Raw genomic sequence first — 138,774 nt, 5'->3', positions numbered from 1 at the left:
CGGGCACATCTCCTTACTCCTCAAATAGGTCCCGATGGAGTTAAAGGTTCGGTCTCTTCGTGTGGCCGAGCAGCCTGGGCATGAGGAGGAGCGTTACGCACAAGCCATGGCTCAGGAGTTGGAAGATTTGGAGCAATCTAGACTCGATGCCTATAACCTGATGCAGGCGCAAAAGCAAATCACGGCGAGGGCTTACAACAAAAGGGTTAAGCAAAAGGCTTTCGCCGAAGGCAACCTAGTATGGCGAGCCGTACTTCCTGTTGGGACAAAGGACCCTCGGTTCGGCAAATTTTCGCCCAACTGGGAAGGACCGTTCATCATCGAACGAATTCTTGGCCGAGGTGCATTTCAGTTAAAAGATAGAGATGGGGAACGGCACAACTTGCCGATCAACGGCCAATATTTGAAGAAATATATCCCGTCATTATGGGAGACGACCGCGGAAAGGTTGTGAGATTTGCAAATGACAAAGTGGAGTATACAATGTAACCAAGACAAATTAAAAGAAATCATACTTCATTTTATTCATTTAGGATGAAAAGGGAGGGGCGTTTACAAGAAGACGGCCAGGTCCTGGCCGAGTACAAACACACATAAGAAAAATCACACCCTAAATCTACGCGCTTCGGCTCCTCGGTCCTTTTGCAAGATAATCAGACGCTTCCCCCCGAGGCAGGACCTTCGCCACCTATGTCGTCATCATCCACGGCCAGCCTACACCCAGGGCCTCACTCCAGGCCGTGGAAAGCGCATGGGCCGTCACTCCGGACACGGATGGCCACTGCCATTCTAACCGTGGTAAGCAGTCCCCATTCCTGCAGTGGCAGCGGCCGTCGTTCAGACCGTGATAGCGGCCATCACTCCGGACACGGTAAGCGGTCGTCATTCCGGTTATGGTAGAAACCATCACTTCAGCCTTGGTGAAGGCCGTCGCTCCGGCCATGGGTGTGACCTGAGTATTCAGCCGCACAAATTCGGCCACGTCGAGGTCATCATCCCAGATCTTCTCGCCCTCATCAAACTGCCAAGTCATCTGGACCAGGCCAAATTGCCAAGTCATACGACTCAGCAGGTTTGGCTCCCTGGTTTTGAGGAAGCTGCAATAAGGATCATTAGGACAGTTGGTAATAAGGGAGGGCGAAGCCCAGGCCGAAGCCCAGGAGTCAAAAAAGGGTTCCAGAGCGATTGAAGCAAGAAGGAGACTCGCTGGATAATAATTGTAAGTTTGGGGAACGAGGTTGAAGAAACTGGGGAAGGACAGTATGAACCTTCGAAGAAAAATGAACTCAGAAAGCCTGGGAGTGTGAAGGAAAATGCGAAGGAGTTTGGGTTTTATACTGGCACTGGAGTTCAAAATGGAGGTTTGGTCTCGAAAGATGAAACGGCCTGACAGCGCACTCAGAGCACGCGAAGTTATGACAGTGACCGTCGTTTCATTTGACGAGGCGACGCGACGCCCTGGGCAATGATGGCCTGCGCGACGTGATTGAGGCATTAAATGCGCGGAATGCGCCGACTGGCCTGCGCATTTAATGCCCCAGTTGTCAATCACTTCAGAAAGGAATGCAAAGGGTCCATCCCTTGGAATCCATTCGGCCCCTACCCATGCCGAGGCCGAAGAATCCAGGGATGTGGGGGCAATGTTTGTGCCTGATAAATCACGGCTATGAGCTGGCCGAAGGAGCCCTTTCTCTCGGCCCTGGCACTTGTTCGCAGAGGCTGAAACGCAGCGTTTCCCCAGGGCGTTTCGCCTTCCTTAAAAATAAAAGAAGAAATACCAAGGCATAATCATCTCGGCCTTAAACGTAGGCCGAGGCCGAGGCCGAACAAAATTGCGGCCAAGGCATTAAAGGCAAATCATCACGTGACAGCAGGGTCCCAGGCTTCATTTAATGAAGTAGTGCCTGTTTAATGCAGCGAACCCATTGGCCACAAAGTAGCATTTAATGCATGAGGAAAGGTGGGAAGTGACTGAAGTCAGGATTTGGTAATGAAGATCAGAGTGATTAGACGTGGACATTCTCACAAGAATTCTGACAGCTTGAGATGTTGGTTCACCAGCTATCCAGGCCATAAATGCGTCTCCACGGCTAGAGGTTCAAAACCCACGATCAAGAGCGGCGGCCGAGATTCACCGGGATTTCTGGAGTCTCACCACCATACTTCACGATCCCAAATGTCGATTGGACTGCCCACTTGCGCTAATCAGACTCCACTATGCGTAAATTCAGCCTCGATTACTCATCCAGGGACTCTTCCTATAAATACAAGACTCGAGCTACATTCAAAGGGTTCAACACCAAAACAAGCCTCCCACGGAGCAACTTATTTTTTCCTGTAATGCACTTTCAATATCTTTACTTGCATTCCTAAGAGTAGTGTTAGATTGTAAGCAGAATCCATTCATCAATATATCATACGACCCTTGATTTTCAAGGCGCCGGAGCACCATCCTTGTTGTTCGTTCACTCACCCCATATATCACACGACCGTCGCTCCCTGAGCAGCGCGCCGGAGCACAGCCCAAAATCCACCACCAACACCATCACTCGACGGCCTTGTAGTTCAGGCCGTGAACCTAACAGCCGAGACCAGTTCCTCTCTCGGCTACAATCGTTTGACTAGGAAGACAGATCAAACAGGCGCACCATTCATCCATCCAACACTCATCGAAACATCAACGCACGGTAAACCGTGCTGGCACGCCCGCGCACAACCGCACCGCACCCAAAAGCAGGAAACCCCGTGTTAACGCACATCCCCTCGGCCCGGAACTCCAGGCCGTGAGATTTGCGCGGCAGACATACCCAAAATGAACGGCCAATGAGAACGAGACACGTGGAGGAAATTGAGCCTGGTCAGGGACGCCCTCGGCACCCTACCTACCGATCGCTCCATTAGGGCAACCCACTCTTCTGGGACACGTGGCATGCTCCCAGGCGACGTCCACAGTCCCACATCGAAATTATTAACAAAGTGCACACCTCCCAAGGCCTATAAAAGAGGCCAACTACCCCAAAACAGAGGTAATCAGAACTTACGGCATACAAGCCTATTGCTCTGTCAGTTGAACTTTCTAATCCCGAACTTACTTAAGCATCGGAGAGCCTTCGGCCAGTACCACACCGGTGCCTTGGGTCTTACCGAGCGTTTGCTCATATTGCAGATCACGCTCCTACCGAGGCATTGAGAATACCAAAGGTATAAAATTACTAAGTTGACCCTCTAAGTCAGAGAACCACTTTTTGGCGTCAACAAGTTTAAAAGTCTGGAAGTATTCAATTGTGACTTTTAAATAGTCTTTAAAAGTTTAGTTGTATTCAATTGGGAGTTTTAAAGAGTATTTAAAAGTTTTGAGTATCCAAAATGTTAATGACTTTTAAAAACTTTGTTAAATAAATGACTTTTCAATACTTTTAAAGCTAATTCTTAATACCAAAAGTCTTGATAATTTACACAAGACTTTATATTGTATTGGGAAGCTGAGAAGATAGAAACAAAACCTCTCCTAAACCCTAGCAGCATGCAGACATCTGTTTTCTTCAAAGAGCTCTACTTTGGTTTCCCATCTTGTCATCTTCCTCCAGGTTAGTCGTTACTTTTTACTTTCCCTCTGTTAATGAATATTTTTTCTAGGCTTATTTACTGTAGCGCCCCCTGAAACTTCGGTCAAATCTCACTTTACCCCCCAAAGTTAAAATGGCCCATTTAACCCCCTTGACCGTGATTTCGTGTTCCACTTTACCCCTGCCGTTATCTCCATTAATAACTCTGTCAATTTTGATGACGTGGCAGGGCTATTTTAGTCTTTTTTACAACAAGTGATGACGTGTCATGTGAATGACCCACTTTTTTGTTTAAATTGAATTAAATAAATAATAAAATAATGTAATTATTTGTTTAATTAAAATGTATATATATAATAGAAAAATTAATTAATAAAAATCTTTTTTCACTATGCTTTAATTCGAGAGGTCGTCTACTCCAAAAACTCCTATTTTCCTTGCTGTTCGTGAGTGGCATGGAGCTGTGGCTTTAAAACCAAAGTTGAAAGTGCAAGTTATGTTAACTTGGATTCCTCCCGAAACTGGTCAATACAAACTAAATATAGATGGAACTAGAAAAATAGCCTCTGGGTCTATTGGGGTTGGTGGCTTGATCCGAGACTGTACTGGAGACTGGATCAGAGGATTTGCAGTTAATCTTGGAGAAGGACAGATCTTGGATGCTGAGATCTGGGCTTTGTACTTTGGCTTAAAGCTTGCTGCAGATGCTATTGCAAATTGGAGTTATAACTTAGCGCTAGGAAAATATCCTTCTTGATGATATCCTTGGGATCGCTACACCCCGCATGATACCTGCTGCTGCTTTGTTTGTTTTGTTTGGGGTTTTCCCCCCTTTCTCACCGAAAAAATAATAATAATTAAATTAAATTAAATAAATAAAATTTTGCCCAGATCCAACTCTTGGGCAGCTTGCAGATCTCGCATTGTTCCACATGAACTCCAATCGCTTCTGCGGGACTGTGCCTCACAAGTTCAAGCTGCTCTTTGAGCTCGATATCAGCAACAATCGGTTTGCTGGGAAGTTTCCTCGGGTTGTTCTTCAGCTGCCAAAGCTGAAATTTTTGGATCTGAGGTTCAATGAGTTCGAAGGGACTGTGCCCAAGGAGCTGTTCGACAAGGACTTGGACGCCATTTTCATCAACCACAACAGGTTCAGGTTCGATCTGCCGGATAACTTCGGGAACTCGCCGGTCTCCGTCATCGTCCTCGCCAACAACAAGTTCCACAGCTGCGTTCCGTGGAGCCTGGGCAACATTTCGAACCTCAACGAGATCATTCTGATGAACAATTGGTTCAAGTCCTACTTGCCGGAGGAGATTGGGATGCTCAAGAACTTGACGGTGTTCGATGTGAGCTTCAACCAGTTCTTGGATTCTCTTTGGGGAGAATTAGATCTGGGTAGGATGTTTTTTTTTAAAAAAAAAATTATAAATTAATTATATATTTAAATTATAAAAATTTAAATTTAATTTAATTTTTAAAGCATAGAAAAGAAAGATTTTTATTTATTATTATTTTTTTGATAAACTTATTTATTAATTTTTCCATTATATTGTTATTTATTATTTAATTCAATTTAAACAAAAAAGTGGGCCATTCACATGACATATCATCACTTGTGATAAAAAGACTAAAATAGCCTTGCTACGTCATCAAAACTAACAGAGTTTTTAGTGGAGATAACGGCAGGGGGTAAAGTGGAACACGAAATCACGGTCAAGGGGGTTAAGTGGGCCATTTTAACTTTGGGGGTAAAGTGAGATTTGACCGAAGTTTCAGGGGGTGCTACAGTAAATAAGCCTTTTTTCTATTCCTTCCCTCTGTTAGTCGCATCCATATGCTTATATGTTTGTATACAATATATTATATTATTATTTTTCGCCCACCACCTCAGGTTTTTCTTTTCACTATTATAGTATTATTTTTCCTCATAAACCTACATTTCGAAATCATCGATTTTCATGCACAATTTTAAAAACTTTCAGATAGAACTACAAAATCAAAGTACAGAATGGTTTGATGAAGCAGAAGCTGAGAATAAAGTTCATTTTTTTCAAGCCAATAAACATGTTTTTGGCCAAAAGGAGTCGTCTTTGTTCAAAAATCTCAAATCTGTATATTCAGACAAAAAGAACTCAAGGAAACAGAGAAAACCACCATTTGATGGAAGAAAGTAGTTCTAAAACGAAGGATTTTGAGTTTCCAAGGCCAAAACCACACATTGGTATTGCAAAGTGAAAAGAAAAACTTGAGGTGGTGAAGGCTATATATGTTAAACCCATTAATTTATTATTTAGGTATTGTTTCTTTACCCATAATTCGTTAGGTAGATAATTTTTTCATATAATATTCTCAATTTGATCACGTATTGGGCTAGGAGAATTGGTGGAATATAGACTCTTGTAATCTGACCATTTTTATTGATTTGTGAGTGTTTATGAAATATTATTGATGATGAGTACTATTTATTTCTTTTGATAAGAATATGTTACTTATCTATGTGATCAGATTTGATAAATAAAAATTTAAAAGGTGCATTATTGGATGCATTTTACCAATACGCTATTATGAAAATATACACAATTAATAAGGATTTGTACGTGTGATATAGTAATTATCAATGGAAGAATCACAACGGGGAAATGACAAAGGAAAGAGCAAATTTAATGGGGGTTATAAATTGTGGACGTTGGAAGAGAGCAATGAGTTGCTACAACTCATGGTTGATGCCGCCAATCGTGGATGGCGCGATAGTAATGGAATTCTAAGCAAGCAAACAGTTGAGAAAAAGATTCTTCCTGCTCTTAATGCAAAACTTGGATGTGAAAGGAATCATTCACAATACTTAAGCCAATTGAAATGGTTTAAGCAACGAGATAATATTTTTTCTGAGTTTATGCGTCATAGCTCTGGGTTCGGGTGGGATCCAATCACAAAGAAGTTCATCGCTAGTGATGAAGTGTGGAAAGATTATATTAAGGTGAGCTTCTATTTTCGAAAATATATTATATGATAATTTATTATTTTGTATGTGTATGCATTAATTGTATGTATTTTTGTTTCCCTTTGTTAGTCCCACCCGGCCCATGTCAACTTTCAGACAGACACTTTTGCTGACTATGAACTTTTGAGGATTGCAATTGGGAATGGAACTGCCATTGGGAGAAACTCAATTGCATTGGGAGATGATACGGATGCAAGAACATTAGGAGTGGAAGAAAGTAGACGTGTGGGGATAGATGACTTGAGTTATGATTGTGATAATCATGCATTCATACCAAATGAAGTTGAAGCTGCAACATTCCAAGATCTATCACCCACTCAAGGCACAAATGTGGAGCTTCCCTTGGAAAGCAATGGTCAGAAAAAAAGAAATAGAACTGAGTATGAGGGGAACACTAGCTCTTTTGAGACCAACACTCGAGCTGATGTTCTAGAAAGAGTTTCTCTTAGCATTGATGCAATTGCCACAAATTTTCGGGGAATCCATAGCCTTATGGAAAAAAGGGAAAAGAGAGTGGTTACTGGGATGCTATCGTGGAAATCCCAAACTTAGATAGTCAAGTTCGTTACAAGGTTGTTGAGTTGCTTAATACTAAAGCAAAAAAAGATATGTTCTGGAAAATGTCACCTCAGGATCGCAAAGATTGGATAATGTATGAGGTTATGTGGGAGACGATAGACTTTGGTTTGGAACTTGGTTATTTATTTATTTTGGAGTATGCTTAAGCACGACTTATCTGAATTTTTGGAGTTTGTTTATGGCTTTATTTGTGGAATTTGGTCAAATTTTCTATTGAGAACATATTTAAAGTTTTAAAGTTTGTTTCATATGCATCAAATATGATATCTCTGAGCTGTTGGAACATATTTAAAGAAATGTTGTGTCTCATGCAATTTCAAGTGCATTCTTTACTAAACAGAGGCAACCACATTATATATTATACAATGTAATTGCTTCCAATTTATTTTAGGTGGTTCACATATGATGTCTCAATCAAACATGCATGGAGATACTAGAGCAGAGGAAGAGGAAATGGAGGGAGAAGAAATGAACGAGGAAGAAATGGACGAAGAAGTTTACGAAACCATCAAGCATTTGCTAATGGCAATGGAAGCAGTGGTCCAAGTGCTACATGAGCTTATAGTTATTATGCGTAGTGAGTATATTGAGCGTCCATTAATCCAACGGCCAATTACTACAAGTGGGTATGATTATATACATAAAATATTACATGAAGATCCTGAAGAATTTCGAAAAGTCTATAGAATGTATCCAGATGTGTTTCGGAAATTATGCACTATAATCAGAGACAAAACACTCCTACAAGATACAAGATTTATTTGTGTTGAAGAAATGCTTGCTACATTTTTACTCACTGTAGGTCAAAATTCTCGATATTGTCTTACTCGAAAAACATTTGATCGATCACATTTTGCTACTAGCAAAAACTTCAACAAAGTCTTGAAGGCATTGAACACACTAGCACCAGAGATGTTGGCTAAACCTCGATCTGCAGTGCCAGTTAAGATAAGAGAAAGTACACGATTTTACCCCTACTTTAAGGTGATGAAATTTATTGTTATAAGTATTATTGTTATTATTCCAACAAAGACTATGTTTTACTTATAGTTTCTTATTAATTCATTTCAGGATTGCATTGGAGCTATTGATGGTACACATATTCCAACCATGGTGAAGGGACGTGATGTAAGCAGCTATCGTAATCGTCATGGAAAGATATCACAAAATGTATTAGCAGCATGTAACTTTGATTTGGAGTTCATATATGTGCTCAGTGGATGGGAAGGTTCAGCTCATGATTCAAAAGTGTTAAATGATGCTTTATCAAGGAGGAATGGACTCAAGGTACCACAAGATACACTCTTATCTCTTCGTTTTATTATTATCATTCATTATATCACGCTTTGCATACAAACTTATTATATATTTTATGATTAGGTAAATATTTTTTAGTGGATTGTGGATTTCCAAATCGACGTCAATTTTTAGCTCCATTTCGAGGTGTACGTTATCATCCCCAAGATTTTGCTAGTCAAGGTCGTGACCCTGAAAACGTAACTAAGTTGTTCAATCTTCGCCATGCTTCCTTGAGGAATGTAATTGAGAGGATATTTGGGATATTTAAATCAAGATTCACAATTTTCAAGTCAGCACCTCCATTCCCATATAGGACTCAAGCAGAGCTTGTGTTAGCTTGTGCAGGACTACATAATTTTCTTCGAAGGGAATGTCGTTCTGATGAATTTCCTATTGAACCAGAGAACGAGTCTTCATCATCTTCACCATTACCAGGGAATGAAGGAGATAATGTGGAACAAGTCTTTGAAACTCAAGAACAACAACGAGAGAATGCTAATGAATGGAGAGTTGGTATAGCTTCTGACATGTGGAGAAATGTCATGCAAGATAATAACGCAACTCAACGATAATGAGCATTGGAATTTCTAAAGGAATTTTTATTATGGTTTATTCAACGTCATTGAAATGAATGGAACCTTTGTCATTTTTATCATTTTCTAATGTTAAGGACAACTATTCTTTGCTTTTACGTAATTGTATGCTGACTAGTTAATTCAACATAGATAAATGCTATTCGTAAAATAAATATAAAAATAAGTATTTAAAAGTCTATAAAACTCTATACAAAAGTATATGAAAGTTTGTCACTTTACTTTATAAAGTATGTAAAAGTCATTAAGAATCTGTCAACTCTAGAAAAGTCACTCACTTAAAAAAAGTCTTTAAAAGTTAGAATTGGCTACACCCCCCCCCCCCCCCCCCCTCCCCTTAAATCACATTATTGCAAGTGAGATTTTACAATTTTAGTTCAACTTCATACAATAAAATTGCTTTGATCCTAACCATTGCAGATAGTCTTATGTCAATGTAATTCAAAGCAGTTTGTGTATGGTTTTTCCTCTGCTTTGGGCTTCTAGATCATGTAACCAAACACACAAAGCGCAATTTTTTTGGAGGACAAGTGTTAATTCGAATGGTATTTAGCACTTTTAATTTTGTTTTATTTTATTAAAAAGTAAAAAAAAAAATTGGTAGTGGAAAAAAATGAAATTAGACTTTGATAAGCTTTGGTGCGAATTTGGGGTAGTATGAACATGAATCCATGACGGTCTCTGTACCCCCCGGTCCCCTACCTAAAATGTTGACATGCATACTTCCACTAAAATATATATAGTTTTTTTTTTTGTCAAACCAATAACATCAATTTAACACTGTTTAGTTCTAAGGAAAGTAAGAAACAACTAAGCAATTTAAAAAAGGACATTGCTTGGCTCTTGATACATCAGACTACGTGGTCACTTTACAAAAAGACACCTGTTTGTTTGTTTTGTTTTTATTTTTTTTGCTTTTTGTTTCTTTCAACTCTCTAACCCAAGAGTCCATGACTGGTTTTAGCTTAACTCAAGCCTCCTCAACAGCAAACTCCAACTACTTTAAACTCCCAGATCCTTGCTTATAATAAACTTATGTTGATAAATAAATAAAAGGTATTTAATTTGTTATATAATTTTCTCATTTCCTTGCAAGCTATCTGGTTTTCATATTTTTTTGCTAAAGTAAATTGGTTGTATAGGTTGTATCCAACCTGTTCCAAGAAAATAAATAAATAAATAAATAATCTTTTCATTAAGCCATTTTGTTGTCATCCATTAAGCAACAATAGCAAATATACAACTTTTATCCTTCAAGTGAATGATGTTGCACAATCAAAAAACAAAATGTGCAATCCCTATTAACCCATGTGCTGCACAAAATGTACAAGTATAATATCCTTTGATATGTTGCACAACCCAACAAAAAACTTGTGCAATCTTCATCTGTTAAATATTTCATAGCTGCACTACCCAAAAAATATCCAACAAAAAGATCTTGCTCAACTTCCCAATTCTTGGTCTTCTGAAAAAGCATCAATATGTACTTGTTCCTACAAAGTATCCAAGCTTCAAGTTAATAAGGTAAATTTAGCAAAGAAATAGTAACATCATGAATATACCTACATGAAGTAGTTGGGTGAAAGAAATTTTGTCTTGCCAACTTGTCATCATATTAGAGCTTTCCTCTGTTGAAAATGGCATGTAGGTTCCATTTTCCATACAAGGTTCCTATTAGAGGCATAAAGAAAAATTGAAGTTTAAATAAATTATTTATATGCAAACTGAAATTGATAAGGTAATTTCCTTGAAATGCTTGAACCTCATGTCCAACAATATGTTGCACTTGTGAACCTCCACTTGCGAAATCAATTTCCTACAAACAGGTTTTTGACAATAAAATACAAACAGGTTTTTGACAATAAAAAAACAAAAAATTTCATAAGTGGTCTATTAATCCTAAGCATATGCTTCATTGGTGTTCTAATCAAAGCATGATTATGGGTTCCTTTAAACGATGTAACCTTAAAACTCCCATTTTTTTGAAGTAAGCAAGTCATATGTGCTTCACAACCCACCCTTGAAATTGGTTGAGAATAAGATACTTTTTCACGCCGTTTGACCTTCTTTTGAACAACAATAAGTTACCCGTGTCACAATACCCAATTTGTTCTTCCTCCAATGTTGTTTTCTCACACTAAAACCTCTTTCACCACCATACTGTACATAAAACTTATATGCACTCTCATGACAACTAAACTCTCTACTAAGCAAATCATCTTCAATTTTCTCTTGATTGTTCTTATTCAATTCATCTAGATCATTAGTAGGTGAAAAATGAGTAAATGGATTAGATTTGTCCTCACCTTGCAAATCAACGTTGACATCACTGGATAACATATTGCTTAGTCTTGGAAACTCTTGAATCTCCATCCACCTACAATATTGCCACTACCAATTAGAACCACTAGATCATATTTAGAAGTTAAAATCATTTAAGAAAATAGAAACCACAAAAACAAAACAAAAAAAAGATCACAACTTGGTTTAGACATTTCTTCAAACAGGTTGGCTGCAACTTATAACCATTTATTTCACCCAAATTAAAGGCCTGGTTAGCTTACAAGGAGAAAAGAGAATATTATATTACAAATCAAATAGATGTTTTTATATATTTATCAACATAAGTTCATTACAAGTATACTACTTTGATAAACCATATAAACATAAGAAACCCACTCATCGGAAGTAGTCTGAAAACTAAAATTCCAAAATTAAGAAAGGGAAACAATGTTGTTGTACTAACCATTCCTAAACCCTAAATCAAACAGTGAGAGAAGTTCGCCTGAAATTTACGTTGTCGATGATCGGAGATTTACATGGTCGATGGTTTGAGGTTTACGTCGCTGGAGCTCTCTCTGAGAGAAGAGCGTGACCTGAGTTAAAAGGGCTTGGCTTAGAAGAGTTGAAAAGAGTTGCAAAAAAATAATTTATAAAAAAAAAAAAAACCAGGTGTCTTTTTATAAAGAGGCCACATCGCATGTGGAGGAGGAAAGGCTCCTGACGTATCAGGAGCCAAGCAATGTCCTTTAAAAAAAACACATAAGCCGAGGTTCCCAGCCACCCACCTCGCCATCAGCAAAGTCTCCGTCCTCTCCTTGCGGCCATTGAAGCCTCCCTCATATCCAGATCGATGCCCTTGGTTTTGATTCCACTTGATTTATGCAGCATACTTGATAACCAAAAATAAAAAAAGAACCTATTCCTTTGGTTTTGCAGACTTGATTATCCACAAAAAAAAAAAAAAAGGATATGCAGACTTGATTATCCAGATTATGATGATTCAATTTGATTTTCTCAAACTCCTTTGAGTTGTGCAGGCTATGAGAATGTGAAGATGAAATTGTCCCATATTAGAAAACTAAACAAACCTTAAAAAGACAGATAAGAAGTTGGGCTACTCCCCCCAATTGCCAGTTAGTTTTAGGATGGAATTTCAACTTCCTTCATGATATCAGAGCAGATTTTCCCACTTGTGAATCTCCTATCTCACTCCTTCCCATACCTATGATCTCCCTCATCTCTGACCCATTTGTCTCCAAGCTCCCCCATCTATTACATCTCTCTCAAGTTCTCCTCTTCCCCTTTTCCTATGATTAACTTTCTCTACTTTTTTCTCTTCACCCTCACCTTAAATTTCCCTAAATTATGCCCAAATGTGAAAAACCCATATATGCACTTCCACTCTCCTCTTTCTCCCCCACCCATAAATGTTGTTCTTCAACCTACACTTCTCACCTCTACATCCCTTGCACTTTCTTTGTTATGGTGTCCTCCATAGATTCCCTTCGGCTGTGTCCCGACCAGAGATCTCAACCACCAGCCACTGCTCCTCGGCTTCATGGATGAGAATGCTTCAAAAGTGCTCTTTGCACGTGCTTCTAGGATTATGGTAGTGCTTTTTGCGTGGGTGGTTCGTCCACCACCATTCTCCGTTCCAAGCAGTGGTCTGTCTGGTTACTGGTTACCCATCTCTAGCAGTTGTGGATCTGCAACGGTGGCCCGACAAGTGGGAAGTGGCGATTGTAGCTTCTCAGATTTAGGGTTCTTCCTTTATGTTTGTATTGGGCTGCATGTTTGTTTTAGGGTTTTTCCTTTATATAGCTTCTATTTTTTCTTTATGTTGGGCTAAGGCCTTGTACCTATTAGTGTTGGGCTAGTTTTTATTTTTGCATTTTCTGACTGTATAATCCCTTTCATTTTAATAGAATGAATTGATTATTAAAAAAAAAACCCCTCAACAAATGCGGATAAAGTCTAAATCTAGAATATTTTACCCAATACTTTTACGAAATCCGTCAAATTCCCAACCACACACCCATCAGCTATAATAATAACCAAAGTTTTCCAATTTTCTTCTGAAACAAACAAAAACAAACCAAATCAATCCAGAAAGAGCGACTAACCCCTACAAATTCCAGCCCAAGCCACTGCCATGGCCCTTGCAATTCAAAGCAGCCCAAAGCAGTTTTTGTTTGGTTTTTCCTCTGCTTCGGCCTTCTAGATCATGTAACCAAAACAAACATAGCCCAACTTTTTTAGAGGACACGTGTTAATTCGAATGGTACTTACCACTTTTAATTTTATTTTATAAAAAAAGTAAAAAAGAAAAGTGCTAATTGAGCTTTCTTTTGGATGAAAACTGAAATTAGATTTTTTTACTTATTTATATTTTTTATAAGCGATATTAGAAGAAGGGGAATCAAACCTAAGATCTAGGATACATAATAAATGCCCTTAATCACTTGAGTTACAAGCCCCTTTAAAATAACTAGGCTTATTATCACAAAACGTCCCTGACGTTTGCGAAATTATCACATTGCATCCTTAAAGTTTTTTTGTATCACTCGTGGTCCCTAACGTTAATATATGTGATCTTAAATAGTCCCTCCGTCAAAAAAACTGTTAAATTCAGGGATATAATCGTCAAATCAATCCAAAATTATATTTAAAAAAATATTTTTTATTTCCTTTCCTTCTCTCTTTCTTTTATTCTTCTTCTTTCTCTCCGCCTGTTCTTTTCTTCTCTTATTCTCTCTCTGTTTCTCTTTTTTTCTTCTTTTTCTCCTTTTCTCTCTTTCCTCCTCTTTTCTTCTTCTTTTCCTTCGCATGGCTGTTTCTTTTTCTTCCTCTTTCCTTCTTTGCTCCTCGTTTCTTCTTCTGTCCAAAAGCAACCAGATTCATCCTCTTAGAACAATGCGTTGATTCGTAGAGAATTTGACAGTGAGACTACTCTCCCTTGAGATGAGTTGGATTCCTATGTTTTTAGCACAAGCTCTGTTCTTGTTGAAATTTTATAAACAGGCATCATGGGAGAGAGCCTCCACTTTTCCAAAAGCCGCTTCGAAACTGAAAAGCAACCCAAAAATCCCTGCTTCTGCTTCTCGTTGAAAACAGTAGTGGACCCAATTTCCAGCACCACTAGTCAAAACTGAAATCCGATTGAGTTGCATGCAGCTTCAAACTCCTGTGATCGGATTCAGATGAGTGAGTTGGTAGTTGGTAGTTTCTATGGTAAGTTGACAGCAAACAAACCCAGCAGCCCAGCTTCACTTCATCAAACCCAGCATTCCTTCTAAGAGGATGAATCTGGTTGCTTTTGGAGAGAAGAAGAAATGAGGAACAAAGAAGGAAAGAGGAAGAAAAAGAAATAGCATGCGAAGGAAAAGAAGAAGAAAAGAGGAGGAAAGAGAGAAAATGAGAAAAAGAAGAAAAAAAGAGAAACAGAGAGAGAATAAGAGAAGAAAAGAACAGGCGGAGAGAAAGAAGAAGAAGAAAAGAAAGAGAGAAGGAAAGGAAATAAAAAAAAAAAATTAATATAATTTTGGATTGATTTGATGATTATATCCCTGGATTTAACAGTTTTTTTGACGGAGGGACTATTTAAGATCACATATATTAACGTTAGGGACCACGAGTGATACAAAAAAACTTTAAGGATGCAATGTGATAATTTCGCAAACGTCAGGGACGTTTTGTGATAATAAGCCAAATAACTAAAATCAGACTTGATAAGCTTTGGTGCGAATTTGGGTAGTATATGACAAACGTGCACCGTGTTTGGTTTGAGGCCACCGTTTCAACTTATTTTTGTTATAACTTATATATTGATCACTCTTAGCTCCTCCAGAAAATATTCACCATTATTATTGAATATTTGATAATATGCACATTTTTAAAGAAAATAAGGACGTCATGATCATGTCATGTGTTGTAGGAAAATGAGGTACTCCCTGTTTTGATTCAAACACATGTCACTAGGGGTGGTCATTTGAACTGGCGAATCAAGTCGAATCGAGTTGAAAACAAATTGAAAACAAATCGTGTTGACTAAAAAAGACAACCTATGCTCAAAAACCAAACTGGACCTCTTTGGATTGATTTCCATCTTGATTCTTGTCTTGAAAAAACTAGTCTAAATCGAACTTCTTTATACCCAAATGTCTTAGTTTCAATTTATACCCAACTTCTTTTCCTTTTTGGTGAACCATAACCATTATTGTTGCGCTTCATTTTTCTCTCTTTTTCACCTTTTTTTTTTCATTTATATTCCTCTTTATATGTTTTATCTCTTCTCTACCTCTTTATCTCATTTTTTATCTCTTCCACCTCTTTCTCTCTTCTTCCTATTTCTCTTTTTATTACCTCTTCATATTGTCATCTTTCCAACCTGGAAATCAACCAAACCAAACTACAACCGCATAGGTTTGGTTCTTCTAGACATTTTCTATGAAAACCAAACATAATTGGATCGTGTGTAAGTTTTAGTTTCGGTTCCAATTTGAGGGAAAACCCAGATCGGACCGGAGCGGAACGTGCCCACCACTACATGTCACCACCACACCAACACAAACTCATAATTTGCTTAACTAACAAACAACGTGGACCTTAAGACAAGGATTCCAGTATGTAGGGCAAATACCATTTCACCTCCTCCTCTTCTCCACTTACCTAATCTTTTGTCACGTTTATTAGTGTTGTGCGTGATGAAAATAGATTTCACAAGTTAGCCAAATATAAAAGAGATTTTCTATTTAAACCTCGCACTTCTCTTTGTTCACCCTAATACTTAAATCATTAAGCAGTAAGTTTTATTATTGTGTAAAAAGACAAAAAAGGTCATCCAACTTAATAATTAATCTTAGTACATCTATACACACACCCCACTACTCTTCATATCAAGTTTTAGAAAAATAAAAACTCCTTTATATCCTATTGCCAGATAACTCTTCTCTTTTAAAGACATAGAAAATTGATGAGCCTACCTCTTTAAATATGCGTGGGAGTTGATGGAAAGGCTTGTTGATTATCAACTCAACAATACCCAAGTGTTGGAATTCCAATTACAGTTCTTGGAGAGAGGTAAAGTTGTTCTCTTTCTCTAGAAAGTATTAAATTTCGGGTTTCAGGTTCTATTTGTTTGTGTTTTTTTTGCTAGAAACAAAGAAAATTGTGGGGTTTAAATAGAAAATCTTTTTATTTCTTATTTTTTCAGTTTGGGGTGTATTTAAGGGTAGTTTGGGAAGATAGTGGGATTTTCTTAGAAATTGTGAAAATTTAAATTAAAAGATGGGGTGAACTAAGAGAAGTGTGGGGTTTAAATGGAAAATGTCAATCACCAAAGGCAAATATGCAATTCATAAATCTAAAGAACATAAGGATTTATACTGGTTCGACCCGTGTTTAGTCTACATCTAGTTTGAAGACACTAAGGAAATTCCACTAGTACCAAAAGAGATTAACACTTCTCACCTAACCTAGGAATTACATAATTTAATCCTCACATCCAAATCCCAAATCCACCCAAGAAACTCACAGGCTTATTACACAAAACAACCAAGAACAAATCTTTGCTCACAAAGGGAAAGAACACATTAAGAGCTTACATCCATGTACAAATGGATTGGCATACTTGGATTATTAATTGATAATTTCACGTGCATGCCGCATGTATATACTCATTTTTTCTAGTTCCAAGTAGAAGCAGTTCCTGAATTTATTGTCGACCAAAAAAACAAAAAAAAAGTAGAAGCAGTTCTGAATTGAGTTTCCTTGGTTTAGCGCACGCACTCGTATGCATGCAGACCGACTGGAGTCATCATTTTGTCAATATTCAAATTCAAACAAGGATCTGATGCAGCCCGAAGCAGACAAAGTTCGTCTGTATATATATATATATATATATACACGTCATCTGTGAGAGAGAGAGAGAGAGAGAGAGAGAGAGAGAGAGAGAGAGAGAGAGAGGTGATGACTCATGCATGCAAGTTGTTTTCTTAACCAAAGGTTTAAGGATATATATGGAATTGATTTTCCAAACGAAATTAGATACACTATGATAAGTAAACCAATTATTGACACTATATGATAATAGGGGGTTAGCTATATGATGAGCACATAAACTATCACATTTATTATCCCTAAATATATTTGTTAGTAATTGATTTTCTTACAATTTTAGTTAATTAGGTTTGTTTTTCACTTTTGCACTTGCTTACATACCCATTACATAATTGATGATGATTTCATTATTTTATCTTAAGGTTGATGAATTATCAAAGAGAGACTTGGTGGCATTAAACAATTTATAGTTGGGAATGACCAAATGAATGATGAAGATTAGTGCCACACCAAGGCATAAAAGAAAGGAAAAGAAGCAATGGATGGAGCAACCAAGAAGAAAAGAATTGAAAAGAATGCATGAAGTGCCACACCCATGCCAAAAGAAGAAACAATGAAGAGATGGGTTACGGTTGTGCATTGAAGAAGATGAAGAATTTGGAGAATGGAGTCATCAACACTATGGAATAAGTAATGGAAGCAAATTGGCAATTGGTTTGATGGCAAGTGGAATACATATTAAATTCATGAATGGAGGGATTTAATGAATTTAGAATTGCTCACATTTTCCTATAAATAGGAGAAGCTATGGCATTGTAAAAACACACCAAGCTCCACAACTCTTGAGCTTTCTCTCCTTCCTCCATATCTTTCTAAGTTTTAATTTCTGTTTTTAGTTTTATTTTATTATGGGGAACTAACTCCCTAACTAAGGCTAGGGAAAAAGCTTTTAATATAAGTGTGTAATTTTTATTAGTTTGATCCAAACTTAAGCTTTAATGTGAATTTGTAGTTTTTGTTCAAATGGAATTTGTAGTTTTCTTTTTAATTAATTGATGAATGTTTGATAATCTATTTCATGGGTTCAATCATGTTTTTCCCATTGTGTAGTAAAAACTTTCATGCTTTTAAAAGAGAAGAGAATTACTAAAGATTAATAGAATTTTGATGAAGATTATTTTTTGATAGTTTGTTGCCAATGGTACAAGTTATGCTTAGAATACTTCTAAAGGAAATTAAAAAGGGCTTTAATTATTTTGAACAACTACAAAGGAAAATATTTTGTGGATCAAATTATTAAGAGTTGCATGCTTATGTTAAAAGTGGAAACCCAATGCCTTAGTGTTTTAATCAATTAAATTTTCTCTAAATCAAATCTTGCATAAATCAAACTCTCAATCACACTTGTTCTTTTTCATCTCTGTTATTTTCTTTACACTGCTCTCTGTGGATACGACACTCGGACTTCCGAGCTACACTGCTATACGACACCTCCCTTGGGTTTTGCGAAGTGGTGAGAACACTATACCCCCTATTATCAATAGAGTTTCTGAAAATTAAAGCTTTTTTGCCTGTCTTTTTTGGGTAAATTCCATCAACGTTGGAAAGTAAAACTTATCTCTTACAGCAGTAGGGGGTTAGCTATACCCAGAAACTTGCAAAACACCAGCTTATATAAGGAAGATGGAGAAGATCTCACAACACAAATTTCATTAGAGAAGATCAATTGATAAAGCGCTAGCTCTCCAAAATGCCTTTCATCACCCCACTACTCATATGCCTTCCATTTCTTATCCTCCTGCTTCTTCTTTCGCTCAAAAAATATAAGCAACAACATCAAAGGCACGTTCCGCCGGGCCCTCCCAAGCTTCCCTTCATAGGCAACTTGCACCAACTTGGCTCCTCCACTCACCAATCTCTCTGGCAACTCTCCAAAACGTACGGCCCGGTCATGCTCCTCCATCTCGGCCGCGTACCAACTCTGATAATCTCATCAGCTGAGGCAGCCAAAGAGGCCTTAAAAACCAATGACCTCCTCTGTTGCACCAGACCCACCACTGCCGGCTCCCGCAGGCTCACATACAACTATCTAGATGTGGCGTTTGCGCCTTATGGCGAGTACTGGAGAGAGATTAGAAAAATATGCGTGCTTGAGCTCTTAAGCGTGAAGAGGGTCCAGTCGTATTGGTCTGTCAGGGAAGAAGAGGTGGCCGAATTGGTCAATTCACTCTCTTCTTCCTCAGGTGCTACAGTTGATCTCACTGAGAAACTGTTTGTTCTCACTGCCAGTATAATTTTCAGAATTGCGTTTGGGACAAGTTTTCGAGGAAGCAAGTTTGAGCATGGTACAAATATTCCTGAGTTGATTCATGACATTCAGACCATGCTTGGAGGCTTGTCCGGAGCCGACTACTTTCCGTCTTTTATCGGGTGGATTATGGACAGGGTTTCCGGTGTGCATAAAGAGTTTGATAGGATTTGGAATGAGTTGGATGGTTTTTTCCAGCAGGTGATTGATGATCATCTCAGGGCCGGAAGGGCAGTATTGGAGAAAGATCATGAAGACATAGTTGATGTGCTGCTTAAGATAGCGAGGGAGCAAACTGGGTTATTTGGAGCTGCTCAACTTGGTCATAATAACATCAAGGCAGTCCTCATGGTAAGCGCTAACTTTTGGCCTCATGTGTGGCGAAATTTCAACCTGGACAATTTTAAATAGAAAATTAGTTCCTTGAATATTTTACTTACTTTTTTTTTTGTGTGGTTTTGATGGAATATTTAACTTATACTTTGATACTTTGTGAATCAGAATTTATTTTTAGGTGGAATAGATACCAGTGCAACTACAATGACGTGGGCGATGGCAGAGCTAGCTAGGAAACCCAAACTGATGAAGAAAGCCCAGGAAGAAGTTAGAAGATGCATTGGAAACAAAGGAAAAATCAGCGAAGGAGATACAGATGAGCTTCAATACCTCAAGATGATAATCAAAGAGACCCTCAGATTGCATCCCCCAGCTCCATTGATTCTGCCAAGAGAAGCCATGTCCCATTTTAAAATCCAAGGTTATGATGTTGACCCCAAGACGCTGGTATTTGTCAATGACTGGGCAATTGCACGAGACCCCGAGTCTTGGAAGGACCCAGAAGAATTCATCCCAGAAAGGTTTGATGGCAGCTCTATTGATTATAAGGGGCAGCATTTCGAGTTTTTGCCATTTGGAGCTGGTCGAAGAGTTTGTCCTGGGATGTACATGGGAACAACAACAATAGCGTTTGGACTTGCACATCTTCTCTACTGGTTTGATTGGAAGTTGCCTAATGGAATGAAGGAGGAAGATATCGACATGGAAGAAACTGGTGGCCTTTCCCTCACAATCGCTAAGAAAACTGCTCTCCACCTTGTCCCCGTGAAGTTTTCTCGGGAAACATATATAAGCTAGAGGAGCTTCTCTTCTACATATGGCTTAGGATTTGGGAAGTTCTGCATGCTCTGCTAGTTATGATTTATATAAAATAAACTTTAAATATGGCTGTGCTTATGTAAACTGGAACTTCACTTGAATGTATAATATATACATTTTTTAAGACTTGTTCATCCAAACAAATCAAAAGCCAATCTCCAACTCAGAGTAATTTCCCTTTCCATACGATCTTTTATCGAGCCTTGGTGTATAACCGTAAATTAACAGGAATATGAAATAATAAAAGAAAAGCGTTCGACTAAAGAATTTGGATTAGAAACTACATCAGAGTGAGAAAAAAAATTAGAGAAACATCACCCTGAAGAAGCATGTATGCTAAGGATTCACTTACGTTGTAAGTCGCTATGCAAAAACAATCAAACAATCAATTACATTCTCTCTAAAAATAAGGGGGAACTGAAGAGTAGTAGTGTTAGAAGATTATGCGATTTTTCCTTTTTTACTGTTAATTTTGAAAGATCACAATAAAATACACAAAATAAGAAGTATAAAGAAGGGGGGAAAACATGTTAATCAAAGAAGAGGTTCAGAGAGCTCCATTTCATTTGAACTACTCTCTTGTTGTGTATCAGACCGACTGACCCCCACAAAGTCCAGCCCAAGCCACTGCCATGGCCAGCATACATATCTAGGTCCACTCAGGCCCCTCCTTGAGTCTTCCCGGCTTTCAAATTCTTCTAGCTGACGGGTAAGCTCCTCTACTCTATCCCGGAGCCTGGATGCCCTCAAGTCTGCCAATGTCAATGACTTCTCAGCAGCATCTCTGGCTGCCATGGCAGCATCAGCTGTCTCTTCTTTGAACTTGAGTTTCTTCTCTGATTCCACAATCGCCTGCTTTGCCTCCTCAAGTTCCTGCTTAAGCGCCGACAACTGCAGGTTCCAACCATAGTCACTACTAATTAATACTTGGGAACATGCTAATTGAAGAATGAAGATGGACTATGTCATATAAAACGAACTTTTTTCCTTCACAATCAGACCGCAGCTTCCATGACCAAATAATATTCACAAACACTGTACTTGGTATATATTTGAACCTACAACTCAGCCAAATCCCACCACAGTCCTCAACTCCCCAAAACAGACCTCAGAGCTAATCGATCTGCTTTATAAAATTATATGGACTAGTAACAATGTCCTAAGTTAAATCAACCCAGCCCCTAGATATACTGGTCTTTCTTCCACTGAGATATATATCATTTGAAAGCAAATATCAGAGTAAACAAATCAATAAAATTATATCAGGACAAGTTTTTAAGCATACCTGTGCCACAAATTCTTGTTCTACACCTGTGCCTGCAGCAGCTTCTTGCTCGGCTGCTGCTTTCCATCTTGCAATTTCTTCTTCAGCAGCAGCAATGTCCATCATCAGCCCTTCAACCTACACACAAATTGGCTTTACATTACTCCACAAATTGGTTGGTGAGCAGAATTTGCTACAAAGTCCTTGCTCACATATGCTATAGATCATTTCATATCAGACAACAATGAAGCACATAAGGCAAACCAAAATCAATGACTGAACAGTCAATAGAACACAAATAACATACACTTTCATTCGCTACTCTCTCTTTTTCTTCAAGTTCCTCAATTCTACGCATTCTATGGTCGAGCTCCTTAGCTTGAGCCTCAACATGCTGTTTGAGTAAACTCAACTCTGCCCTTAATACGGTAAACAGCAAATGTAACATAACAATACCATGTCAGGACAAAGTTAACAGCATAAAAGCATATCTAGTTTGCTAGTATAAATGAAACTTCAAGTTATGGCACATCAGAATTTATTTGAAATCTACTCATTTTGGGCACAACAAAGTACCTTAATTCCTCCACAGAATGCTGCAGGTCAATGATCTCAAGCTGAGATGCCTTAACAATGTTCTCCAAAGAACCAGCCTAAATATGACACATTAATACATCAACAATGACAAAATAGGGTTTGAAAACATATCAAATTCAAAATAACACTCAAACAGACTAATAGTAACGGTTACTTACTAACGCATATATTTCATCCTCCTCTGTCTCAAGCGTATCCACTTTCCCATCCCCAACATGCTTACTAAACTTGAAATCTATCCCGGCCTCCCTTAAACCATTTTCTGCAACTTGAAACAATTCACTCGTTTTAGAAGATGGACTTGATGTGATCCTCTTTGACAATGCGCTCCTAAGTAATGATCCAATTTGTTCTTTCTCTTTAACTAACTGATTCACTGTTTCATCCAAACTCTTAATTTCTCGGTTCTTTTCCTCAGTCAAATCCCTTGTCTTTTCAATAACAATCCTGGTCAACTCATAAATGGATTCCATCCCAGCCAAAGTTGCACGTATGTTCTCCTCCATGTCCGTTTCTTGAGGGAGAAACAGGGACTCTGAAAACTCCGACTGATCCAAATTATTGGCATCAACGATTCTCATAACATGATATAGCCGGTCATGAATTTTCGAAACCAAATCCAACTGATCAAAGAGTAAAGGCCTCTGTGCTTCCATTTTCGAGTCTAAATTCGTCAACTTATCATCATACTCTCCAACTAACTGCTTCAACTCTGAAACCTCACTCTCAGCCTTACTCAACTTCTCCTCCATCTCCTGTTCAATCTCCGACACTTTGCCATTCTTTTCTGCCATACTCTTCTCTAACTTCTCAACAATGGAGGTCTTTTTCGCGACCTCTTCTCTCAAACCACCAATCGTGGCCTCCAGCTGAGAAATCTCAATGGCAATCTCGTAATTTCTCTGATCCATCTGCTCCCTCGTTTCGTTTCTAGACTTGGCCGTGGAATCAATCTGTCTAACAAGCTCTTCCACAATCTCATTCGTTCGCTTGATAACTCCATAAGCAACCGCAGGCAATCCTGTCGTGTATTTCTGCGACCTTGGCAACCCCCCCACCCCAAAATTCTTAAAATTACTAACCTTCCCCGATATCTTATCGATTCCAGACATGAGCATATGAGTCGAATTCCCAATATCTGACCTCAAACCGTCCCTCTCCTTCACCACCTCGTCCAATTGCTTCACAATCTCATCCCTCTGCTGCAAAGCCTCGTCCTTTGCTCTATTCGACTCGGCCAATTCCGCCGAGACCTTCTCGTTGGTTTTAGAAGCTTCCTCCTTTTCACGCAACGCCTCATCTCTCTGCCTCCCCCACTCGTCGCGCTTCTTTATGGCCTCGTGCGCCAGAGCCTTCAATCGATTGAACTGAATTTGCAGGTCCGATTTCGAATTCTCCACCGCCTCTCGAGCTTGTCGCTCGCGATCTAGCTCGGCGACGAGCTCTCGGAATCGCTCCGCGGAGATTTCGTCTGGCGATGGAGTCTTAATCGCGACCGGCACTGAATCGTCACCCTCCACGTCACTAAGCACCGCATCGTTGTCTTCGTCGCCAGCACTTGCCATTTGGTACTTTCCAATTTTCCAAACTTTTGCTATCGCCGGTTGTACAAGCAAAGTCTCATTCCGATTTCCACCAAGTTGAGCGTAATTTACAAATATAAAATTCGAAAATCCTAGGGATTTCGAATTGGAATCCGAATAGGTAATGGAATTAACAAATTTATGCAATTGATGAGTTGGGAATTTTGGCGGTAAACAAGAAAGTGGAAGTTATTGTTACTTCGAAGAGCGGGATTGAGAAAAGTGATTCGTACCTGTAAACAAGATGAAGAAGAAGAAGGAGGAGGAGGAGAAGACAGACCCAGCGACGGTGCGTAGCAGAGACGACAACGATCACTACCAACCAGTCTCCCTCTGTTTTTTCCTTTAAAGTTTGTTTTTTTTATTTTTTATTTTTATGTTAATTAATCCGGGAGCTAATATAATTACGGCCGTAGCCAATCACGCGTACGTGGCGATTGCTACATGAAAGTTATTTCCCATCCTAATTCTAATGTTGTTTGGTCCGCCGCTGGCGTATGTGCAACCGTGGTTGTGATGCTGCCACGTAAGCGGTCGGCATGATCAATCTAGTGTATGATTGGCGGTAGGTCTAGCATAAGCTGTGTGAGTGAGTTAGAGAGGGGGGAAGCTTCTTCAGTATTTCAATGTTCGTGGACTCGAAACATCACAGATCAGGAAGAATAAGACCGATCATTGAGTGGGGCCTACCTCCTGGGCCGGCCTTGAGTAAGTGGACTTGAAAAAAATGGGCCTAAAATCAAAATTAAATGTAAAATGGGCCTCACACCAAAAGGCCAGTAGAGTTGAGCCCATATGTATTTTTTCCCTGCATAGTTGTGTGGTTTTTTTTGAGAAATCTGTCAATTTCTATTCGAAAATCTTTGTGCGGAGAAAAACTTTCCTACCCCGGTTTTAGTGTTCCTCATTCTTATCTCACCCATTATGTCACTTATCAAACAAGGACAGAAATAGAGCAAAAAGTTTGCGGCTCAAATAGGTAAGAGCATCTATCATTGCATCTGAGCTTTTTAATTTGATTTCCCCTTCCCTGCTCAAGTAGGTAAGGAGTAACGAAAAGGAAATAGATAAGTGTTTCCACCAAGTTAGATCATAAGTCACAACCTCGTATTCCCCCAAGTTACCATTAAACTTTATTTATTAATTATTTTAGAAGTTGGACCTCACGCCTCTACAATTTTGGACCCATACCAATTTGACTGTTTCCAAACCCCTTGAGTCGTTCAAAGAATAATTTGCGTTTTCCCACAGAATTTACACATAATTTTCAAATTACATATGAAAAATTATTGTAAACCCGATGTCGACACTATGATATTATGCTGCGCCGCGCGTTGACCACACAAAACGTGAAACCCACTGTGTCCCAGAATAACGCAAAAAACTCAAGAAAAACGAAAAAAAACAAAATAATATAAAAAATTTAAATAAAAAAACTACTCAGCAGCAAGGTGTTTATTATTTCCCAATTCTCAGAATCCATCCTACTTGTTGAGCTTTCCAATCAAGCACATTCTGATTCATTTTTCACAACTATTCATAAGGTTGGATAATTCATCATCCAGCTATTAATTACTTGAAAATGACGATAACGACCTTTCAATCCTGTTCACACTCTCCCCAAATATAAAAGTTATCAGCTTATAATTAATTGTTGTGGATTATGATAACATGGATATAATAATCATTATGGATAATGGATTCTTATTTTAATACACAGGTTTCATATATTCTTTTTTCTAGGATATTTCCTATTAAGAGGCACGATAGTATACTAAACTCGCATACACTACACAGATGCTATAACTCGAATCCAGGACTTTTTCTAGGGGGAGTAATTGCCCCAAAGTTCCAAACCACTACATTAGTGGGTCATTTTCTCCATGTTTCATATTAAAAACAGAAAACAAAAGAAGAGTTGTTGACTGAACATACCTGGTTTCCTTGGAGGCCAGGTTACGTAGATATATAGTTTTCACAAATCACCAAATCTTTTTTTTTTTATGAGACACGTATTTATTCCTTGTTGAATAAGTGTTGGGCCCTGATATTATTTCTAGTATTTATCTATCAGAAGTCAGAACCTGGTTTTCATATTTTTCTTCCAGGACTTGCCTTGGAGTTTCTTGATGTGATTGCTGCAGCTAACTTGATTGTGAGTTTTGGTGGAAAAATTAAATAGTAAAATTTATATGTATTTTTTTAATGGTTTCAATGGTCGGCGTTTGTTTGAATCAGTCCCATTTGGCAGCCTAATTCTAATGTTCTTGGTCTTCATAATGATTATTCTCCATATGGGATTTTCTTGCTCAATTCTCGTCCTTCCAGATTCATTTTTAATTTCCTATATATACACATATATATATTACAGAGTTTTTTATGCATAACCCAAGTTTTAGTTTTCAAAGAAACAGAAACAAAAGAAACAAAAGAAACAAAGAGAAAGACAGCAGCTTCACGTACATATTATATTGTTGGTAATTTTTGAACGGCCTCGTTGTACTAAACATGGACAGCTTTTAGTTTTTTTTGCAGTATTCATGTGAGGGAGGGCCTTCAAGGTGTTTAATAATTTCATTTGCAGGTTGACATTTGAACTGCCTTGCTGGTTGCCTTGTTCTGTTTTCTTTAGCTTTGGAGGCAGAACCTAAAAAGAAGAACATATAGACTTTGCTGCATTATTCACAAGGGTTTTTGTAGATTCTGCTTCTGATGGGAGGCAAAAGCTCGAAAGATTCAAGCCCGAGGCCGTTTTCGCTTAGTGGATCAACTGCTTCTTCTTCTTCTTCTTCATGGGATCAGTATGGGTATCCACAGCCATCACGCCCTCCACAAAACCCCTACTGTACCCCTCAGCATCACTATGCACCTTCACCATCTTTTAACCGTGTGTCTCAGACAGTTACAGTGCCCAACCCACGAAGGAGGTTGGATAGAAAATACTCAAAGATAGCTGATAATTACCGTTCCTTGGATGAGGTAAGAACTTTACAATCTTCAGACCAAAAAAAAAAAGAACTTTACAATCTTGAAAGATGATAAAAAAAATTCTCCAGCATATTAATATCTAGCTTTGGCATGACAAAGTTGACACATACCAAGTTTTTTTTATCCTTATAATTATTGGGTTGATTTTTAAACTGAGGAGATGCCTATCGCTGGCTTTATCACTATTTCTGGGTTTTCTGATTTTTTTTTATATATGACTAATCACATCCAATCCATGCCATGAAAGTTGTATTTTGCTCAAGTTCAAGTCCTTACTTCTCCTGTCTCTGTTCTAGAAATTCAGCTTTTGATGAACATGGCTTTGATTGACCACAGGTTACTTCTGCTCTTGCACAAGCTGGCCTTGAGTCTTCTAATTTGATTGTTGGTATTGATTTCACGAAAAGCAATGAGTGGACAGGTTAGTCTCATCTTGATGCTAAAAAGTTCTTTGGTCAAAGAGCATCATCATTTGAAGGGCAATGCAATATGCTTAAGCTTTGTTTCCTGCTTAACAGGTTCGAGGTCATTTAACCGGAAAAGCTTGCATCACATTGGAAATGTTCAAAACCCCTATGAACAAGCAATATCAATTATTGGGAAAACATTATCTGTTTTCGATGAAGATAATCTAATTCCGTGCTTTGGGTTTGGAGATGGTAATTGAACGCAAAGCATTGTCTCCTCTCCTGCGTTATTTCTAGTGGAACCATACTATTTGGACCATGTGAATTATTTAAATTTCTTGTATATTCTTGCAGCATCAACACATGATCAAGATGTCTTTAGCTTCTATCAGGACGAACAATACTGTAACGGATTTGAGGAAGTATTGGCACGATATCGAGAAATTGTTCCCCATCTTCGACTTGCAGGTGCTGCAGCTAGCCTCTAGTCATTACACTAGGCTTTGGCCAAAATATGGTTGATCTGTACTTTTGTTCATTATTCTCTTTTGTTTCCTTGTCGCAGGGCCTACATCTTTTGCACCGATTATTGAGATGGCCATGACTATTGTTGAGCAAAGCGGAGGCCAGTACCATGTTTTGCTGATCATTGCTGATGGCCAGGTAATTTGATTTTAACCTACTTTTTAAAAATGAACTGCATTTTTCTATCATGAGGTGGTCTCATGCTTCCTATCTGCCTCACAAAACATTGCCATCGTCTTAGGTGACAAGAAGTATTGACACAAAACATGGTCAGCTCAGCTCACAAGAACAAAAGACAATCGATGCAATTGTAAAAGCAAGGTAAACTTTTCTAGAAACATGTCCTTTTATACGCTCGGGGAAAATCTTTCATAACTTGGTTTTTGGTTTCTGATCCATACTTTCATAATTCATATACCTTACCTTTTTATTTGCAGTGAGTACCCCTTGTCTATAATCCTAGTGGGGATTGGAGATGGCCCTTGGGACATGATGAGGGAATTCGACGATAACATCCCTGCTCGAGCATTCGATAATTTTCAGGTGATCAGCAATGTTTTGGTGTCAATTAGTTCTCGAAAAGATTGCTGGCTTGCTATGTTCATGGTTTTTACATGTGCTTAATTCTGAAGGACTGGTTTTCCTTATGCAGTTTGTGAATTTTACGGAAATCATGTCAAAGAAGGTGGATCTATCCAGAAAGCAGAAAGAATTTGCTCTTTCAGCCTTGATGGAAATACCTTCTCAATATAAAGCAACTCTAGAGCTTGGCATATTGGGGTAAAAATTCAAGCTTAAACTGTAAATCTTTGCCAAATTGATGTATCAAACCTTTAGTAACATGAAAATCCATTGCCTTGAATAAGCAGAACACGCAATGGAAATTATCCAAACAGGGTTCCCCTTCCCCCACCCCATTATGCTTCAGTATCTTCAGGCAGCAGCAACACAAAACTTTACAGCAATTCAAACAGTTTTCAGCAGAGGACAGCTCCTTATGCTGGATATGATAATGCAGGAGCCAGCACACCTTCTTATACAGGATATGATAGTCAGGTATTCAAACAAGTTTCCCATAAAGCCAGGTTTAATCTTGTTAATTTTCTCTCAGATTTGCAATTTATTTACTCTTTTTTTCGTACAGGTTTGCCCCATTTGTCTTACGAATCCGAAAGACATGGCCTTCGGTTGTGGGCATCAGGTAGACCAATTTCTCTAAGAATGCAAGCTTTTCATAACCTTGAGTTACAAGTAAACTGTTACGTTGATAATGTTGATTTTGCTTCTCTAATTGGCCCTCCTCTTTGTGTGGCAGACTTGTTGTGACTGTGGAGAATACCTTGAATTGTGCCCCATTTGCCGGAGTTCGATCCAAACTAGAATAAGACTTTACTAGCTAGAGTCAGGTTTGATGCACATCTTTGAGATTTGTTACCGCTCTCAGAGAAAGCTGGAGCAAATGCTCATGTTTGATGATGTACTAGGGGCACAAAGAAAGGTAAGCCATCAAAGAGCTTTGTTATCATTTTGTCGTATAATTTCATCATCAGAAAACAAAATGCATTCAGATGAGGTTTGCTGAAAACTGGAAACTTATGGGATTTGCAGGAGCAGATTGTCTTGGTTGATGTGATTCTTGGCCCATGGCAAGATGGGATTGGTGGCTAGGAGGACCTGTTAGGGTTCAAATTAGAAGCTGGTTTTCATGCTTGGCCTTGTTTATAAGGACAATTCAGGTTTAGATTAAGTTTCATGGTCAAAGTTGGCACTGGTTGGAGACACAATTCAGGGTCATCATCCTTACTTTTGTTTCCTCTGATGGATTGGTTTCGTCTTTCTACTATCATATTCTGAAAACAGATTAGAACTTGGCAAGAAAAAAAAACAGCGAGTACGTAATTTTGAGATACGAAAAAGAATGTGTTAGAATATTTTTTTATTTTTTTATTTCTTGAAACCTTTCTCTCTGCTTCTCTCTCTGCTTCTCTCTCTGCCAGTCTCGAACCCGAGACCTGATGGGTTTCACTTGTAGCTTAAATCCAACAGGCTACTGGAGACCCGTAGAATGCGTGTTTGATACTAGATGCTCGAAACTTCAATTTTAGCAATCATAAAAAAGGAGATAAATAAGTCAGCAGAGAATCAATATGAAGCCTCCAAATACTAAATCCCCCATGGGGAAGCCTGTTCAAATTATGACAATAACTTGGTTTTACTTCCTAAAAAATTCACGTTTCTGTTGTGAAAATTGGCTCGCATAAAGGATACAAGCCTCGGAGACAGAACAGGAAGCGACCGGTCGCCCGTTTCAAGCGACCGCTCGCAAGAGACTCTGCCTAAAAGCAACTGGTCGCTACCGGTCGTTTTTTAGGCAGATTCAAAGTCTGGAGTGAAAAACTTTTGGCAACCGGTCGCCCATTACGTGCTGTTTCGGATTTTCTCGAGTTATCAACTCTATTTTCAAGGGCTATCGCCTCCCACCTACTTGCAAGGACCCTAGGGGTCACTTATGAGTCAGATGAAGTTTGGCAATCAGTTGGGAGGATTGAGGGAGCATTGAGGTACATTGGTTGACTTGTTTCAAGGTGTAGCCACCCTATGGTTCTATATAGGAGTTTCAAGGTGTAGCCACCCTATGGTTCTATATAGGATGGCTGGACATGCAGCCATCAATACATAGCTTGTGGCTGGCCTAACCTGTGGTCCATGTCAAGTATTCAAGGGCAGAACATGGGAGACAAAGCAAGGGTCTCCTCTCAAGTCTAGAGGCTTATGTATTAAAGGAAAGAGGGAGCAAGTCTGCATAAGAGTAAGAGAGAGTTGGAAGAGAAGTAGCTGGAAACTAGTGAGTCAAGTAGAAGAGAGAATTCTCAAGTGTATCAAGGTGTGAGCAAGGGTGTGAGAGAAACAGATTGTGAGGGTTGTGTTCTAAGGGGGTTTCTGTGTAAACCAAAGTTGTAACCTATCTGCATTAGTGAAATTTCTCAAGGGAATCACCAAAGAGGATGTAGGCAAATTGCTGAACCTCTATAAACACTTGTGTCATTTGTGCTTGATTTATTTTGTGTGTGTGTGTGTGTAAAATTCATCCATCATTGAGTCTTGTCCAAAGTCCATCAACAACAAGGTCTAAAGGGGAGCGAGTTGGTTCTAATTCACAACAGTTTCCTTGTACACTTTTCATAACTACCAAGAGTACAATATGTCTTGACGGCTTACAACATGACTGATTGGCAAAACTTTCTTCAACACATTCTCCAGGAATCACACAAGACCAGAAGACCTATAAATACACAATTAGTAGTAATCTGATTCAGGCACATAAACATCTGACAGCAAAGAGCCCTCCAGGCTCCTTCCCTCAGGCTCACAAAGAAATTTGTTGTCCTTTAAGTAGGCGTCGATTTCTGCAATGACTGGGTTCAGATTTGAATCGCCTCGTTCTCTTAGTGCATTCAGGAAGTTGTCTGAAATGATGTTCAGCATCTTCCTGAATTGAGATTTGTACTTTTTGAAGAGAGAGTACCCTGCCATCTGTTAAAACATTGAACACTTAGGTTGAAAGGGTTTTCCTATTTCTTTTCTACAAACAATATTAACTTCCATAACAACTTACGTGTAGAAATGCGTTAAGTGCAACAGCAGTATATCTGTTGGCAGGAAGAGCATTTAAAAACCTTGCAAGCCATGCCCAACCTTCTTTCAGGCCATGCGCATTTTGGAACCCATAAATTTCTGTCTGCTAAAACATTCTTAGTTAGAAGATATGCAAAGCCTGTGATCTTAGTAAGCATAGCTTAAGATGCCAAGGAAACATTGCAAACTTCAAGCATTAAGTTCATAGAGTCAAACCTGAACCAGTGCCCCATATAGTTTCATATATGACTCTAATCGTGCCAAATAATTGTCAACACTCTCAATCTTTCCTTCATCTTCTTGGAATCCAATAGCTTTATAGTATGCCTCTTTTGATTCAAATGCTGACTGCAGTGAAAAATCATAACTCATAAAAAACAGCAGTAGAAATAACAAGAGATGCACTTCCAGCAAAATAAATTCCACCTAGAATATTAGAAAAATTGTCAAAGGTCCAAAAGGAACAGTTCATAAAAATTAAATTTGCAATTTCATGGTCCCCAACGTTTGTGAACTCCAGCATCCCATGGCCCCTACTTTCATACTCAGAACTCGTCTCAATTGCAGATTAGCAATGAATGCACTTGTAAATTGTGGATCCAAGGATTGAATGCCAGTTCAGCATACCTACTCCTTATTGTGCGACTATGGAATAAAAGTAGGTTTTTATATATAAATAATTCCCTGACTAAGATCTAAAATTATACCTGAATCTTCTAAAATGATTGAACACTTCCGAACCTCCTCTTAATGCTTGCTAACAAAGAAAGAGTGATTTCCCAGATAAATTTTAATGGATTATATACAAAATTCATAGAATTTAAAGAAAAGAGAACTTTTCTACACACCCAGTTATTCATGAACCAAGTTGGGTAAGGATCAATAGAGATGCAATCTTATTCTAAATGGTTTTTTAATCAATCACGTGGGGTCAGGATAAATAGAGATGGAAGCTTATTCTAAATGTTTTATTGGAGACAAGATTCTCCCCCCCCCCGGTGGGACCCCCATTTCCTCCTTCAGAAAAGGAAAAACGAAAAGACAAGTGAGTTAGGTTTGAATCACCTGTGAGTAGTGCTTTGGAACTGTATAGATGCAAGCTCTGTGTAACTCAGCAAGAACAAGATCCATTGCAGTTGGAACCTGATTCACATACACAAAAATGTGGCATGGATCAATGATTTCTAAATTCTTTTAGCTTAATACAAATCTAACTGGCGTTCACAGCTCACAATAGAAACTTCAACATTAGCTTGATGGAGAGCCATGTTATAACACTTATATTGATCATTAAGATCTATTAAGACTACTTGAAAAGCCTTCCATGGACAGAACCTGAGTTAAGGTCAACCATATGGAATCAATGTCCCATGCCAACTTGATAGACATATGCAGCTACATTCAAGGATAGTCCCCTGGATGGTGTCCCATCCAACCTGACTGGTCAGGCCAGCAGGATTTTCAGACTAATGAATCAACTGAGAGTATTAAGCAACCCAACCGTGAAGAGTTGCTTCTTTTATAATGTAAAATTGGTTAATATCATTATAGGAATACTATTTCAATGATAGAGATGTCAATTAAATACATACACGAATGCGCATACACATGCACACACATGAAAAGAAATTAGTCTCTTTCCTTAACCTGCCCTCTCATCATGATGTACCTTTGAAGTAACAAGAACAATGACATGGCCACATGCAAAAGCAGCATTACGCGGGGTTTTACAATTGGAGACAACCTGTAATATCCAAATAAGCAACCGATGAGCATAAACATTAGTACCTGTCCTGTAGGAGGGAGTAGAATGTTAGAGAAGAATAATAGCTGCAGTCAACATGTAATGACCAGGAATAAAAATTTTGGTGAATGACAAAGCTTCTCAAGATTGGCTCCACCTGGTCTCCAAGAAATACTTTAGACAAAGAAAAACTGAATCCTGCCATCAGATGGCCATACATAACTGGGGGCTTACATGGTTTTCTAGTGGTAAGTGACAATTGTTCATACTTATTTTTAGCATTTATATTGTTTGCATATGTAACAAAATGAAGAATTCTCAAATTCTAGATAGTAAACTCTAGCTTTCGTCTACTGAATTCAAACAATTAAAATTACCTTCTTTGCAAATGCTGCAACACTGATAGATTGAGGGCAGCGAGCATCATTAAAGATATTGACTAGTTCACCTGCTTTTTGTCTGAAAAGAGGTACACCTTAGAATGTAAATTTTCTCCTTGCATTATGCTTAAGAACTTCAACTATAAACAACTAAATAACCTCGATATATAACATGGCTCAGTTTTATGACCACTGTAAAGTTTTTTTTTAAGAGAAAAAGGAAAGGTAACTGGGAAAGATATGATAGTGCATGAACTAAATGAAAATATGGTACTGGATAGGACATATGGAAGACTATGGTTTAGTAGCCGATCCCACATAGTTTGGACAGGCTTTGTTGTTAATATTGGAGAAAAGAGAAAAGAAAGCATACAACAATGAGGGAAGGCGTGGGCTGTTAGCCCACATACATCTCAACTTGTAGCAAACTTCATGCTTGACCAGATTTTAGGGTGCTTTATGGAGAAAACTCATAAGGCATTATTCATGTTCCCAGTCCTCTACCAGCAAAAGTAGCTACCTCATGTGCATCAATGTTCAATACAGTACCACAGAAAAAAATAGAAGACAAAACAAATTTCAACAAACCACATTATATAATTGAAGGGGGATCCACCTGACCTGACACTGTCTTTTGTTCCTGTAATTTGCTGAACCAACTTAGAAATTTGCCTCTCATACTTCCTGAAATCCTAACAAAAAGAAAAGACATGGCATGACAAACTAAAATAAAGGAAGAGAAAAAACATGTTAAAAAGTAGATTAGAATAACATGACTTATCCAAACATTGCATAAACAGGATGCAATACAATCACAATGACAAGAAAAGATCATGATAATAATCATCAGTAATAATAAGAAATAATATACAGTAATAATATCAACAAGCAAACGATACATTACCGAACAAAGGACAGAATCAATGGAAACATGCATTCTAATATTGAGTTCCAGAATTAGAAATTCAAACAACATAGATATTAAATTAATCAATTCTAATAGACATCAGGAAGTTGTAGACAAATAGAAAAAAACAGAAGCATTGTTTCACAAAACCAATAGAATAAAGCCTTCAAGGCTTAATTTTAAGGTGCCAGCAGACCTCTTTGGAGCGTAATCTCAGTGCCTGGTTTTCATCATCAAACTGTTTAAGCTTTTGTAGTCTCCCCTGCTCTAGATTCAGAGCACTTTCTGCAGCCTTCAGTATCTTACCTGCCATTAAATAGCCCAGTTCATGTATCAGATGGTGGGAAACTTCTGGAAAGAAACAACTGAAAAGGCCATGAAAAAAAATAGGTGCAAGAAAGTTCCTTGATTTCGCATTTATAGGAGAAATACCTGCCGCTGGTGGTTTTCCGCTGGATTGAGCATTCAAAGCATTTATCTGAGGTCTGTAAGTTCCTTCTTGTGCCGATCCAGAAACAGCCCTCCTTGAGGCTTCAGAAGCTTCCCTTTCTGCAGCTTCTTTAGCTGCTCTTCTCTGAGCTTCCAAAGCAGCTCTTTTTGCATCCTCTGCTCTTTTTGCTTCCTCGGCTCTTTTTGCCTGCATACAGAAAATTCTTTCTTTTAATTAACTCAGTGAAAATCTACCTAAAAGTTCCAGCATATGCACTACAGTTACTTTCTTCTTTTCTTTTCTTTTAAAAAAAAAAATTTATATTGGCCAGAGCTATCAAGGTCACCATAGAAACGATGTCTGGGAAGTGGGAACCAGTTATGGGGTATCAAAGACAGGATACATGCCTAAAGAGGAATTCAGCATGAATTCAAGGAAAGAAAAAAATTTGCATCGCAAATGAGTAGAATTAGTTAACCAAGATTGATTGAGATAGCATAGGTTAGTGGTCGAGCATGTAAGACAAATGCAATGAAAAGCATATACAATGAGCAGGTTGGGGTGGAACCCTGGTTTTACCCAAAGTTCACTGGAACTGCTTTTACTTCAAATGCAATTTTAAAACAAAAGAAACCTTTCTGATGCATCAACAAAGAATATCTAAAGCAGTAACACAATGAGGCCATTGCATGCACACCATATCTAGAAACTAACCAATAAAACAGTAATGATATTAAAAGGCCAAACAAAAAGACCTCAGCTTCTGCTTTAGCTCGTTCTTGTCGAAGTTTTTCTTCTTGCAGAGCTTTTTCCTTTCTTTTAGCATCTTCATAAGCATCAATTCTTATTTTTCTTTCTTCTATTTGAGATCTGACTTCAAGGTCTCGCTGGACAGCAGTCAAGTGATTATTAAGTGCTTCTGCTCTGCAGGAAATTTAATAATTGTAATTATCAATTACATAAACTGGTAAAAAAAGATGAACGGAGATATTACTGAAACCAAGAAAGAATAAATGAAAGTTGAATTAAGCATTCAGATTTTAAGTTCTCCTTCATACAAAATTTTATATTATGTCCCATAAAAAAAGTTTCCAAACAAAACTGATCACAAGTAAAGTTATATTCTGGCCAATGGCCAAAAGAAAAAAATAGCAATTTTAGTAACAATATATAGATAGAAATTTAAAAGACGCTCCCACAGGATTGCAGAACATAACAGAATCAGAAAGCTTAAAGAGTGATATTAAGACTTGATTATTATTGTTGCCGGGAAAAAAAAAAATCAGAATAGATAGTCAATGAACAGAACTTTTCGGAGTAGGATCTTTCAAATAAAAGGTACCGTAAGAAATGAAACATTCGATCTTACATATTGCGTTGATATTGAGTATCAAGTTTTCTTTCCATTTCACATCTTTCTTCTCTATATCTCTCAACTCGAAAGATTGCAGAAATAGACTTTTGACTTTCAGTCTTCAGATCTGTCTCTAATGCTGATATTTGGTTCCTGATTTCTTCCTGTTAATCAAGCCAGTTAAAAATTTCAATACACCAAGGATGGAAGATCACACACACACACACACACACACACACACACACACACACACACACACACACACACACACAGACAACAACATTCACACATAATAAAGCATGAGCTTCTCTACTACCTCTAATAACTGAACTCACACACACACAGAGACAACAACATTCACACATAATAAAGCATGAGCTTCTCTACTACCTCTAATAACTGAACTAAACTTCATCTCTATGTTAAAACCTAAACAGAAATTGTACCTAAAATATCTCTAATGTAAAATCAACAATTTATCTCCTTGCATAAGTAGTAACCAAAACAAGGGTTTAGGGTGTAGGGTTTAGGGACTAAACTTCATCTCTATGTTAAAACCTAAACAGAAATTGTACCTAAAATATCTCTGACGTAAAATCAACAATTTATCTCCTTGCATAAGTAGTAACCAAAACAAGTTTTGGGCAAGGATAAGTAGGGGTTACCATCAGAAATGAGGGGTATCTGTTTCAATAGCACAAAGAACGAGGGAATGTGTCACACTAAAAATCCACATACCTAAATCTACTGTGTAGAAATAATTCTCAGAAACTAGAATAAATTTTTTTTTATAGAAAAAAGTGAAACAACACACCAAGACGTCACCAAATCCATAGCTACACACCTTCACTCTGAACTGATGTTCACGGGATAGCTCGAACAAACTACTTTCCCCTGATTCACCCTTCTCCATCAGGCAGGGTTGGGCTTCAAGAGACGAGTCATCACCAGAGTCATCACTGTCACTAAAAGAGAGAAATGAAACCATATATCATATTGTTAAATATGGATGAAAAAAAAAATTACTATAACATTGAGGCAAAAACTTCAATAAATAGCCAGAAAGACAAGGAAAAAAAACATGATATCTTCAATGGTTTATGTCATACTGAGCTTATATGATCCAGTACGCATTTAGACAAGAGAATAAAGGAAGATGACAAAATAAGGGTAGATGTCAAAAAAGGCTTTTGTATGAAGAAACAAAAGTGGGAAATTTAATTGCATACCTGAGATAAAGATCATCAAAATTAAACCGTTTAGCTGCCACAGAACTTTGATCATGAGCCTCCTCATCTTCACTGTCAATGTTGTCCATCTCATCTTCGAAGACACGCATAACAAATGGGCTAGCAGAAGTCCTCCCATTGCTCTTTGAATCGGATATATCTCTAACCAAAGTTGCAAATGGTAAAGCACACAAAAGGAAATAATACTGTTATTCATTCTTGGAGGGAAAATCACAAACACACAAATGCATACATACCGTGGTCTTTCTTTAGTAAAAGGCACTGAAACCTTAGAAGAGCTGTTGATCTTTCTTTCCAATTCATCTATCTCCGATAGCAGAGCTTCGAAGCTCCAATCAGGCTCAGGGTCAAGTGCAATTCCATCAACTTTTTGGGGACAACGAAGCTCCAACTTAAAAGCTCCCCTAAATCCCCACAAACAATCGCGATTAAATTGCAACATAAAAATCCAAAGATTAAAATAATTCGTAGAGAATAAACTATGTCACGTTATGAACAAATCTTACATTGCCTAATGCTCCGACGATGAGCTCCAAGTATAACAAGCACTGGGTTATAAAACCCTAATCGGCGCCAAATGTGGAAACTAGCCGAATCTTGACTTTGAACTGTGAGAATACAAAATTAACCTGAAGAGTACTTTGAATTGAACCAGCGATCGTAAATGGCTAGTCTTGAGATTGAGAGCGGATGCGGCTAGAACCCGCGAACTATTTTTTCGAATTTGAGGTTGCAGAAACTCAGTTCGCGCGTTCGCATTTGTCTTCGACACTCTAAAATAACAACTCTCACACAGTGGCGTTGAGTTTAGGACCGTTGGAGAAAGAAGCCAAGTTTTCTAGGGTCCTCTCCTCTCTCTCCTCTGCGGTGAACATACGCGACATAAACAGATATTGACCCCTGAACTTTTGCAAAAATATCAATGTCCTCCATTTAGAGTTTTACTTTTGCAATGATCCCCTTACACGGTGGACCTAAAACTGGGCCCTTGGTGATATTCATAAGCCTGATCCGTACGATATTTTATGGGCTTCATTGGGCCTCATCCCTTACACTGTACTATATTCACTCAACAATTTGATGTGTGCACCCAACATCAATTTTTTTTATTATACTCAATAAAATATGGACACTACTTCGCTCCTTCCTTGCAGGGACGGATCCAGGAATTTTCCCTCAGGGGGTCAACGTCTAAAACGTTAAAAAATTCTATACAAAATATACCCATAAATTTTTTTATCATTAAGAAATCCTTTATTCAAACTAACAGTAACTAACCAAAATTAAACCTCCTTGGCAAAAAATAAAATAAAAAAACCTCAATAACTAATCAAGAAAAACATAAATATTCATCCCATAACAATAAAACGATAAATTATCATTCATATATAATTCATTGAGAAAACAACATTACAAAACAAATATTAAATCAAGTAACTTTCCCAGATGAGTCTTTCACATGTGGGTTCTATGGGGTGGGCAAAAATACTTACTGGTTCTCAATATGGTTCAGAAACTCTAAAAGCAGAACAGTTGTTTGGATGGCTAACAGAGACAAACCTGTCAATAGCCTTGGCTCCAGAGTTTCGCTTCGAAAAGATGGCTCGTTGGTCTTGACCGATGTGGTTGGCGCAACTCTCTGGCAGACCAGCACCAACTCCAGTAGCCTTGATGTTGAGAGAGCAGAGCTTTTGAATTCTGGCAACCTTGTTCTGAAAGATGCACATGGTAAAATTCGATGGCAAAGCTTTGATTTTCCCACTGATACTGTTCTCCCAAACCAACCCTTTACAAAGAGCAAGAAGCTGATATCCACTTTAGGAAGAGGGACTTTTGGACAAAAAAAAGGAAGCGCTCTGCGTGCAATGCTCCTTGCTGCCCTGAAGTTGAAGTTGCTGCAACCCTTTGAGGCATTTCCTCGAACAGATGGCGGGCATGAATTGCCCAGCCATCCAGCCATTGCAGGGGTCAATTTTTCTTCCTCTAGTGGCGGATTCTGGAGTTGCAGGGGTCAATTGACCACCCTTGCTCCTCTGTGGATCCGTCCCTGCTTCCTTGGAAGGAAACATTCCTACTTCCTGCAAATCACAGTTTGATACATATGCAAAAAGAATTCATCAAAAACACCAAAAGAAAAATCTCTGCACATACGTCAACTTGTGATTGGCAAGAAAGTATTTTTTTTTTTAAAATATAAAAAAAAATGAAAAATAAAAATAAAAACTGAAGACAATTTAAGGTCATTGTTGGTTTGGTTGATATGCTGGGACTGTGGACAGCCTACGTGTAACATAAAGACAATACAATCTCAAATCAACAATAAGTGATGTCTTGAAAGGAATTAAAACATTATAATGTGCATTGCCTTTTAAGGTTGCCAAAGTCCAAAAAGTCCAAATGACCATTATTTTATGGCTCCTCGTTCCTTAAGTGAATGGGTTTGGTCTTTACATTTGTTGCTTTTGCCTATGTTGCTCATACGTGACCTCAATCTATTACTTGGCGTGTTTCCAACATCAGCGGCCAATGCAAAAAGGAACATATTATTCGTCATCTCAAAACTACCCCCACTTAATCTGGCTAGCTAAACTGCTAACATCATCCACGAAACTACCAGTCAAATAGACTTAATAAATCCTACTTTGTTCAATTCAGTCCTAATTAATCGTACGGGACTCACTTACGAGTCTCTTAGATTTTAGGGCCCTGTGCAAAATGAGAACTAGGAACTCCTAAAACAATTAAGTCCTAGTATTGTATGCACATTTTCACATATTAAAGTTCAAATACACTTTAACGAATGAATTGTGAAAAACAAGTTTTAATCTTAAAGACTAAGAAAAGAATCTTTATAAATATTATATTGACTTGTATCAAGCCAGAACACATCCATATCAATGATCAAAACAAATAATATTAATGGAGTGTTAGTTGGATTCTTCCCAATTAATCTTTGGGTTCAAGTCTCTATAGTATCCTTTGTATGTGAGTTTTCTCAGCCCCTTTTTACATTTGGCAAAAAAAAAAAAAATTTAAACAAATAATGAAATATAACACCACAATCTGTTGTTGATATTTTTTTGAGTGAAAATCTGTTCTTGATATTATGTACAGTGTTAATACTTTTTTCAAACTTGTCAGTAGCTATAAAGCAAAATAAATGTAAATCCAGTAAAAAGCCTTGTTTGTTTCCCTTTATTAGATTTTATTTTGTTTTTCAAAAGCCCTATAATATTATATATATATTTATTTGTAGTACATGAGTGTGGTGGGCCTTGAATTAGAACTATATAAATTGAAGATCAAGCTCCCATATATTCTCAAAAAATCATCCACAGACGAACAATCAATCACAGCACAACAAACCCCAACCATGGTTGCTCCTAGCTCTACCCCGATTATCTCATCCTTCTCCTTCCTCGCGATCATCGCTTCTCTTCTCACAGTCGCGGTCCTGCCTGCAACAGTCTCAGCTGTGCCACTCTCCACTAGCTCACGGTGGATCGTCGACGAGAGCGGGCAGCGCGTGAAGCTGGCCTGCGTGAACTGGGTGTCGCATCTCGAAGCCGTCGTCGCCGAAGGCCTGAGCAAGCAGCCGGTGGACGCCATCTCCAAACGCATCGCGTCGTTGGGCTTCAACTGCGTCAGGCTGACGTGGCCAACCTTCTTGGCCACCAATGATACGCTGGCATCTGTCACTGTTCGACAGTCGTTTCAGAGCCTCGGCCTCAGCGAATCCATTGCTGGTCTCCAGTCCAACAACCCCTCCATCATCGATCTCACCCTCATACAAGCTTTCCAGGTATGTTCGTGCCCCTGATTTTCTCGGGAAACAAACAGAACAAAGGAAAAGAAAATGTAGACTTAAGAACCGGAAAGAATCTTCATTTGCATTTCTTTTCATTTTTTTAATTTAATTTCTTAATTCTGCATGGGCCCCACAAACACGAGCTTTTCTCCAGGTTAAGTTATACGGCTTTAATTCTGCATGGGCCCCACAAACATGGTACGTCATGATCATTTGTATTTTCTACAAGATCAACGGCTTACACTGTTTACACACCAATCTCTTTTTCCAAGTGTCTATTTTCAACTTCATCGTTCAATTATTATGCTAGAAAATAATTTATTTTTAGTCAGTGACGGAAATAACAAAGAGTAATTCTTTAATTAAAAGAAAATCAACTATCAGTTAATTACATAGTAATTAGGGATGGTGACCCTAATAACGACCAGCCTTAACTGCATCTTATAAGCCACCATTATACTTAACCCTTTCACACACCAATAGAATTTTATTGGGTCCACCTAATAATTACACATCAATTGTTAGAGCCTGCTAAAATACAATCCGTCCACCATGCGAAAAAATGGAAAAAATTATGCTTTCACACGACAGTTTTAATATATATTTTCTCCCAATACAAGTGATATGAGAATGGAAAATTCAAACACACGACTTCAGGTGCAAGGTAACTGCTCATAGCCATTTGAGCGGCAAGTCATTTGCGACAGTTTTAAATTTTTTAGTAGCTTCTTATCAGCATAGAAATGATTAACTGGCTTTTTAAGAATGATATTATGTAATATATTGCTATATAAAGAAATAATGATATTTCATTAGTGTGGGTTTATTAAGTTAAAGCGAAGGATAATGAGTGATTATTATTTATTTATTTTCACTTGTAGGCAGTGGTATCTAGCCTTGGGAAGAACAATGTGATGGTTATACTGGACAATCAAGTAAGCAAGCCTGGTTGGTGCTGCAGCAGCTCTGATGGCAATGGTTTCTTTGGCGACCAGTACTTCAATCCTGACATTTGGATCAAGGGCCTTACTCGGATGGCCACATTGTTCAAGGGCGTGGCCAATGTGGTGGGCATAAGCTTGAGGAACGAGCTGAGAGGCCCCAAACAGAATGTTGACGATTGGTACAAGTAAGTGCCATTTAATTCCAAGTTGAAAATGAATCCAACCCAAAAGAAAGTGTAAAGGGCTTGATGGGTGGGCTAAGCTAAATACAGTGTTTAATAGCATAAATGGGCCTAGTCTCGGGCCCAGTTACATGGGAACTCACCATGAATGCCAGTTGGCCAGAGCAATGTGCCCGCTTTCGTGCACCAAGTTCGAATCTCTCTCTCCGTAGATTAGATTAGTTTAGAGTAGTTGTATCAACAAAAAGAAAAATTAAAGGTAAATTAATTAATTATAATATTCGTTGTGAACTATGTGTGGTAGGTACATGCAAAGAGGAGCTGAGGCAGTGCACTCAGCAAACCCAGATGTTCTTGTGATTCTCTCTGGCCTGAGTTATGACAAAGACTTATCTTTCCTTGCCGACCGGCCGGTGAACCTCACATTTTCTGGGAAAACAGTATATGAGGTGCATTGGTATGGGTTTTCAGATGGGCAGGCATGGAAGAGTGGCAACCCCAACCAAGTGTGTGGGTCAGTTGTAAATAACATGAAGAGAAAATCAGGGTTTTTGCTGGAAAAAGGGTTCCCATTGTTTGTGAGCGAGTTTGGGGTGGACCAGAGGGGCACCAATGTGAATGACAATAGGTACCTAAACTGCTTCATGGCTACTGCAGCTGAACTTGATGTGGATTTTGCTCTATGGGCTTTGGCTGGGAGTTATTATTTGAGGGATGGGGTCCTCGGAATGAATGAGTATTATGGAGTCTTGAACTCGGATTGGAGTGATATCAGGAATTCAAGCTTATCTCAGAGACTCTCTGTTCTTCAATCTCCTTTCCAAGGTATAGCGTGTTTCAATTTCTTTGTTGTGATTTCGAACGGTTCATCAATGGTCAGAAATCCCGCACGCACACATATGGCGCAGTTCTTTCTTTGTTTTATTGAAGAGATTCAAATCATATACTTCATATATATTTTTTTTTTTCAGGCTGTAAGATTAATAATGTGTTTGTTGTTTGCAGGTCCAGGCTTATCTCAATCCAGGCTGCATAAAATTATTTTCCATCCAGCTACAGGCCTCTGCCTCCTAAAAGTTGGATGGCTTGGGCCATTGAAGTTAGGTTCATGCTCTCAATCTGGAGCCTGGAGCTATTCATCCAAGAAGATCCTAACTCTTAAAGGAACGTATTTCTGCATACAAGCTGATGAACTGGAGAAGCCAGCACAAGTTGGGATTATATGCACGACCCCTAATTCACAATGGGATACACTTTCGGATTCTGGGTTGCATCTTTCATCTAAGACATTGAATGGTACTGATGTTTGCCTAGATGTAGACTCCAGCAACACCATTGTCACAAATTCCTGCAAATGCTTAAGCAGAGATAGTTCGTGCGACCCCGAAAGCCAGTGGTTCAAACTTGTCGATAGCACGATAACTTCGACGTCTTCAAGCCCCATGCTCTAGATCAACTCAGTAGCAGATATGCTTGGAATGAAGATCACAAGTGAAGCAACTGAACAAGGGGACTGGTGCGCTCAAGAAAGAAAATTAGGTACCTTAATATGTCCATACAGGTCAAAAGCCGCATGTATTTGTATAGAAATAAAGTATTTGTTCAACCTGGGCTGTTCTGTAAAATTATGTAGTCCATGTAAAAAATGATAAATGCAAACCTAATATTATTTGGTAGAAAAAGAAATTAATGTAATTCTAAAGTCAGGGCTCACACTATACATATGAAAGAAAGATCATGTCTACATGTCTACAATTCATGTCACCTGTTGTGTAATGTGTTTCCTAGGATGAGAAATTAATGAATAAAAGCTTAATAAGTTATTAATTAAGCCAGTCTGCCAGTGGTTGCATTATTAATTTTTGAGTTTAGTACAGCTAGGATATTAAACACAACAAAGAAACCTTGTACTAACCATGGATTCATGGTCCTACCTACCCAGAGGAACTTTACCATATCAATTTTATTCCCGGACTTCGCCAGTTGCCGCAAAAAGCTGCTCTGCTCCATTATGCATTAGACAGTACTAGTGAGCAACCTAGGCTTGAGAGTCACAAGCAACCCATTCTGCATGTAAAGTGTGGTGGTCAATTTTGGAACAACATTATGACCTTCAACAACCTTAACCTCATACCTCAATAGGATAGCAGCAGCCACCATCTTCATCTGCGTGTAAGCAAACTTCTTCCCCACACACAACCTTGGACCGCCATTAAACACGGGGTATTTGAATTGATTCTCACTCGCAAACACCCCATCTTTAATCCATCTTTCAGGCCTAAACTCCAAGCAATCTTGTCCCCATATCGACTCAATTCGGGCCATCGAGAACATGGAGTAGAGAACCCTACCTCCCTTTTTCACCACGGTACCATCAGGGAACACATCATCTTCCACAACCTCTTTGATGTCAATTGGCACTGCTGGGTAGAGCCTCAGCGATTCTGACAATGCGGCTTGTAGATACACCATGTTCTTTAGTTCTTCCACTGTAAAAATTGCATCATGATCAGCTGGTTCTTTAATAGTACTGCATTGGCGCCGCTGGCCTAAAATTTCATTCATCTCTTTGAGGATTTTGTTTTCCACTTCTGGGGTTTTTTGCACTAACCAAAAAAACCATGCCAATGCAACAGAGCTTGTGTCCCTCCCAGCTAAAATAAAACTTATGCAGAAATCTACCAGAAACTTATTCGAAAAGCGCTTTTGCGTGCCTTGTCCTTCCGGGTTTTGATCAGTGTATTCCATGAGCCTTGACAAGAGATCAGAACGATCATTTAACCCGCCAAGCCTAACCAATTCATTCCTTCTCTCTGTCACTGCCTTCTCAGCAAACTCATGCACAATTTGAACTGATTCTTTGAGCCTCTTCTCGTATCCCATTTCGAAACGCTTCATGGGTTTCCACACAAAAGGCGGCACCATGAATCTGAAGAGAGTCAATTCAGTAGCTTCTTCAAAGGCTTTTGCAAAAGGAATTTGGGGTAAGTCAAGAGCCAAGCACCCTGGATCAACACCAAGAGCTGCAGTGCAAATGTTGTCAAAAGTAAACCGAAGAAGCACTTCTTGGAGATCAATAACACTGTTTTTAGAATTCACCACATCGTCCATCAACTTCAACAGCTTTTCGTGCACCAAAACCTGCATGGACAAAAAAGAGTGCTCCACAAACCGGCTCGAATGCATCTCTGTAGTTGCTACTCTTCTCTGCTCCTTCCACATATGATCGTCTGCATTGAAAATGCCATCCCCAAGCAAATCATGGAACCTCTCCCTGTAGTATTGGCCTTTTGGGAAGTTGTTGAACCTTGTTTTGAGCATGTACTCAAGCTTGGAAGGATCAATGGTTATGATCCCATGGGCCCCACCAAACCACATTCCTCTGAAGTAGAAAGTGCCCCCTGCTCTGATCAGAGCCACGGTTGCCCAATCATACATGTTGTTTACGTTGAGAAAAACTGAAGGTATAATCCCCAGGACTGGCCATAGCATTGGGCCCTTGTTGGTGAATCTCTCAAGCAAGCAGCTAATTATGAACAGACCCAACAAGGCAAAAGCCACATCCCAGAAACCTACCAAGTTCAGAATTGCAGAGAAAGAAAGCAAGTTCGTCATTATTTGTCTGAGTACTTTGATTATTAGCAGAGTTAAATAGTGAAGGATGAGAAGAGTATCAGAAATGAAGTTTTGTCAGCTTCATTGATATGAAAAAGGAACAAATTTAATTAATGATGCCACCTGCTTTTTTGACTCACATGCAGAGATTAAATAAGCTGTTTTCTTGGCAAAGAAACATTAGGCGTTCTGCGCTTAGTTGTTTATATAAACTATAAGTATAAACACTAACATAAATTAGCAGGAGATAAAGTGGGGTTAGAAGTTGAGATATTAAAAGAGATGAGTTGGATAGAAATGAAGGCGATGGTTAATCCATCGAACTAACCATAGTTTTAAATGTACAGTATTCAAAATCCTCTGCTTTACCAACTACTCCTTGGAATCATCTCACCAGGATTTTTTGTTTTTGGTCAACAATACCAGTATACCCACGCCAGTCTTAGAATCCTCTCATGTCCTTTCCCCAGCAAATTGATAATCTTTTTTTTTTGGTTTTCTCTGGCTGAGTTCTCAAATATATCTGCTCCAGCCTCCATTGATTTTTAAGGCATTAACCTTAAAAGTATAAACCCTACTAGGGTTGTTCCCATAACAGAAAAATGGCTTTATCTCTCAAAGACCGAATCTAACAAAATCCCTCAGATTAATAAGTGACGGATAAAATAAAAGGGCCGTAAGTTTGATATAAATTGTTGACATATTTTCTTAATAGCTTATGTTTTTTAGATGAGTAGCTGTCTAACAAAGGACTTTTGGACATGCATGGAATTTTTGTCCCTGCGCTGCTGGTACTTCAAGTTCAACCTGAGAACGGCATATCATTATAGTTGGAAACGAATAAAATGTGCTAACTCAACATAAAGATGAGAACAACCCTGCTCTTGATTTCGATTATTTAAGCCATTCAGCTGCTTTTTCATATCCCATTCAGCTGCTTTTTCAATCCTTAGATTGGACCTAAGTGTGTTACGTCAGTTGATAATTAAAAGTTAGGATAATAATTGATGTCTCTAGTATTATTGTTGAATTGATATTTTATTTTATTTTTGTTACTTTTTTCTATTCTTCATTGTTTTTCTTCTGGAATAAAATATGTACCCTAACTCAAATACTAATTTTCAAAGGACTAGGAACGAGAGAGACACCTCTCATCTTTTGCAGAAGACACAATGCAAAAAGTTACCACCAAAAGCGTTTATCTCAAATCAAAGACTGAAAATCTGACAAGATCTCTTTAGAGTAGTAATTAATGGGTAAAAGGGCCTCCAGCATTGGATATCTGGACTTTTTTTTTTTTTGGGTCACTAAGTTCAACTACAAAGTAACTGAGGTTAAAAGACTTAAAAGCCTAAAGCTTAAAATGCAATATCTACCAATTGTGCTAGTGAAGTGACTTTGGAGGTGAAACTGTAATTTGGCATATACATTTTTCACCAACTTATATGGCATTAACTTAATTTACCTTTGAAGCTCAATAAATTTAAGTCACCTATTTTTTTAAAAGGTCTTTCCTGTTAAGGGAGGTGATGATATATTAAACTCATGAACACTATACCAATGCTAGGACTCAACTCAAAACCTTACCTGGAGGAGCAAGTCCTTTGCATTTAAGTAACCTTTTTTGCTACACAAATAATTGATCGGGAGTTACAATATTTATTAAATTTACAGGGCACACATTGGGCTTGTTTTTCACTCCCTTGGCACCAAAAAGCTAGAAGGCTGAAGGCCCTTTTCTTTCTGAGATGCTGTTTCCAGACACAGCTAATACTTCACTAATCACATTCTTACTGTTCTGATGATCCACTTTCGGTTGTTTTCTATAATAAGCGAAGCTCTTGCTTCTTCAAGATTAGTCATTTAAAAAAAGTGCAAAAGGGGAAGGCTTTGAATTTGATTCGGGGTGTCCAAAAAAATCATGAACAGAAACTTTTTTCAAAGGGTCTTCACATATGAAAGAAAAAAAAAATTACTGTAGGCTTTGTACCACAAACAGTGAGAACTAAATGTTCAGGCAAATTTAAGTAGGTGCGTTCTCGTGTTTGCATAAAGCTGAGAAGCTCATAATAGTTTACTCATGCGTTGCTTGTCTCTTGGTTCACCATCACTTTGACCATGGATTTACTTGGAAGTGACACCTTCTTGCCAAATTCCGTATCATCTTTATCACAAGAAGTTCTAATTAAGAAGCTACTCCTTAGCCACGATCCCGATGGTCGACATCTTGATTCTGAGCTGTTGCTCTGCGCAGTGGAGGACATCATGCTTTGTACTACAACATCCCAAGTAATTGCTCATTTCTAACACTTTGTCACTCTCAGCTTTTTTTTTTCCTTTTCCTTTCATGTTTCAGCACAAAATAGAAATGATATGATATAGAATATGCTGCATATGTTTCATCACAAAATAGAAATCAATGGATTTAAGGAGAAGGGTATTGCTGGTTTCACGTTGTAGTATCCTAGTTCTTCACTCACACTATATAGCAGGTCATGACTTTTTAATCTGTTTTTTTTTTTAATCAACTTGTTTTATCTGTTCTAATCATAATCTAGTTAGCCATAGATCTGCACTGCGCTTGCATTTTAGTGATCTTTATAATTAAAATATGTATGAACTGTAGAACACTTGTAATTAACATCATGACCTTCCATCCCAAGCTTTTCATCTCATCAAACACTTACTTTCAGGTTCTTGATGCCACTGAAAAAACTCATGTATGCAACTTGGAATTTGGATCACAAGAGCCTCTCGGACAGACCTTCTGTAAAATTTCGCACGAGGTAATTCCACTTCTATCTCGATCTTTCTCTTATTCATCAGGAGGATGCCAGTTAATTCAATCTATTTGTTAACATGTCAGATACTTTGCAAGTGCTGCGATGAAGGAAATCTACATGCAAGGACAATGCTTTTGTTTGATTTGCTTGGAAATTATAAGTGGGGTGCAAAAGTGGCATTAGTACTTACGTCTTTTGTAGCAAGTTATGGCGAATTCAGGCTCCTAATGCAGCTGTACTCTAGTAGCCCCTTGGCAATATCAGTCGCACTGCTCAAGAAATTGCCTGTTGATTCGAGTCCTTTAAAGCCTCGATTTAAGGCCTTGAGTTTGTTAGTCAATGCAATGGTGGATGTAACCAAGTGTATCATCAAGTTTGAGAACCTGCCGCTTTCACATGTGGAGCTGGATGATGAGACAAAGGCTGTTACTAAGTCTCAAATCTATATAGCTGTTTACTGGATCATTAGAGGCATCTTGATATGCTCTTCCCAAATCACAGATTCAACAGCCATGAAATCTGAGCAGGTTCATGTTCCTTCCCTTTGATCAGCCAATTAAAATATGTTGAACTTCTGATTAAATATTGTTTACAAGATTTAATTTGTTTAACTGCTTGAATTTGTGTTCCAACTTACATTTACGCTACCTGAAATGCTGACATATACTTAACATCTACCAAATGAATTTGCCTTAAACTGTTATACTGATGAAGGAATTATTTCTAATTGAAGTATTCAGATTCAACAATAATTGCATCATGGGAGCTCTTAAGTTTGGTGTATCAGCTGCGCAGCATTTACAGTGACCTCAGACAGCAGGTGGAAGTGTGCCATCAACAAACAGGTTACCGGTCATGTTTATCTCTGGATTGAGCTATACTCTTGCAGCACTTGCCATTTACCATGACATTTTTGGCATAACTTGCAGAGACAAAGCTATATCAGAAGCTGTTGGATATCTTCAAGGAGACCCAAGTGGACAACCAAGAGGTTCTTCGCTTGTTATTTGCCTTGAGGGATGACTTGCCACTCAAGGATTGCTCCTCACAAGCAAAGGCATGTTTAAATATCCTATCCTGATCAGAGGGTATCTTCTAAATATGATATTACAAGACATGGTAGATCTAATATGATATTAAAAATTAGAACAGCCTAATTTACCATTAGTAAGTATTACCTCTTCTGATCCCCTTATTTTCGGCAGAACTACAGATCTAAGAGTGCCAAAATTGAAACTAGTTTTGACCCTTTTAACAACTGTAAGTTCTACTGGTTTACAATCTCACTTGGATTTGTTAATAGGTAGGTGTCTCTGATCTGAAGAACGAAGTAGTCATACTCATGATCTCAAAGCCAGAGCTTCTTTCAATAGAGGAATCACTCTTTCTGGTTCAGCAAACACATAATCATCCTCACAAAAAAAATGCAGAGGACAGTTATAGAATTGTATGGGTCCCCATTCCAGTTTCCAATCAGTGGACTGATGCCGAAGAGACAATTTTTGAATACTTATCAAATTCTTTGCCTTGGTTCTCAATAAGGCAACCCTGGCTTCTTAACTCAGCAGTGGTGAAATTTATAAAAGAAGCATGGAACTACAAAAACGAGCCGGTTATGGTTGTGTTGGATTCACAGGGGACTGTCACAAACCCAAATGCAATTGACATGCTATTTATCTGGGGTCCCAAGGCATACCCTTTTTCAGCTTCAAGAGAAGAAGAACTTTGGCAAGAGCAGAATTGGACACTGCAATTTATGATGGATGAAATTGACCTCTTGCTGACTAAGTGGGTATGAGTCTTAAACTGTGTGCTCTTCCATATACTAATTGGCTTAGTTTTTTTTCCTTTTTTGTGTGCTTAAGCTCATAACATTGCATTGATTTCAGGTAGAAGAAGGCAGAAACATTTGCATCTATGGAAGCGACAGCATAGACTGGATAGTAGAATTCACTGACAAGATGGAGATTATCAAAAGCGCAGGAGTGCAGCTTGAGTTGGTGTATGTTGGCAAGAGAAACTCAAGCCAACAAGACATGAGGAACATTCCAGCCACAGTTAGCTATAAAAAACTAAGCAGTGCATTGCCTCCCATGAAAACACATTTCTTCTGGCTTCGGTTGGAAAGTATAAGAAGATCAAAACTCAGGCTAGGAAAGCCGGCAAATAGTACTGACAATGTTCTAGATGAGGTGTCAGCACTGCTAGATGCTGATGACAATGACAAGAATTGGGCAGTAATAGGGAGAGGATCTGATTCCATGATGCAGGATATAGTAAGACTTGAAGGGTCAAATCTTATGGAATGCTTAAACAAGTTAACAAAGTGGGGTGAACATGTGGGAGAGTTGGGGTTCTTGGGTGCACTTAGACATGCCCTTGAACCATCTGTTCTTCCTGAGCCCTGTGGTCACTTTGATGTCACTCTCCCTGGTAAAGAACAAGGAGAAGGAGTGGTAGTTTGTGGCAAGTGTAAGCACCCTATGAAGAAGTTTGTTGTCTACAAATGATGTAATTGCTCCAAAATGATGGTTTTTCTGTTTGTCTGTGAATAAATTATAAATCAAATTCTCAAAGGTTGTGTTGCTAACACATTTATTCATCCATATATTTGTATTCTCCTATAACAATTACAAAACCAGAATCCAACGGTAGGACATTACATTTGCAACCGCACCTACTGAGAAAGAAATATAAAAGAGGCTTTGGGCACAACCAGAACCAGGTCCACATTTTAAAATTTAAGGGAGATTCACTATTATACCCAATATAGGAGCCCAAATTATTATTTTTTAAAAAAAACCTATATGAAATGGACTTTAAAAACACAGCCAAAACCCATTTACAACATAACAAAATGGCTTTTAACTTCTTTTAAATTACAAAACTGCCATTGATTTCTTAAAACAAACCCAACCCCAAAACCTCATAAAAAAGCCCAAAATACCCTATAGGGCATCAAAGTAATTTAATAATCAAAATTAAATTCAATAAGGCCAGCTATCATTTTTTGGGTTTTTTTTTTGGTGTGTTTTTAGAAATTAAATGGTGTAGGGTTTATTTATAATTTTAGTGCTAAGAATGGGTATATGACTAAATATCTCAAAATTTAATCTTTTACTCGAGCAATATCATTCAAAATTTCATGAAAACTTGAGTATGAAGATCAAATTTATGGGTGTGGATATTCTTTTCCAAGTTTTGTAGGTTGTGGGCCCAACTTAATGAACCTTTTGCTTTTCTGGGTTGCGAAAGAATGTCGGGCCCTCAAGTAGACTACCCCTTTACTCTCGCATATAGCCTTTTCTCTGTTTTTATCTTGTCATGCATAGTATACACAACGCTTTTACTTTTTGTTTCCTACCAAACCACAAATCATTGCTTTGGAAACTGTAAGCAAATCACCTGGTCCCCTCATGAGCATGGAATCTTATACACTTAAAAAGAAAAGAAAAAAATTTAGGAAGCTTCATAAACGCAAGTGTTTTTATTTCAATTCTTGATTTGTTTTCATTTTCTTTTCCTTCCAAGGTTCCATTCGTTCAGTTGGCTATAATATTCCACCAACTTATATGCTTTTCTTGGTAAAAAAGATCCAATATATTATACTTTGAGTACAAAAGGCACGAAACTCTTTCAAAAGTATACTTGTGAAAATTAATCAAGGCCACTCTATTACTCTAATCCAATTATCGAGGGTGAAATGCATCATGAAGCCAATGACTTTCTAATTGATTTTTCTTCTTTCCGTACTCTAAATTATTTTCTTGGTTGGTTCCTCACTTTCTCTTACAGCATCTCTAACCTGAAATTTTTTACCAGTAGAAAAAGATGCTCAGACTCATTCCAACCGAAATGTTAAATCTCAAGTGGAATAACATTCTCTCTCTTGCTATTATTTTTTGTTGCGTGACCTTGTGATGTTATTTTATTATTATTTTTCAATTAATGTGCCTAGATGTTGTAAACCAATAAACAATATGTAATAAAATAATATTTTGATTTGACATATCGGGTGGGAGTAATTTTTGGGTGCTCCGGATACACCACGTGGCTGGTGTACCATCTAATAGACGTAAGACATGTGAAATATTTCCAATGCAGCGAGCCACATGTCATAAAAAGCAATGCAGTAAGTTGGAAAATAATTCCACATAATCTATGTGTATTGGATATTTAACATCTTCATAGGAGATGCTGGGAAATAGCCTCTAAGGAAATAATAATAATAAGCCAGTTATCCTAGCTTAGGGTGATGGCACTATAATACGGGTTTCTACATGCAGGTTAACCTAAGATGGACTCTCACAGTAACATTGAAGAAACACAACGTACGTTTCTCTCGACAACCATAATTAAAAATTATTCCTAGAGTAGGAATAGATATAAGGATTGCTAACCTTTCGTGAAGGTGAAAAAAGATTTTGAAGACAGCCAAACACATAAATATCCAAACCCTTGTCTAAAAAATCAATATTATAAATTCCTTCCACTCTCTCTCTCTCTCTCTCTCTCTCTCTCTCCTGGCACTTTTTGGATAAAACCCCAATGGAAGCAAGGTAGCAGCTAGCTAGCTATAGCACATTATTAGTTTGGCCCTCTTCTTTTTCTATGCATGCATCAACTATATAAGGCCTAGCTACCCTAGCTTGAACCAAAACCAACACGCTCACAGAAGCCTTTGCTCTTCTTCTTCCTCTCCCCTCACACCTAGCTCACAGCCTCAACCTTCCTCAAAATGGCCCTCGTCCCTCAGAATTTTAATAGGGCCCCTGCACCACCTCAAAATTATAACACCGCCCCTCTACCAGCTGCTCAGAACTATAACACAACACCTCAACCAGCTGCTCAGAACTATAACACAGCACCTCAACCCGCTTCTCAGAACTATAGCACGGCTCCTCTGCCGGCTGCTCAGAAGTACAACACGGCACCTCCAGCTGCTCAGAATTACAATCCGGCCCTTGCACCAGCTGCTCAGAGTTATAATCCGGCCCTTGCACCAGCTGCTCAGAATTATAATCCGGCATTTGCACCTGCTGCTCAGAATTATAATCCGGCCACCACAACACGCAGAGGAGGAGACAGTTACAACCGTCCACCTCTGCTCAGAGATGGGCGCCGCCAATTTTCAGCAGCTTCTGATGACAGTGCATTGACTAACCAAATTCTGGCTACTGATCGGTCTCGTGACCGTCCCTATGATGTCGCGTCCATTCCTCTTAAACATATTCTTCAAACTGTTGACGTCATCCTTGCCCGTGTCACGAAACCTGGCATCCATGGTGCCTTTCTGGTTCCGGTACGTCCATGCCTGATTATATATGTATATGTCACTTGCTCATCTTGATCATCAAGGTTTTACTAATTACGATGTTACTAATCATGCTTAATTGTTTCTGACATTTATTTTGGGGTATGAATGAACTAGGGAGCTGTAGGTGCACATGATGCTCTAAATTTGGAACAAGAGAAGGCCCTCCATGCTACCCTGAGTAGCCTCCCAGACAACTACGATGTTCCAACCGGCCTGTTTAATGCCATCTCCTGCGAGGTTTATATTACATATACTATATAAGCTTATAATTAAATGTGATGTTCATGTGATCGTAGATAATTTGTATGAGTGCAAAACAATCTACATTATGCTTAACTTGTTCCTTTAATTGATCTTACAAAATTATAAGTAAATGATCACAGATGTTCGGCAAGTGGCTGTCTGGGGAAGATCCCAACAAGACAACCATGGACATATTGGACATTGTGCAACACCATGATTGGGATGAAAAAGTGGTGCTTGTCTTGGGAGCTTTTGCTGTGAAAGATGGTGAGTTTTGGCTTGTGGCTCAGCTTTACACCACCAACCCACTGGCCAAAGCGATTGGACAGCTTAAGCAAGTGCAAGAGATATTGGAACGTGCTGGGACTACCTTGAAGCCCAAGTTTGACTCCTACAACAATCTGGTTAGGGCCATCATCAATGTCACCAAGTGCGTTGTTCAGTTGTATGACCTTCAGCGTGATCCACACGTGACCACCGAACATGAATCCGCAGCCACCACTGCTCATATCCCCACCGCTGTTTACTGGACGATTCGGAGTATTGTCGTTGCTGCATCACAACTGGTGGGGATCACTGGAATGGGACCCGAGTAAGTGGTTCATATTCACAGTCTGACAATATATTTCTATTAATTCTTTTTATTTGCCAAAAGACGGTGATAAATTCATTGTGTTCCACTTTTATTTGGATTCTATAAGGTATCTGACAGAGGCATGGGAACTATCATCCTTGGCGCATAAGCTCGAAAACATACAGAGCCACCTCCAGGAGAACCTCGACAGATTACATGAAATCATCAGTGAGTCTAATTAATTTTTATATTAGAGGTAGGTTGTCCTATTTGTTTATTCATGCCTAACTAGAAGATTTTTTTAATGGTGTGATGCAGAGAGGAAGAAAGATGATGAAGCTTTGGCTCTCATTGGAAACATCTTAGAAACACCACACATTGATAACACCAAGCCTCTGAGGGTCTTGTTTTACAAGGACGATCTGCCAGCACTCTATGATTGCTACAACAAGAAGAGGGTTCGCTCTGAAACCTCACTTCTCTTCTATCCCCACAAAATATATAATCAACTAGAATTGGTCAACCAAGATCATTTTCAATATCATCAGGTCAACTAAACCTTAATTAGACAAAAAAATTTAAAGAAGGAAGTACAAGTTTGGATCATGACTTCAAGTTACTAATAGTCACATTTGGCAGATAATTAATGTCAAATTAAGGTTTCAATATGTTGTGCTCCCAATTACTTAACCAACCTCCTTATGCCCCCATGAATACATGAAACAGGTGGACATTGACGTCTTGAAGAGGAAGACTGTGATCCTGTTCATTTCAGACATCGACGTCGTCCATGAAAACGAGTATATGATTGTCCAAAATATGTACATGGAAAAAAGGCAAAGCCCAACAAGGCCAGAGAGCCAGTACGAGGTTGTGTGGGTTCCAATTGTGGACACATGGACTGATGCCAAGTACCAGCAGTTTGAGGAGCTTAGGAGAAACATGGAATGGTACACAGTGTTCCACCCTTCAGTGGTCTCTCCAACTGTGATCAGGTACATCAGGAAGAAGGACAAATGGAACTTTCAAAAGAAGCCTCTGCTTGTGGTAATGGACCCGCAAGGCAAAATAGTGCACACCAACGCTGTTCACATGATGTGTATTTGGGGAAGCATAGCCTTCCCTTTCACCAGCAGCAAAGAGAAATTGCTCTGGGAGGACGAGACCTGGAGGATTGAACTTTTGGCTGACTCCATCGATCAAAATCTCTTTAACTGGGTACGTTCTATTACTATATATGTATACGTTGTCGAACTGTGAATCTGAATAGCGCGTTTAAGCAAAATCATATATTCTAACCATGAAATAGTCCATGTGAGACTGTTTTTGTCAAGAGGACTAATTTTTCGGATGATGAATTTCAGATTGCAGAGGGGAAGTACATTTGCTTGTATGGTGGGGAAGATATGGAATGGATCAGGAATTTCACAAGGGCAGCAAAAAAAGTGGCTGCGGAATCTGGGATCCAGTTGGAGTTGCTGTATGTGGGGAAGAGCAAACCAAAGGAGAAAGTGGTGAAGAACATCATGGCCAACATTCAACTTGAGAAGCTAAGCAACACCCTCGAGTGGAACCTCATCTGGTTCTTCTGGGTACGTCTGGAGAGCATGTGGCAGTCCAGGGGACAACAGCTTCAGACAGAGGCTCTGAGATCAGGTCGTCTTACCGATAGCTTGAAAAACGACGCGGTGATGCAAGGGATCATATCAATGCTCAGCTTCGGCTCGAGTGACCGTGGATGGGCTGTCATTGGGACAGGTACAGCTGGCATGTCCAAGGCCAATGGGGAGCACATGTTCAGAAGCTTGAATGAGTTTAACTTGTGGAATAGAAGGGTGAATGAGATAGGCTTTGTGCCTGCGTTGAATGAGTACTTGGCTGGGGTGTATAAACAAGCACCACATCACTGCACCAGTCTCATACTGCCCGCTACGGGGCTCATGCCTGAGACCGTGGCCTGCGCCGAATGTGGCCGGCTCATGGAGAGGTTCACCATGTTCCGCTGCTGCACTGACTGATCTACATGAGCTTGTTGCATTGCACCAGACCACCAGAGTGATTTTTATGATATATTGAGGAGTTTCATTCTGGAGTTCCTACTATTTATGTATGATAATAATGAAGGTGGTGCTTTAGCTAGGTGCCGCCTAGTGTGTGTTTTCTTATGATGCCATCTTATTGAAATCAATAAATTTGAAGTATTCCTTCTTAATTTGCTTTCATTTTACTTCTCTATATATGTTATTATTTTTCATGGTCACATTGCATGTCAAGATCAATATACATAGAGAAGTAGAGGAAGGGGAGAAAAAAGAATGAGCAATTCGTTTGATTGAGAGAGAATTAACAGAGACATTATCTTTATTATTTAATTTGCTGTCCTATTTGACTTGCAAAGAAACCAGTGACATTGACAAACAAAACGCAGAACCTACAAAATGTCTGATTCTAGATTAAAATGAGACACTCCACTGGCTCATCCATTCTTGTTTTACGTTCAAAAATTATAAAATGTTTCACTTTACAACTTATAAGTAGGGGTGGGCATCAATCCGGCCGAACTGATTAAATTGGCCGATTCGAACTGTAATTATCGGTTTAATTTGGTTTTGACCTTTTATAAACTTACTTAAACTAGACCGGACCATCTACTTATATATTTATTTATTTATTTTACATATGTAGTCCTCTAATTAGATAATAATTAGACCCTCTATTTATATATTTATGTATTCGTATTTTATTTTACACATGTAGTCCTCTAATTAGATAATAAATATATATATGACTGTTGAATTTGAAGTTAGATGGACCTTTTTAGTTGTTGATATTTAAAATAGCTATATTAGTTATTAAAATTTGAAGTTTTATGGCATGTTGAGTTTTAGGATGGTTTGATACGCTATCAAATTAAAAAAGTATGTAAAGTTGTGATTTTTTTAGTTGTAATTGGGCTAATAATATTGAAAAAATGTAAAAAAGATAATTGGGTTTAGGCCCAAACTGGCCAAACCAAACCGTTTTAAATATATTGGTTTGGTTTGGTTCGATTTTCTCCTTGATATTTGTCAAAACCGAATCGAACCAAACCGTTATATTGTAATTAGTTTGATTGTGATTTTAAGGTGTAATCGATCCAATCCAGACCATACCCACTCCTACTTATAAGTACTTCAAATTATCCGGCTCATGATTTTTAATAGAAGCTGAATAAACTGAAGTAAATGAATGGAGTAAAATTTTGGTCAATGATTCATAACATAAAAAATTGACTGTCAAGAAAAAGAAAAATTGATAAATACATAAGGAAAAAGGAGTCTGAACACATATCGAAACAAAAGGAACATGCAGGCTTATACCATTACACTCAACAGCAAAGAGAGACCGTTGCCAAATGTCAATTTTCTTTAGGTTTTTTTTTTTTTTTTTTTTGACTCACTCTCACAGTTTGATCTTAGGATTGTTCATTCCGTCTAAAAAGTTCTCAACTAATTATCCTTTGATGAATTGTATCTTTCAATTCGGTTTTGGCTGATTATAGTGGACAAGTTTCCAGCTTAATCTTTGCCATTTCAAAATTAAATTATTGTAATTTAATGAGTCTAGTGATCGAGTATTTTTACTCACCACTTTAACTTAAGGCGTATATACAAAGTAAAAGGTTACCTATGGTTATACTTATGATCACATGTTAAGTATTAAAAAGGGTGATAACGATACACCTTGAGTTAAAATGGTGAGCAAAAATATTTCCATCGATGATATTGTAATATGTAATTCTTGACCCTATTTCTTTGGCTAAAGTTTTGTTTGGGGGGAATTATTTGGCTAAATCCGATACACACACTTTTGCAAGAAAAATTCTCAGCAGAAAACTTTTCCACCATCCATTTTTTGCCTTGGAAAATATGGAGCCTTACCATGAGAAAAATCTAAAACGGGAAATGCCAACTTACCTGCAGCAGCTTTCCCACCCGTGAAAAAAAAAACCCTAGCTAAAAGAAAACTCTCTCTCTCTCTCTGAAAGCTCAGCCGCCGCCCCCTTTGGGGGTTGGTGGCCATTTTCATTTTTCCAACCCGTTCCGTTTCCCCTCCCTTCCCTTCCTCACAGCCCTCCTCTATATCGTCTCTCTCCACCCCTGTTGCGGTTTTCTTTTATTTTTTCACGCACTTTTCTCTTGCCTCGTTCTAGTTTGGTTTTGGCCCAGATCTCTCCTTACCCTCCTTTCTACTGCAACTGCAGCTTATCTTGGTGGGTTCGTGGTTTTCTGGTTGTTCCATCGGAGGTCTGCGCAGTGGTGGGCTCTGATTTTGGTGCTCATGTTTAGATCTACTCAGATCTATTCATTCTCGAGGACTACCAGTCGGCCTAAGGTCAAGTTTAAGAGGTCCTGCTCCATACTGACCCAAATCCATGGCTCATCTGGATTCCTTCACCTCCCTTTTGATCTGGCCTCATCCTTAGTTTGCAGCTGCAAATTTTAAACGCGTTTTGGTGTGTATTTATTGAAAGGTGTGTAGAGCTCTAGTAGCTCGGGTGCTTGCACCACCTCCTTCCAGGTTCTTGGTTCTTTTCCTCTTAGCTGTGGAATTGGTTTTCTCATTCCTTATTTGTTGGCTGCTGTCCTTTGGATGTATTGGTTGGGTTAATTCTGGATCTGTTAGTGAATCTCGAGTGGGCTATGTTTTGAGGGATGTTTGGCTTGGTTTGCTGACCTACGGGTGTTTGGTTCTTCATGGTGGTGATTGGTGGCTTGTCCATCTATAGTCGTGGAGTTTCTTTTTGCTGGTGGTGGTGGCTTGGAGTTTCTCTTTGGTTGTGGCAGCTAGGTTTCATGTGTTTTATTTTATGTATTTTATGTTTAATGTGGGCTTTGTGCTGAATGTGGGTGTAATTCCTCTTTGTGGACTATATGCCTTTATGTGGGCTAAATGCCTTTTTGTTGGCTTTTGACGGTTTAGTTTTTGGCTGGGGAACATGATCTTCATGGTATACTGTACTGGTTTTAGCTAGATTTGTTCTTGTATGCTTTCTGGCTGATGCTTTTGCTTGGCTTTGTTTGTACTGTCCTCTACCCCTTTGGGGGTTTTTGACCACACACCCAAAAAAAGAAAAAAAAAAGGGGGGGGGGGGGGGGGGGAGGGGGGGAAATGCCGAAAGAGGCCCAAATTGAGGGTCTAAACAAAGAGAGTGGATATTCAAGATCTCGTTTCGGCTCAGAAGTAGAAGGTCCAAAATGAGGCCCAACTATCTAAATAAAGAAGGAACAAAACAACATTGTTCAAGAATCCTAGGAGGACAGCATGCATAGTAAAAGGAAAAACAGAAAGAAAAAAAAAAACCATTCAATGATGTAGCTTGAGGCAAACTCTTCAATAATGTAAACCGTAACTGTGAACAAAACATGTGTCTCACGACTGGCTGCAGTTAACAAAAAATATTCCTGGAGTACGAATATCTGGACTCAAGTTTCGTAAAGGTGAAAAAAGATTTGGAATGGCGACAAGAGCTGAAGCCCCTTATCCGAAGATCAGTATCTATATATTCTCTCCACTGATATAGGCTAGCAACCCCACTGTATGATTTAAACCCCAACGCAAGCAAGGTAGCAGCTTTTTGTCTATTAACATGCATCAACTATATAAGGACTAGCTGGCTACACATAAACCCAAACCATTTCTCCTCTTCTACCAATTTCCCCTCTCAGATAAGCTTAGAGCCTGCCCTTTGCAAATGGCCCTTGTACCTCAATATAAGTCCACTGCAGTAAGCAGAGGAGACAACCGTGCTCGTACTTCGGCTCTCAGAGATGGCCGTCGTCCGTTTTCGTCAACATCGGATGACAGTGCTTTGGTGAACCAAATTCTGCTCACTGATAAGTCTCATGACCGTCCCTACGAGGTGTCTTCTCTTGCAGTCAAGAACATTCTCCAAACCATTGAGGCCATTCTGTCTCGTGTCACTAGACCTGACTCCCATGGCGCCATTGTGCTGCCGGTACGTCCATGCCTAATTGTAATTTTGTGTCATTTCACTTGATTGCTCTTCAACCTCTGTTGATTAATTATATGTACAAAGAATATGCAGCTTAGCTGCATGACAATTCAGTTTATTTACATGTTGCTCATCTGTTGTATTGTGTTGACCTTGTTTGTGTATTATAATTAGGGAACACCGATACCGGCAGCTACACACGCGGATGCTTTGGAACATGAGAAGGCCCTCCATGCTAGCCTCAGCACCCTAAGTGAAAGCTTCGATGTTCCAAACCACGTGTTTAATGCAATTTCTTGCGAGGTAAGTGAGATTCAGATTGATAGTTTAACAACATAACATAATCCATTTGCATACAAATTTTGTTGATTGATGTATTGGGAGACAGATATTATGCAAGTCGCTGGCTGGGGAAGATGCAAACAAGACAACCATGGATATACTAGACATTGTGCAAAACTATGATTGGGATGAAAAGGTGGTGCTTGCCTTGGGAGCTTTTGCTGTGAAAGATGGTGAATTTTGGCTTGTGTCTCAGCTCTACACCTCCAACCCACTGGCCAAAGCGGTTGGACAGCTTAAGCAATTGCAAGAGATATTGGAACGTGCTGGGACAATCTTGAAGCCTAAATTTGACGCCTACAACAATCTGGTTAAGGGCGTGCTCAAAGTGACAAAGAGCATTATTCAATTGCAAGATCTTCACAATGATCCCCACTTGACCCCCGAAATCAAATCTGCAGCTTCCACCGCTCATATCCCCACTGCTGTTTACTGGACAATTCGGAGTATCGTAGTTGCTGCATCCCAACTTTTGGGGATCACAAGCTCCGAACCAGAGTAAGTTGTTTTATAATGTGCTATAATCTTGTCCAGAATGAAACTGTTTGTACCGTCTCAACTGACCACTTGGTGTATCAGGTACGTAACAGAGGCATGGGAACTATCATCTTTGGCCCATAAGCTCGAAAGCATATTCAACCACCTCCAGGAGAATCTCAACAAATTAAACCAAATCATCCGTGAGTCTTACCCAAAAACAAAACAGAGTAGATGGCTTGTCCAGTATATTTGTTTGTGGCTAACTAGATATCAATGGTATGTGATGCAGAGAAGATCAAAGACGAGGATGCTTTCAATGCGATTGCACGCATTCTAGAAACACCACACATTGACAACACCAAGCCTCTAAGGGTTTTGTTTTACAAGGATGACCAGCCTGCTCTCTATGACTGCTACAACAAAAAGAGGGTTTGCTCTAAAATCTATCTTTCTCTTCTCATTTAGAAGCCACCAAGTTTGCAATGTTTGTACCCCAATTCATTTTTAAAAATTGAAACAGGTTGACATTGATGTGCTCAAGAGGAAGGTAGTGATTCTGTTCATCAGTGACCTCGATGTCCTCCATGAGAGCGAATACATGATTGTCCAGCAAATGCACATGGAAAAACGGCAGAACCTGGCAAGGCCAGAGAGCCAGTACGAGGTTGTGTGGGTTCCAATCACGGATGAGTGGACTGAAGCCAAGTACCAGCAATTTGACAGCCTAAAAGCTAATATGGATTGGTACACTGTGTCCCACCCTTCGGTGGTGTCTCCGATTGTGGTCCGGTACATCAGGGACCAGAGGAAATGGAACTTTGTGAAGAAGCCTCTGCTTGTTGTCATGGACCCTCAAGGCCAAATAGTGCACAAGAATGCTGTTCACATGATGTGTATTTGGGGAAGCATAGCCTACCCTTTCACAAGCAACAAAGAGAGAATGCTCTGGGACGACGAGTCCTGGAGGATTGAGCTTTTGGCAGATTCAATTGATCCTAATTTATTTACTTGGGTACATACTCATCAATCATATGCATATCTAAAACTGTTACTTGTAATTTGGTCAGCTAAAATGACAACAAAAATATTTGGTATCAATTTCAGATCACAGAGAGGAAGTACATTTGCTTGTACGGTGGAGAGGACATAGAGTGGATCAGGAACTTCACTAAGGCTGCAAAAAGTGTGGCTCTTGAAGCTGGGATTTCATTGGAATTGCTTTACGTGGGGAGGAGCAAGCCTAAGGAGAAAGTGGTGAAGCAGATCATGAGCATCATCCAAGCTGAGAAGCTAAGCCACACTCTTGAGTGGAGCATCATTTGGTTCTTCTGGGTTCGGCTCGAGAGCATGTGGCAATCCAAAGGACAACTTCTGAGTGAGCAATCAAAGACCCATTTCATGACAGACAATTTGAAAAATGATCCTATAATGCAGGGGATCATATCAATGCTGAGCTTTGGATCGAGCGACCGTGGGTGGGCTGTGATCGGCATTCCCTCAGCAAACATGTCTAAGGCCAATGGAGAGCACATGTTGAAAAGCTTGAAGGAGTTTAACGACTGGAAGATTAGGGCAAGCGACGTAGGGTTTACTCCGGCGCTGAATGAATACCTAGAAGGGGTGTACAAACAAGCTCCCCATCACTGCACTAATCTTATTTTGCCTGCAACCGGAATCATGCCTGAGACGGTGGCCTGCGCTGAATGCGGGCGTCTCATGGAGAGGTTTTCCATGTTCCGCTGCTGCACCGACTGAATGAAATCATTCCTATAAGCTGCAGCTGCTACTGCTGCTTCTTCTACTTTGCTACTATTTTGATAATAATTACAGCTTCTAAAAGGTCCCAAGCATAGCATCTATGGTGCTTCAGGGGCTTAATGTGTGATTCTTTTACTTGTTGCAGTTCCATATTATTATAATTATCAATAAAATTTGATTACCACTTTCATTTGCAAGTTAATTTATTAAGAAAATCCCTTGGAGATCTGATCAAGAATTGCAAGCAAAGATAAGAAAACAAGAAATGACAAGTGAGCTCAGACATATCCCTTACTAATCAGCTTCTGGTTGTCTAAGACCAGATCATAACTACAGCCAAGGGTTTGTTAATCATCACCGCTCACAAATTTCCAAAAATTAACAACAACAAAAACCCACAAATTATTATTTAATTTTAATCCAAGAGAATTTAAATTTGTACCAGGAGACAGGTAGCACAGTGCAAAACGCACGGTGCTGTTTAATACTGGTGTGATTTTTAATCTATGCTTCGGAAACTTGAACATCCCCAACCAATCGAAATTTACAGGGCGTTCACCATAAGAAGCAACGAATTCATTTACAGACTAAAATGTCACGACCCAAAACCATTAACGAGACTACAATGCGTAGCCTGTTTTTGATAAATTGGGTTGGGATCGAATTTGAATCTACGCTTCCGTTGACACGTCCCTCTGGATTTGAAAACCAGCCGATGAACGTAACGCCTATCGAAAGCGACTCGAAAGAGAAAGAAATAAAACCCTAAATTTGTTCTAGTTCTACTGAAAATAATCTTAACCGAAATGTTTACATTGAGGAAGAGCGGCGTTAGGGTTTGGGACTGGTAGGGCGGGATTTATAGAAGGGCTTGGCGGATTGGACGTATAAACGTACCCCTCTATGTTAATAATATAACGAGAATGCCATTCCCGCATTTGGGTGCTCTTGTGTGTCTGGGCTTCTTCTGTACTTGTGTAATGTTGCAATGGGCCCAACTAAATTATGGGGATGATTATATTGGTCTTAGTCTTGGAGAGATGAACCCAAATTTTAAATTTATATTAGTTAGCAGAAGGAACAGAGTTGCCTACAAGTTTTGACAACCTTCAAACATACCCAAAATTTGATCACTGCATCCGTCACTTAAAATTATCGATAATTGGTCAAGGCAATGTGCCCGATCTTTTATACTCGAGTTCGATTTTCCTCCGCACAGATTAGACATCGTTAGATATTGCTCAGTCAAAAGAAAAAACAAACAAACAAAAAGAACCCTTGGATGGAATTGATTGAAAGATTAAAAGATTAGAGAAGTTAAATTGGTCAGTTTTAAAATTTGTTTTATTGCATATGAATAGATGATTCAATTCATAGCCCATAACCTTTTATGGGTATGGATTCATTTTGGTAAGGCCAGCCGGAGGTCTTTTTTAAGGTAAAGTTAAGCCCGGCAAGTAACATGTAAAATGTAAAATGTAAAAAATAAAAAATAAAAGATGCCCCCATGCAGGATCGAACTACAGACCTTCAGTTTACAAGACTGACGCTCTACCACTGAGCTATAGGGGCTTGTTGATCCCGTATGCGAACTTTGACATATTTTAATTTTAATTTGTTTCTTAAAACCTAATTAACTAGCTGGTGGGTGACCTGAAGCTGAAGCTAGGTCATTTAGCATTTTGCCCGTTTTATTCAAACACTGTAGCACTAAAATTAATTAGGAACTTCTCACTGACTCACTCTCTCTCTTTGCATGCATTATTATTATTAATGACAGTAGTTCTCTATCTGATAGGGAGAATGGTTCTCCTGTTGGACTGGGGCCTGACTCGGGTCGGACTAAAACGTATTCTGGGCTCTTGGTTGAATCGGTCTTTCAGGATAACCTACACACTTCAAGTAGCTAGACTATCAGAAAAGGGGAAATTGGTGTGATACCAGTCAAACCCCCTTCGATGGCTAAGTTAGAGGCTGGTTTGAAGTAGGTAAATGGATACATAGTTTTCTGGGTGAGAATGGTTATTACATTTGTCTCAATGTAGGTTAAGAGTGTTTATAGAGGGAGAAGGGGAGACTATGTCTATCTCTCCTTAAATCTATCAAAATTAAGGAGAGATCTTCAGCCATTCCTAATGATGGAATCAGAGAATGGTTATGGGCACTAGTTACTGTGTTGATTATTAGGGACCAAGTAGTAAGACAACACCTGACTTGGATGTGAAAACGCATTAAGTACTCTCTTTCAGCCACCATGCTAGTATTAAGTGCGTGAAGTGACTTGGTCTAACATGAATTTGGCCGGGTCGGTATACTAGTGCTTCACAGTGAACCTGGGGTGGTCAACCTAGTCGAGTCGGTACATGAGTGCCCCAACCTTACTTGACCACGTGGCGTCCTCTGATAGGCTCGGCTATTTGACCTACCAACAGAGTCAAACAAGCTAGTGCCGTCTGGGGGGGTGCATTAATTTGACTATAAAAATTGAAGACTAGATGTTAAGTGAATTTGACCCTTCAATGTTTATATATATTGGTCAACTCTGAAACTGAATCAAAAGCGCAGAAAACATTGAGCAGAGAGATGTCTTTTGAATGAAAACCAAGCTCACGTTTGGGTTTTCTTCTCATGTCTTTGTTTATGTGTTTTTCTTGTTTGTTGCTATAATTTTATGTCCCCCATATTAAATAATACCAAGGCGGATTGCTGCAGACAGACAGCCGATAGTTTTCACATATGAGAGAGCTTGATTGAAAGAGACCGTGACCTGTTTCCTTTCCTTGCATGCAAGGTTCAAAAAACCTGGACAAAAAAGAATACTAACTATGGCTGCTTTTTGTATACTGTTGGGACCTCATGGCCTATGTTGCACGGACACGGACACGGGAACACGGAAACACGACACGGCGACACGGCGACACGAAAAATCTCAAAAAACTAGGACACGGATACGGCTAGGACACGGTAATTAAAATAATAATAAATCCGAATATACTTACTAGTTATATATATTTTTAAAAATAATTGACCAATTACTCAATTCTTTAATGTCACAAGTTATATACTATTTTTAAAAATAGTCCAGCCAAAATGATGTGCTCTGCTATGAAGGAACAAAGAAACAAAAAATCAAACAGCAGTTCATAATAAAACTGAGAAAAAAATTTAAAAAATAAATCAGAGCCTCACCTCCTTCACTAGCAGTTCGTAGAGAAGAAAATAAGAGATAGAGGGAGAGAAGGAGAAAATCACGAAGAAGAGATAGAGGGAGAGAAATAGAGATAGAGGGGGAGAGAGGCCAGCACACGAAGAATAGATTAGAACTTTAGAAGATGCGGCTTCTCTTCTCCTGCTGGCTGTAGAAAGACAGGTTTAGCCCACTTTTCAATTTACATTTTTAGCCCATTTAAAAAAATTGTTTCAAATATGTCCACATATGTTTCAATAATTATGTTTGGACCCACATTTTTATTTTAAATTTTCAAATGGGTCCCTGCCGTGTCTTTGACTTCCATTGACCCGTGTCCAAAAGTGTCTTGACCGTGTCCAAAACGTGTCTTGACCGTGTCTTGACCGTTGACCCGTGTCCAAGCCGTGTCCGAGGAGTGTCCAGGGCGTGTCCGCGTGTCCGCGTGTCCGACACTCCGACACTTCGGCCTGATGTAGTGTCCGTGCTACATAGCTCATGGCTACTCTTATGGATAAGAATTTCAAACAATAAAAAGTATTTCTTGCTTATCCATATTCTATAGTGGAGAGCCTTCCCATCATGTTTATTTTTGGCTTTCTTTTTTTTATGTCTACAACATCCATCTGCTTGATTTTTATTCAAACAGTAATGAAAAAGGGCAAAATATGGATGAGCTTTTGTGGATGGCCGCAAGTTGGCAATTTGATTTTCCAAATTCTGTGATGCCGAGAGAGAGAGAGGTCAATATGACTCAAAGATACAGTAGACAGTGACGACATGATCCAATCCAAAAAGCATTGCGTTGTTAATTACTATGATTTTGAATCAACCCACATTAGTCGTCGATAATTATTTAGAATGGAGGATTGTCCTCTAGTAATTAATTCTTAATTTAGTTTCAATCTAAATTAATTACTTCAAATTGGTGCTGTCTAAGTCGCCCTTTTTTCAGAGACAATGAGGAGACAGCTCGCATTTGTCCAGTAACATTGTATTTAAGAAACCGAGATTGATGAACTGCTCAATCAACCACTACCTAAGCATCAAAGGCTGAAACAAAATTATTTTTTTTCATTTATTATTTTATTTATACAAACACTAGTCTAAAAAGTTACTCTAATATATATAAAAATGGAGACTCGAATTTGAGAGCAATAGGAGTGATCTCAGCACCCAGAACAACTTGCCTTCCCCGCATCTACTTTCTGTATATATTCCCTAATTAATTAGTAATGACGTGCAAATGTACTAAGTTCGTTTTTAATTAAATGAGTGGAAACAAATTATGGCACAGTGCATGGAGCTAGCTAGATATGCCATGCGTGGAGTGTGATAGAAATGCACGCCGTATGCTTGTTAATCTAACTTGGTAATCTCAGGTATGATATCAAAGATTGAAAGAGGACAATTGATTGGCTGTTGTTGTATAATTAATCGCGTTCTTCGAGGGTGTTATGCAGCAAAGCACAGGGAATTCACAAAGTTGTTTTTTGTCTTCATCTGCTGAGGACTTGCTCTCTCTGCTTCTTCCCTCCCATTAAATACTGAATATAATATTCTTCTTTCAGTCGATCAAATAAAGTGATGACATCCTCTGCGTTAGATATATGATAATCAATTCATATATATATATATATATATTAGTGAAATCACAAAAGTCATCATCTGTTACATCCATACAACAATGAACAACAATAGTAGAAGGAAAAGAGAGAGAGAGAGAGAGAGAGAGAGAGAGGACTTGGAAGTTGGAGGAGCTGCTGCAATATTTCACATTTCTAAATCTTTAATCAACGTACCAAAACAAGTCTGTATTAAACAAACCAATGATTATGGTATCTACATATCTAACAAATCACATCTTCACCAAAAATATAATATAAAATCTAGCAAATCACATCCAGAAAAAAATTCAGATAATGATCGTCGAGTGCGGCGGGGGCTACTGCCGCAGTAGATTGTATGGTACTTGCTGTACGTAATTCTTTTCTTACATTTTCAACTGACACACTGGATTAATATTCTCACTGTTCCCATTCGAAACTGATACATGCCACACCTTCACCTCTCCGTCTAAGCTCCCGCTGTAAACAGTAACGACACCGTTTGAACCACCGTCCGCAACTGCCACCAACGACTTCACCGGCCTCACGTGCCCCTCCAAAACCGCCAAACAGCTAAAACTCCCGTCTCCCCCACGCTGCCACATCCTGACCGTCCGATCAGCGGACCCACTCAACAACATATCACCGACGTTGATTAAACACAGTATAGCTTTTCCGTGCCCTCTCAACGCCCCCGTCACCGCCATGTGGTTCGCACTGTCCTCTCTCTCCCACACCAAGATTGAACGGTCACAAGCCCCAGAAAACAGCACCGATCCGTCGTCGTTTAGGGCCAGAGCATTCACCGCCGACTTGTGCTTCTCCAAACTTGCCACCAGCACGTGGCGCTTTTCTCCAAATGGTTTGGCCCACACCCGGATCCGCCGATCCGCCGATCCGGTGTAAACCGTCCCGTCGTTCGAGACCGCCACGGCGTTCACAGCGTCCTCGTGCGCCTTAACGGACTCAACGCAGCGGAGATCGGTCTCCCGCCAAATCTTCAAGCTCTTGTCCCAGGAAACGGAGTAAATCAAGCCGTTATTAACAGCGATGCCGGTAACGGTATCAGCGTGTTCGATCCAGAGCCGTTTCTTGTGGCGGCGGATGGTGACGTAGTTCTTGGGGAGGACGAAACGGCGCAGGCGGTCTGTGACGGTTGGGAGAACGGTTAAAAGCTTGTGCCGATTAGTCGCCGTCGTCAACTGCCAGGCTCTAATTTTAGAATCTTGGTGCGAAGTGAGCACCTTGCCGTCAGAAAAACTAACGGCCTTAACAGAACCGGCATCGCGGGCGCTGAATGACTCGAGATGCGTGCAGGCAGTTCGATCGTAGATGTTGATCTCGTGGCCCGATGCGGCGTACAGAAGGTCGCGGTGCACCGCGAGGCAGGTGATCGGTAGAGAGGGCCGTCGGGGTGTGAGAGTGGTGAAGCAGAGGTGGTAGACGGATAGGTCGAGGGCGTCTAGAGGGGAGAGCTTCTGGAGGGAAGGGAGAGATGGCAGCGTCTGGAGGGAGAGATTGCTTTGGAGGCTGATACTGGAGGTGTCGCTAGTACTGGTACTGGGAAAATCGGAGGAGCTGCCGGTATCGGAACCTACGAGTTTCGGCCGAGACGACGGCGATGGCTCGGTTTTAGAGAAGGGAATGGTTGAGTCGTGAGTTGTGGAGCAGATGGCTAGCCATGATCGGACCCTCATGATGATGCCGTGCCGGCTTTGGATATAAGAGAAACTGTGGCACTGACGCGGCCGATAGAAAAGCTGAGTGGAGCCTTGTGTGTTGTTTTTATATAGAAAGAAAATTTTGGACTTTGGAGGGTGGTGGTGCCACGTGGAGGTGGAGGAGGAGAAAATAGAAAATTGGTAGGAAGCTCAGAGGTTGACAATGGACGAGTTTGCCGGAAGGGCTAGTTCGGTAGTTTTAGAGGGGATGAGGGAGTGGGGTCCATCTTGCTAAGCTTTACAGACCGAATTATACGAAATACGACTGGGGACAACACGGAAGAGGCTGGCTTTGCCGATTGTCATCTTTGGGGGCTTTAAAAGGAGAAAGAATATGCTAAAGCCGTAAAGCGAGATATTTGTTAGTCAAAACTGGGTCTGCTTCCCCCAAGTTGGCTCCGGCTATCCAGTGTGTGTGTGAGCTGTCACCTTGATCATGCTAATGACGTAAAATTAGAGGAAAATACTTGAGGAGCCATTCTTCTTGCGGATAAATTACAGTCTTGCGTTATTTCTCCTGTAATTTGTCTGTAAGGAAAAATGACTCCTTAGAGCATCTCCAAGGGAAATGTCAAATACTAAACATCAAATTTAAATTTGATGGCTGATGTGGCAATTTGATATTTACACAGTTTTATACTCCACCCGATATGTCAAATAAATAATTATTGTAACAGTCAAATCATTAAAGATAAAGAAGAAAAAAAATAAAAAAGGAAAATTATAAATGAAAGTAATAGCCAGCTGTCTTTAAAAATAATAAAATATTCATTTGACATCTTGCTTTTGGGATGTCAAAAATAACAGCTGAACCTCCAACCTTCATTTCACATCAGCTTTGACAATTCGGTTGAAGTGATGTGAGATGTTATTTCTAGCTGTTAAATGTCTATGTGGCACTTTTGACATATCGGTTGGAGATGCTCTTAAAGGTAAAGAGTCGAGCAATATCCATAGTAGAAATAAGTAAATTTATATGCAATTTATTATGACATTAATATGAACAACCTCATAGATGCTTCAAGACGTTGGTTAGAGCCTTAATGTAGAGGACATATACATCTACTTCAACCTCATAGTGACTTTGTATCTTCATTAATGTTTGAAACTTTGGGTTGAACGAAAGTGACTATACAAGAAAATACAAAGTCACTATATATACAGTTGGAGTACTAAGTATGAACATTCAAATTATAAATTAGTTTCTTAATCATGTTTTATCATCTGCTGACTCATTGCTTGGAATATAGTCCACAATAATTAATAGCCCACTTGCAAATGTGATATCGATTTTGCAAAGGGTTGACCCATTACAGTACAAAATATGAGTCAATTGTAGCAAGAATTAGAGCGCCAAGATCCCTTCTCCATATGCTCAAAACCAAGTGGAAGCATCTTGTTGTTTTGCTGAAAGTTTAGTAAATATTATTACCCCAAAATTTAAAACAAAAATATATATATGTTTCGGGAATATTCTCCTGCCATATTGTTTCACGATTCATCATATAGTTTTTCTTTTATCAAAGTAGAAGTGATAATCTAAGCTAGAGAGGAATGAAATTTCTCACACAAACGACGCTATAGAGGTTTGAAACCTAAAACCTCTTGTTTGCAACTCAAGGCTCTCTTTCACTGGCTAGACTCCGTTGACATCATATATGAGAGAGATAAAGCCCCAAGGAGGAGTAGGAGCTGAAGCTATTTATGAGTTTCTTGGCAATGTTTTAGCAAACCAACTTTCTTATCTCATGTTTGGTAACAGATTATAAATAGTTAAAATATTTTTTGTTTGACCATGGGCAGGGTGTAAAGCTGGAAACTATCATTTAAAGGCATTATATTTATGGATCGATTTATAGCAAAGTAGATTCCTTTTATTGTCTTCAACTATAGCTTTGGCCGCAAAATTACAAATAAAGCTCATGACAAAATAATAATATCAACGAATATCTGCTTAATTAGTTCCTTTTTAGCATCTAATTAACTGATTAAACTTGAATTGTCCCCTTGGAGTGGAACAATTAGTGGCAGCACGTTAATCAAATCATTCTAATCAAGGTCTTAAATATCGGAGGTATCGGAAGTATCGGAAGTCAAAAAACACGGAAATATCGCAGGAAATATCGGGATATTATCGGTATCGGAAAAAATTGAATAAAAACCACGGAAATTGTAAGAAAAACTTGGAAATTTTTATTGAAACTTTGTAGGATGTTTATTTAGTCAATTATCTATTAGTTTATCACAAAAAATTGGAAGGAAATGCATTGCATGATGGATTTAATTGATTTAAGTTGATTATATAGCGAGCTGGCAAACACCGTAAGTGTAGAAATATGTAGTAATTAATGAAAGAAGATTAAACACACCATAATCATTTATATATAATGAATTACTACAATATTTTACACTTTATACATTGCATGGTAAGATACATGAGTGACTTAGTACCACATAGAGTTCCTATGAGGTTCAAAATTTTCACTATCTTCATCATCTCTATGTGTAGAGTAAGTATATTTTGAAGAGTAGTCATCAAATGATAAATCCCCAAAATAGTTTTCCATGTAATTGTTAACATGCCACCCATATGGATCCGAGATTGGTTGACGTTGTCCATAAGCAAAATCATTTGAAGATTGAGTCTCGGATTCTTTCCATGTGTCACTTGATTCCATCCCAACAGGAATGGGATATGAAGGGTAGGGAAATGGTTGGTTATGAGTATAACCATAGTTACTACTTCCTACTCCAACAGAGTCCGAAGTTATAGATAACGAGTCATCTTCTTGACTTGACAATGTCCCCTCGCCTCTTTCTCTACGAGTATAGTTCTTCCCTATGGCACCAATTCCTGGTCCTGCCCGCCTACTGCCATGGTAGGGTAAGTAAAAGCAGGTGAGTGGTTGAATGGTAGGGTAAGTAATGTAAGTTGAAAAAACGTTGGTGAGTTTTATATTTTATCCATTTTGTAAACCAAGCCAGGAATCCAAAGCTAAGTTTTATATTTTATCCATTTTGTAAAAGCATGTGAGCATTCTGTCGGCTAGACATGCTTTGTTTATTAGCTCAATGAGCTACTTTTGTATTACTCTAGGAGACATGCTTTCCGTAGAGTACCCAAATCAGTTCAATGAGCTACTTCAGTTCTCTACATTTTTTGAGTTTCATATTGGGATATTATCGATAATATCTCGATATATTGACCAAATCATTCATAAAAGTGTTGAAAATATCTTTCCGATATTATCGGGATAATATCGATATATTGACGATAACTATATGGTTAGTTGTTAAAATATCGGACCCCCAAAAATCAGATATTATCGGGATAATATCGGGGATATTATCGATATTTAAGACCATGATTCTAATTAATAGTTTTTCTTTATATATGTATTACATTTTAAGAAAGAGCTGTGGCTTTTAGGCCATTGAAGTTAAAAAGTGGCATTGGAACTTTATGTCAAATCATGTGACGGGTATTTCCGAGAAAGTCTTTCCATCTCACATCCTCACAAGACAGGACAAGACAGGATTGTTAGCCGCCGTCTCCACTCTAATTCTTCCAAGTACTAGTGGAGTTTGGTCGGTTGGATTATTGTGGGATGAATGAATTGTAAACCAAGATATTAAATTAGGAAAATGCTAGGGAGATCAATTGGGAATACCAACTCTCTAATAGAGCGTGAGATCCATTGTATTGGTGGGCTCCACTTCTATTAGAGAGTTGGTACACAAGTTGGTCTCCCTAAGTAAGATGACCCTATAAATTAACTGATCAAATTCCCCCCATCTTTGTGATATTTGATTTAACTGTTGCACAGTGCTCGTTTTGAATTTTTCAGAGAACAAGGCAAAAGTAAAAATTAGGCTCCTATATATTTTCATTTTTCAATTAAGATATAATCTGTCTAAATTAATTAAAAATTTAACATTCAAGACAAATAAATTATATCAATTCAAACTTTAATATATAAAAATTAAGAATAAAAGGCTACATTGTATAAACAAGATAAATACTTGCAACAATTCAATAAGTTCTTTTTCATCCAGCAACAAGCAATCAACAAAACAAAAATTTATCTGCATGCTCAATAGCCGAAGCAAAACAATATCAATCTACTTGAAATCCCTTTGCATCCTCAACAACCAACAAAACATAAATGTATTTTCATCCTCAATAGCCAAAGCAAACAACAATAGACTACTTGAAATCCCTTTGCATGCTCAGCAACCAGCAAAACATCAACATCACCACATGCAAGATAAGGTGAAAAACAACAAAAACACAACTACAAAATTAATATTTAAATGATTTTCTTCTTGCATTTTGAGAAGCAAAATCCTCAATGATGCTTTCAAATTCAAGCTTTTCTAACATCTACTTTTCAATGGATAAAATTGCTAGCCCATTTGGCCTTTCTTGTGACATGGTAGACCTCAAGTAAGATTTCAATAATTTTAATTTAGAATCACAGGTACAGTCAACAGTATTCTATAGGCAATCAAAATATTTGGAAAATAGTCCATATCTTTTACAAACTCTACAATTTCAAGTGTTGTGTTTACTTCTGCCGGTAAAAGCAATTGAATCACATGTAACTTTGAAAACAAATCACTTGCATCAACATCAAAAGACTCACCATTTCTTAAAGTAGTTTCAAGCTTTTCACAACAATTTTTTCAATTCCTCATCACCCAATGAAGTTAACTTTTTTGAATTAAACAAGAACCCAAAAATACCTTCATATATTTGCATTTGTTCAAATATACTCCTTAATGAAGAAAGAGCCATATCCACTACACGGATGAAATAATTGATTCTTCAACTGATTGTACTGTCTTATCATTAGCATTCTCATCAAATTTTTTCTTTCTATGACTTTGACGTTTTTAAGGAAATTCAACTTCAATCCCCATATCACAAGCAATAGTTTAAGCTTCAATCATAGCAGATGCAAATCCATTTTCCCTATAATTTTCAAAAAAAGAAATGAGCCCCTCCAAATTTTTTAAAGCAGCATCAATGCACAACATTTTACTTGTTTGATTTTCTCAGTGATTGCACTTTTGACTTTTGATGCCAGCAAAGCAATCAGCTCATTTTGAATCTTATGGCTTAGATAGTGATAGTGAATCTCATCATTTTGAATTCGTTGAAAATGTTCGATCATATTGGATCAAATTCTGCAACCATTTCCAATATACTTAAAAAATTACCATTATTTTCTTCATAAATTCTCTCTTTTGTTCTATGGAATGCAATATTATTTTTAGCAAGACATTTGACAACAGAAATTATTCTTTCCAAAACATGTTTCCAGTGTTCCTTCTCTCTCTTGTATGTCTTTATCAATTGTTTCATTTTTTTCAATATGTTATGTAATTCAATCCAAGAACTCATGTTAGTTATGTGTCCAATGTTGTTTTCATGTTGTTTAAGCCTCTCACTAAGATGTTTTCAATCTCTAAGTCCTTCGTTTGCTAATTGGCTTCTACAACACATTGTCTTAAACAACTTACAGCGGAAACAAAATAACTTATCCAATTCCTTTGAGTATACTAGCCATTTTTTGTCATGAGTCTCTCCATTTGGTAACCTTCTCGTGTAATATGTTGAGGAAAAATGTCTACAATTTTCATCCATGGGAAATTTGATATTAAGAAGAAGAAGAAGAAGGCCATTGTCTTTTTTTTTTCTTTCTCAAAAATATTAAATCAATTATAATAATCTAATATAACACTTACTAAAAAATAAATTTAGTCCCCCCGAATAATGAGCCCAGGGCGGTTGCCTTCTGTCCTTTTTGGTGCACACCAAGTTCGTGGTTGCTCGAGCGTGTGGAATAGGAGAAATAATGTATCCTTGATATAATATATATGTCATTACATGAGTATGTTATAGTTACATCGAAAAAAATTTCATCCTAAACTATGCAATAATTCGTTCATTCTTCAAAAAACAAAAAAAAAAAACTCATATAGTTGGGCCATGCACTAGTATATATAGCTGGACTTATAATATTAATAGCAGAGGCCACTATTTCTTAACTTTTGGGCCCATGCCACAATGCAAAGCTGGCTTCTAAGTTCGAAACCCACAAACGAAATTGATCAGTTCACCCAGCATTCATTCAATCCAATAAAACTCCGACCGTCCTCAACTTAAATCTGCGTCAGCAAATGGTGCGGAGAATGATTGCGTTGCAGGTTTACCAGAGAATGGTAGGCACCGCCACGTCCAATAGTGAGCAGCTCATGGTGTGATCCTTTTTCTGCTACTTTTTCATTCACAATCACAGCAATGGAATCTGCTTTCTGTATTGTTGACAACCTGTGAGCTACAACCGCACATGTTCTGCCAACCATCATCTTCTCCAGTGCTTCCTGGACTAAATTCTCTGACACACTATCAAGTGCACTGGTTGCTTCATCCAGCAGAAGGATTGTTGGGTTCTTTAGTATGGCTCGTGCAAGCGCTATCCTCTGCTTCTGCCCTCCTGATAGTTGAACTCCTCTTTCTCCACAGTGAGTTTCATATCCCTCTTCCATGGAGCTGCAACATAAAAAAATGCATTTTCATTAGGATCCAACAATTAAATGTTGAATGTATCTCTGTTGCAATGTGGTTTGGAGAAAATTTTATTTAGCCTTACCTTATGAACTCATGAGCCAAGCTTTGCTGCCTTTCTTACTTCAGCTACTGTTGCATTCTCTTTGACATAGACTATGTTTTCATGAATGGTTTCTCCAAAAAGCGTAGGCTCCTGGCGTACTAAGGCAGTTTGTGACCTTAAGCTCTTCAAATTATAGCTCCTGATGTCGCATCCATCTATGGATACCGATCCGCTTAATGGGTCATAGAATCTTTCAATCAAGCCAATGACAGTGGATTTGCCTGAACCACTCTGTCCCACTAGTGCTATTGTGTCTCCAGCTTGTATTTTGAGACTCAGGCCCTTGAAGATCATCTGGTCAGGCCTGTCTGGGTAACAGAATACAACATCTCTTAGTTCTATGTGACCCCTGAGAGCCTTTTTAAAGTTAACCCCTTTAAGCTCTTCAGAGGAAATCTCACTTTCTCGGTCTAAGATAGAAAATATTGATTTGATGGTCCTCCCACCTCTTGCTAGATCAGAGGTCATGCTTCCTGCATCTGCGATGCTTTTACTACCAGTGCTCATTAAGACAAAGAAAGCTTGATAGAGGTGCTTCGCTGTTACTAGCTTCTGATTCATTAACCTCTCTCCATACCAGCTATTGCAGCTGTGTTTAAGAATTGGGAGCTGAACAGACAAAAAGCTGAAATCCATGACTGTTTGATGTTCTGCTTCCTGGCCCTTCATTGCAGCTCCAAATTGATTTAATATCCTTGTCTGAGAGGAAAATGCAATTATAGTCCTGTGGTTGAAAGCAGCTTCACTTGCTAGTTGACTACCCTCAGCCTGTGCTTTCTTTGCTTTTGTAGACATACTCTTCATTAGAACACTACTTGAATAGAAGCTTCCTATGAGCAAGGGCTGTATTGCAATCATTACAATGGATATCCTCCATGTGACTATTAGTCCAATCACAAAAGCCAGGGAGGCACTGTAGAAAACCTGCACCAATAATGGCATAAAATCTGCGGTTAGGGACCTAACCATGTTTGCGTCAGTAGTTAGTCTTGCAAAGATGGCAGCACTTGTGTTCTCATCTTGATCGAACCACCCTATCTCAAAATTGAGAATCTTTTCAAGCATTTTTGTTCGAACCCTTCTGGATAATCGCTCTCCCATAACTGCAAAATTGTAATGTTGGAGGAGATTGGCAATGAAGCTGAAAACTGCTAGGCTTAAGAAGATGTAGTAGTACATTTTAATGTCTGATTTGATGGTGGATTTTTCTGGTTCGAAGTAAATGGATACAATTGTTCCTAAGAAATAGGTATGAATTAGGTGAACAAATCTGAAGCCAGCAGCCCCAAGACACCCTAGTATTTCTTGTTTCTACTCTGGTGCATTCATTTGCAATAAACGCCAAGGGGAAGAGGAAGGATAAGAACCGTCCAGTAACTTTTTGATGTCAGAGTCATCATACTGCCGCATTTCGAATAAGTTTGGAATACTGGGGGAAAATACCGGAATGACTGGATACTCCGGGCTGTTTTGCAGGCTTGATCTCACACTTTTTGGTGTCTGTGGAGTTTGTTGATGCTTCATTTTGTGGTCTATGATGTCTTGTACATTATAGGGAATGTCAGGGCAACCATTATGCATGGTTTTTGGCTGTAAGCTCCACCTTCTTCATTGTTCACATGGACCAACTCATCGTGAGATCCTATTTCAATCACTCTCCCTGATTGAAGAACCGCTATCAAATCAGCCTTGCGGATAGTGGTGAGGTGGTGAGCTATGACAATAGTTGTTCTTCCTTGTGAAGCTTGGTTTAAGGCTTCTTGTAACATTTTTTCAGATTGAGCATCCAAAGCACTTGTGGCTTCATCAAGCAAAAGAATTTCCGGGTCTCTGATTATTGCTCTTGCTATGGAAATCCTTTGCATTTGTCCTCCAGACAATTGGACTCCAAATTGCCCAACCTGAAGTGAAAGGTAAAATATTTCTAGTCATATATAGCTATAAATAGTACTACTTTTGATGGAAACTTGGAATGAGTAGAATATTGTGGCATACTTAAGTGTCATATCCTTGAGGTAGTTTAACAATGAAGTTATGTGCATTTGCAGCCTTAGATGCACTTATTAGGTGTTCCATTGGAGCTCCTTCCTTTCCGAATAAGATATTCTCTTTTATCGATGTTGCAAAGAGAATTGGCTCTTGATTGACCAGTCCCTCTGGGATCTCAACCATTGCAGTTGAAAGTTCTTTAACTTGTGTCCATCAAGGAGAATGTCTCCATTCACTGGATCATAAAATCTTTCAAGCAAAGAAATGATTGTTGACTTGCCAGAACCACTGCCTCCAACTAGACCCACCATCTTACCAGCTTGGACTTTAAGATTGAGTCCTTGAAGAACTGGGCTATCCGATCTTGATGGGTAGAAGAAATCAACATCTCTAAATTCGATATCTTCTTTCACATATGGTAAAACTTTTCCCTTTCATCCTTTGAGTCAATAACAGGAATGCAGTCATTCATCTCAAATATCCATGTAGCAGTTCCTCAGTGATGAAAGAGAGATTTGGAAGCACATTCATTATGGACCTGAAAATACAAAATTGAAGATGTGCGTTGATTCTTACAAGAGTTTTGAACTTATTTGTTTGTTTTTCCTTTTTGTTGAGTTTAGGAAACTTATAATCCTCCCATAATTACAAAGATTCCAGAAATAAAAACATGGCCACCTTTTTCTCCTTTCCCAGTAACAAGTTTGCAACCAACCCAAGCCTGAATAGCCCAGGTAGCATAAATCATTCCCATGCTCCCTATCAGTAATCCCTTTGAGAAACCTTGCTTTATGCCAAGTTGTGTACATTTTTCAAGAGCAATGTTGAACCTATTTAGTGTTTGATGCTCCCCAACATATGTGTAGAAAAGGTTTATTTTCTCATATCTTGAGTCAGATATTCAGAGATGGTCTGCGAGCCTTTGGTGATTGACATGAGTCGCATCTTCAACTGAGCTGAGTTGGCAACCGAATGTTGAGAGAAATTTCGTGCTAGGGAGTCCCAAATAGCCATAGAGGTGTTAAGGCCAACAACCTGAGAAAGAATAGATTCAGAAAGAGTAGCACGAAGTTGGCTAATGAGAGACTGATCAGTTTGATACCAAGAGATGTAGGCGGGGTTTGGAAGAGTGGCAGGCGTCACATCAGTAGATTTAGCCGCAGGATCAGGAATAGTTGCAGGAGGACAGGGAAGCCATCAACAAAACGCCAAAGATTCTGTCCAATAAGAAAAGGTTTAACCTGACTCTCCCAGAGAAGGTAATTGGTGTCATTGAGTTTGATGGAGACTAGCGTAGCAATATTGGGGGTGGAAGAAGGAGAGGAGGAAGAGGAGGCCATGAGAAAGAGAAGAATTGCAGGATGCGAAAAAGCTAAAAGGCTAAAGGCTAAAAGTTTGAAGCTGAAACAGGGAGAAGAGTTTCTGTCGAAGTCTGAAAAAGCAGCAGTATAGGAGCTAAAGTCAAAAGGGCGAATAGGGAAAAATATCTAAAAGGCTAAGAGGGAGATGAATGGGGAGATGCTGGATTGTACTAAGGCTTAAAAGTCTGATACCATGTAGAAAAGATTTATTTTCTCATATCTTTCAATGATACATGGATACAATATTTATACAGTAATGACTAGAGTAACAGCCCTATACTAATGACAGAGTAAATTACATAATTAATTTCATAACTGAAAACTGTTACAGAGCATATTGAATAGGTCTCATTGATTTGGTGATTACTGGTGTAACTCCCTAACAATATGAATAAACAGTGCGAATTGATGAGATTGCTTGTTCTGCAATACCTCCAGCAACCCCATAGGCACCATTTATCTTAGCTCCCAAGTCCTTGAGTACCTTTCAAAATACAAATCCTGGAATGATAAACATGAGCAAGAATGGAAGAGAAACCATTGCCAGTCGCCAAGAAAGTACAAAGCCAAATGAAAAGCAGAAGATAAATGATGAGAGGTGAGCCAGGCAATTCGGTATCTACAAAAACAGAGGAAATACAGGTTGATCAATTCAAGATTACAGAGTGAAGAAGAAGAAGAAGAAGAGCAAGGCCCATAAACAATTGAAAACCTTCTCGGTTATTGTGTCATGGATTAAATGGGCATAAGAAGAGATAGTAGAAATGACTTTGAAGATCATGGAAGAATTAGCTTGTTTATCAAAGAAGGCAACTTCTTGCCTGAGGACTGATTTGAAGTTTTCCATTCTCATGCGAGATCCCCGTCTCTCAGCAGTTCTGGTCCAACAAATTCCTTCTGCAAATCCTGAATGTTGACAGGTCAATAACATTAATCACACAACATTCAAAATGATACAATCAAATGAGTGTTGTTGAAATACATGTTTTCAGGGGTAAAGACTTGCCCACAAAAATCAATAAGGCTCAAAGTTAACATAATACCAATGAAAGCAGATATTACAACTCCAATTGCAACAAAGAGCAGCCTGAGTGAGTACTGTAAAGAAAATGTGTTGCACTTTCTTAGCCATATGAGCTGGTAAGACTAACCAAAATTCAATACCTCAGTACAGTTTGAAAGCCATGACAGTTAGTTCCATGATTTTGCATACCTTGTCCACAATGTCATTGGAGAAAGTACCGCCTCCATATTCATTGATCACACCGCTGAGGACCAGCATCATCAACAGTGTCATCAACCCATCTCCAATGCTACCCAGAGTCCCCAAAACCAATAATAACTTGTCCACACCATCTGCATACCTGAAAATTCGACCTTTCTTCGCCATCTTACAAGCTGCCGCATGCAGGACTGTGTCACTTACAAAGAGAAATAACCTTAAGTCTCCATCTTATGAAATTTCATGCCACCATGCAATTAACATTAGGCTTTATTGTTATGAGATGAGATAACATTAGGCTTACCTTCTTGTATTTTCTGACATTTTAACTTCTGATATGAAATATATTTATACTTGGAGATTGTAATCCATGTCAGACTCTAGTTTTCTATTGTAGTCTACATGTTTTTTTCTTGTTGATTAAGGTCCACTGACTATCCACCTTATATATATTTTTGTCCTTAAATGAATTGGTGAGTCCGCATATATTTTTAAAAGTAATCATTCAGTGTAGGACTAAAATCTTTGCTTATAGTTTTTCTTTTGATCATTGGGGAAGGGCGGATTGGAACTTGGGACCTCTTCTAACATTGGGAAGAGAAGTATCACTACACCAATAGGTAGTTGGTAAGTCTTTGCTTATAGTTAATACTCGTTTCAGAATAAATTGGCATTTTGTTGATTACATGAGACTGGTGTAGAAATGTCTTCATAAGTCCAGCTTCTGTGTTTCTTTTTTTTTTTTGGCTTTTTGGCTTTTGCCTCCTTGCAACATTGGGAAATATAGAAGAAAAACAAAGAATTCCCGTGACTCATGAATGGCGTCTTATATCTCCTAATTCTGGCTAGCTTCCTCCTGTTTGATGGCTTTTGTAGTTTGCCCCCTTCTTTTCTGGGGCTTTTGAAGTTGGTTTGCTTTAGTTTCTGCTTTGGTTTTTTTTTTTGGCTGGCGCAGGATGCTTTGGTCTAGTGGAAGTTTTCTCACGTTGCCCAAATTTTATGGTTCAAATGATGCTTAATCCACTATCATAGCAAAATATCTTGTACCTTTACTGATTTCAATATACATTTTCACAAAAGAAATTGTCAATTATTCCCATCTCTGCATCTAACTAAGAATTCGCGTGCCTGATGTTCTTCATTTTATCAATTAATTATCATAGATACTTTGTCATTTTACGTTTTAAAGTTAACATATGCCCCATTTATGTGCCTTATGTTTTTGGTTTATATATTTAAGCAGCCATGCATTTTTACTTGATAAATTATGTGCCTATAGATCCGAGGAAAAGCAAATGAGCATTGAAACAATTATTTTTGGTGAAATATTGAACCAGTAGTTTGACTGGAAAAATTGATTGCAGAAAACAATTTGTTAGTAGTCAAGACAAAATGTTGATTCTGAGAATTTGCAGAGAACAAAACATGACGACATCATCAACCTTATTGTGTTTCATCAATTCAGGAAAACTTTGTTTAATAATCATGGAAGTTTCCCAGCCTTCATGTTGAACTTGAAAGCTATGGGATTCTACGTGTTCATGCAGCTCCATATATATGTCTTTTTCTTTTTTGTTTTATTTTTTTGGAGTCAATTTCTACTGCTTAACCAAGAACTTCCCCTGCAGGAATTACATGGACCGTCCTCAACTTACACCTTTGTGGACAAATGGTGTGGAGACTGATTGCTTTGCAGTTTTATCAGAGAATGGTAGGCACCGCCACGTCCGATAGCAAGTAGCTCATGGTGTGATCCTTTTTCTGCTACTTTCCCATTCACTATCACAGCAATGGAGTCTGCTTTTTGTATAGTTGACAACCTGTGAGCTACAACAACACATGTTCTGCCAACCATCATCTTCTCCAGTGCTTCCTGGACTAAATTCTCTGACACACTATCAAGTGCACTGGTTGCTTCATCCAGCAGAAGGATTGTTGGGTTCTTTAGTATGGCTCGTGCAAGTGCTATCCTCTGCTTCTGCCCTCCTGATAGTTGAACTCCTCTTTCTCCACAGTAGGTCTCATATCCCTCTTCCATAGAGCTGCAACATAAATAAAAAAATGCATTCTCATTAGGATCAACAATTTAAATGTCAATGTGGAGAAACATGTAGCGGTACCTTATAAATTCATGAGCATTGGCAAGCTTTGCTGCTTTTCTTACTTCAGCTACTGTTGCATTTTCTTTACCATAGACTATGTTTTCATGGATGGTTCCTCCAAAAAGAGTAGGCTCCTGGCTTACTAAAGCTATTTGTGACCTCAACTTTCTCAAATTATAGAGCTTGATGTCACATCCATCTATGGATACTGATCCATTTAGTGGGTCGTAAAATCTTTCAATCAAGCCAATGACAGTGGATTTTCCAGAACCACTCTGTCCCACTAGTGCCATTGTTTTTCCAGCTTCTATCTTGAGATTCAGGCCCTTGAAGATCATCTGGTCAGGCCTGACTGGGTAAGCAAATACAACATTCTTTAGTTCTATGTGACCCTTGAAAGTCTTTTTTATCCCTTCAAGCTCTTCTGATGAAATTTCACTTTCTCTGTCTAGGATGGATAATATTGATTTGATGGCTCTCCCCCCTCTCGCTAGATCAGAAGTCATGCTTCCTGCATCTGCAATGTTTTTACCAGTGCTCATTAAGACGAAGAAAACTTGAAACAGGTGTTTCGCCGTTACTAAATTTTGATTCATTAGCCTCCCCCCATACCAATAAGTCAAGGCTATTGCAGCTGTTGTCAAGAATTGGGAGCTGAACAGACCAAAACCTGAAATCCACGACTGTTTGATGTTCTCCTTCCTAGGCCCCCTCATTGCATCTCCAAACAGATTTAATATCCTATTCTGAGAGGAAAATGCAGTGATAGTTCTGTGGTTGAAAGCAGCTTCACTAGCTAGTTGGCTGCCCTCAGCCTGTGCTTTCTGTGCTTTTATAGACATACTCTTCATTAGAACACTCCTTGAATAGAAGCTTCCTATGAGCAAAGGTTGTATTGCAATCATTACAATGGCTATCCTCCATGTCACAATCAGTCCAATCACAAAAGCTATGGAGGCACTGAAAAAGACCTGAACCAACAATGATATACGATCTGCAGTTAGGGATCTAACCATGTTTGCTTCAGTGGTTAGCCGTGCACAGATGGCAGCACTTGTGTTTTCATCCTGATCAAACCACCCTATCTCAAAGGTGAGAATTTTTTCGAGCATTTTTATTCGAACCCTTTTGGATAAACACTCTCCCATAACTGCAAAATTGTAATGTTGGAGGAGATTAGCAATGAAGCTGAAAACTGCTAGGCTTAAGAAGATGTAACAGTAGAATCTGGTTTCTGATTTGATGGTGGAATTGTTTGTTTGGAAGTAAACTGCTACAACTGTTCCTAAGCAATAGGCATGAACTGGCTGAATAGATCCAAAGCCAGCAGCCCCTAGACACCCTAGTATTGCTTGCTTCCACTCAGGTGCATTCATTTTAAATAAACGCCAAGTAGAAGAGGAAGGATAAGAGCTGTCTTGTGACATTTCATCGTCAAATTCATCATACTGGCCAGCTTGAAAGGAGTTTGTAATGCTGATGGAAAATATTGGGGTGGTTGGATATGCTGGGCTGTTTTGCCAGCTTGATCTCGCACTCCTCAGTGCAGGGCTGTTTTGCCAGCTTGATCTCACACTATTTGGTGTATGTGGAGTTCGTGGATGCTTGATTATAATATCCTCTGGATGATAGGAAATGTCAGGACCATTCTGCATTGCTTGTTGCTGCATTTGCAGCATTTTACTGTATGCTCCACCTTCTCCATTGTTCTTGTGGACCAAGTCCTCATGAGATCCCATTTCCACCACTCTACCCGACTGAAGAACCACTATCAAATCAGCCTTGCGGATTGTGGTGAGGCGGTGAGCTATGACAATTGTTGTTCTTCCTTGTGAAGCTTGGTCCAAGGCTTCTTGCACAACTTTTTCAGATTGAGCATCCAAAGCACTTGTGGCTTCATCAAGCAAAAGAATTTTTGGGTCTCTGATTATTGCTCTTGCTATAGAAATCCTTTGCTTTTGTCCTCCAGACAATTGAACTCCAAATTGCCCAACCTGAAGTAAAGGTAAAAAACTTCAACTCAAATATAGCTATGAATACATTGAATAATACTAGTTTTGCTTGAAACTTGGAACGAGTATAATATTGTGGCATACTTGAGTGTCAAATCCTAGGGGTAGTTTGACAATGAAGTCATGTGCATTTGCAGCCTTAGCTGCACTTATTACATGTTCCATTGAAGCTCCTTCCTTTCCAAATAAAATATTCTCTTTTATGGATGTTGCAAAGAGAATTGGCTCTTGATTGACCAGTCCCATCTGGGATCTCAACCATTGCAGCTGAAATTTATTTAACTTGTATCCATCAAGGAGAATATCTCCTTTTACTGGATCATAAAATCTTTCAAGTAAAGAAATGATTGTTGACTTGCCAGAACCACTGCCTCCAACAAGACCCACCATCTTACCAGCTTGGACTTTAAGGTTGAGTCCTTGAAGAACTGGGGTATCAGGTCTTGATGGATAGCAGAAATCAACCTTTCTAAATTCGATATCACCCTTCACATATGCTAAAACTTTTCCCCTTTCATCTTCAGAGTCAATGGCAGGTGTGCGGTCAATCATTTCAAATATTCTGGTAGCAGCATCAGTAGCCTGGGTGATAAAAGAGAGATTTGGAAGCGCATTCATAATGGCCCTGAAAATACAAGATTGAAGCCGTTAGTTGAGACAAATGAGGGGAAAAAGAGAGAGGAGATTCCTAGGGAAAGAGAAGCATATCAGTTCTTGCAAAAGTCTTATAACACACAAGAAACATCAAGGTAATTGAGTGCAGTTCGTATCAAATGACATACATTAGTTCAAACACACAACCAATGCATATACTGATATATTCTGATATGTTTATATACCTGAAGTGATAGACATGTGGTTGCATACAGAAATCGAAGAAGGAAAAGGAGTATAAAGAAAAGTAACTTACAATCCTCCCAGAATTACACAGATTCCAGAAATAAAAACAAGACCACCTTTTTCTCCTCTCTCAGTAACAAGTTTGCTACCAACCCAAGCCTGAAAAGCCCAAACAGCATAAATCATTCCCATGCTCCCTATGAGCAGTCCCTTTGTGAAACCTTGTTTTATGCCGAGCTCTGTACTTTTTTCAAGAGCAATGCTGAACTTTTTTAGTGTTTGATTTTCCCCAACATACGAATAAACTGTACGGATTGATGAGATTGCTTGTTCTGCAATCCCTCCAGCAACCCTATAGGCACCGTTTGTCTCAGCTCCCAAATCCTTGAGCACCTTCCCAAATCCAATTCCAGGAATCAAAAACATGAGCGAGAATGGAAGAGCAGCCAGTGCCAGCCGCCAAGAAAGCACGAAGGCAACAGGAAAGCAGAAGAGGAATGATGAGAGGTGAGCCAGGCAATTCGGTATCTACATAAAAGGAGAAATACAGGTGATCAATACATGTTTACAGAATGAAGAAGAAAGAAGAAGAACAAGGCATGCCAAAGCCAATTGAAAACCTTTTCAGCTATTGTGTCTTGGATTAAATGGGCATCAGACGAGATAGTAGAAATGACTTGGAAGGTCATGGAAGAATTAGCTTGACTGTCAAAGAAGGCAACTTCTTGCCTGAGGACTGACTTTAAGTATTCCATTCTCATCCGAGATGTCTGTCTCTCAGCAGTTCTGGTCCAACAAATTCCTTCTGCAAGTTACCAGTGTTGACAAGTATATATAATCATGCATCATTGGAAACGGTACGTGGTTCTTCAGGTTATGTTCACTCAAGTGTGTATATACTATATAGTCTGCATATTATGTTCACTTAAGATGATTTGACAACTCTAAAACCAGAAAACCCAGTGTTGCAGGTTCAGAGCTCTAGAAGCCTATCATGTTTGTAGAGACTAAAGAAACCGAAGCACCAAACAACCCCCGAACAAGATACAAAAGTAGAAATTTAAAGTTGACATAATACCAATGAAAGCAGATACTCCAACTCCAATTGCAACAACGAGCAGCCTGAGTGAGTACTGTGAATCAAAGAAAACGTGTTGGCATTTTGTTAGCCTTGGCCATATAAAATGGATACATATAAACCAACCAAAATTCATAATATGAGGACAGGACAGTTTGATAAAACTAGCAAATTAACCTTGTCCACTATGGCATTGGAGAGAGTCAGAGTGCCTTCTCCACCTCCATATTCATTGATCACACGGCTGAGAACAAGCATTGTAAGAGGTGTCATCAACCCATCTCCAATGCTACCCAAAGTCCCAAACACCATCAGCAACTTGTCCACGCCATCTGCATACCTGAAAATCCCTCCCTTCTTCCCCATCTTACAAGCTACAGAATACAAATCACGCCAATCACTTGCAAATTAATAGCAATAAAATTCACATTGTTTAAGAGATGAGATAGCTTAGTGGTTGGCTTAACCCAAAAACAAAACGAAAAACAAAAAAACCATGGTTAAGAGATAAGATAACTTACTAGAGGTGGCCTTCCCTTGTTGTATTTTATGACATTTTCAGCTTCACTGATACCAAATGGATCATATATAGCTAATAACTTAATGCACGTTTTAGAATAAGTCGGCATTTTGTTTGATTACTTAGGACTTGTCGAAATGTTGGTTTCCATAAATTCCAACTGTCTATGTTTCTGGTTTTCTTGGCATTCCTCTTGCCTCCATGCACCATTGGGAAATATAACAAGACAAAATCTTTTTGTCTTTTCTTAGTTTTTTAAATTCTTCAAACATATCAGGCCAAAAAGTCAAATACTTCAAACATATGAAAATTCTTCAAACATGGGTCATCAATCGGCCTTGGTGAACCTTGAGATGCATATTAATTTGACACGTGTGAGTAGATTATGTTGAACTCAATTTTGATTCTTAAGTTCCATCATCAACTCCGAGCCAAACTTACTAGATTTAGATTGTGCTGTTGGAAGTATCCCCCTTGTCCTTGAAAACATTTTGGGTTAACGATTGGCTTTAAAAAAACGCATCTCAGATTTTGGTACCCAGAAAAAAAAACGCATCTTATATTTTGCAAGCATCTGCTTGTATATTTTCAGGCTCATCCCAAAGGAGTTTTGCCGACTTAAAAAAACAAAAGGCATCATCAAAACAATATATAAACATGTTGTCCAACGACAGGTCGTTTGTTTCAACCTTTTCAGGTTGGTCATGCCCCCTTACAGTACTTACTGAAACATAACAAACATTCCTTAAAGCGTTACATATTAGATCTATCTACTATGCCATTGCCATTTTTGTGAGTGGAGTAAAAACTCAGCTGTTAAGCAGAGTGGCTGTTTTGAAGCTGAATAAGAGAGTGATATGCTCCTCCACGTCCAATGGCAAGTAGCTCATTGTGTGAAACTTGTTCCACAACCTTTCCATTCTCTATCACAGAAATGGAGTCTGCCTTTTGTATCGTGGACAGCCGATGAGCTACCACTACACATGTTCTACCAATCATCATCTTGTCAAGCGCTTCCTGGACTACAGTCTCCAATACGCTATCGAGCACTGGTTGCTTCATCTAATAGGAGAACTCTCGGGTTCTTGAGTATCGCTCGAGCAAGTGCTATTCTATGCTTTTGACCCCCTGAGAGTTGCACCCCTCTTTCTCCTCGGTAAGTTTGATATCCATCTTTCATACCACTGGATTATATATAGAATATGCCTTGTTAAAGAACAAATAAAAGTTACAAAATTTTGTGTGCCACAGTTTCAATAAGAAAGTTAGGATGATATATATGTTTGTACCTTACAAATTCATAAGCATTGGCAAGACTTGCTGCCCGTCTTACTTCAGATTCCCTGTAATTCTTTTTGGAAGTAAACTGAGGCAATTGATCCCATGCAATAGGAGTGAAATTGCCTGCATAGCTCCAAAGCCAGCAGCACCTAAACACCCAAGTAATGCTTGCTTCCACTCAGGTGCATTCATTCGATACAAACGCAATTGGGATGGAGGAGGATAAGAAGTATTTTCTTGCTTTACATTGTTGAAGTTACCATAAAGGTGCATTGGGAAATATCTGCAACGCTTAAGGAATATACTGAGCTGAATTGGTAGGCTGGGCTGTTTTGCCAGCTTGATCTTATGCTGATTGGTGAAGGTCTTATGCTACATGGTGAAGGTCTTATGCTAATTGGTGAAGGTCTTACACTGGTCATCAATTTTAGGTGGCTTATATCTTCGGCTGGATGTCTGGTGCCATTCAGTGCTTCATTTTGCATGGCTAATTGCTGCAAGTGCACCATTTTGCTGTATGCACCCCCTTCTTCACCTTCTCCGTTTTTCATATGCATCAGCTCCTCATGGGAGCCTGACTCAATTACTTTCCCAGATTGAAGAACCACTATCAAATCCGCTTTGCAAATTGTGGTAAGCCGATGAGCAACAATAAGTGTTGTCCTTCCAATCGAAGCGTGGTCCAGGGCTTCCTGCGCTATACTTTCAGATTGTGCATCCAAAGCGCTTGTGGCTTCATCAAGCAGAAGAATTCTTGGATTTCTAAGCAGTGCCCTTGCTATAGCAACCCTTTGCTTTTGCCCTCCAGACAACTGAACTCCAAATTGGCCCACCTGAAGCAACACAGGTCAAAATTAGTAACTATAGTCAAATAATGTATTGATTTAAAGGACTAAATTTTTTTGGCTTACTTGAGTATCATATCCATCAGGTAACTTAACGATGAAGTCGTGTGCATTTGCTGTCTTAGCTGCACTTATGACATGCTCCATTGCAGCTCCTTCTTTTCCAAATAAAATGTTTTCTTTTATAGATGTTGCAAAGAGAACTGGTTCTTGATTAACAAGTCCCATCTGGGATCTCAACCATTTAAGCTGAAGTCTCTTTATATCATATCCATCAAGCAGAATTTTCCCTTTGTAATGGTCATAAAATCTTTCAAGTAATGAAATGATTGTAGATTTTCCAGAACCACTGCCTCCAACAAAACCTACAGTTTTTCCAGCCTGTATGGTAAGAATGAGTCCTTGAAGAACCGGGGTATCAGGTCTCGATGGATAACTAAAGTACACCTCTTTGAACTCCACTTTTCCTTTGCCATGTCCTAAAACTTTTCCTCTCTTTTGAGTGTCTATAGCAGGATCTCGTTCAATCGTCTGTAACATCCGAGCAATAACACTTGTTGCCTCCAAAATGAAAGAGAGATTTGGGAGCACATTCATGATGGACCTGAAGATACAAAGACTTGTGATTTCTTATGAATTAAAAGATCACAAAGTAAGAAATTCAGCAAAAAGAAAAGAAACTCAGGGTCCTCCCCAGATGATGCAGATTCCGCAAGCGAAAATAAGGCCACCTTGTTCTCCTCTCTCAATAATGATTATGCTACCAATCCAAGCCTGGAAAGCCCAATTAGCATAAACCATTCCCATGCTCCCTATTAGCATTCCCTTTATCAAACCCTGCTATACACCATGCTCCATACTTTTTTGAAGGGCACTACTGAATCTATCTAGTGTTTGTCTCTCCCTAACATATGAATAAACAGTCCGTATTGATGAGATTGCTTGTTCTGCAATTCCACCAGCAACCCCATACGCGCCATTCGATTTACTTCCCAAGTCCTTCAGTACCCTTCCAAATCCCAGTGCTGGAACAATAAACAATACAGAGAATGGAAGAGCTGCAACTGTAAGTCGCTAAGAAAGTGAAAATGCAACTCCCAGGCTAATGACAAAGGATGATAACTGAGCCAGACAGTTGGGAATCTACAACAAAGGAAATGTAGGTGATGTCAGCACAAAAGAGTAAGGGCCGGAGGGAAACAAGCACGCTTGCACACACACAATCAGAAAGAGAAGGGATTGAAAGCCTTCTCAGCTATAGTGTCTTGGATCAAATGTGCATCAGAAGAGATGGTAGAAATGACTTGGAAAGTAGTGGAAGCAGTATCTTGGTTATCAAAGTAACCAACATCTTGCCTGAGGACTGATTTCAAGTATTCTATTCTCATCCGAGATGTTTGCCTTTCTGCAGTTCTTGTCCAACAAACTCCTTCTAGAAAATATGAATGATATGTCTTCAGGATAAGTATATCATAAACCGGTTATTAAATTTGTGTATTGTTATACTATGCCCAGGTGTTTCTTATGCCTTTTACCAAATACCAAGTACAAGTTTTTTTGTAGATCAAAAGCAGAGCGAATCTAAAGCCACTTTTGCTACAGCCTTGCAGCTATTATTGCATCGTATCCTTCCTTGTTTATACAGAGGAAAAGCCTTAAGCCACATAGATACGTACCCACGAACGCAGAAATTCCAACTCCAATGGCAAGATGCAACAGATTCAGGGAGTACTATAAAAAAGGGAAAGTATGCAGGTTAGTTAGCTAAACAATTAAAATGAATAAATTGTAATTAAGCAGTTATTATACTCTCTCTTAGATTCCTTGTGACATCTAGTGAAAGAAGTATCATCACACAATACATGAGTTATGAGGTAATCTGCTATATATTTTACATGGTATAAATTTTCATCTTGAAGCATTTTTTCAACATTATAGCAATCCATTTCTTGAACAACCATCCAAGAAAATGTTCATTAACATGCTGGTGGATTTCCTACCTTTTTTGTCTCTATGAATGTATTATTAGTTTCTTTACCTCATTTACAGTCTCATTGGAGGGAATATAACGTCCATACCCATTGATCATCCCACCAAGAACTACCATGGTTAACGGGGTCATGGAACCATCTCCTATGCTACCCAAAGTTCCAAAAAACAACAGTAACCTGTCTATGCTGTCGGCATATCGAAACAGGCTACCTTTGCTCCCCATATTGCAGACCACAAACAACAACACAGACCTCACTAAGAAAATTCACTGTCTCAAATGAAACTCAAATGGATGGTTAAACTCATTCTTGATATGTACAAACATATATATATTGGTACACATATCAGTTGACCCTTGTGCCGGTGGTATTGTAACATCTTGCACATACTCTTCCAGCCTTTCATGTATTTATATAATGTCATTGGCCTCCTATACAAACTAGATACAATTTTATTGTTATTCTGTTGCCACTACAGTGATAGAAACCAATAGTTAAATCAGCCACATTGATGTTACTGATGTAGAACGAGAGGAATCGGATCTTAGTTTATCCGATTGCTTAGGCACAAAATGCCAACAATCCCATGGAAATAACTTTTGAATGCTTACCCTAAAGAGATGTCAACTTGATTGTATAAGAATTTAGAATTTGGGGTTCAGTTGTGAAGTACCTATCATTCTACTATTAATGGCTTTACTCAGTCCAGAATATTTGGCTCCAAAAGTCAGTTTCCTCCTCTCCTCTGCACTGAAAAGAGTCAGTTTCATTTCCTACCACAACAGTAAACGCTGAGAAATCAAAATATTAGCATTTGCTGCTTAGATGAATCTACTGGGCAGTCCATTAAATTAAAAGGGAAAATTTGTACACATTTCCTGTTTATATCAGCTTAAAACTTTTTTTGTTTTTTTGAGGGAACAACTGTTGTGACAAGTCGAAGAGAAGGGGAAATTCTTGTCCCTTGATAACTGTACATGGCATATGTTAAAAGGAGCTAGAAACAAGGGGTTGCGTTTAAGTGAGTTTCCTTGAAGATGTTGTGTTGTTCTGTCGCTTACTTTGCTTCTTGTTGGCAAACCAAATGTTAAAAATTTACCAAACATTACTAATAACATGGGCAGGCACAGCCAAACACCCGAAATTTGATCTAGATTCTTCATAGGTTACACTACTATAATGATGGGAAATTCCTGGCTGGCCTGCGAAACTTACAGTGCTCTCACTTTTCACTCAATCTAAGGTGGCTAGTCAAATCACCCACAACAACTTTCTAGCGTACACCCACTACACATTAAAACAATCAGAATAATATGATGGAAAAAGAAAATTAATGGATTTGGATTTCATTTTCCGTCTTCGAATCTTTTCACGTCTGTATGCACCTTACTTTTATTTTTTAAAATTACAAGCAAAGGGGATGGGGGTTTGAATATGAGACCACTCATATGCAAGTCAAGGTCTCAATCTGTCCGAAACAAATGTTCTTTCATCAAATAGTCTACCATATTATTGAATTAAATTATCAATCTTCTAAATCTTTGACCAAAAAAATTGTCAATCTAAATTGCAAATTATATGCTTAATCTTAGCTTATAAACATCCCTAATAATAGATTATGAGTGCTACTATTTCCACCCCCTATCCTATTTCCCAACCCAACTTATTTTCAAAATTTTGAGGACAAATGTAGCTCTTTGCAAAATGACTTTTAAGAACTTATGCCACCTCATTAAAATTTAATCCAACATAGTTGAATTTTTTCATAATCAAAAAGAAAAAAACAAACTCTAATGCAACTTAACAATTTGAACCTCAACTCCTGCCGTCATTTACCTTTTTTCTTTTTTTTTCTCTGTTTTTTTCCTATCTCTTCAACCTCTTCCCCTTTCCTATTTGTTTTGTTTGCAACATCTTCCCCCAATCATTTTTTTTGGGTTCAATATCTCCCCCAATCAGTTTAGTCTTCTTCCTTTTTTTTTCCTTATTTCTTATACTTGCAGCTTCTCCACCCAATTGCCGAGGTTTGGTTTTTCCTTCTTCCTTCCTAAACCCTAAACAAACTCTCCAAACAGAAGTTTTTTTTTTTTTTTTTTTTTTTTCTGTAGACTCTCTTTATAATGGCTTAACTGATCTTTACATAATAATCAAAATTGTTCAAATTCAATTTAATTCAATTTAAGGTGACCTTTCTTTCTCAGCCCTGTCTTCTTATACGCCATCTACATTTGTCATTGCTTCGTACAGCCTCTCCTAACAAACCCTCCAACTCAACAATGAGACCACCCTCCAATTCTCGGGTCCCAACCCCAAATTTTCTCAAGCCACCACCAAAACCAACCAAACTTGGAGAAAGGAAGAGGGAAAAAAACCTATACAATTGGGTGGAGAAACAGCAGAGAAAGAAAGAAGAAAAATGAAATGAAAAGAAGAATAATGATTGTAGGAGTTAATTGTTAAGTTCCATTAAGCTTCTTTTTTTTATGTTTTAAATTATTACTTTTGATAAAAGGAAATAATAATTAAAGGTATCTTAGGAATAACGGTGGGTGGAAAGATAGGATTATGTTTTTAAAATTTACATGGTGGGTGGAAATAGCAGCACTCTAGATTATTTGCCCAGTTTATAAGTATTGTATAATCAGATAACCTTAAAATGTTTGTTCCATCTCATTATATTATCAAATATCAAACAAACAATACACACAGAGAAGTACAAGTCTAGGTAGCTGCCCAAAATAATCTTCTGATATACCAAAAACGAAAATCGACAAAATGCAGAAGATAAAGAATCACGCAAGTTTCACTCCCAAGTAGCCAACCTTAGAAAAGTTTTCGGTTTTGAACAAAGACAGGAAAGTCCATAGGCTTGCAAGAAATCGTGCCACAACATAACCCATTTGTCACCATCTATAAACAAGTTAAACAAGGTAACGTGGATGGCATGTAGGCTGTAGATATAAACCAAAAAACTACAAACCCACCTCCAAAAATATATACAACTTCTAAAAAGAATGTCACTTTTTCCCCATATTTTATGTCTAAAGCTCTAAAGTTGAGACCCCGGCCAATATGGCATGCTGCGTACTCATCTTCACGTAGAGCTCTAGTGCCAATCAATCCCTGCCAACCAAAATTGTCTATAAAGGGTACGCTTTGCATTGATCAAAGCAATCAAATAGCTTCATCTCCCATAATTCTCAAAACCCATTTTCCTTAAACTCCAACATTTCTTGATTCAAATTAGGAAATCTTTGTTAGAGTGATTGATTGACATGAGGAAGTTCATCTTGGTTGCTCTTTTTTTGGCTCTGGTTATTGGCCTGACTGAAAGCTTTGAGTTTCAGGAGAAGGACCTGGCCTCTGAAGAGAGTCTCTGGGACATCTATGAGAGGTGGAGGAGCCACCATACAATTTCCCATGACCTCAGAGAGAAGGAAAAGCGCTTCAATGTCTTCAAGGAGAATGTGAAGCATGTGCACAAGGTGAACCAGATGAGCAAGCCTTACAAGCTGAAGCTGAACAAGTATGCAGACATGACCAACCATGAGTTTGTGCGCTCCTATGCTGGCTCAAAGGTTAGCCACTACAGGTCTTTGCATGGCAGCCGAAGGGAAACTGCCTTCACACATGAGAGCACTGACAATCTTCCACCAAATGTTGATTGGAGGAAGAATGGAGCAGTCACTGGAGTTAAAGACCAAGGCAAATGCGGTAAGTCTCAGATATACGTACATGACCAAAGATTTTCATGTGAAAATTTTCATTGAAATATTTTGAAAGTTTATGCAAATTTTGTGTTACGATTGCTAGTTGATGGGGAAAATATGCAATCCATTTCATGAATAAATGTTACAACTTTCATGTTGATCAAAATCAAGAGATGATTAAAATTTACTGCATGTTGTTGATGTTACAGGTAGCTGCTGGGCATTTTCAACTGTAGTTGCAGTGGAGGGTATCAATCAAATCAAAACCAAGGCCCTAGTCTCTCTGTCTGAGCAAGAGCTGGTTGATTGCAATAGAGACCCCAACGAAGGGTGCGACGGTGGCTTGATGGAAAAGGCATTTGATTTCATAAAGAAAAATGGCGGCATAACCACAGAGCAGAACTACCCTTACAGAGCCGGTGATGGGCCTTGTGACTCAACCAAGGTGAAGAAAGAACCAACTAATTACCCCACATCAATAAAATATCATGTTCCTGTTAAAGTATCAACCCCAGCTCAACCCATTTTGAGGAGCAATCTCTACAAGGTTCTAGAAGTGTAAACAACAAGGTGATAATACCACTAGAAATATCTAGAATAATACATAGGAGAAAACAATAGCTGAAGTAAATGCTCAAGTCGGTGGAGTAAGCAAGTTGGCAGATTGAAACTAGAACAATCTAGAATTCTCAAGTGAAGTCCAGCAAAGTAAGCAACACCAAACCTTCTAAAAATTCCTAGAAACTACAAGATCCTTTGTCAAAGTCGGTTGCTACCTCTATAAATAGGCATGAAGCTTGTCAATGTAATCAATCAAGAAGTGTGTCAACAAGAAGAGTGTGAATAAGTAGAGTGAGCTAGAGAGTTAGTAGTTCTTGTGAGAAGTGTGAGTGAAGAGAGAAAGAGTCCTTGTAAGAATTTGTCTTTCCTTTGAGAGTTGTCTTGTTGTAATATTTTGTGAGTCTAATACAAGTAAATTGTTTACTTGTTTTGTCTCCAACAAGTCTCTACATTAGAGTTGTGTACTCTAAATTTGCTCAACAATTGGTATCAGAGCGGGACGGTCAGTGACTGATTCTGCGGGAGCTTCTTTGAGTCGTGAAGAGTTTGTCTCTACAAGTTTGCATATTTAGTTCAAGCTTGTTCGGTACTACCGGAATTCTGCCGACACGATGGGTGATCTTCACGTAGTTGGAGGAATCACGAAGCTCAACAACAAAAATTACAACACGTGGGCGACATGCATGGAGTCTTATCTGCAAGGTCAAGATCTTTGGGATGTCGTCGGGGGCAACGATGTTGCACAACCACGAGAAGACAATAGCGACGCTTTGCGTAAGTGGAAGATCAAAGCAGGTAAAGCCATGTTTGCCCTGAAGACAACAATTGAAGAAGAAATGTTGGAGCACATAAGGAAAGCCAAAACACCAAAGGAAGCATGGGACACCTTTGCAACACTCTTTTCAAAAAGGAATGACACAAGACTACAACTTCTTGAGAACGAGCTGCTATCCGTTGCACAACGTGACATGACGATTGCTCAGTACTTCCACAAGGTAAAGTCCATATGCCGTGAAATTTCTGATTTAGATCCTATTGCTGCTATTGTGGAGTCTAGGATAAAAAGGATAATTATCCATGGTCTGAGACCCGAATACCGAGGCTTCGTTGCTGCTGTACAAGGGTGGCCTACTCAACCATCACTTGTTGAGTTTGAAAATTTGCTTGCCGATCAAGAAGCTATGGCTAAGCAAATGGGAGGGGTCTCGTTAAAAGGAGAGGAGGAAGCGCTCTACTCCAACAAAAGTAAAGGCAACTTCAAGCAGCACTTTGGTAATGGATCTAAAAGAGATGGTGACAAGGCGAAAAGTCATCAAGGAGAAGGAAGTTCTCGGCCAGGGGGAGCTTCAAAGTTTCACGGCAACCGTGGTCAATCCAAGAATACTAAAAGATTCGAAGGTAAATGCTACAACTGCGGAAAGAAGGGCCACATGGCGAAAGATTGTTGGTCCAACAAAAGGCCCGCTGAGAGTAATACTGCTACTTCCAACTCAAAGGAGAAAAGTGAGGATGATTGGGACGCGGAAGCATCTCTTGCTATAGAGGAAGAGGAGATAGCTCTCACTGTGATGTCACCTGAAAGGATTGACTACAAGAATGATTGGATTATCGACTCAGGCTGCTCAAATCACATGACAGGTGATAAGGAGAAGCTGCAGAACCTGACTGAGTACAAAGGCAATCGTGTGGTGGTGACTGCCAACAACTCAAGGTTACCGATAACCCACATCGGTAAGACAGTAGTAGCACCACGATACAATTCTAATGAAGTGCCGCTTCAAGATGTCTACCATGTTCCAGGCATGAAGAAGAATCTGCTTTCAGTAGCACAATTGACATCATCAGGCCACTATGTCCTATTCAGTCCAAGAGATGTGAAGGTGTATCGAGACCTTAAGATCTCAGGGATGCCGACAATGGAGGGACGACGACTAGAGTCAGTCTACGTAATGTCAGCAGAGTCTGCATATGTAGACAAGACAAGAAAGAACGAGACAGAAAATTTATGGCACATGAGATTGGGCCACGTTAGCTATCACAAGCTAAGCGTGATGATGAAGAAGTCAATGCTCAAGGGTCTGCCTCAGCTTGATGTGAGAACAGATACGGTCTGTGCAGGATGTCAATATGGTAAAGCGCATCAACTACCATATGAGGAATCCAAGTTCAAAGCAAAAGCACCGCTAGAGTTAATCCATTCTGATGTGTTCGGGCCTGTTAAGCAACCATCGATTAGCGGGATGCGATACATGGTGACGTTCATTGATGACCTCTCCAGGTATGTGTGGGTTTTCTTTATGAAAGAAAAATCCGACACATTTTCAAAGTTTAAAGAGTTTAGAGAAATAGTTGAAGGAGAAGTAGGAAAGAAGATTATTTGTCTACGCACAGATAATGGAGGAGAATATACCTCGAATGAATTCTGCCAGTATCTACGAGAGTTTCGCATACGTCATCAATTCACATGTGCCAACACGCCACAACAGAATGGAGTAGCAGAGAGAAAGAACCGGCATCTTGCAGAGATATGTCGAAGCATGCTGCATGCCAAGAATGTGCCTGGAAGGTTTTGGGCTGAAGCCATGAGAACTGCAGCCCATGTGATCAACAAACTTCCTCAACCAAGGTTAGAATTTATTTCACCATTCGAGAAACTGTGGGATATGAAACCTACAGTCAGTTACTTTCGAGTATTCGGTTGTGTGTGCTACGTATTTGTTCCAAGTCATCTACGTAGCAAGTTTGACAAGAAGGCAATCAGATGTATCTTTGTGGGATACGATAACCAGAGAAAAGGGTGGAAGTGTTGTGACCCTACAAATGGAAGGTGCTACACATCACGAGATGTGGTGTTCGATGAAGCATCATCTTGGTGGTCCCCAGAAAAGGAGGTTTTACCAGACTCGAGAGAAATTGAAGATAAGCTACAACAAAAGTTGGGGGAGCAAATTGTTCCAATCCGACCGAGTCCAAATGAGCATGAAGATTCGCTTGACGGTGATGATGACGAGCAAGAGGTTACTCAGAATCCTTGGCAAACTGGTGTACATCAACAAGCACTAGAAGAAGTTAGACCCAGTGAAGTAGAAATACCGACTCCACAGTCACAACCCAGAAGGTCAACAAGAGTACGGAAGCAAAATCCCAAATACGCCAACTCAGCCATAGCAGAAGACATAGTTGAACCTGAAACATTTGAAGAAACATCACAGAGTTCCGAATGGGTTAAAGCTATGGGAGAAGAAATCACTGCGCTAGAGCAAAATCAGACTTGGGATCTGGTGCCAAAGCCAAGAGATGTGAAACCCATATCCTGCAAATGGGTGTATAAGATAAAGCGTCGTCCTGATGGGTCGGTCGAGAGGTACAAGGCTCGGTTGGTGGCTCGAGGTTTCTCTCAGCAATACGGACTAGATTATGATGAAACGTTTAGTCCAGTGGCAAAGCTTGTGACCGTACGAGTCCTACTTGCACTTGCAGCCAACAAAGATTGGAACCTGTACCAGATGGATGTGAAGAATGCATTTCTGCATGGGGAGTTAGATCGGGAAATCTACATGACTCAACCAATGGGATTTGAGAACGAAGTCCATCCCGAGTATGTGTGCAAGCTGAAAAAGGCACTTTACGGATTGAAGCAAGCACCAAGAGCATGGTACGGTAAGATTGCAGAATTTCTCTCTCGAAGTGGTTATTCAGTGACCCATGCAGATCCTAGTTTATTTGTCAAAGCTAATGGAGGAAAATTAGCTATTGTGCTGGTATACGTGGATGATCTAATCATCACTGGTGATGACGAAGAAGAAATTCACCAAACAAAGGAAAATTTGTCAGTTCGCTTTCAGATGAAAGAACTGGGACAACTCAAGCACTTTCTTGGGCTAGAGGTCGATTGCACACAAGAAGGGATATTTCTGTGTCAACAGAAATATGCAAAAGATTTGTTGCAAAAGTTTGGGATGCTTGAATGCAAGCCAATCTCAACGCCAATGGAGCCCAATGTCAAGCTGTGCGCATATGAAGGCAAAGACTTGGAAGACACAACGATGTATCGACAATTGGTGGGTAGTCTAATCTACTTGACATTGACTCGGCCTGACATTTCGTATGCAGTTGGTGTGATGAGTCGATACATGCAAAATCCAAAGAAGTCTCATTTGGACGCAGTACGACGAATACTGAGGTATGTGAAAAGTACAATTGACTATGGTCTGTTGTACAAGAAAGGTGAAGATTGCAAGCTAGTTGGTTATTGTGATGCTGACTATGCGGGAGATCATGACACTCGTCGATCAACTACCGGGTATGTATTTAAGCTTGGTTCAGGAACAATTTCTTGGTGCAGTAAGAGACAGCCGACAATATCTTTGTCAACCACTGAAGCTGAGTACAGGGCAGCAGCAATGGCAGCTCAAGAGATCACGTGGCTAACACAGCTGATGAATGATCTACATCAATTGGTAGATTATTCAGTGCCGTTATATTGTGATAATCAATCAGCAGTTCGTTTGGCGGAAAATCCAGTCTTTCATGCAAGAACCAAACACGTGGAGATACACTATCATTTTATCAGAGAGAAGGTTCTGCAAGAAGAGATAGAGATGAGACATATCAATACAGATGATCAAGTTGCGGACTTGTTCACAAAAGGTTTGAGTACCGGCAAGTTGGAAAGATTTCGTCGTCAACTCAATGTGGTGCAAAGGATGTGAGCTGGTGTTGAGGGGGAGTGTTAAAGTATCAACCCCAGCTCAACCCATTTTGAGGAGCAATCTCTACAAGGTTCTAGAAGTGTAAACAACAAGGTGATAATACCACTAGAAATATCTAGAATAATACATAGGAGAAAACAATAGCTGAAGTAAATGCTCAAGTCGGTGGAGTAAGCAAGTTGGCAGATTGAAACTAGAACAATCTAGAATTCTCAAGTGAAGTCCAGCAAAGTAAGCAACACCAAACCTTCTAAAAATTCCTAGAAACTACAAGATCCTTTGTCAAAGTCGGTTGCTACCTCTATAAATAGGCATGAAGCTTGTCAATGTAATCAATCAAGAAGTGTGTCAACAAGAAGAGTGTGAATAAGTAGAGTGAGCTAGAGAGTTAGTAGTTCTTGTGAGAAGTGTGAGTGAAGAGAGAAAGAGTCCTTGTAAGAATTTGTCTTTCCTTTGAGAGTTGTCTTGTTGTAATATTTTGTGAGTCTAATACAAGTAAATTGTTTACTTGTTTTGTCTCCAACAAGTCTCTACATTAGAGTTGTGTACTCTAAATTTGCTCAACAGTTCCTTCGTGCATGTGAAAAAAAATGGGCGTGCTTTGTTTTGGTTCTTGCAGATGACGAATGCTCCTCTGGTGCAAATTGATGGCTACGAAAACGTACCCAAAAACAACGAAAATGCCTTGATGAAAGCTGTTGCAAACCAACCTGTATCTGTTGCAATAGATGCTGGTGGCAGAGACTTCCAATTCTACTCAGAGGTATAAAAATACAACTGCTTTCAAATTAATTAACTAAACACAAGGATGAGAGCTAAATCATGGGTAAATTAATTTTGCAGGGTGTGTTTAATGGGAACTGTGGAACAGAGCTAAACCATGGCGTGGCAGTTGTGGGGTATGGAACAACTCTGGATGGGACCAAGTACTGGACTGTGAAGAACTCTTGGGGAGAGGAGTGGGGAGAGAAGGGATACATAAGGATCCAACGTGGAGTTGATGCAGAAGAAGGGCTGTGTGGAATTGCTAAAGATCCCTCTTACCCCATGAAGTCTTCCCCAAGCAACACAAAAAGAAGAAGCTCCTCCTCCGTCAAGGATGAACTCTAAAGCTCTATGCATGTGCTGCTACGCATGATATAGTTTAGTTTAGTAGATTTCGTTTGCCAATATAGTTATCAGTGATCAAGCTTTGTCCTAAAAGAGGCATATGAACCTTAGGTGCTTATATATATAGTGTGTGGTGTACTGAATTTACGCTTTCGTTTTGGATGAAAATAAATGTTGGTTTGATGCTGAAATATGAAATAAAGGGTTGAGAGTTTGATGAACATGTACATGGTTATGTGATCAAAGAATTAGCACACAGACTTCGCTCTGAATTTTATTTATTTATTTTTATAGGCCCAACTAGCTAATTTAGCCCGTCCATGTTTTTGTGGAGTTCAAAATCACGTAGCAAGTATTGCTTGATCCAATCCATCCATAAAGGACAAGTACTGCAACAAATTAGGTCCACTGTTCCAACTGACCTAAAATGAGTTTACCGGTCGACAAATCTATACCGCTACAATAAAACTAGACACGTCTAATTATGTATTGAAACTCATCACAAATATATCAAATTCATTACAAGTCGTTTTAGCTATTCATATGAGTCAAACATGAGAAGACAAATACCGCTAAACGAAAGCTCACTAATTTACGGTCAATTAAGAATTTAAATGCAAATCTTAATTACCATGTGATAAAATTAAAAATTGGACGCTGTTTAAGCTTAATAAAGACAGTCATCATCCTAGATCCTAGAAAAGACAAACGGCCGTACAAGTGTTTTTCTAAAGTTGTGCATCGTATCAGGTGTGTTAATCTTACAAATGAAGGAAACAAAAAATGGGTTATTGGGTTCCAAAACAGATTCGATTAAATTAAGAAGATAGGTGTTGAAGTGGCCAACCCTGTGGCCTTGATCAGCTCAAAAAGACTCACAGGGCCGCACGCATGCCACAGTTTCCATTGGACCATGGAGGGCTGCCAAATCTTTGACCATCTCTGCTACCGGCATTTCCCTGTTCCCGGTCTAAACTAAAGTCTAAACAATTACTAGAAAATATCTCAGAAAAACAGTCTCGGTTGCCGTAAGTCATATATACTTGGGAAAGGACGGAGAATCCCCTTCATGCAACCTTTTGTAGTTGTAACTTGTAGCTCTAGGCTCACTACTTTTGCTGTTAATTATAAATTTTGTGTGCTTCAACTGGATCTTTGTCGGCCTTTAATTGTGATGAAGACCTGTAATTCTATGCTTATATCAGTATGGGCTACATTCTCTCAGTATTACAATTATAATACGAAAGAATTACGAGGACAGCAACATAATTACCCCTCTCACAAAGGCCGAATTCGTCATCCTCCCCATCTCGGCGAGCTCTTCCTCTATATGATTCTCGTTTGTCTCAAATCTCAACCAAATTTGTACAATCAACGTATCTCACACTTTGTGATCTTTAGATTGTGTTTGTTGATATTAGATTGTGTTTGTTGATATTTGAATATCCAAGTAGGTAATTAAGTTGTAGCACTTCAATATGATTTTGTTCTCTCCTAATGAGAGTTTTAGTTTAGGTTCATATTTTCTTCTTGTGTGTAGTGAAAGTTTGTCTTGCATGCATGCATATCATATGCATGAATTGGTCAAAACGCAGAGTTTATACACAAACAATACGAGGTAAACAAGTTGGGGCAAAGACAGCGAGAGATGCGCACACACAACACAGCACCACATATGGCACCCAGAGAGGGTACTACGTGGGGGGCATCAGGTGGTCCATGTGTCAAATCCCCAGAGCATCAGAGAAAAAGCATAAAGAGACGGGCAAAGCCTGAGCCTGACAAACAGGAAGAGGAGGAAGGAGGGGACGGAGGGAGGAGGCCCACAACAACAACAACAAGACATGGGCAGCAGCATTAAATGGGCGCTCTCTCTTTCGCCCATCTCCTAGCTCTCTATATATATATATATATATGTAAGTGGAGACCACTGTTTCAACTGTGAACTGTTCAAAGGATATATAGTGGAGGACAAACATGCTCTCTCTCTCTCTCTCTCTCTCTCTCTCTCTCTCTCAATAGTCAAGACTAATGGTCCGATGGGTGTGGCTCTCACTGGCTCTGGCACTGTGGCACGTAGCCTCGAATGGGAATGGGAATGGGGACATGGACGATATAGCTTTTCATTCAGTATATCTGATGACGTGGAGGGGTGAGAAATTTAAAGTGACCTGCCACTCTGCAATTGCAACCCTACTAGCACAGCTCCTGCTGCTGTACGGCTCAAGGTCAAAGGCTCTACAGCCACATCTACTACCAGCTCATCTCCCGCACTTTCCCACGTGGCATCGGATTCTTACCTGTCAGCAACTTGAGGAGGAGGAGGAGGAGGAAGAGAAGCAAAGCCTCTCTCTCTCTCTTTCTATATATATCTCTATGAATATCTGTCGTAGTTTTATTTTATGCAGATAAGATAACCGAGCCAGAGCAAAACTCAAGGCAAAAAAAGATGGGCAATTGCAGCGAAAGTGATGTGTTTTAAAAAGAAAGAAAGGGCAGGCTTTTAGGCTTTGTGATGCTCGTTACGAGGGCATATATAAACATTCTCATGAGTCATGTTGCCTCCCTCAACAGTATATTGAAGCCATAAAGAGTACTATTCCCTTTTACTCAATCAATCTCCTTTCCTTTTTTATACTAAAACTAACAAATAAATAAAAATAACAACCATAACAACATATATATACACATTCAGTTCTTAAACTTGATGTAATAAAGTTACACCAAAATTTAAGCATACCTCGTATGAAATTCTAATGCTACACATTTTGCAAATCGTAAATTCCTATACTCCATTGAATTATGCTTGTTAATTATTGTTCATACCAGCCAAGTTCGGCCGTAGAGAGAGAGAGACTTCCATGAAATAGGTATAACACTATTTTACAACACATGCGATAACATTTTTACATGTCATATCAGTATTGGCCAGGCCGGAGATAGAAAAAACCAAGTATTTCTCCAAGTTTGGACCCTTCATTGCAACATTGAATTATAGCAAGGTCTCACGTTTCAAAAATTTACTAGTGAGGCGACATCCTAAATGTTCAACTTGTATAATTTGAATTGCCTACCCTTGGTTCTAAATAAAGCAAATAGCAATTACCTATAAATCAGCCACCTATATGATTCCCATTAACAGAAATAAATGATATTGAACAACCATTTGATTTTAAACAACAGGGAAGAGAAACACCGCGTCAAATATACGTTTGTTGATGGATCCACAACATCTGTACATATAATTTTGTAAATAGAAAAAATTAATGTACGTGTCCGTTCAACAAACAACTTAGCATTTCTGTCATGCATCTGACACGGCAAGGACAATTCAACGGGCATTGACACACCAAAATGTAATTATACTAGAAAACTACAAAATGTAATTAGCAAAACAAGAAACTCTAATTAAACACTAGGATTACATTTTTCCTAAAATACAAACACAGAACAAAGTTGACACAACTAGTCAAATTTGAAAATGAAAAACAAGAACGAGAGAGAGAGAGAGAGAGAGAGAGAGAGCAGTAATAAATGGAAATGATGGTGGCTGGTTCTGGTGCAGAAATTAAGCGGAAGCTAATCTTGAGGGAGGGAGGCAGGTAGCTATAAGATCAGATCAGATCAGATCAATGTGAGATTTGCAGACTGAAACTGATGAGACAGACAGAGATATACATGGAGGCCAGGGTGGACGTTTTTATATTAATATTATTAGAGGGTATTATAGGTATAGCCTTTTATTCCTAGGGAGGCGCTAGCTGTCTGTCTGTCTCGTTCGTCATCATCATCATCATCATCATCATCATCGTCGTCGTCAGGCATGAAAACGCCGCCGCTTCGACTGCTGCCTTCGTCGTCGTCAGAGTCGCAGGTAGATACCTGCGCGTCCATATCATGGTCGTGTTGATCGTGAAGATGAGGTGGCACTGGCGGGAGCAGGAGAGAAACGGGGGAGGAGGAAGAGGAGGAGATATTAATATTAATATTGTTATTAGGGGTTTGGGCGCCAACAATGGGAAGTGGGTGGGTGAGTTGCCGCCCGTCCCGAGGCGGTGAAAACACCACTGGCAGGTAATGCTCCATCTCGCACGGGAACTTCGAGTTCTTGAAATGCTCTTTCAACGCTTCCAATCCCTTCAATTATAATAAATAATTCCACTTCATTTAATTTCCATTTCATTTAATTACTCTCTCTCTCTCTCTCTCTCTCTCTCTCTCTCTCTCTCTACTTAATGCATTTTAATGAAAATGACCAAAATTAAAAAAAGTACCTGAACTCTAGCGTAGGTGACTTCGCAGATTTTTCTGGAATTGAAGACCTCCCAATGCTGAAGGTGGAAGGCCTTGTACAGCCTCCACGTTGCCTCCGGCGACGTCATGTTCACAAACCCATATCCCACATTGCACTTGTTACTGTTCATTTCCCCAAACAAACGAACACCCGCATATAATTTGTAACAGAACTTTAAAATCAAATCAAACTTCATTAAAAATTTAAAAAGAAATCATACTTGAAATCAATGGGAAGATAAACGAAATCGTAGGAGGAGAAAGGCTGCTTCTGCTGCTCATCATCATCACCATCATCACCGCCGCCGAGGGCAACAATCTGCTCGTTGCAGTGAATACAGTGGTTGTCTAGCATGTTCAATAGCAGCTTCTGACTGCCACACCCCCCCCAACCAACACAAAATTACAATTTCATTATTCAAACAATACATAAATAATTATGAATCACCCAAAACAATGTTACCTGTACTTATTGGGAATGTTCTTGATCATGACGGTGGTCCGCGTATCTGCGCTGCTGGATTCCGCCATCGCTTCTTCTTTTATTAGAAATTTAGAATCCATCTTCTTCCCTTGCCTTCCTTTCCTTCCCCTACTGCTCTTCGCTTGCTGCGGCCGCTGTGGACTCATAACAACCTGGTTCTGGCTGTTTTGGCAGCTCTTCTTTGAAGACGAGCAAGACCTTTTCGGCTGCCCCGGAACCAAATGGCTCTCTTCAACTGCACCGCCCAAATTCAAACCTCCCATTTGAGCTTCAACGCTCGACGAATTCGACCTCCTCAAGCTCCCATTAGCCCCCACATTTCCCTTGCTGCTACAAATATTCGTTGATTTGTTCCTACTCGATGGAAATTGGATTTGTGGCGAGAGGCTAGCGTACAAACGGGGCGGCGGCGGCGGCAAGTTCAAACTGTTGGGCCGTCTTGAGAATTTTCCGACCAGTTCCCGCGGCGGAGAAGGCGGGTAACTAACTAGAGCGTTGTTAGAATGAAGGGGTGTAATTATATTGGTAGGCGAGACCAGCGTTGGGGTGGTGTTGCCCACCGCATTCAAGTACTTCCTGCTGTGGCCTCCGGGTCGACTGAATTCGATGACAACCGGTTTGCCGTTGATTTCTTTTCCGTTCATTTCCTTGAGAGCTTTCGCAGCATCTCTCACGTCGAAGAACTCGATGAACCTTTGGTGCTTTTTCGAAGGCGTCTCTCTCAATTCCTTTACAGGCCCTGAGGAATATGTAAACACAAAGCCAATTATGAAAAATTGAAACAAAAAGAGAAGAATCTAGGGCACCATGTGCCTATTGGGCATGGAAAGTGGGAGAAAGAGACCCATGAGAATTAAAAGCAAGCTTCCCCACATGAATATAAACACACCAAAAAATAAAAAAAGAATCTGAAAGCAAAACAAACAGAAGATGAAAGAGACTAGCGGCTGTTAATATTACCAAAAGCTTGGAAGCTGTCTTTGAGAGTGGAGGTGGTGACCGCCGAGTCCAAATTGAAAATCACGATGGTGCCTTGGTTATGGCCGTCCGGGACGGCTTTCAAGGCCGGAATCACGAACTGGGCCCACACGGGTTGACCAGCGATGAGCCCACGACCCGGAGTAGCCGGAAGAAGCTGGCTAGACAAATTATTGGGCGGCAGCGGAGGCGGAGTGTTGGGGATGAAAGTATAGGAGGCGTAGTTGTTGCGAAGCCTGGCCTGCTGCTGTTGCATGTTCTGCTCCCGAAACTCCCTCAAAGCCCGCTCTGCATGCCGCAGATCGTAGAAATGGACGGTCACGATCCCTTCGCACAACCTCTCCATCTGCACCCACCTCACCTCCCCGAACCCCTCCACCTCCCTCCTCACCGTCCCCTCGCTCACGTCACTCGGCACCGAGCTCAACAGCACAGCCCGCGTCGCGGCCGCAGATGGAGGTGGAACCGGCGCGCAAACGGTTGGCGCGGCACTAGCATACGCCGGGGGCGCAGCGTACTGCGCGTACGGTACGACTTCGCTGATTGGAGGGTACGGATAGAAAACCTGGTGCGGAGGCGGTGGTAGCGGTTGCGGTGGAGGAGGGCCGAAGAGGGTTAGTTGGTTCGGGTTTCTGGGTATGAACTCTTGGGCTCCCGGGTCCAGGCTTCCCTGAAACCGGACAAGACCACCGGTTTCTGCCATGTTGGGGGGATTTCGCTAGTCGGAAAACCACTAGGGTAAGTGTAAATAAGTATACAAGTGGTTTTCCGGTGAAGTGAAGAGTGAGAGGATTAGTTGGTTTTCAGGCACTGGTCAAATTCATGGCTCATCTTCCCGAGTAATACAGTACACCTCTCCCTCTATCTCTCTCTCTCTCCAGCTTTCTCTCTCTGTCTTTCTGTCTCTCTGTTTGAGTCTTCTGTGTGGAAAATGGCCTGGCCTGTACTGTGATTTTAATTGTAGCTACGCGTAGTAGAAAAAGCAGGCACAACAGCACAGATGGGTTTTCGCTTGGCTTTTTGCCTTTTCCACTACTTTCTTTTTCAAACCAAAGTTGCTAAAAATGTAATTTTGCCATCAAAACAAGTCGGCGAAATTACAATACTACCCCGGTGTTATTAATGGTGTGTTAAGGAATTGGAATTGGAATTCTCATAGGAAATTAAATTCCACCTACGGAGAATTCCTGTGTTTACTTCACATTAAGAAATTAAAAAGTATTTGAAGCCCACACAAAATTAGAATTTTTTATTATAAAAAAGATGCTATTTCATTAAACCGAAAGAAACATTACATGGTAAGAACTAGCATGTTAACGACGACCTCGTTAAAACCTTCCCAGATAAACAAAATCTCCGGGTAGGAAAGAGTATCACCCATGCTATTGACTAAACATAAGAGTCAAACAACTTATACGAAACAAACCAACTTAAAACCCAACCACAAAATCCTTAAAACAACATCCCTTCACTACGTATGTACTGTCAAAGAAATCCTCCTATGATCTAGAAAAAGCATCATAATTCTTCATACAAAGTCAAAAACGTATTATGAGCATCATAACAGATCCAGCCAAACACCAACCGCCACCTCCAAATTTCTTAATCCAGAACCCCAATTAACAAGCAAGGGAGACCAAGATTGGCCTCTTAGCCTGAAGAAAATTTCGAAGAAATATCTTCATAGTAGGAACGTTCATCGGTTGCCAAGCCCATGAACGTTCCATAGGAGAATTATTAGGAAGATCTTGGAGACCCCTCGAGGCTGGTCTCCTCCGCCTTTTCAACAAAATCCTCGAAACAAAAACTATGCTTACCAGAAAAATCCATGCCACTAACAATCAAATGCCCAACACCAGTTTTTCGCACGGTTCTAGTTCATGCTTGGTGCCGCATACTTGTCATCCCCTTGAGCAGAAGAGGCAGTGGTTATCTCCATAGCATTAAGATAGAGAACCCTCACCAGCGACTGGCTTCTTGGGAACCCATAAAGGAAGCCAACGAAGCCACCCCATGGAAAACAAAAATAAAAATAAAAATTGTCATACCCAATTCACTAAGAAGAACCCAAAGAGACAATCAAAGAAGACTGAGAGAGACGGCGCAGAGAATGAGTAAAGAAAACTGGAGAAATCCTAAACTTAGCCGTCAAGGCTCTCCTCGCGTGAATGAGAGAGCGACCCAAAAAGCTACACAAAATTAAAAATTGAATTCCTGATTTTGAAGGAATTCAATTTTTAAGTGGGAAGTGATATTCTAATTTCTAGAAAACTAATCCATTAGAAATTCATCTTTTTACCAATTATATCCTCACACAATTTTAAAATTTTAAAATTCGTCATCTACTTTAACTCAACAACAATGACATTTTAGTAATTAGCACAACTCCTACCCCAATTCTATATGATTTAATAAACAACTTCAATACAAATTCGGAACCTAATTCTCCTCAATTCAAAGAATTGCCACTATTGGAAGGGTAATGGGTTAATTTACGTTGGGTAAGGATGAGAATGGATGCGGGCCGTACACGTGGCTGATTGGACGAATGTAGTGTGTGATGATGCGCGATTGAAGGGGATGGGGAGGGAGCCTAAGACTAGGGAGGCAGGAAGGGAAAGGTACAAGTTAATAAGTTGTGCACAAAAAGGACATTTTGCCTAAACTGGACCATAATTATTGCTCTGCTGCATGGTACTTTTTAACGTGCCTGTTTTGACTAATCACAATGCTTTGCTTTATTTATTTATTTATTTATGTTTTTATTTTTTTGTATATTATATATTTAGAGAAGAAAATAATAAAATGTCCTTGATATCAATATGCAGATTTGGGGTTTTCATTCTACACATTATTATCCTTCATGGGTAGCAATCAATCCAAGTGGAAGGGGCTTGGATTCTTTAAACAAGAGGCCCTGGGTTCGATCCCAGGCGCTTGCGAATAGAGCAGACTTTGTTGGGAGAGGTCCCCGCTTTGCGCCCGACAGTACTTCGAGGGTTAGTCTCCGCAATCGCGCGGGAATACCTTGATTTTCACCAAAAAAAAAATAAAGGCAATGGTAGGAGTAGGACTATCTGAAAAAGCTTTTCTTACTATTCACATGTCACATATCGACATTTTTATAGGGATTTATCTTGGGTTATTTTTTAATTTTATTATTATTTTAAAAAAAGGAATTGATTTGATTTTGTGACTCAAACAATGAGAGAGAATAAGAGCATATGGTCCTGCACTGCAAGTGCATCCATGCAATATGGGAAACAGGGAAAGCTTTGCTTTGCTTCCTCCGAGAATGTCCGCTGCTTCTTCTTGTTGGCATTGCCAATCTAATTATTAATTTGTAGATTTAAAAGGAGTTTAATCATGGTTGGTTCAGGGCTGCAAGGAAGGTGCTTGCGATAATCCATAACACAACTCAATTTAACCACCTCTTTTGGGAGTTTAATTAAGTTTCAATATTTATCAAAACACATCATCGGTCGTTCGGTATATTTATCTTAATTATATACGTTGTTTAAATCAATGAAGGTATAATATCATTCACCCATTCTTAATTAATCCACCCACATGAGCTCAACATTTCGAATTACTTCCACCAAAATTGCTTTCTTTACTTTCGAGACATGAATCTAATATCACCAAATTTAAAAATGAAAAACCAAAATCTGCAAATGCAGCATGAGTGAAGAGAGTGGCACACACACGTGCGCCGGAGTTTCCAGTATAGGGCGTCCAACTCCAACAACATGAGACTTGTTCCAATGCCGTCACGACCGCATTATTATTAATTTATTAGCCAAACCAAACAACATACAAATTAATATATGCATATATGTCTTGTCTTCGATGCTTTGCATGCTCTTGTCTCGTCTCCCCCATCCACGTTTTCCACTATCTCTTTTGTGCTAGTGTTATATTTTTCTTAAATTACTTTGATGTCCTATTGAGTGTTTTGGGCTCTTTTATGAGGTTTTGGGGTTGAGTTTGTTTTAAGAAATCAATGGCAGTTTTGTAATTTAAAAGAAGTTAAAAGTCTTTTTGTTATGTTGTAAATGAGCTTTGGGTGTGTTTCTAAAGTCCATTTTATATAAGTTTTTTTATATAATAATTTGGACTCCTATATTGAATATAATAGTGAATCTCCATTCTTTTTTTTGTCAAAAAACTACTATAGCTTGCATGGCACAATTCAAACATTTCGATATATATGTGGTCTCTTATTAATTTATTTATGAGATATTTAGTTATATACTTATTTTTAAGTATGAGTGATATAAATAAATTCTATACAATTTAATTTTTATAAATAAATTTTTAAAAAAACCCACAAAATGATAGTTGACCTTATTGAATTTAATTTTTATTATTAAATTACTTTAATTCCTTATTGAGCGTTTTGGATTTTTTTATTTATGAGATTTTGGGATTGGGTTTGTTTTAAGAAATTGATGATAGTTTTGTAATTTATTGGAAGTTCGAAGCTTTTTTGTTATATTGTAAATAGGCTTTGTGTGTATTTCTAAAGTCCATTTTATATAGAGTTTTTTTTTTATAAATAATTTGAGCCCCATATTTAGTATAATAGTGAATCTCCCTTTATTTATTTAACACGCCCCTCCTTGTTATGGTCCATCTGCATTATTTACTCTACTCCTCCCCAATGTTTTTGAGTGTGGTAAATTACAATATGTTACATATATTACTGTCCCGCCCAAATGAAATGGACATTTTCTTTACCTTTTTTTAATAACAATGTGGAAGGAGGGTTTCCAATGTAATTAAGGTTAGATTACATTATTAACGGTAATTAGTGTAACGGTCTTCTACATAAGTGAATAATTCCCATACATATTTGACACGAACATGACAATTATAAAATGTCGATGTTTCTAAAGCAAATGTCATAAAATTACTTAAAGATAAATCCACCATCGTTGTTACAACTAGTGCTCGAATATGTTTAAGAACATGCTCTATATTGGTCACGTTTAGTTCCTAATTATTTTATAAATAGTGGCAAACTAGTTATGTTACTGTGTCCCCCATTTGCTTCACATAATTCGTGGGTCACAATACTCTCTCTCTCCTGCATTATATCAAGAACCCTTTTCCATGCCCACAAAAAGTAAGTGAAAGGGATGTTTCCCCTTTTTAATTTGTTATGTTTTTGTTTAAGGAGGTCTACTCTCTATCAAAGTATGATGAAAAAGTTTCCAAGCCAGCAGGCAACACACATGGAGACATTCCCTATGCTGCTCTGCTAGGCTTGTTTGTAACTCAATTCTTTAGTCCATACCAAAAGCAGTGAAAATATAAAGAAAGGTCATCATTATGGATAAGGTTGAATGTAATCAAACCCTCTAGAAATAGTACGAACATTCTCATTATTCATCAACGGTTGGTAGTCGTCTATTAACATGAGTAACTATAACTCTTAGAAAAGCATCCCCACTTTGATTGGCCAAGTTGGAATTACACACAGTCGGGCTCTACATTTATAAGTGGGTGGAGAATTTTGGGAGAGACAAGAAGTCCAGGAGACCATCAAGTTTTGCTTTCCCCTTGGTACCAGGAATGTTGCCTGCTCTTGTTTGTGGCTTTGGTTTGCCACCAGCCCACCACAAAACACAACAAACTTTAGTGCTAGTGGTTTCTTTCTGGTTGGTGTGTAAAAATACTAAATATAAAAACTATACAATTATTCAAAGACCAAAAAAACCAAGTAGAATCTTGGAGAGCGTGTGCGCATTGCGGACCATGTCGTGTCCTGCAACTGTGGCGAATCGTTTTGCAACTGCCACGTAGGCAAATATACATATTCATACATACACACGTTATATTAATTATAATTATACGTACATGCGTTGGGAGGAGGGTTCCTTTCCTAGTGTTTTTCTTATTTGGGTAAGAGATTCTAGGTAGCTTTTTTTATATGTTAATTTAGTTTATTATAACATGAACACCATGATCAAGAATGTTCATTGATAAAATTAATCCCGGTAAGCAGCCCAATGTGGAAAGAAGAACTACTTTTCTACTTCCCAGATTTACAGTCCCAGAGAGAAAGACTGAGAGCCATGACTTTGTGCCTTCTTGTGGAATGGCACTTGCAGCAAGCAAATAAGCATGAGCCAAGAGGTAGGATCTGCCAAGAATTTCAGAAGCCCAATTCATGCTTTTGGGCCATGGCCTGGGTTGTATTTCTGTGGTTTGTTAAACAGGTTTTATAAGGGGATCAGTCTTGAGCCCGATTTTATATGCAGTATGATCTCTAGCCCGGCCCATACACAATCATCCCTTGAGACCAAAGTTAACACTCAAGTCACTGCTCAAAACAACTTGACATGTAACCTTAAAGAATATTTCACTATAATTTCTCAAAATCAATTGAAAGTTGAATGGAGATACAAATGTATGAATTTGAACTGTTCAAATGAATCCAGTGAACTCAGCTACCTGTTTAGTTGGAAAGCCCAGCTTTGAGGTTAGAGAAGTAAGATTTGTATCTCTGTGCTAATCCAAACATGCCTAGAGTGCCTCCAGTGTGAAGCATCACCACTGTTGCACCTCCTTCTGCTTCCTGTTCACGAAGGACCATTGACATCTCCCACGCAGCAAGTGTATACACTGGATCCACTAATATACCAGTTTGTTGTGCAATGTGTTGACATGCCTCGACCTCCCCTTCTAAAACATTGCCAAACCTGAGAAATTCGGGGCGGGTTTGAATTATATATTTTTTAAATAATAGTGAACTACATATGAAGAGTTGTATACATAGAATCTGGCATTTGCTTGCATGAATTAATACAAATCGTTTATGATTTTATATTTTATAAAGATAAATATACAATTGAAACATTGCAGAAGTTGTGAAGATGATGACAGCCAACTCACTTTCTTGGATGGCAACGTTCTACCCAATGCACAAGTCCTCTATCTATTTCATCAAAGCAGTGGTCAATTTGAAGACCAAAATGCCTCTTGAAATCGGAAATCAAACGCTTCTCTTGACTTCTATACCCATCAATTGTATCAGCCAGCATCACTGCAGTTACCTCCCATGGGAGCCTGACAGGAGGCAATAACAATATTTAAAATGCTGCAACAGAAAATAGTCTGCATCACTGCAGTCATTTAGATGATCATCTCAACACGCATGAAAAATAATAGATACGGGAACACACCCCAAACATATGGCTCCAAGTCCTAAGCCAACAGCTGTTGTCCCAGTTCCAGCATCTACAACAAGCTTCAAGGGCCTTTCTTTCCCAAGTATGTGATTCTGGGATAAGTACTGCACTAGGCGAATCAGGCCTACGAATAAGACAATATGAACTTCACTATCAATAACACCAAAAAATTAGGAGAAAGTAACACCAAGCCCTCAAAGATGTGCGGAATTACAGATATCCAGCATAAGAAAGAATGTTGGGGGATTGGGTGCAAAAACTAGATTGTGCTTACTTGACATGTAACCACTATATAACAACCCCCTCCCCCAATGGAAAACAAGAACACACAAGAGATGCAGACATGTATACATGGAAGTATAACCAAAAAGATGATTCTTTATTCTAAATCCAGTAAAGTTACCTAGTAATGCTACAACATCTCCTGCACCTTCGTTAACAATTACGATTTTCCGAGGATGGTCACTTCTATGAGCATCCTTTTGCAAAAAGCTCAGAGCACCATCATTTTCACTCAAAGAAGCCTTCAAAATATCATCAAACCATATGACACTACCAATGCTGCCTGCCAAATAATCAGCATGGCTCTTTAACATCATTTCCCTATTGGCATAAAGAGATCTTGGAACATATGTGACATTTCCATATATTGTTGAAATCAAGTTATAGCCTGTCAGTATTTCAGGTTGCTCTCCTCGTAGAAGTAAATGTGATTTTAATCCTCTCTCTGAACATGAAACAGCTGCAAAACACACAAGTCACCACATAGGAACTATTACACCAAAAGAAGAGAGAGAGAGAGAGAGAGAGAGAGAGAGAGAGAGAGAGAGAGAGAGAGAGAGAGAGAGAGTATCATATAGTAATTTGTCGAGAAATTACATACCAACAGCTGCCGCATGTGCACTTTGACAACCTCCACAAGTGACCTACAAAAAAAAAATCAGTTGAATGTTATTTGGTCTTCAAAGGAACTCAGTTTTAACGACTAACAATCCTGAAAGTGGAACACAAGTTTGCATATGCAATGCAATTCGCCAAATAAAGAATAGGAAATTTGCTATTAAATGCATCTAGAATCCAATAACAAAGCACCAGAATATGGAGACCAAATGAAGGGGTTACATTCTAGTTAAGTAACAAGCATTTCTGAGATGCAATTTAAATCTAATAAGGATCATAATAATCTCACCACATGAGTCACTGAGTGATCTTCGACAAGGGGAATCAATCCATCCAATTTTCTAGCTTTATTACCATTTATCAACGGATGCAACAGGTCATCCCTCACAATAAAGAAAGAAGGTTCCCGATCGTCCTTGTCCATCAAACCATGACTAAAAGAAGGGTTAATTTTGTTGAAGAAGGAAACATCAGAGAAGGCTCTGCCTGGTTGTGATACTTTGCTAGTGGAGAGCATTACTTGGTGAATTTTGGCATCTGGGTGGGGCAATGTCCATCTTCTATCAAGCAATTTTGACACAAAATCTTCACCATCCAATTTGACATTGGAAACACACTGACATGAGGGGCAAAACATTAATCAATTATCATGTGAATGAAAACTGAGCAGCAATATTTAACTAACCATAAAATCCAAAAAACAATACAACCCATTACTTGCAAGAGAAAACTAGCTCCAATTGTGCCTCTGTGTGACTATGGTTGTATGAGATAGAGAGAGAACCTGACTCTGAAAGCCGCGTTTGATTGCTGAAATGGTGCTTTTACTGGGAAAGCCTTCAACTTTCATACTCCTTAGGCCCTGTTTGGTGAGCCAGATTGGACAAGACTGAATTGGGGTTGGATTGTTAGACTGAGCTGGCTAGGACTGAACCAGACTTTGGAAGACCTATGTTTGGTGTTGTGTCAGACTAAAAAATAATTATTTAAATATTTAAATATAATAATTTTTAGATAATTAAATGTAATTTAATAAGATCTTAAAACTATGAACATACTTTCTAGATACCAAATTTACATGTAGATGTCAAAGTCAGAATTTCTCCAAAAAGTCATAACAAATAAAAAAGAAACCATTCCAAAAATGCCATCAAGCCCATTCATAGCAATTTGTGAATGCCACTATATATGTAAATTTCAACACCCATTCAAGAATAAATAATAAAAATCAATACCCATGTAGGAAAATTTCATTTCACAATATAAGTGGAATACATATTTACTCTCATTTGTCCTTACAAACTACTAATTCCTGGGCCTAACTGTGACTTGCATAAGTCTAGTATTTTGCTAGTTCTCTTCAGAAGTCATGATCTAAAAGTTTCATTCATTGTCAAAATATAAGTGCAAGCAATGCATGCCCTTGATGTCTTCTTCAATCACAAAAAGCCACCTACCAAAGTGAAAAAAAAAAAAAAATCTATCTTAAGTATGTGATTACATTTCATCAGGCAAAGCTAACAACATAAATTAGAAACCTAGTCAATGATGACCGTACAGAGCATTTGCAGAGCATTTGATGACACCACATCTTGCTACTTAGCCAATTATAAGAGGCACTTCCAGCATCCAAGAAAAAAAGGCATTTACACTGAAGCAAGCAGCTAAGCTAACCAACCATGATTACACCATCAGCTTAAACTCTGAAATTATGCATGGCTGCCTACCCAAGTTGTTTTGACCTCCAAACAAGGGAAAATCTCTCAAGACTGCAAGTACACATAAACATCTCAAGTCTCATAAAATAGAACTTTGCACTTAAACGAATAATATAATATGTTTTTCTTTCCATTAGAGATGACAAAAATAATGCATATATTCTTCAAACATCCAATTGTTGGAAAAATTAAATTAAATTTGGACCATGAAATAAAATTTGGCACCATGAGATACATGAAAAATTCAGAAATTTGGTCTTGCATCTATTTATTACAAAACATGGGACATGTTATCTAATAGATAAGCTAGACTACTCAACACAACCTCAAAAAAGACTAAAATTTGGCATGTTTTGGTGCCAAACCAATGACTAAGCTGCCATTAGTCCTCCAATGAAGCAACTCTTGAGAAACTCACCACTACCTTTGTCTCGAATGCCCATGTGATAGCCAAGATCAAAATCAAGAATTGCATTACCACCCCATTGCATAACCCAACTGAGTGCCACATTTTAGCAAACAGTTGAAGTGCATGTTGTGCTATGGACTCTTGCACAACACCAGAAGCATTAAGCCCCCAAACCCAATTCTTCAAAGACTGAAACCTATTAATCTTATGAACAAAACCAATGGACTCTGACCCAGCAATAATGGCAACAAAATAAGACAAAGAAACAAGCAAACCTTTCGTGCGTTTGGGTTCAGGAATCTGTGATGTCGTTGATATCCACGATTGAAAACCCACAAAGCCCACTTCAAGTACAAACAGAGTCGTTCAATTGGTTGATGACCATGTTGTTCACAACATTCACAGGCTCTGTAATTTCAGGTGGCCTGAAAGCATCATCAGAAACAAGAAATTCACTCTTGCAATCAAGACCCACATGGATGGCGCCCTCAGAATGGATAAATATTTCAAGTGCTTCTCACTCCTGCAATCAAATCCGTCGTGAAGGTCAATGGCAGAATTGTGTGCAGAGTCGATACACGCTGCACCGAGATATCACGACGCAGGTGAAGAAGAAGAAGAAACTGGTTTGCGCTGTGTCGGACTCGCTTGTTCTATTCAGCGAGAGCGCTATTTTGCGAACCAGAGCTTCCATATGTTGAAGGTAAGCAATAACATTGAATCGCTTGATTCCTTGAAGAAGTCCCAGCCAGAACCAAATCCAACGATACTGGGCACGACGAATTATCCACCATGTCTGCTTCGAGTACTGAACTTACCCAATAGGCCTAATAGCCCAAGTCTGCATTTAGACTAATCTAAGCCACTCAAACGATCTGAACGCTTAAAACATGACAAGTCATATTTTATTTATTTTTATTTCCAAAACCTATTTAAACACTAAGTTAAGGGTTACAGTGCGTTTTTGAGAGTTCTTTGTGGTGCAATCGTCTAACTTAGTTTGCTGTTTGTATTGCAACAACATTGAGGTTAGTTTTAACGTGAACATGGTTTTTTTCTTTATTTTATGTTTATTTATTTATTTCTCCCTGGTTTGGAAGGGTGTTTCTTCTTGGTTTTGGAATTCTTTGCGGTTCTATAATCCAATTTAGTCTTATGGTTGTCTTGCAAAGTCCTATTAACGCGGATTTCATCGCCCATGTACAATTTAAACTGATTTTGGTGGTTATAGATTAAATGGCTCACTTTTTGTTTCTGGTCAGAACATGTTTGATAAAATGTCTAGCTCAAAAGGTATGCATTTAAAAAAATTGCTCTCTTTCTTTGACTATGGTGGAGAGCTGCGTCGGCTATGTATATTTGTTTGCTGGGATTCTTGTTTGGGACATAAGGAATTCACAAATATTAAGTAACTGATTCAGTCTTTTTTGGGTCAATAAGTAACTTATCCAGTATTTTCTTTGACTATGCTATACCTTCACAAATATTCCGCAGAATCTTTTTGGGTTTTGATTTGGGGTTTTCTAGGGTCTTTGATTTGGGGTGTGGGTTAGTTGTGTTTGCATATTTTGTTTATGCAAATTTCCATTACAATAATACTACGTAGTTGAAATAAAAAATTATGCTACTGCTATTTTGGCAAGTTTATTATTTTTGGTTTGAAAACTCTATGGCTGTTTTACATATTGAGTAATTGGTTTTTCAGTTTTGGGAATTTCATTGTTTGAGAATTTCTATTTTATTTTGTGATGCAAGATGCAACAAAAAAAATATCTACTACATCTATGAAGTGGTGCCCTGTTCTCATTGTTCAAAGCTCTTCTGCTACACTCCATAGATGTCTCTCTTTTGCTTTGTAGATAGATATCAGATTCAGACTTACACTGAATTTGACTATTTGAGGCTTCATCTGAATTTATTTGTTTACTTTGAAGTTTTTAAAGCAAATCATAAAACCCATAAACAAAAAGTTGTCTAGAGTTTTAAATAATTTGGTCTTGTGCAGAAATAGATCACTTAGAATAATATGAGCATGTGTTTCATCGCTGTAAAAATCACTGATTGTTGGTGGACCTTTCAGATTGCTATCATTCCTCTGATTCATTGCTGTAAAAATAACTAATATGTGCATGTTTCATTGCTGCATAAATAGACTTTTATGCATTTACATGAGCGGTTATCAGGCTTTTTAAATGAAGGTTGGTCAAGGAAGTGATGATTTAACTCTGTGCTCATTTATCTTGTATTCCTATTGGGGAATTTGCAGGTTTGTTAGAAGCAGGGCTAAACTCTGCAATTTCTACCCAAACTTTTATGTTTTATCTTGTATAGCACCAAACAACAGACTCAAAAATTCTGGTCCAATCCTAGCCAGCCCAATCCAACATTCCAACCCCAATCCTATCTTGTCCAATCCGACTCACCACGGCCTAAATTCCCGAAAGTTTATAGGGTTTAAGGTTTTATCAGTTTAGTCTCTAAACACCAAACCCCCACAATGAATTCTCACCGCACCATCACCGGCATGTCGCCGGAGCCATTCTCAGCCTCGGGTCGGGGCTCCGAGAAGCTGAGCTTGTCTTCGCTTCAGTCGAAGATGAAGTGCGACCCGGAGGGGTACGAGTCGGAGCTTCACCTGATCTATAATCAATTCAAGTCGTCGCTGGAGCTCTTCAAGCAACAAGCGGATCTTGGGTTCAAGTCGGTTAGCGGCATTGAGAATGACCCGGCCGTGGCGAAGGACCTCGGCGATCGGGCCATGTTCTTGGCTCACGTCACCCCTTTTTACCCGACCCATCTGGCCCATTTCCCCGCTCAGCTCGCCGAATTTCTCCGCTCCTCCGCCCGAACACTTCCGTCAGGGCTCCGCTTGCACGTCGCCCAAGCTCTCATCCTTCTCATGAATCGAAAGGTACATATAACGGATGTGAATTGTAGAATTTGTTGAAAATATTGGGACTTTAGCGTTGAGCTGTGTTTGGTTGCTGAGAAAGTGTGCAAAATACTAAAATTATCTTGCTTAATTCCAGTTTTTCCTTTTTGGTTGTGTTTGTAGATGGTGGATATGGGAGACAATCTAGCTTTGTTCATGGAGCTACAGACTTATGGCGATAAGGCATTGAGAAAGCTGGCATATTCTCATGTGGTTCATAGCATTAAGAGAATGAATCAGAAACATAAGAATGAAGTGAAGAATCGGGCGCTTCAGAATGTCTTGTTTGAGATGCTTCGGGTTTGTTAATGCGTTTTCTTTCTTGTCAAAATTTCAGGGCTTTGTTAGTCTGGTGCTTGAACTTGTATTTTCCTTTTTTTGCTTTTGTAGCAAGAGGATGAAACAAAAGCGAAGAGGGCGCTTATCGCACTACGAGAGCTTCACCAGAGAAAGGTGTGGTTTGATGAAAGAACAGCCAATGCGATTTGTACTGCATGCTTTCATCCATCGTCAAGGTATGCATTGTTCTTTTTGGTGGTTTCTGTGTCATTTGTAATATTGTGTGCGAAAGCTTACAATTTGTGTTTGAATTTGTCAGGATAATGATTGCTTGCCTCTCATTTCTGCTGGATTACGAGAAGTTTGAAGATGATGATAGTGATGCATCAAGTAGCGAAGATGAAGCTCCTCACACACCTCAATTAGTCCTTAATAGAGAGTCGATTTATAAGGTCAGTTTTGCACTATTACTTTAATGTTATTTCCAACCAGTTTAGTTGATGGCACTAGGATTGAGTTACACTACTTTGGGGCATTTGATTGAATTCTAATGAGAACACGCATAAGTACAATCAACCGTGTTCTTTTCATTGTCTTTTAGGCACACCATCAAGGTACAATTGCTAGCAAGAAGAAAAAGAAAGCAAAACTACAGCGTGCCATGCGTAGTATGAAAAAACAGCAACGCCTGTCATCAGAAAAAAGTAATTCAAATTATCATACGCCACTTAATCATTTGAAAGATCCACAGGTTTGTCTGATTTTATCATCTAGCTCATATTTGTCAATCTTTCTCTTTATTAAGAAGGATGCTTGACAGTTCATTCTTCCTGAAGGGATTTGCTGAGAAGCTATTCTCCCGCCTTCAAACCTGCAATGAACGATTTGAGGTAAATAGTTACATTTGTAGAATTAACAAAGAACAGCATACATGTACACTTGTCTTTTGGAGAAAGTTTTATATTGCTCGCCCAATTATTGGAATACTATCATAGCAAATGAATATTAACTGTGTTGGATCTTTTAATTTTGGATTTTTTATTCATTCGGCTCTCAATTATGTCATAACAACAAGTAGAGCCAAACACTTATGTACGCGAGAATTTTGTGTATTGTTTCTATCTAATTAGTTTACATTGTTAATGAATTGATGCTGGACATTGCATTTTCATTTGTTTTGATTATATTACCCTGTGTTAACTTAAGGTCAAGATGATGATGTTGAAAGTAATTGCTCGCATGATTGGGCTTCACCGCTTGATTTTGCTGAATTTTTATCCTTTCCTTCAGAAATATATTCAGGTACATTATTTGACCCATTCACTGAATGTAATGTATTATTCTCTTGAGAGTTGAATTGTGACTATATTGGTATCACAGCCTCACCAACGCGATGTCACAAGTTTACTTGCTGCAGCAGTTCAGGCCTGCCATGATATGGTTAGTTGGATTTTCTGTATTATCTTATTGGACCTAGACACAATCACTTTTTCTTTCCTGTCCTAACTTTTATTAACTTTCTTAAAGTCCTACTGCTAATTCAAGTGAACCATTGTTCATTTACTAGTGATGAATTAACCTTTCTTAAAGTTAACTTTGATTTACTTTCTTATGAGCAGGTTCCTCCTGATGCAATTCAACCACTATTCAAACAACTAGTGAATCAATTTGTACATGATCACTCACGTCCAGAGGTGTTGCTTCATTAGCTGCTCTGTTTTAGTATATTTTTTTTAATGCCTTGCGTATATCTCTGATCACTTGCTTTTTCCAGGCCATAGCTGTTGGACTGAATGTAACGAGGGAACTGTGTTTACGAATTCCTTTGGTAACAACCTATTTAAACCATTCAACCAAAAAACAACCTATTTATACCATTTGGTTTCTGGCCTTGCTAATATTATGGGTATTTCATTTGAAGGCTTCCATAATTATTTTTTGTTTTGTGCATCTAGTTGATGACCGAAGATTTGCTGCAAGATCTTGCATTATATAAGAAATCACATGAGAAAGCAGTTTCAATAGCAGCCCGTTCACTTATTGGTTTATTCAGAGAGGTTCTCTCTCTCTCTCTCTCTCTCTCTCTCTCTCTCTCTCTCTCTCTCTCTCTATATATATATATATTTAATTCGCATGCATGGATTTCCATGAACCATGTTGCAGCAGAAGGCTGACTATTTAGTGTACGTGCAGATTTGCCCCTCACTGCTGATTAAGAAGGATCGTGGGCGCCCTACTAACCCAAAGGCAAGACCAAAAGAGTATGGAGAAGTCAACGTACTCAGCAATGTTCCTGGTGTTGAACTGCTAGAAGAGGATGATGGCAATGAGGATGGTGATGATGCTGATGAAGCTTCATTAAGCAGCACTGATGATGATCTTGATCACGATGAGAAGGTTGCTTCCAGTGATGATGAAGACAACCAGATAGCTAACAGTGTCAGTGGAAGTGAAGAGGATTCCGTAGTAGCTGAAGATGTAGATAGTGATGGTAGTATAGATAACAACGACAGTGATGTCAGTGGTGATGAGGATGATGAAGAGGATGAGGATGACAAAGACGAAGAGGATGAGGATGACGAAGACGAAGAGGATGAGGAGAATAAATCCAGCAACAATGATGCCAAAGATAGGGGAACTGGAGTAAAAGATAACAAAGCAAAAAAGAGGAAGGTTGCAGATTTTGATAAACAACTTACTGATGCTGACGCAAGTCTTCGTGCTTTAAAAAGATTGGCCAAAGAGAACATGGAGCACACTTCGTTGGACTCAACAGATGGTTTTCTTTCTAATGAGGACTTCCAGAGGATTAAGGAATTAAAGGTTTGTTTTTATTTGTTCAGTTGGACCCAAACTTAAGTTGATGCCAAAGGTGAAACATGTTGTAATCCTGTAACCTTGGGACATGAATAAAATTAATGTTTTTAATCTCTCGTAATCTTTACATTCTGACCTCTTGTAGATGTCATAAGTCTGTGTCCATTATTTGATTCTTCATTTTGCCAGGCAAAGAAGGATGCCAGATTTGCTTTGACTCAGCATGGATTGTTGAAAAAGGGTGCAGATTCCAAATCGCCAGCATTCAAGATTCCCAATTCGGATGAACTGAGCATTAAGCGCGTAGATCCTGCAAAGCTTGAAGTAAGTTTTAAATCATTTTACTGGTCACGCTACTGTCAGTATGCTTCTTCGGAGGAGTCTGTCACTGCATATAAGAAATAATGTATCCTAAGTAGAGATAAATAGATTGACAAAAAGTTTTTAGAAACGTTGGAATTCTTGATAAGTCCTATACCTGCATTATTTGCTTCAAAAATCCCTGTAGTTATTCTACTGGCCTTGGCGTCTTATAAATCCAAGGGAAGAGAAAACTTTAAAGCTTAAAAAACGCCACATTGTACCTTTCTTTATTTTCATTGACCCAATTGAGTCTCTACTATGTAGGTCCACGTGAAGAAAAGGATGAGCAAGGAGGAGAGATTGGCATTAGTGAGAGCAGGGAGGGAGGACAGAGGGAAGTACCAGGCTCGAGCTGCTATAAAGCAGAAGAAGGTATGTTAATTGGATCTCACTAATTGCCAGAATACTGTTAATGTATTTAGTACTCAGTTCACCTTAGTAATTGAATATTTGTGCTTGTCCATGTTTAACCGAAAGATCATTGCTTCTGCATTGGTTGTTAGATCAAATGCTTAGAATCCATGTCATCTCCCTTTTTCCTAACAATCGCTAGCTCTGACTAAAAAAGACTATATCTGGCAGAAGATGTCTATTTGTATCCATTTTACTTGTCATGTTTATTTTTTGGTCAAATTTTATTTATCATGTTTAGTGTTCTTAAAGCCTCTTTAATATGCTGTGTAATCCAGTATCTGGCATAGCATAGATCTTCACCATTCTTACTTTTGCTTTTAAACCTTTCTGGTTCCTTCTATGATACAACTAGTAGGGGATCATATCATCAGAAAAATAAGGAGAAAAAAATAAGTGAATAGTAAGTTCCATTAAGGTCATGCTGTGACATTGAACTTCTTTAACATGTATTTTCATGAATGCCAACAGACGGGTGGTATGAGCAATCGGCAGAAGGAACACAAGAAACCCATGCCTCTTGCTGCAAAGAGGGCAAAGGTAGCTAAATCTCGTATAGATAAAAAGAAAAAGCAGCAGCGAGCTGGCAAACAATTCCGAGGGAAGAAAGCATGGAAATGAGGAACCTCATCAGTTTTATCTTTTTCTTTCATCCCCCTACTTTTTACTAGCAAGTAAATTGTAAGAGTTTGTTATTTATGAACAAGATGCCATTGTTTTTCCTTAATGAGGATGCCCGTTTGTAGTTGTGGCTGCCTCAATTCTCAAAAGAGACGTTTATAGGGTTCTGTATTCAAAAACTTGTGAAAGATTTTGATGACACTTTCAAGGCAAGAATATGTTCGGCCATAAATTTTCTTCAACTTTTATTTAACGTATTGTAGGAAACAAAATTCCTACGGATTCAGACCCAACTTCCAACGCGCATTTTGGTAAGTTCTGTTTCTCTATAATTTTGATTAAAGAAATGTTACTTGTTATATTGTATTCAAAATTGTATTTTCAATATCATAATCAGTTGTTAATTGAAAATGAAACACCGCCCAGGAGCTGCTCCATGGACGATGTAATGTCCCAAGTGAATGTGTAGAGACGATAGAAACCATAAGAAAACTATCATTACGGCATCAAGGAGTTGTTTTCTATAATACAGCCTACAAATCAAATTTAGGGCAAGGGGGGATCAAAGGGGAAAAGTAAAGAAAAATGGGAAGGGAATAAATCAAAGGACCCAGGATTTAACAGAACAAGCTTGGCCAAGAGACGCCTTACTCTTCCCCAGAACATGAGGGCAAATCACTAGTCTGGCCAAAAATATCAGGAATTCCTTCCCAGTTCTTCTTCTCCCTAGTTTCCCAATACCCACCTGCATAACTATAACAACCATCCTCGTCTTTTCGAAACCATCTTGGCTGCCAACCTCTCTCTTGCAACTTCCTCGCCTGCATCACAAAATTATCAACAGTTGCTCAATACATTATTACTTCATGTAAGAAATGGAAGAATCAGACCCGGAGTTCTAAATCTCGGAGTTTCAAGGTTATAAAACACTTTTACTTTTGGCTCAGAATTAGATACAAGGATGCATAAAACAGGAGGGGGATACCTGTCTTTGTAGCTGTTCTAGTCTTAGTTTCTCTGCATTTGCCAATTCATATTCACCGTTCTCCAAATGTCTTTGATCTGGCCTTAGCCTTGAGTCTGATGGAGGTAATTTCTCCAATAAGCCAGGTGTTAATTCATTCAGAGATATTGCAAAAGGAGAGAGATTGTATCTTGTCTTGGTATCATAGTTATCTCTTTCCCAGAGCAGCACGGCCTCTGTCATTGGATCATAACCCTTTGGTTTTGTAGTTGGATCTCCCAGCACATAGTACATTGCCTCGTCCCACTTGCCCACCAACATTGCTACTTTCTCTCCAGTTCTGTTGTCTTGAACAAATCCATGAACCTGGAATTTTATGAAGAAGGTCATATATATGTAATACCCGTTTTACCCCCAACAAGGGCAAATTTAGCACCATTTATGATTTCTTTGTTTGCGCATAAATCAGGCCTAAACAATAGTATAACTTAAGCATAGAGTAATCCAACAGTCTCTCTACTATAGTGAAAATACAAATACCTCCCCCCTGTATTTTTCAAAAATTACTGTGACCTCCCTGACATTCAGAAGTAGTGAACTCTTAAGACTTGAGACTTCAAACATATACTTCTTCCCATGTAAAGCAGAAAGAAAAATAGACTCATGCAACGCACCAATGGGAGGGAAAATGATGAAATGTTTGCTGTCATATATTGTGCCAGTTATCCTTCCTTTTGCAATCACTAAACTAACCTGATGTGGATTTCGGTCTATGATAGACTGCTCCTTGAACTTTAGCTTGCAGGAGTAATTGCCACTTCCCTTGATGCGCATGGTGCCATAGTGATCACAATAAATTTTTCCTAGTATGATATTGTATATAGAAGTAGTAACCTTGCTCCACTGAAAAGTCTCCCCGTCCTCAAACTGCAAGGAAAGGACACCCACAGGATCAAGCTGAATAGAACGCCCCCAAAACTTGCCCTTGAGATTGGAGTCCGCCCAGAATTTCCAACCTCTGCCTTCACAGTGACAAGCAACAACCATTGGGTGGTGACTCACCTGAGTGCAATCTCACCTTTGTTAGACAACAATCAGTAAGTCATTAAACATTTGACAATTTGCTGAGATACTTCCAATTCAATGAGTCCAAACAAGAAGAAGCAACAAAGGGCTGCTTTTATCTTTTATCATTTTTCATACTTAAGGAATAGAAATCTAGCAAAAGGACCTATTAGACATCAACACTAAAATTGTCAACATGCATTACCTTTTCAGAGAAAAAACGAAGTCCTTTATCTGGATAGTCAGCTTCATAGGTCTCCCCAAGAAGAGGATTAAAGGGTTTGCACTGCCGACCTTCTGTTGATGCATAGCCAGAAACAGCAAAAGCTGCAACGTTTAGAATTCTCATTAAATCATTCCCCTGCAGCACATGAAGTCCAACGTTTAGATACAGAAAAATCTGGAACTTTTACAATGGAAACTTGGTTGATCCAGTTATTCTCATCTCTCCTTGAAAAAATACAGGAACTGATGAAGAACTAACCTGCTTTCCCCATTCCAATGCTCGATCAACCAAGTTCGAATACTCCAGATCTTCAAAGCACTTTTGTAACGAAGAGAGGGGTTCATTAAAATAAACAGGAAGACAGACTCCAGACAAGTCCTTCCCAATATTATCCTTGATAATTGACCACAAGCCAACAGGTTTCTCTTTCTCCTTTGGTTCTGGAAAATTATCCCTCCTTTTCACATATGGATATTTAACTGTCCGGATCTCCTCAATTCCATGCAATCGATCAGAAAAGAAGGAATCTCTATCATATAAACAACCATTGCCCAAACCTTCCCTACTCCGATAGGAAGCACTTCTTAGAGTATCTGAAGACAAAATCATGTGTATCAAAATATGTTCCTTTAAAATCAAAAAAGAAAAATCTCATCATTTACACAACCACTTCTCATACCTTCCCTACTCCGATAGGAGGCACTCCTTAAAGCATCTGAAGACAACATATCATGCGTATCAAAATACATTCCTTCATCTTCATCTGTTTCAACATCTGCTCCATCTTGACTTTCATTATCTGCGTCAGAGTCACTTGCACTGCCCTCTGATAAGACGGAGTAGAAATCTGTGGCATGAAATATCGTTGCATATTATATCAGGAACTGAGTGTGGTGTGCAAAACCTTTTGAGTAGAAATAAAACTAAAATAATTGAAATTCCAAACATGACTAACCACTAAATCTCCGATTCCCCTGTCCGCAGTAGGACTCACGCTCCTTTGTTTCATCTACTACTGTAGTCTCCAGCTCTATTTTCTCCGTCTGCAAAATAAAATTTAGTTAGGGTTTTACTTTCCGAACTAGGAAGCGTTGCACCACCACATATGGCAGCACATGTATAAAACAGAAACTGAGTAACCAGATGCATGGAAATCTGGTAAAACGCAACACTGCCAGCATATATTCAAATTATTAAGCTGAACAGGATGGAAAGAAATACCTCCAATTGTCTCAAAGTGTCTAACAACATCACATGTTTACTCTGAAGAGTCTTCAACTGATTTTGCAGCTCGGAGACTTCTAAGAGCATAATTGACTCGCAGTCTTTGATCACCGGCTCACCAACACCCTCCTGTGCTAATCTTAATCTAAGCTTCTCTGTTGAAACAACTATATCTTCTGAAGGTACTAAATCATGGCTTGTCAACACTCTAGGGAAAAGATCTTTAGCACCCAGCAGTGCCTCAATCCATGCAGCTCTGCCCTCTCTAGATACACAACGCAAGTGGAGAGTTTTAGTTCCTGTGAATATGGAAAGCCTTTTATCATCTGATTTGCTGGCACGAATTGAAGAGACCTGTAGACCAGACCACTTCAAATTCAGTAACCAATAACTCAAAAGTACAGATCATGGGCACATATTTTTGTACATCATCATGCAAAACACAAGTATGTACAGTACTTACATCACAACTCAAAAAACGTCGTGCAAACATATTTGAGTTCTTGTTGGGTTATTCAATATTGAGAGAGGATTGGGCATCAGAAGGCTAACATTATTGTGCTCGCACAAGTATGTGGCATTTTCCATTGGGTTATCACAAAATAAAATTTACTACCAATCTGGTCATTGTCCATGAATCTAATATACTTATATGAATCTTACTCATTTCCGGTCCTTATATGCATATATATATATATATATATATATATATATATATATATATATATATATATATATATATATAAACTTACCCATTAAAAGTGCTAGAATATTAAACAATTTTTGTAGCTTTCCAGAGCCACCATTCACATTGCAGCAACAAGTACACAAACTCAACGAAACGACGCAGATAAGCCAAAGTTAACTCGATGCTTTCTCAGTTGCTAAATATATCAGTACCAATAATAGCATTACTAATATAAATGTCTGCGATTAACAAAAGCCAAACCTTCAAATGGACTTCGCCGAAAGGCTTGCACCGCCTCGCCGGCGCGCCAAGCCGACTATTACTCCAATTAGCCTTCTTCATATACCTCAACGAGTCTTCTCCGATCACCCTCAAGCCTTTCTCCCGGACCGGGCTCATCAAAATCTTGTCCGGTCCGTGAACCTTGTAGTACGAAAGCACACCGTCTTCGAGCACAAACCACCTCGACCTCCATCCCTTCCCGTAGTTCACCCACTTGTACAAAATCCCAGCCACGCTGCCACTGACGCCTCCATTGATACCAAACACCTTCGAATCCCTAGCTTCGCTGATCGTATCTTCAACCTCGTGTCCCGCAGTAACTGAAGCCCTGTCAGATTCGGTACCGGCCAACGAGACCTGAGCCGAGTAGCTCGGCTTCGAGCCGTAACTCACGTTTCGGATCGGAGCCTCGGGCCCCAACTGGCACTGACTTGACTGCTTCTCCGCGACCGGACTGGCCCGGTCCCGATCGATCGAAACCGGCGCAATGCAGCACAGCGGGTTCATAGTGAGCACTACCAGACCATTCAATCAAACAAATCGCTCAAATGCAAATCCCATCCAACGGCTCCGATTTATGGAAATGCAGAACCCGATCGCCAACGAAACGTTTCGGAAATGACATAAAGCTGTGCCTCGAAACGGAGCCTCTGCTTGTAGCCTTCGTAGCCTTTGTAGCCTTGTACAAATCTCAGAGAGAGACTTATGAAGAGCTCTGCTGCGCACACAGATCCATTTAAGACACCTCTGCTGCGCTGCTGCTCAGTAATTAAACTTTTTTTTTCTGTGCGAGCGTAGGTTAAAGTTTAAACACACTTTAAAAGCTTAATTTGTGTCAATTAATAATAATTAAAGGCGCGATGCGATTTAATTATAAATGCATGGAGGTTGGTTTTTGGGTTTTTGGGGGCATAATTGTGGTGGAGGCAGACAGGCGACAGCTAACATGCGCATTTGTGCACAGGTAGTGATTGGGTGGGGAACCATTCGTCCGGTGGGAGCTATGAAGCTCCGTCTGAAATGACGTTACTGCCCTTCTCCGTTTGGCGCAATCGTTACGCGGGCTGATGACCATTGCGGGGTTCGGAACGGCCGCGTTTTGGGATAATTTGAAAGCGATTGGTGAAAGTGGAGGAAAGGGAGGGTTTGATTGTGTGTGTGGGAGAGGGATTGTGGGCGGTGGAGCTTCGGGGCGCTTGGGCACTGGTTGTGCTTATCGAGTGGTTTTTGTTGACTTGTTATCAGTATGTTGGAAGTGATTGGCTGGGTGAGGTGCCACCTGGCGGAGGTCGTTTTGTCTGGGATTCCAAAAGTGCAAAGGTTGTGTGTGAGATTCAATAATTACAATGATTACGTGTACGCAGGTGATTTGGATTAGTATGAGACAAAATGTTATCTCATCATGTTTAAGGTTGAATGTTAAATACGTTATTTCCAGATGGAAACACAGAAAGTTACGACTATAGTAATTACGAGGACCTACCGTGATCGATGTTTTTAGAAAAACATTGGCCTATTTTATTATAAAAAGTATATATATAAAAAGAAACAGACTGATAGAATAGAACCTCGTTGTTGTCGCATACCCAAAAATCATCAATCCTAATGTATTAAAAAAAAATATTGATGATTGTAATTTTATCTCCATCACTTAGCTATTCAACAAACTATATTTGTTATACATTTTTTATGTGTAGATTAAGGTCCCGTTTCAATTGTTTTTTTCATCAAATATCTGTTTCACTTTAAAATTAATGAATTTAAGGTATTTGGTAAAAATAAAATATCATTATTATTTTAAATGCAATTGCCTTTTGACATCAACTTTAAAAAGAATAAGCGATAAGCCTTTAATAAAAAAATTCAATTCTCATAATATCATTATTTATTTTTTAATATGACATCGTCTACCACCACCACCATCAACTCCTCCATCTCCACCTCCATCTTCATCATCACCACCACCACCACATGATTAACACATAACACTTTCAACATTATGTCTATTTTAGTCATTATTCATAGTTACAATAATTTTACATTAAAATTTACCAAATGGTTTTGACACAACTTTTTATACTAACAACACCTCAAAAATATTGTTTACCAAACATGGAACCGCTTTACTTTATAGATGATTATTTTCAAAGCACTGCGAAAGCTGCTTTTTAAAAAAAGCAATACCAAACTTGTATTAGTGACATCAAAATGATTTCTTCTTCTTATTTGCATGTGAATGTTATGTTTATTAAATTGAATGCAAATTTCCTCTATATTTATAAAGCAAAAAATCTTTATGGTTAAATTATTTGAATAACCAAAATTTGCCCTTATTTAATAGAAGTTTACAAAATAAATACAACAATTTAATTTTTAAATGGACAAATACGTGGTACACTAATCTATTAAAATATAAATAATTAAAAAGAAAATAGAGTTTATATTCAAACAAAAAAATAAAATTAGAGAAAAAAAAAGTAAAAAAAAGTATTTATAGACAGACGCGTAAGTGCGGATCAAATTAAACACAACACAATTTGCATTGCCTTTTTATTTTATAACTAAAATGTAAACGGAAAATATACTTGGTTTGATTTGATTGAATAGTTGGGTGGGACCCACTGAGAACATAGGTAATGATTTTCACAAGGCACGATTAGACCTCAAACATGCACTTTGTTTGTTGTTAGAAATAAGGGGCCGAATTTCGACGGTAGCGATGGAGAGTTTGGTTTGGGCCTTTGAGGTCGGGGCTATATGGCTAGTGGGACCCGGTCTTTGCAATTTATTTATTTATTTATTTATTGGTTATGCTGAAGTGGACTCTGTCCTCGCTTTCGAGCAGCTTTTGTCCACAAAATTACTAGTAAGTTGTAATGATGCGAGAGGTAAAAACCTAGGACGAAGAAAAGCAGTGAAAATAAAATAAAATAATTATAATTATGTATAGTCGTCGTCCTAGGTGAGAGGCCTGCAGGGATCTATTGCGCCCTTTGCCGCCATAACAATCGATATTAAGATCCCCATATTCAATTCCATAACCAACACCACCCCCCCAAATCAAAAGTGACAAGTGTCATTTATAGATAGGATTACCATTGAACTTGTCTTCTCCAAGTCTTCGTCAAACAAGGCCTCATCTTTTATTTTTATAGCTACTCAAGTAGCTGGAGATGTATAGGGCACAAAAGTAATGATGATCAATGTTGAAAAAAAGGGACAATTAAACTTGATATACTTTCTCAAGTTCAAGAAATGTTTACGGAAATCAAATGTAAGTTATGTTAGTTGGTTAAAACAGTATGCTCGTTTCTTTGCACTCGAGTTTGATCTCCCATTGAATATACTATAGTAATTTAGAATAGCGATATTGAGTTCAATTACATTAGAATAATTTAATACATCGAAATATGCCGTGACTTATGTTTTACATCACGAGTTTGAAAGTCGACCAAGAATCAAGATCGTCAATATCGAGAAAGTTTATAGTACAAGTGCACAAGTTACAAGTTACAACCACCGACGGACCATTTCGCTATATATAATCCGCGGGTCTCATAATGACTCCCGCCAGAGCCAAAATCTGACCGTTGCCAGGTGTCCAAATCGAACGGTAAGAAACCGACGTCATATCAAAAGAAACCCAAACGACAAAAGGTAACCAGCCAAAAAGAGAAGCGAGATTGATAAAAGAGAAAGCAAGGGGGGTCACTGTCGGTGTGCCGTTGTTTGATTGCCAATAAAAGCATCGAATCGGAGAAAAACGCAGAGAAACAGAGCAATGATGATGCAGTTGATGAGAGCTGGCGTTGAATTCAGTTTCCATGGTCGTCGTTGAAATGGGTGGAGCATCAATCACAGTCACCAACTGCTGCAAGCTACCAAACTGTGAGTTGAGTCGCTGCTTTCGCTTCCGATCCAAGTGTGCGTCGTCATCAACAACGTCAACAGCACCAGCTTCCTCTTCGGGTTTTCTGTTCTTGCGCTCTACAAAGCGCTCTTCACGACCATGATCATTTCCCTTACGCCCTCTATTGGATCTCAGCTGCAGATCCACCTCCGCCATTCAAATCAAATCCAAGCCCGTTTTCAATCTTTTTCTCATGGACCCGGCTGCTCGCCCCGCTGTAGTTATCGACAATGGCAGTGGGTACGTATTTACGCACACAACCTGTTCGATGGAATGCCCCAATTGACTTTGTTTGTGTTTTTCTATTGAATTTTGATTTACACGCACTACGCACCACCTGTTTGTCAGAATTACCCAAAAAGGAATTTTATTCAATATGTGCATTTCCATCCATTTTTGTAGGTATACTAAGATGGGGTTCGCGGGTAATGTCGAGCCGTGTTACATTGTTCCGACTGTAGTTGCCTTAAATGAATCGTTTCTGAACCCGGCCAGAACCTCCTCCAAGGCTGGTTGGCTAGCGCAGCACAATGCTGGCGTAATGGCTGATCTTGATTTCTTTATAGGTGATGAGGCCCTGGAAAGATCTCGATCTAGTACAACTTACAATCTAAGCTATCCCGTTCGCCAGGGTCAGGTCGAGAATTGGGATTCAATGGAGCGGTTTTGGCAGCAATGCATATTCAACTATTTGCGTTGTGATCCTGAGGACCACTATTTTCTTTTAACTGAGAGTCCACTTACTGCCCCTGAGAGTCGCGAGTATACCGGCGAAATTATGTTCGAGACTTTCAATGTTCCTGGCCTTTACATTGCCGTGAATTCGGTACTTGCTCTTGCAGCTGGTTACACAACGTCTAAGGTTGGTATTGAATTTTTTTGTGTTATAGATTACGTGTGTGTTTATCATAAGTTAAAGAGTGTTAGGAAGTTCATCGAGTTCTATGCTATTCATTAAATTGTAAATTACTTTATCTGTTGCCTGTATGTTATGTGAAGTGCTAGTTTATGTGTGTTATTATTATTTTATCGTTTTAGTATCTCTTGATCGTTTCCTCTTTGATTGACCTACAATTTTCTCAGTGTGAGATGACAGGGGTTGTGGTAGATGTTGGAGATGGAGCAACTCATGTTGTACCTGTTGCAGAAGGTTATGTTATTGGGAGCAGCATCAAGTCAGTTCCTATTGCTGGGAAAGATGTAACTCTCTTCGTCCAGCAGCTTATGCGGGTATGCTGTCTTCTACTCTTACTACTACTAACTGTTCATTGTTTTTTTTTTCTTCGGAATCCCATTATTGTCAGTTGCATTCTTATTACCTTTGTTGACATCAATATAGTGATAAGCTAGGGTTATTAGTTGGAAACCATACAAGATGGGGTATATGAACTTTCACAAAAATTCATTCTTAATGCAATTACACTATATGGCTAGTTAAGAGTACTGTAACTAAGATTTACAAATGAAGTGTTTGGGTAGTAATGATTATTGCATTATGTGCAGGAAAGAGGAGAGAATGTGCCACCAGAAGACTCGTTTGACGTAGCTCGCAAAGTGAAGGAAATGTATTGCTATACTAGTTCTGACATTGTCAAGGTCACCTTTTCATCCTTTTTTTTGCAAGACCTTGTTACAAATGGATGTAGTTTTTCTTTATACCTGCTGTAATTAGCTTGACTGATTATATTGCAACTTCACAACTTCTTATGTTACACTTAGTCTATTTTCGTTAATCTATTTTTCAATTTGGAAATTGATTGATGAGAAAATCTGTTTTTCCAATGATTGCAGGAGTTCAATAAGCACGATAAAGAACCATCCAAGTATATTAAGCAATGGAGAGGCATTAAACCAAAGACAGGCGCACCCTACTCTTGTGACATTGGCTATGAAAGATTTCTTGGTCCAGAGGTTTGCTTTCTTCCTCCTCGCCCAAGGATTTTTTTTTTTTTGGCAAGATTAAGAGGGGAAATTGCTCCTGAATTTCTTCTCAATGACTGCTTGTTACTAACATTTGCTCCGCTAATTTTTCTCGACTTTTTTATATTATAACAGGTTTTCTTTAATCCTGAGATTTATAGCAATGACTTCACCACTCCCTTACCAGCTGTAATTGACAAGTGTATTCAGTCCTCGCCAATTGACACTAGGAGGTCTTTGTATAAGGTGAAGTAGGCTTTGGAAATTGTTCATAGATGAGATAATTTAATTGAAGCAATAAGAAGTAATATTGTGTGTGGCTCAAATGTGGTGACTGAGCCTTGTAATGGGTTCAGGAACCATCACTGAATGGTCTTTGGACATAGGTTGAATTTTGTTAACTTCAGTTATGCCCTTCTATCTAAATATTGTTTTCTGCAACTTCATTTGACTGCATAATCATTTGATTCTGATTTGTTTTCTTATTTAAACTTTAGCATTGATTTCTTCCTATGTTCATAATCTAGTGTTTGAAATGTTTTTAGTTCTAAGGTCCAGACAATCACATGCAAGTTTTTTTTTCTTATGTGAATTTCGCCAAAGATTATGTTATTATGACCTGATGCATTTAGTGATCTTCGTTCTTACATTTAAGATTTCTTTATACAACTTATTGATTAGTCTTGTTATTGTTACTGTTACTGTAATTCTCAGAATATAGTGTTGTCTGGAGGTTCAACCATGTTCAAGGACTTCCATAGGAGGTTGCAACGGGATATAAAGAAGATTGTCGATGCCCGGCTTCTTGCATCTGAAGCTCGAGTTGGTGGGGAATTAAAAGTAAGCAATTTTATTTCAGATGTTGTGCAATGTATAATTTATCAATAAACTTGTCAGCGTGTGCATTTTTTTTTTATACAATAAATATGTTTGATTTTTATTTTTGTTTGGGCATTCAGTCACAGCCAGTGGAAGTAAATGTGGTCAGTCATCCCATCCAGAGATTTGCAGTTTGGTTTGGAGGCTCTGTACTTGCATCCACACCTGAATTCTATGCGGTATGAAAAAGAAAAATAAAGAATTTCTGTTAATGCAGGCAGACAATCTCATTATTCCTCTATTACTTTCTCCCTATGTCCTGAAACCCTCAAATAATCTTCATGTCGCTATGGGGCTTGAAACCCTTAGATCATTGTTTTACAGATGGGGTTTTTGACTAATTGAATATATAATTTTATTGGTTCACTCACTACCGATTATGAGTTCTGCCAGTTAAAACAGAGATAAAAACAAGTATTATCTTATTATATTTGCACGATGCGGAAGTCCATATAATTTGACACTTGGGATCAGAAAATAGATTGGTCTAATTTTTGTGTGGAAATGGTATGCTATATTTGGCGGTTGCTTCAGAAGGAGCCCCAAAAAGCCACACTAATTTCAGAACTAGGGGCTCTGTGAGATCAAGGTGTTTGTCCCATTTGTCCCTTCTAGTGCCTTTTGTTATGATAACTTGAGCCATTTTATTTAGCAATTGAATAGCATCAAGGGGAACTTAGTTGATCATGGATGAGGAGACCATCTCCTCTCTGAAACAATGCATACACGAGTGTTTGATATTTCTGCAGCCACAGCATTTGATGCTGAGCTTTCACCTTGTTTTTCGCTAATATAAAACTGCCCCAAGTTTTTGTCATTGTTCTCTTTCCAAATTTTTACTGTTGATTGAGGAGTTTCTTTCTGTACAGGCTTGCCATACAAAAGAAGAGTACGAGGAATATGGTGCGAGCATATGCAGAACAAATCCTGTTTTCAAGGGTATGTATTGATGAAAACATCAATTTTGGCCGGATCACATGCCGGCAATTCCCGATAAAAAATACGTCTCTTACATGCTCAGTAATGCATTTCCTGATATTTATGTATGCATGTGCTGCTAGAGGCGGTTTGTAATATAATTACTCAGTTAATCTTAATTTTGTAAGGGATGTGGGTTTTTTTTTGTAATGATAATTTCATTTAGGGGGCAATAGGTCACTTAGAAACCAATAGGAAATAGTCTCTGCGGTGTTGCATGTCCAAGTGGCCCTGAAGGATCAGATGAGATGAGATGAGAATCGTGATTTGGGCAAGAAGACAAGAACCTGGCTGAATTGCAGTTTTGGTGTTCAGCTTAGAATAGAGTTTGCTCAAGATTATTATTAGCCTTTCATTCTTTTTCCCTCGACTGATAATTACACCGTAGTACACTTCAGGTAGGCCTATTCTTTTGAATTGGATTGTTGTAGTACAATAATTTCTAATTTGACTTTTAAAAATTTCAAGAAATTTGTCACAAATTGTGTGTATAACTTCATTTTGTTTAATACGATTGTTAGTTTAAATCGCTAATCTGCTATTACAGATCAAATGTCAATTACGTTGTCTTGAAATTATCTGAGCATCTTTGTCCACAATCCAACAAGAAAAAAAATAAACGAATAGGGCACATCAAAATCCTTATACCGCAAACTTATAATTACGTCCCATCAATTTTGTATCTTTTGTTTGTATTAGACTGTTCCCATGAATTTGTCATCAGGTTGTTCTTGGGGCCTTAAAACTGGCTCAGCCCAGCAAAAGATATTTCCTTTCACTAGTCCTAATTACTCTAATGTACACGGAAAGGGGGATGCAAGCACGCTACTTTAATCAAATTAAAAATTATTTATGAGTGCTGTTATTTCCACCTCATTGTACTATTTTCCCACCCACCGTGTAAATTTGAAAAAACACAATCCTGCTCATCGAAAAAGAGAAAAAAAACACAATCCTAATTTTCCACCCACCATTAT

At 38.9% G+C, this 138,774-nt stretch overlaps 15 protein-coding genes, 1 long non-coding RNA gene, 2 other non-coding genes and 5 pseudogenes across 29 annotated transcripts; 11 read left to right on the top strand and 12 right to left on the bottom strand.

Annotated features, from left to right (window-relative positions):
- Positions 1–5,586, top strand: part of LOC148297787 (leucine-rich repeat extensin-like protein 2 pseudogene) — a 9,658-nt pseudogene extending 4,072 nt beyond the window's left edge.
- Positions 5,587–6,186: 600 nt separating this feature from the next.
- Positions 6,187–7,122, top strand: LOC148297786 (uncharacterized protein At2g29880-like). Its single transcript, XM_088248298.1, has 2 exons — positions 6,187–6,546; positions 6,640–7,122. The coding sequence occupies exons 1-2, from the start codon at positions 6,187–6,189 to the stop codon at positions 7,120–7,122; spliced, it is 843 nt and encodes a 280-aa protein (XP_088104424.1).
- Positions 7,123–18,837: 11,715 nt separating this feature from the next.
- Positions 18,838–20,749, top strand: LOC110760536 (cytochrome P450 71B37). The gene is made up of 2 exons (XM_021962817.2): positions 18,838–19,821; positions 19,972–20,749. The coding sequence occupies exons 1-2, from the start codon at positions 18,913–18,915 to the stop codon at positions 20,602–20,604; spliced, it is 1,542 nt and encodes a 513-aa protein (XP_021818509.2). The 5' UTR covers positions 18,838–18,912; the 3' UTR covers positions 20,605–20,749.
- Positions 20,750–20,991: 242 nt separating this feature from the next.
- Positions 20,992–24,448, bottom strand: LOC110760535 (paramyosin). The gene is made up of 6 exons (XM_088255834.1): positions 24,303–24,448; positions 22,645–24,161; positions 22,466–22,542; positions 22,197–22,308; positions 21,911–22,027; positions 20,992–21,516 (listed from the first exon to the last, which is right to left on the bottom strand). Exons 2-6 carry the CDS (start codon positions 24,049–24,051, stop codon positions 21,160–21,162), a joined length of 2,070 nt encoding a protein of 689 aa, XP_088111960.1. The 5' UTR covers positions 24,052–24,161; positions 24,303–24,448; the 3' UTR covers positions 20,992–21,159.
- Positions 24,449–26,322: 1,874 nt separating this feature from the next.
- LOC110760529 (E3 ubiquitin-protein ligase RGLG5) lies at positions 26,323–31,526 on the top strand. Its single transcript, XM_088255961.1, has 13 exons — positions 26,323–26,546; positions 26,654–27,048; positions 27,394–27,478; positions 27,576–27,716; positions 27,819–27,932; positions 28,030–28,127; positions 28,231–28,310; positions 28,427–28,532; positions 28,642–28,769; positions 28,859–29,045; positions 29,134–29,190; positions 29,305–29,487; positions 29,598–31,526. The coding sequence occupies exons 2-12, from the start codon at positions 26,782–26,784 to the stop codon at positions 29,383–29,385; spliced, it is 1,344 nt and encodes a 447-aa protein (XP_088112087.1). The 5' UTR covers positions 26,323–26,546; positions 26,654–26,781; the 3' UTR covers positions 29,386–29,487; positions 29,598–31,526.
- On the bottom strand, positions 31,120–38,588 carry GLE1 (nucleoporin GLE1-like protein). Of its 2 annotated transcripts, XM_021962804.2 has the most exons (15): positions 38,197–38,583; positions 37,927–38,094; positions 37,670–37,831; positions 37,285–37,405; positions 36,456–36,604; positions 35,842–36,010; positions 35,089–35,293; positions 34,853–34,962; positions 34,371–34,441; positions 33,747–33,828; positions 33,295–33,369; positions 32,691–32,768; positions 31,842–31,973; positions 31,606–31,728; positions 31,120–31,523 (listed from the first exon to the last, which is right to left on the bottom strand). In XM_021962804.2, coding segments are annotated over exons 1-15 (1,884 nt in total). In that variant the 5' UTR covers positions 38,199–38,583; the 3' UTR covers positions 31,120–31,286. The 2 variants fall into 2 exon arrangements, with proteins under 2 accessions (XP_021818496.1, XP_021818497.2); XM_021962805.2 differs by lacking the exons at positions 31,120–31,523; positions 31,606–31,728; positions 31,842–31,973 and adding an exon at positions 32,032–32,382 and having other exon boundaries at positions 38,197–38,588.
- A 2,379-nt stretch (positions 38,589–40,967) lies between these two features.
- Positions 40,968–44,455, top strand: LOC110760528 (glycosyl hydrolase 5 family protein). The gene is made up of 4 exons (XM_021962806.2): positions 40,968–41,492; positions 42,380–42,627; positions 42,929–43,449; positions 43,630–44,455. Exons 1-4 carry the CDS (start codon positions 41,064–41,066, stop codon positions 44,073–44,075), a joined length of 1,644 nt encoding a protein of 547 aa, XP_021818498.1. The 5' UTR covers positions 40,968–41,063; the 3' UTR covers positions 44,076–44,455.
- On the bottom strand, positions 44,255–46,239 carry LOC110760520 (cytochrome P450 86B1 pseudogene; annotated as a pseudogene).
- Positions 46,240–48,342: 2,103 nt separating this feature from the next.
- Positions 48,343–63,728, top strand: LOC110760525 (uncharacterized). Its single transcript, XM_021962803.2, has 21 exons — positions 48,343–48,528; positions 48,933–49,025; positions 49,106–49,549; positions 49,756–49,867; positions 49,952–50,079; positions 50,326–50,814; positions 50,912–51,529; positions 53,737–54,324; positions 54,454–54,576; positions 54,723–55,174; positions 55,284–55,384; positions 55,475–55,614; positions 55,883–56,374; positions 56,521–57,171; positions 60,810–61,154; positions 61,326–61,454; positions 61,540–61,991; positions 62,073–62,173; positions 62,263–62,402; positions 62,494–62,985; positions 63,078–63,728. The coding sequence occupies exons 1-21, from the start codon at positions 48,358–48,360 to the stop codon at positions 63,726–63,728; spliced, it is 6,912 nt and encodes a 2,303-aa protein (XP_021818495.2). The 5' UTR covers positions 48,343–48,357.
- Positions 63,729–64,165: 437 nt separating this feature from the next.
- LOC148297785 (small nucleolar RNA snoR137) lies at positions 64,166–64,303 on the bottom strand. The gene has a single exon (XR_015833342.1). It is a non-coding gene; the product is annotated as a small nucleolar RNA snoR137 (small nucleolar RNA).
- Positions 64,304–65,231: 928 nt separating this feature from the next.
- TRNAT-UGU (transfer RNA threonine (anticodon UGU)) lies at positions 65,232–65,303 on the bottom strand. The gene has a single exon. It is a non-coding gene; the product is annotated as a tRNA-Thr (tRNA).
- A 3,355-nt stretch (positions 65,304–68,658) lies between these two features.
- Positions 68,659–70,549, bottom strand: LOC110760494 (Transducin/WD40 repeat-like superfamily protein). The gene has a single exon (XM_021962768.2). It carries the CDS (start codon positions 70,220–70,222, stop codon positions 68,912–68,914), a length of 1,311 nt encoding a protein of 436 aa, XP_021818460.1. The 5' UTR covers positions 70,223–70,549; the 3' UTR covers positions 68,659–68,911.
- A 5,868-nt stretch (positions 70,550–76,417) lies between these two features.
- On the top strand, positions 76,418–87,813 carry LOC110760513 (uncharacterized). Of its 3 annotated transcripts, none has more exons than XR_015834786.1 (6): positions 76,418–76,777; positions 82,058–82,125; positions 83,127–83,956; positions 84,053–85,605; positions 86,137–86,361; positions 86,482–87,813. It is a non-coding gene; the product is annotated as an uncharacterized LOC110760513 (long non-coding RNA). The 3 variants fall into 3 exon arrangements; XR_015834788.1 differs by having other exon boundaries at positions 82,034–82,125; XR_002527270.2 differs by lacking the exon at positions 82,058–82,125.
- LOC110760512 (putative multidrug resistance protein) lies at positions 76,915–79,975 on the bottom strand (annotated as a pseudogene).
- On the bottom strand, positions 83,150–87,897 carry LOC110760511 (putative multidrug resistance protein). Its single transcript, XM_021962792.2, has 7 exons — positions 87,708–87,897; positions 87,531–87,585; positions 87,073–87,257; positions 86,523–86,980; positions 85,697–86,237; positions 83,619–85,594; positions 83,150–83,540 (listed from the first exon to the last, which is right to left on the bottom strand). The coding sequence occupies exons 1-7, from the start codon at positions 87,894–87,896 to the stop codon at positions 83,150–83,152; spliced, it is 3,795 nt and encodes a 1,264-aa protein (XP_021818484.2). The 5' UTR covers position 87,897.
- Positions 87,898–89,148: 1,251 nt separating this feature from the next.
- On the bottom strand, positions 89,149–91,856 carry LOC110760519 (ABC transporter B family member 18-like; annotated as a pseudogene). The gene is made up of 3 exons (XR_015834785.1): positions 90,243–91,856; positions 89,340–90,164; positions 89,149–89,234 (listed from the first exon to the last, which is right to left on the bottom strand). The product of XR_015834785.1 is annotated as an ABC transporter B family member 18-like (transcript).
- A 3,474-nt stretch (positions 91,857–95,330) lies between these two features.
- Positions 95,331–102,487, top strand: LOC110760545 (vignain-like). Its single transcript, XM_021962828.2, has 4 exons — positions 95,331–95,881; positions 96,087–96,322; positions 101,770–101,913; positions 101,994–102,487. The coding sequence occupies exons 1-4, from the start codon at positions 95,443–95,445 to the stop codon at positions 102,258–102,260; spliced, it is 1,086 nt and encodes a 361-aa protein (XP_021818520.1). The 5' UTR covers positions 95,331–95,442; the 3' UTR covers positions 102,261–102,487.
- On the top strand, positions 97,050–101,711 carry LOC110763459 (uncharacterized; annotated as a pseudogene).
- Positions 102,488–105,444: 2,957 nt separating the features above from the next.
- On the bottom strand, positions 105,445–109,017 carry TEL1 (terminal EAR1-like 1). Its single transcript, XM_021962770.2, has 5 exons — positions 107,998–109,017; positions 107,017–107,776; positions 106,775–106,927; positions 106,535–106,676; positions 105,445–106,397 (listed from the first exon to the last, which is right to left on the bottom strand). Exons 1-5 carry the CDS (start codon positions 108,716–108,718, stop codon positions 105,975–105,977), a joined length of 2,199 nt encoding a protein of 732 aa, XP_021818462.2. The 5' UTR covers positions 108,719–109,017; the 3' UTR covers positions 105,445–105,974.
- A 5,340-nt stretch (positions 109,018–114,357) lies between these two features.
- On the bottom strand, positions 114,358–119,079 carry LOC110760497 (Pyridoxal-5'-phosphate-dependent enzyme family protein). 7 transcript variants are annotated; one of them, XM_088247108.1, is made up of 9 exons: positions 118,514–119,079; positions 117,650–117,880; positions 116,896–117,060; positions 116,401–116,727; positions 116,095–116,137; positions 115,615–115,953; positions 115,206–115,335; positions 114,916–115,089; positions 114,358–114,722 (listed from the first exon to the last, which is right to left on the bottom strand). In XM_088247108.1, the coding sequence occupies exons 3-9, from the start codon at positions 116,959–116,961 to the stop codon at positions 114,479–114,481; spliced, it is 1,323 nt and encodes a 440-aa protein (XP_088103234.1). In that variant the 5' UTR covers positions 116,962–117,060; positions 117,650–117,880; positions 118,514–119,079; the 3' UTR covers positions 114,358–114,478. The 7 variants fall into 7 exon arrangements, with proteins under 7 accessions (XP_088103234.1, XP_021818463.1, XP_021818464.1 ...); XM_021962771.2 differs by having other exon boundaries at positions 117,670–117,880; XM_021962772.2 differs by having other exon boundaries at positions 117,762–117,880.
- Positions 119,080–119,181: 102 nt separating this feature from the next.
- Positions 119,182–125,893, top strand: LOC110760499 (ARM repeat superfamily protein). 2 transcript variants are annotated; one of them, XM_088247107.1, is made up of 16 exons: positions 119,182–119,266; positions 120,505–121,149; positions 121,294–121,470; positions 121,561–121,685; positions 121,769–121,901; positions 122,051–122,200; positions 122,286–122,339; positions 122,656–122,751; positions 122,830–122,889; positions 123,069–123,143; positions 123,224–123,277; positions 123,405–123,506; positions 123,643–124,272; positions 124,456–124,590; positions 124,894–125,001; positions 125,512–125,893. In XM_088247107.1, exons 2-16 carry the CDS (start codon positions 120,736–120,738, stop codon positions 125,659–125,661), a joined length of 2,463 nt encoding a protein of 820 aa, XP_088103233.1. In that variant the 5' UTR covers positions 119,182–119,266; positions 120,505–120,735; the 3' UTR covers positions 125,662–125,893. The 2 variants fall into 2 exon arrangements, with proteins under 2 accessions (XP_088103233.1, XP_088103232.1); XM_088247106.1 differs by lacking the exon at positions 119,182–119,266 and having other exon boundaries at positions 120,413–121,149.
- Positions 125,894–126,138: 245 nt separating this feature from the next.
- ORP1D (OSBP(oxysterol binding protein)-related protein 1D) lies at positions 126,139–131,072 on the bottom strand. Its single transcript, XM_021962822.2, has 9 exons — positions 130,090–131,072; positions 129,138–129,494; positions 128,872–128,959; positions 128,596–128,763; positions 128,175–128,509; positions 127,896–128,051; positions 127,379–127,687; positions 126,647–126,991; positions 126,139–126,482 (listed from the first exon to the last, which is right to left on the bottom strand). The coding sequence occupies exons 1-9, from the start codon at positions 130,615–130,617 to the stop codon at positions 126,309–126,311; spliced, it is 2,460 nt and encodes an 819-aa protein (XP_021818514.1). The 5' UTR covers positions 130,618–131,072; the 3' UTR covers positions 126,139–126,308.
- A 2,639-nt stretch (positions 131,073–133,711) lies between these two features.
- On the top strand, positions 133,712–138,268 carry DIS1 (Actin-like ATPase superfamily protein). The gene is made up of 9 exons (XM_021962823.2): positions 133,712–134,260; positions 134,423–134,882; positions 135,104–135,250; positions 135,524–135,616; positions 135,812–135,931; positions 136,076–136,186; positions 136,655–136,780; positions 136,900–136,998; positions 137,689–138,268. The coding sequence occupies exons 1-9, from the start codon at positions 134,214–134,216 to the stop codon at positions 137,767–137,769; spliced, it is 1,284 nt and encodes a 427-aa protein (XP_021818515.1). The 5' UTR covers positions 133,712–134,213; the 3' UTR covers positions 137,770–138,268.
- The last annotated feature ends 506 nt before the right edge of the window (positions 138,269–138,774 follow it).

The sequence above is a fragment of the Prunus avium genome, chromosome 1 (assembly GCF_965620075.1).
Source record: "Prunus avium chromosome 1, drPruAviu1.hap1.1, whole genome shotgun sequence".
Lineage (NCBI taxonomy): Eukaryota > Viridiplantae > Streptophyta > Magnoliopsida > Rosales > Rosaceae > Prunus > Prunus avium.
This window is presented reverse-complemented; position numbering and strand designations above follow the sequence as displayed.

Coding starts and splice junctions, on each gene's coding strand:
- LOC110760545 (XM_021962828.2), top strand. CDS start 95,443: ATGAGGAAGTTCATCTTGGTTGCTCTTTTTTTGGCTCTGGTTATTGGC. Junction 96,323..101,769: donor GGCCTTGTGACTCAACCAAG/GTGAAGAAAGAA, acceptor TGGTTCTTGCAG/ATGACGAATGCTCCTCTGGT. Junction 101,914..101,993: donor ACTTCCAATTCTACTCAGAG/GTATAAAAATAC, acceptor TTAATTTTGCAG/GGTGTGTTTAATGGGAACTG.
- GLE1 (XM_021962804.2), bottom strand. Junction 34,442..34,852: donor TGAGATTACGCTCCAAAGAG/GTCTGCTGGCAC, acceptor TCTTTTTGTTAG/GATTTCAGGAAGTATGAGAG. Junction 31,974..32,690: donor TTCCAAAGCACTACTCACAG/GTGATTCAAACC, acceptor TTTTCACTGCAG/TCAGCATTTGAATCAAAAGA.
- LOC110760529 (XM_088255961.1), top strand. CDS start 26,782: ATGGGAGGCAAAAGCTCGAAAGATTCAAGCCCGAGGCCGTTTTCGCTT. Junction 27,479..27,575: donor GAAAAGCAATGAGTGGACAG/GTTAGTCTCATC, acceptor CCTGCTTAACAG/GTTCGAGGTCATTTAACCGG. Junction 28,311..28,426: donor GATGCAATTGTAAAAGCAAG/GTAAACTTTTCT, acceptor TTTTATTTGCAG/TGAGTACCCCTTGTCTATAA.
- LOC110760525 (XM_021962803.2), top strand. CDS start 48,358: ATGGATTTACTTGGAAGTGACACCTTCTTGCCAAATTCCGTATCATCT. Junction 50,815..50,911: donor ACCTCTTGCTGACTAAGTGG/GTATGAGTCTTA, acceptor CATTGATTTCAG/GTAGAAGAAGGCAGAAACAT. Junction 61,455..61,539: donor TTAATGCAATTTCTTGCGAG/GTAAGTGAGATT, acceptor ATTGGGAGACAG/ATATTATGCAAGTCGCTGGC.
- LOC110760494 (XM_021962768.2), bottom strand. CDS start 70,222: ATGAGGGTCCGATCATGGCTAGCCATCTGCTCCACAACTCACGACTCA.
- LOC110760497 (XM_088247108.1), bottom strand. CDS start 116,961: ATGAAAGTTGAAGGCTTTCCCAGTAAAAGCACCATTTCAGCAATCAAA. Junction 115,336..115,614: donor AGATGTTGTAGCATTACTAG/GTAACTTTACTG, acceptor TCTTATTCGTAG/GCCTGATTCGCCTAGTGCAG. Junction 114,723..114,915: donor GAACGTTGCCATCCAAGAAA/GTGAGTTGGCTG, acceptor CGAATTTCTCAG/GTTTGGCAATGTTTTAGAAG.
- TEL1 (XM_021962770.2), bottom strand. CDS start 108,718: ATGGCAGAAACCGGTGGTCTTGTCCGGTTTCAGGGAAGCCTGGACCCG. Junction 107,777..107,997: donor AGACAGCTTCCAAGCTTTTG/GTAATATTAACA, acceptor CATATTCCTCAG/GGCCTGTAAAGGAATTGAGA. Junction 106,928..107,016: donor AACATTCCCAATAAGTACAG/GTAACATTGTTT, acceptor GGGGTGTGGCAG/TCAGAAGCTGCTATTGAACA.
- LOC110760511 (XM_021962792.2), bottom strand. CDS start 87,896: ATGGGGAAGAAGGGAGGGATTTTCAGGTATGCAGATGGCGTGGACAAG. Junction 87,586..87,707: donor CCAATGCCATAGTGGACAAG/GTTAATTTGCTA, acceptor TTTGATTCACAG/TACTCACTCAGGCTGCTCGT. Junction 85,595..85,696: donor CCCTAGGATTTGACACTCAA/GTATGCCACAAT, acceptor CCTTTACTTCAG/GTTGGGCAATTTGGAGTTCA.
- ORP1D (XM_021962822.2), bottom strand. CDS start 130,617: ATGAACCCGCTGTGCTGCATTGCGCCGGTTTCGATCGATCGGGACCGG. Junction 128,764..128,871: donor GGGGAATCGGAGATTTAGTG/GTTAGTCATGTT, acceptor TTCATGCCACAG/ATTTCTACTCCGTCTTATCA. Junction 128,510..128,595: donor CTCCTATCGGAGTAGGGAAG/GTATGAGAAGTG, acceptor TTTTGTCTTCAG/ATACTCTAAGAAGTGCTTCC.
- LOC110760535 (XM_088255834.1), bottom strand. CDS start 24,051: ATGGCAAGTGCTGGCGACGAAGACAACGATGCGGTGCTTAGTGACGTG. Junction 22,543..22,644: donor AGGATGAAATATATGCGTTA/GTAAGTAACCGT, acceptor TGTCATATTTAG/GCTGGTTCTTTGGAGAACAT. Junction 22,028..22,196: donor AGAGAGTAGCGAATGAAAGT/GTATGTTATTTG, acceptor ATTTGTGTGTAG/GTTGAAGGGCTGATGATGGA.
- LOC110760536 (XM_021962817.2), top strand. CDS start 18,913: ATGCCTTTCATCACCCCACTACTCATATGCCTTCCATTTCTTATCCTC. Junction 19,822..19,971: donor ACATCAAGGCAGTCCTCATG/GTAAGCGCTAAC, acceptor TTTGTGAATCAG/AATTTATTTTTAGGTGGAAT.
- LOC110760528 (XM_021962806.2), top strand. CDS start 41,064: ATGGTTGCTCCTAGCTCTACCCCGATTATCTCATCCTTCTCCTTCCTC. Junction 41,493..42,379: donor CCCTCATACAAGCTTTCCAG/GTATGTTCGTGC, acceptor TTTCACTTGTAG/GCAGTGGTATCTAGCCTTGG. Junction 42,628..42,928: donor AATGTTGACGATTGGTACAA/GTAAGTGCCATT, acceptor TATGTGTGGTAG/GTACATGCAAAGAGGAGCTG.
- LOC110760499 (XM_088247107.1), top strand. CDS start 120,736: ATGAATTCTCACCGCACCATCACCGGCATGTCGCCGGAGCCATTCTCA. Junction 121,471..121,560: donor TCTTGTTTGAGATGCTTCGG/GTTTGTTAATGC, acceptor TTGCTTTTGTAG/CAAGAGGATGAAACAAAAGC. Junction 125,002..125,511: donor CTGCTATAAAGCAGAAGAAG/GTATGTTAATTG, acceptor GAATGCCAACAG/ACGGGTGGTATGAGCAATCG.
- DIS1 (XM_021962823.2), top strand. CDS start 134,214: ATGGACCCGGCTGCTCGCCCCGCTGTAGTTATCGACAATGGCAGTGG. Junction 134,883..135,103: donor CTGGTTACACAACGTCTAAG/GTTGGTATTGAA, acceptor CAATTTTCTCAG/TGTGAGATGACAGGGGTTGT. Junction 135,932..136,075: donor AAAGATTTCTTGGTCCAGAG/GTTTGCTTTCTT, acceptor ATATTATAACAG/GTTTTCTTTAATCCTGAGAT.
- LOC148297786 (XM_088248298.1), top strand. CDS start 6,187: ATGGAAGAATCACAACGGGGAAATGACAAAGGAAAGAGCAAATTTAAT. Junction 6,547..6,639: donor TGTGGAAAGATTATATTAAG/GTGAGCTTCTAT, acceptor TCCCTTTGTTAG/TCCCACCCGGCCCATGTCAA.